This window comes from Saccostrea echinata, unplaced genomic scaffold (assembly GCF_033153115.1).
Source record: "Saccostrea echinata isolate AGI-Se365-2 ecotype Australia unplaced genomic scaffold, CSIRO_AGI_Sech_v1 ptg000030l, whole genome shotgun sequence".
Taxonomy (NCBI): Eukaryota; Metazoa; Mollusca; class Bivalvia; order Ostreida; family Ostreidae; genus Saccostrea; species Saccostrea echinata.
Window position 1 is genome coordinate 9,673,223 of NW_026889779.1, and position 144,179 is coordinate 9,817,401.

Consider the following 144,179-nt stretch of genomic DNA (forward strand, 5'->3'; position numbering starts at 1 on the left):
GTACTTTTAGGGTACATTTTCCAGCTTTTTAAAGAGCTACTTTACCAGCTACTCAAATCATGCAATTCATGGGTGTTTTTAGAGTTATCTCCCACTATTAAAAAGTCACACAAAAATTAATTCTCAAAAAATATTTGTATACTTTTTTCATTTAATCCTAAGATAAGACTCTACTTTATGCAAATAAAAATAAAAAAAGCTGCAATTTTCGTGTACACTGCATAAAAATAGCAGGGAAATCCCTACCCATCATGCTTTTCTCTGAGAAAAACCCCCTGGATTTTATACGAAACTGTGTTTAGCTAGCATTTTTTATGAAATATTAAAGTATGGGCCACAAGAGCGGCATTTATGAGCATCAAATCGCAAAATGGTATCACACACAAATATTGTAGCAAGTGAAAACTCCATCAATCGGCCGTTATGTTTTTGGCCGGTTTGTGATTTTTTCATGAAGAGGTATAAATAACAGCTGCTTGATAGGAAATCAGAGATATGTCGTTGTAATGTACTATGCTCTTGAAATTTTCCAGAAAACAAAACAACGGGCACCTTGTGAACTTTTTGTCACATTATTTGACCACCCCTATTTTATATATAATACACTAATACAATGTACTATAATAGTATAGGGGTTATCACTTGAAAAAGACAAAATGTATATATATATATTTTTTTTTTTGACGAAAAATACTCGTTTAATGTGTAATGATTGTATAGTTAATGTAATGATTATTCAATTACCTTAGATTTGAAAAGTTTTTGTTAATCCTTTGATTATTCAATTACCTTAGATTTGAAAAGTTTTTGTTAATCCTAATCCCTAATGTAGATTTTCCGTAAGATCCGTGGAATTCCATAACAAATTCCGTGGAATTCCATGGAAAAAGTGTTCCATGGAATTCCGAGGAATTCTCAAGAGTATTGGGACGGAACTTTTTTGGAATGGTATGGAATTTCAAATCTAGCCTGGAAAAGAGCGGAACAATGCCAGAATAGAAATTTGCGGAAATAGCTGGAAATCCATGGAATTCCAGGATATTTGGAAATCTATGGAATTCCAAGGAAATCCAAGGAATTCCAGGAAAATACAAAAAACTGGAATAATCAAAATAATTTAAGGGCCAAATAATTACAAAAAAATGACTACATCACAATTTTTCATAAATCAAATCTATATTTTCAAAATAAAAAATCATTTTTGCTTTACAATGTGTTTGGGGACAAATATTGCATACACACTTCTATGTATAATGAAAGCACAAATTTTAAAAAGTATTATCACTGAAAGTATTTTACATCAAAGGTTATTTAAACAATGTTAAAAATCCACAGAAAAATATCATTACTGGATGATCACCTTGGTTTAATTAATGAGAATTATTATAATATACATGCATGTACATGTAGTAAATTACAGTCTGCATGAGAAATAAATGACTTTTGATTAAAGAAAATCCTTGTACCTAGAGTAATCTCAAACATATGACATTTTTTGATAATAAAACAAAATAGATTAAAAAAAAAACCCGTTAATTATGACCTTTTGCTTCATTGAATGACCTTGGGAAAGGCCACTAAAGCCTTAACAGGGTATATTTGCAACATTTGTATACAGTTACAATGATCTTCCAGTGGTCCATATACATTTACCATACAAAGTTAATGACTAGAGTGACAAACATAGGTATTAAGTACACAACTATCTACTACACAACTATATTTGGAAGATCCCATAAAATCAACACATGCTATTTTTTTCCCCAACATGCCCCAAGATCCTAATTATTGAAGGTCCTAAACTTCTGAAGTATTGGCTAGAATCACTTCCTCACTGGTTCTGCTAGAGGGTGGTCAGATAATTGGTGTCACGAATGGATTCACTTTTGGTACGACGGCTTCAAAAGCTCAGCAAGTTTGATGTTGATCATTCCCAAAGACACTTCAAACTTTCTTGCTCAATTTCTGAAAGAAAAGATTACCATAAAGATGTATGATATTTATCTCATATATGAATATATGACAAATAATAAACTAAAGCTATATAAGACAACCAGGCAGATCAGTTTAATACTCTAGAATAGGAATTTATTATCTTGTATTTTTTTATTCAGATTAGGATTGATTTCTTTTTAAACTAATGGAAGTTGTGAAATTTAAAAAAAAATAAAGAGACATGATTGTGTCTAAGTTAATTAACCTTGAATATGAGAGAGAACATTGTAAATTACATAAACTATGTACCTTTAAAAACATTCAGCAAATAAAGTTAAGGTATGAAAAAATGTACATTAGTAAATATAATTTATATACCATATAAAACATGCATTCAGTTTTGCCTTGTCAATGGCTCATCTTTTGTCTCTTAAGCTTCTGATTAAAAGCACCTTGAACAGGAGTTTGGACGCCTATGCTGCCTTTGATATATTATCCTCCATATCTGCTTACTCTGTTAACTGACCCTTGAAAAGAGGAAAAGACGAATTTATAGGCATATGTAATTGCTTTAAATGCACATTGGTTAATTTACAATGTAACAAAAATATAGACAAAGCAAATAACATAAAGTGATTATATAGAATACATTTGTTCTAGGCTTCAAACATGCAAATACATGTACATATATTTTATTTTTGAAAAATTAAGAAAATATTAGATAAACTGTTATAAATACATGTAACTTCCATGCATCATCAATTCAGTATTAAGATAATATATTAGCACATGTATACATGTACTTCTTTATTTCTGGAAATTTATATCTGCGACTAAGGTTATACTAATAGGTTTGTGTAAGAATATGATGAATGACATTGGCAAGGCATAGGTAAAAACTTGTGAACAGGACAGAGAACTGACATAGGAAACAAGTTAAAAGCAACAACTTCTTAAAATAACTAAAATATATTTGAAAGTCAATGAAAGAGTGGAGTCTAACATTCATAATAATTTTTCTCAATGCCCGGCTAACACTGATAAACACATAATTTCAATTCTTTTGATTTTATTGATTAGGAAAATGATTAAAAAATCTTTAAGTTACCTTTGTGTAAATTTCCATACAGCTCTGAGCTCTTGACCTTTTTGTGAGCATTCCTGTAAATAATGCATGCATGATTTTATGTCATAGAGTATAGTCATTTTTAATATTTATACTTAAATAAAATGTAAAATGATTATGCATGTACTCCGTGTAGGCATTTAGCATGTTTAGATTACCTGTCAAAAGTTATAATTGTTATGCATTATTGAGGAATTAAGAATATAAACCTCTTGTTACTTGCTCGATAAAAAAAAAATCTTATGCTATAAAACATTAATTAATAAAAACAATGTTAGTTTATTTGTGCTGAATGATAATTTGAGCAGGCTCTCACCATTCTCACAAGCTAGGTGACTGAATGACTTAGCATCTACATCTACATATTAGGACATTTCATCAAACTTGATGATTATAAAATTGCCGGCGCTGTGCGAATCGAGTACTTCAGCTATAAAATAATAAAAGTAAGTGCTGTGAATGATCATGAACATGCATTAAAAAATAGATATAATTATTTACATTGTACTCTGTAAATTTTAGTAGTACCTGTACTAAGGAATGTTATTAGCTAATAATTTGGACCAGAGTTCTGAACTGGCCCCAAAGATCAGGCTGCCGACACCACTGAGCATGGAAGAGAATTCCATAATGGGGGGGGGGGGGGGGGAGCTTAATATTTAAATTGTCTGTTTGTCTGTGCAAGTACTGAAGGTCTGAAAGTAAGGAAGACTTGAAATGCCTTTGTTGGTGGTAGTCTGTGAAACTAAATAGAGGCTTGGGTCTACCGCAACTAAGTTGTGCACAACTTTGTATCATATAGACAGCTGATAGAGCATTAATAGTCTACCACTGTCTACACGTTTTTTCTGCGTTGTAAACATGGTAAAGATAGCCAATTTAGATGTTGCAACATGTTGGAGACACTAATAGTGTTATGATGTCTGTGTACGATGTAACATGGACTGTCGTGGCGCAGTTGGCAACGTGCCACTAGCATATATAGCGAGGTCTAAGGACATGTACGAACTGAGGAAATTCGGGTTGAAATCCACACATTGTTCAATCATATTTTGATAAGAGATGTTTAGAGTTGTACAATAATAATTACAGAAATGAAACTGCGCTCGCCCTAATGCGCAGGTTTTATCGTCGGGCATTCTATGTGTGTGGTGCCCACAGGGGCTTGCTCCCGGCGTGTAATAATTATTTATTTTAAAAAAAATCATATACGTTAATACTTAGTATTAACGTATATGATTTTTTTCAAATAAATAATTATTACATGCCGGGAGCAAGCCCCTGTGGTGGTGCCCAGACTGGGGAACAGTCAATTATCCATTCAACTTCAAGGACACATAAAATACTGTACATTGTACCTACCGGGTCTTAAAATGTCTGCATCTTTTGTCAAAATACAAATTCCATTTCAAGCTAATAATGACAGCAGTTCCCTTCTTCGTGACACTTTCCTTCTGTCCAACAATAAAACATGGCAGCCGAATTGTTGAATTTTGGCGGGCTGTGGTTTAAATTAATTGTTCATCGAGCCCGACATCGATCCCGACGTAATTGTACTATGAGCCGACAGTTTAAGAAAAAATTCTAAGTTATTTTCCACAGCTTTCCAGAGCAGAAAATGTCTAAGTTTCTCATTTTATCAGCTTTTCCATAGAATTCCACAACTTTCCAAACCTCAAAATATCTAAGTCCAAATTTGTTATTCAAATTCCAAAAGATTCCAAAAACTTCCATAAACACTTTTAGACTCTTGTATGGAAATGTTTGGAATTCCATGGAATTCCAAAACTTTTCCAAACCCCTTGGAAAATCTACATTAGGGTTTTTTACACAATCATCCTACTTTTAATTATAATTTACAATCCTTTTACACAACAATTTCATGTAAAGCATACATTTATCTTGTGTCAAACTTCAAAGTTTTGTAGCTTTTAAAAATAATATTTTGCTGGATGATTTACCAATTTTTACAACTGTATACATGTCCATTGATGCATTAAGGGCAGTAAACTTATTAATTTTAATCTCACCTGAGCTGAAAGTGAGCTTTTCTGAACACTTTTTGTCCTGTGTATGTCCCTCAAAAATTGACAAAATTTCTACTTTTTCTCCAGAACCACTTTGGACCATTTTAACCTCAGCTGGCACAAAGTATTATTGGGTGAAGGTGATTCAGATTTGTTAAGATTAAGGGTCAACTTATAACTTATATCAAGTTATAACTTGTGTGGAAGCACCCTCAGATAGTTTAGTTGTTCAAATCATGATCCTGAGGAATAGGGTGGGATCACAATGGGAGTGACAAGCTTTAATAGTTTAGATGCTAAATAATAACTCTTTCATTGAACAAACTCAGATCTAAGCATTTGATGTCTTAAAGTTTTTGATGATTAAGCTTAGATTATACATGTTTTGTGAAACTTTTCCTTTATTTCCTCTAGTTTAATATCTGCAGAAAGCACACCTGTCAGAGAGAACATTGGACATGGCAAATCCAGTAAGTACATGTACCTTTAAAGCTGTTGACCTGTGAAAAATTTTGTTATCTTTCGATCCTCACAAATCAAAATAAAAATTTCCTAGCATTTTTTTTTCCAAATGTTCGAATTTTCTTCCCCCAAGTAAGTACTGTAGATTCCTTATTTTACGCGAGTACTTATTATCGCGAAATGACCCAAGGGCGTCAAATTGCGAGAATAATAATTCGCGAATGGGTGATTTATCTAGAGATTTTACATACATTAAAGCACCATAAAAATAAAAGCGAGTAATTTTATTTCGCGAGCGGTGCTTCTCGCGTAATTACGCGATAATTTATACCTTGTGTATATTTAGGAATCTACAGTATATTTTAGCTCACATAAGCCGTAGGCTCCAGTAAGCTTTTCTGATGAAAACTAAAACTTGTCTGTTGTTGATGTAGTCTTTGTATACTTTTCACATTTTCATCTTCTTCTTAAGATCCACTTGGCCAATTTCAACCAAACTTGGCACAAAACTTGTCTGTTGTCGATGTAGTCTTTGTATACTTCTCACATTTTCATCTTCTTCTCAAGAACCAATTGGCCAATTTCAACCAAACTCGGCACAAAGCATCCTAAGACCTTGGGCTAAGGGTACTCAAGTTTTTTTTTTTTCAAAGGAAGGGTCCTGCTTTATGTCAAAGGGAGATAATTAAGAACTAATGAAAAATTATTGACAATTTAAAAAATCCTGTTTTAAAAAAAAAATTGGCCAAGAAAGAAATGAAACCTATGTACATGTAGAAGCATCCTTATGTAATGTAGTTTTCTAGTTTTTTCAAACTTGGAAAAATATGTGGGGCCAAAAGGGGGGGGGGGGAGTTGTCAATTTAAAGTTGAAATTTGGTTGTGTCAAAATCATACTTACCAGTTATGATTTATGTCTGGTGTTATCAATATTTGATATAGTGACTGAATTCGAAGCATGATATTTAACTCACCTGAACTTAAGGTTAATCTGTAAATTTTCACATTTTTTTACTTATTCTAAAGAACCACTAGGCCTTATTTAGCCTAATTTAAACAAACTTGGTACAAAGCATCCTTATAACTCTCTTTAAAAGGGAAATAATCAATAAACAGTCAAAATAGGGTGTGTGTTCTAAAAAAAATCTTCTTCTTAAGAACCACTGCACCAGAAATGCCAATATCTATTTCAAAGCTTGTGTGTGTTCTTCTTCTCAAGAACTATAGTGCTACAATTTGTGATATTACTATGTAAGCATCCTCTGATGGTGTAGATTCTAAATTATCCAAACCATGACCCCCTGACCAATACGGGGGCCCCATGAGGGCCCCAAAATATATAGTGAAATCATGAAAATGTATAAAAAAATTTCTCAAGAACTATATGTGATGTTACATTGACTTCAGATAGCATGTACCGTAATCCGCCGAATATAATACACACTTTTTTTCCAGGATTTTTTACCGCGAGAAAGGGGTGCGTATTATACACCCCAATAGGATTTTGACACATTTTTCCATAGGTGAAGTAGGGGATATTATACTGCCGTATTACCTAAACTTTTTATCAAAATGGCCTTTAATTTCTTTATCTCCATGTACGCTGCCATTACATGTACAGCTGTTATTAATAGAGTGTTTAGGTTTGCAATCGATCTTGGAAAACAGCTTACACATCATTTGGGTCATTTTAAAGCAATTTCATGTAATGATAATTGATTTATTGCAAATAATTATGAATGTAAATGATCCTAAAGCCCATTCCGTTCATTGAAGCCACTGTTGTGCACCCCAGTGCTAACCCTTGTCACCTTCGTTATCTCAGATACCTAAGGCTATAAGTGTACTATAAACAACACAAAACAATTAACGCTTATTAAAGTAATTAATCTTATTTACGGTAGAATATTTAATACTAGTTTATATAAAACATTGATTATGAAATAAAGATATTACCGTAATGTATTAGTTAAAATAACTCCCTGTCTAAGAAATTATCGCGATTTGCCTGTTTGCGATAGTGTATTTCCGCGATGAAATTGAGCGTGTATAACTGCTTTGTTAATACTCAGGATTATCGTTCGGTCAATTTTTTGCATGCGTATTATACACCCGAACTAGTTTTTTTAAACAACTTTCAGGCCCAAAGTGGGGGGGAGTGCGTATTATACACTACTGCGTATTATATTAGGCAGATTACGGTATTCTAAATTGTTAATTGTTGTCACAGGTGAACATCAAGGCCTATTGGCCTTTTGTATGTAAATTTATGCAACTTCTCTTTAATTGCTGCACAGAGTATGTGTAGCATTGTCAAGTAATGGGGCAACATAGGGTATGTGAGCTTGCTTACTTTTTTATGCCCCATGAAATGTTATTAAATTATTAATTATTTGATAAATGGAGGAAACCCTTACATATCAAACAACCAATCTTTGAGTTACTCAATTGAATTTTATTTTCTATGCTGGCGTTTAAAAATTTACCGGACACAATGTCCGACGGATTTATAACTTTTACGGGACAAACATAAAAACTACCAGAGATCACCGGCAATCCAGCACATTTCCCCAACTCTGCACTTTCATTAAATGTTTTCTGTTGATGCATTTTAGTTTTCACAACAATTTCAATTTGGTACATTACCATCAAAGCTATATCACATTAGACTATCTTACTCTAAAAATTTCCCATGTTGAATCTACGTAACAAAAGATTAAATGTGATACAAAATCATTGTTTTCCCAAAAAAAATTTTGATGCATGGAGGGAAGTTTGTCTGAGTTGGAGCACAGTGCCGTGTAACAGTCGTCAGGGTGTAATCACTGCACATTAAGGGGGAACAGGGCGTTTCAGTGTAAAATTATTTGTTAATGAATATTTTTGTTTTTTTAAACACATTAACATTAAGATGTCCTCTACAACATATATTATTTTCATGACTACTTTCTTACCTTGCAAGGGAGATATTTTGATGGGAATTGTTCCCCTTTTCTGGCTTTATGAATTCTTTTGACAATTTCTATTTTCTGAAATAGCTATTTTATTTGATGGAATTTCTTTTCAAATTATATTCAGTAATTTTAAGAACGGAAACAAATTTCAAAATTATTTACAACATTGGCTTTTTACATAGCAATATCATAGTTTTATCAAAATTTTGCTAAATTCAGCATTTCAAATTTTGGAGTTTTTTATTCTAAATTTTGACAAAATGTGATGGCACATAAAAAATTCTCAATGAATTTTTTTTAAAAAAATTCATATATCAACCTTAGCTTGAGCTTTATAACTTGTAAAAATTTCATGGCAACTTTCTTGTCATTCAAGGGAGATACTACAATAGGAATCACCCCTGCCCCTTATTCTGGAATTATGACTTTTTGTGACAATTTGTGATTTGAATCATCAAAAAACTAACACACTCTTTAATATTTTTAATTCACATGATCAGAATTTAATATATTCAGAATATATATTTGATTATATTAACCGCTTATGATTTTGTACATTTACATTTCTAAAATTCAAAATGTTAAATTTTCCCAAATTCATGTTATGACAGTGACTTTTTTAGAGCTGTAAAGTATGGGAAAAATATCTTTCAAATCATGTTTGACATCATAATGGTTAAATGACATCATAGCATCACACAATCAAATCAATTATGACGTCATAATAGAGTTAGCACATCAAAGCATCATTGCAATGATAGTCACGTGATCAGTACCCTGTTCCCCCTTAAATTACTATAACTGATTAATAAAATGTACAACATATGATTTACATATACTATGTACATAAACAAGTAATATTTCATTCTAGGCCTATTTGCATTTTCATATTCATTCATAACATTTCTTTGCTTTTTTCCTAGCAAAACAGCTTTTTTCTCAAAATCACATTTTTCAAGTAGCTAACCTTAACTGAAAATATACATTTACAAGGCAGTTCAACACCTTCTGTCCCATTCTATTTCCAATAATATATGTTGGAGGTTTTATTTTTTTGACTTTTTGAATAAAAAAAAACAAGGCAGAAAAAAAAAAAATAAGTCCAATTACAGCAAACTTGACTCAACTTGGTATTTTTTGTTTGAAATATGGGGTTTATATAACTTTTGGAGTTTGATGTTAAAGTTAACGACACTCTCTGCAGGTGCAAGGGTGTTTTTATGAAGTTTGAATGAAGAAACAACAACTTTATTATATCTACCATATACTGATTACTGTTAAGAAATAAATTGAGATAGAATTTTTGCTTTCAAATAAGTATGCAAAGGGGGAAGCATGGCGGCACTGCGTAATGCATGGAGGGGGGTCTTCAATGCATGGCGGTACTGCTATGCAAAAACGGCCCAGGGAAAACACTGAAAATGTTTTGATATCAAAGATAAGGTATCAATTATTAGTATATATATCTGTTACATATGTTATCTCATTTTTTTTTTCAGATTAAAGAATTTGAACCCAATGTCCTAAGACATGTACATGATGATGAAGAGGGCAATAACTTTGCCAGTGAAATTGTGTGCCACTTTATGGAAGGAAGATACTTTATAAAGACCAAGTTTCATGAAGAGTTTCTTGAAAAATTAAAGGATAAAAGAGCAACAAAAAGTACCTGGATCTATTTAAATGGACTTGAGGGTTTGGGGAAATCATCATCTGCTATTTACTATGTTTTGAAATGTCGGGAAAATGGTGATGTGTCAGTTCATTATGTTGACCTGGATAGAATTGAAACAAGAGATGAAGATTTGGAATCCTTCATAGCTTATTCTAAGAAATTTGGAAATAGGGACTGCATTATAGTGGATCATCTAACCCTGTGTAATGCTCATTATTTAGAAAAGGTTCAAAAAATTGTGAAGCGGCAAGTTTCATATCCAAAGTTCATTCTCATTGAAACAGGTTTCACTGCAAGTGCACATAAGTGTATGGAATTAGGGAGAGAATTTCAGCTTGATGAAGACTCTTTTCTCAACATTTGGAAAGGATCTTTAGAATACCTATTATCGCAAAAAGACAAGGAGGATAGGAATTATGAGCATAGATTAGGCCTTTTAGATAAAGGAAAGGAGGTTTATGATGAATTTTCAAAGGAGTACATAATGACACCTAGACTATTGAACAGTGTGTTGGAGGATATGTATACCAGAACAGATGGAACAGTTGAAGAGGCATTTGCACAGTATACGAAAGAGAAACAACATAAAATCCTTAATTGTAAAAGTTCAGAAAACGTTGAATATGCCAAGTTTCAGCTCCACACTGCTGTTCTTCTCCATTGTATTCCAAACAGACAAGAAATCATCATTAAAAGAGAATGGGCACAGAAAATAAACATAGGAATCAATATTTTTGAAGTTGAGCCTTACAGAATTCAATCACAAGATCTACAAAATAATCTTGAGTATGCAAGGATGGGTTTGGATGTTGGGGATGTCTGTGTGAAAATTCGGCATTTGATTCCTAACTTAGCAAACTGTTGGCGAGAAAGGTTTCCTTATGATTTAGAAGGGATGCTACAAATTGCCAAAAATGTTGGTTCTGATGAAATTTTGCCAATTATGTATCAAAATGGTGGAGCAAGAAAAGAGTTTGAAAAATTGTTAGTTGAGACTCAGAAAGAGATCCAATCTGTTCTTTTGCCATTCTCCATTGGTGGTGATACATTGTATCAGGCATCACAATCAAAGCAAGAAGTGTTACAAACACCATGTACAGTAGTGCCATCTGTCGAAAATTTCTTTGAACGAGATGGAAAAGAGTTATCTTTGTATAATCAAGATATACCAGAAAATTTCAAAGGTCATGAACAAAATGTGGCTTTATTTTCCCTGTTTATAAAACAACTTTCAAAGTCAGTTGATAGGTTTTTGGTGTATCCACTGATAACAAATTTCATGGGAGTAGACTACTTTGTTTTTTACAATGTTTGTGTTGATAATAATGAAGGTTGTACATCACGTAAAAGGGTCAAAGTTCAAGAAAAAACATTGTACCTTGTTCAAGTGGCAACAGGTGCTATGCATCGAGGTGATACAATTGGTCAAGCTTTGAATGTGGTGAAACAAATTTTTGCAAATGAAGATGTTATAGTTCATGCTGTTGTTATTGTTGCAAGTCAGAATAAAAGGTCCTTCACATTGACCAGGTGTGCATTTGAAAACATTTCTGTGATTAACTTAAATGGAACAGAAAAGCCATTACTACAAAATAACTGCCTCCTGTATCAATTTTACTTAGAACTTTTGAAGTCATCCTAAGCTTTGATACATGTACTGGTTCATACTGAAAATGGCTTGCCATGATTTATTATTTCAAAGATAGAAAATGATGTTCTAAGACCATTATGCTCAGTTGATGTACAATACCTGTGAGTCTCTTTTTCTTTACATGAAAACTATACGGAAAGATATATCACTTCCATAATTGATATATCAGTATTTATTTTATAAGGGATTGATATGTATTTATACATTAGAAAGTTAATTACTGTTAGTTATAAGTCTAATCTATTGGTTATTATATGTCTGCCTGTACATATTAATCATCTATCACAGTTTTGTTAGCAACTACTAATTACACATGCTTAAAATTTTAACCAACTCTTTGTTAAGGCATGTCTTATAGTGGTATTTATATTTGAAAAAAAAAGCTGATGTTAACTTCCTGTTGAATGAATTTATTTTTGTCCATAACAAATTTTCATCAGTGGCAACTTTTACAGTGTCCAAAACACAATACTATACTCTAATGTATTTATATTTTTATTTTTGGATCTGTTTTTAGCTCACTTTTCTAAGCAAAATTTGGCTGTTGTCTGTTGTTGTTCTCGTTATCATGAATTTTTACAACTTTGGAACCAATTTCAGCCAAACTTGGTACAATTTAAAGCATCCCTTGGCCAATGGGATTCAATTTTTTTTTTCAAATGAAGAACCACATTTTTAAAAAAAAAAATCCTCTTCTCAAATGCTATTTGGCCAGTAGAATTGAAACTTATGTCGATGCTTCCTCAGGTAGTGTAGATACAAGTTTGTTCAAATCTTGATCCTGAGGTAGGTTTGGACCACAATAAGGGGTCTTTTTTTTTTTTGACCCTCTGGGGTAGGATGGGTCAATTTTTCTTTAGAAATTTTCCCTCAGATTTCTAAAATTTTCTCAAAAACCGTTTTGCTAGATAAGGTTTAACTTATATAGAAGCATCCTCAGGTAATGAAGTATCAAGTTTGTCCAAATTGTTATCCCTGGAGGTTGGTGGGGCCACAATGTCACAATTTTAAGTAGAAATCTTTCAAACTCTTCATCTTTATTGGGGACTTTATGTTAAGAAATGTGCCAAATTTTTAAAAAAAAAAAAAGAACCTACTTAATTGTACAGATTTTTTGTATTAAAGCTGTTTGGATCAAAGTTGTGTCAGATTGCTCAGGTGAGTGACATGGCCCCTCGTTGTCATTGTTGGCGTTGTCGTTGTAAACTTCTCACATTTTCATCTTCTTCTGAAGTACCATTGTGCCAATTTCAACCAAACATGCCACAAAGTATCCTTGGGTAAAGGGAATTCAAGTTTATTCAAATAAAGGGTCAAGCCTTCTTCCAAGGGGAGATAATTATGAATTCGTGAAAAATTAATGGCATCATTTAAGAATCTTCTTCTCAAGAACCACTGTACTTAAAAAACATGAAACTTATGTGGAATCATTGTGAGGTAGTGTAGGTTAAAATTTGTTCAAATCGGCACCCAGAGCCATTGAGCAGCGAGGGATCTTTTTCATGCCAGCATTTACTGCGACACGGGACCTCGGTTTATACGGCCTCATCCGAAGAACCGGTCTCCACGTCCCGCAGTGAATACGAACCCGCGACGTAAGAATCAACTCCCTACACTGCCACTCTAGAGGAGCAAACGCTCTAACCACTGCGCCACGCCACAAAAATTAAATCATAAATAAAACATTACAGCATCACGTCATCCTCCCAAAAGAACTAATTTCCCAAAACTATATTATATACAGTTGATGGCACATTCAAAGAAGGAATTAAGCAATATTAAGAGAGAAACAGTCTGAGATAGAGAGATGCCAGACGTTTGTATGCACTATCTATCTATCTATAGAGAGAGAGAGATAGAGTTTTATTTTGGACTGTACTTTTCAATTTCTTTTTTATTTTCTTTGTCATATTTTAATTCTCACAATACGTTTAACAAAGCTAATTGCATAATTAATGACTGACACTTTTCGGAGTCTTGATGTGTTCTTACAAAGCTTGTTTCTAGCACCCAAGAATGTATAAATTTGAATTGCACTCTTTCAAATTTAGATAACATAGTACATGTATGGTTTTAAAAATTCTGTCAAAGACATTTTTTATCTTCTCCAGCGAGATAGTAGTTTGTTATTGATGATTTAACATTGATAACTACATACAAATAATTACTAGTAAACAAGATGTGTTTGTGTGAAACACTGACACACCCGCAAGGCAGATTATGGCGAAGGTAAAAGTTTCTCAAATGCAAGTCAAACCTTAAGGTCAAGGTCAAGAGATTAAAAATGTTGGTACGCAAAGAAAGGTCTAGTCTCAAGGAATATACCTGTGAAATATGAAAGCCCTAGCACCAACCGTTAAAAAGTTTTGGCAAAGGTACTTTTAAGTTTTTCAAAAGAAGGTCAACGTCAAGGCGAAGGTCAAATGGTCAAAATTAATGGTACCCATGGGAAAGTTTAATAACATGAAATACATATGTGAAATATGAAATAGAAGTCCTAGCACCAACCTTTCAAAAGTTATGGTCAAGATTAAAGTTTTTCAAATGTAGATCAAACTGCAAGGTTAAGGAAGAAAAGGTCAAAACTGTTGGTACCCAAGGGAAAGTCTTATCAGAAGAAATATACATGTGAAATATGTAAGTCCTAGCAGTAACTATTTAAAAGTTACGGCCAATGTTTTTATCAAAAGTAGGTCAAAGTGCAAGGTCAAACGTTAAAGTTTTTGGTGCCCAAAGAAAGGTCTTTTCACAAGGAATTTACCTGTGAAATACGAAAACCCTTCTACTAACCGTTCAAAAGTTATGGCCAAGGTTAACGTTTTTTTAAAAGTGGGTCAAACTCGAAGGTCAAGGTCAAAAATAATTATACACAAGGAAAGGTCTTCTCACAAGGAATACACATATAAGTATGAAAGCCCAAACATCAACTATTCAAAAGTTATGACCAAGGTTAAAGTTGTTTAAACTCCAAGGTTACACATGTGAAATATGAAAAACGTTAACCTTGCCCATAACTTTTGATTGGATGAAGCCATGACTTTCATATTTCACATGTGTATTCCTTGTGATAAGACCTTTTTTGGGGATACTAACATGTTTTACCTTTTGACCTTCAATAATTACGTAAATTAGTTCACCCATTGATTTCTTTTAAGAATTCTGGGAAACTTTTTATGCCCCCAGTAATCGAAGATTCGGGGGCATATAGTTTATGCCTTGTCCGTCCGTCAGTCTGTCTGTTTGTCCTCATGCAATAACGCCTTTTTAAAAAGATGTTATGTCTTTCTAAAAGGCGTTATTACGCCTTCCTAAAAGGCGTTATTACGCCTTTCTAAGAGGCGTTATCGCCTTTCCAAAAGGCATTATACCGCCTTTTCAAAAAGGCGGTATTATGCCATTTCAAAAAAGCGTTATTACGCGCCTTTTCAAAAGGCGTTATTTCACCTTTTGAATAGCCGTTATGCCTTTTGACATGCCGTGTTTCAGAAGGTGCAATCCCCCCTCCCCCTTTCCAAAAATGACAAGCCAACCAAAAAAAAAAAAAAACTGCCTAAACTCGAAAATCCTATTTCGTGGGAAAGGGGTGAGTGTAGGGTGAGGGGGTCTTTTTATAACTTTTCGGTAAAACTTTTTTAAAATGCAATAATTTGTCAGAGTTCGACTATACACAAAATGTGCAGGGACCAGGCAACCAATAAATAATTATATTTCATATTTAAACTACAGCAAGACTATTTTCCCAAAAAGTGGGTGGGGTGGTATCCCCCTCCCCCATCCCACCTCCCCTACTCGTACTACCGGCCTGCTTGAAAGTGCGTGATAGCAAAAATGGTAAGGTGTTATTTTAATATGTCAATGTCAATAATTGTATGACTCATTAAATCAAAGCCATCTTTATTCATGAAATATTTAAGAATATTTTCTATACTCCTGCACATCTCGCAGACAACTGTTTGCATGAATATTTTAAAAAGAAGTCAACACTCTACTTGTGAAAATCCAGGATTTAGGCAGATGCCGCTTGAGACTTTGCTGGTCATGTATTAAAAATTCATTTTGAATTTGAAAATCTTTTTCTTTCCTCTTGTAAAAAAGCAGGCAAACTATTTGCAATAGAGTAATGAGCAACCAAACTTGTGAAATCCATGACTCTTGGTAGAGGTGTCTGGCATCAGAGAGGATATAGCATCGTTCTTGAAAGTCCATGGAGGTAGCAGCCAGAGAAAAAAATTTCAACTTACCTTAAAAAAGGACAATTGTCCAAACTCGAGAATCCTATTTAGTGGAAAGGGGATGATGTGTACGTTTTAACTTCTTACAGTAATAAATTTTATTCATACACTATTACATAACCCTTTACTGCAACAAAAGGGGGGGGGGGGGCAACCGGCCTTTCAATGAACCTTTTCAATAGTAAAAGTTATGTTTGGAAAAAAAGTGGGGGGGGGCACCCCTGGATGCTACGTGCCTGAAGTTGGTACAAGATAGGAAATAAATGGCGCACTCAAAAATCTTTCCTCCTGGATATCTAACTACAATCTGTTTAAATTATTTTTCAAGAAATATGTCCTATACCAAATTGTGAAATTCATGTTCCGAGGGTCAGCATTTCAGCCTTCGGGTGGGCTAAGCTAGTCATGTATTGAAAGTAAAAGGCGTAATAACGCCTTTTAAAATGTTTTTTATCCATAAATTGAACCTAATAGGCTTTCATACCCTATAAGCATTGAGTGGACAATATGAATACTATTCATATTGTCCACTCAATGCCTTGAGAACATTTTGTTAGACAAACATCACACTTAGCATACTGTTACCCATTAAGGACCCTCTATACACTAGAGGAAAATATTTTTTGGACATTGAGAAAATTATAGTGTGTAAAGGTGTATGTATTGAGCTTATCTATCACATTTTCATCATAGGGTGCCTTGCATTTACTCCCAGGAAAAATGTTCAAAGACAATGAAGTACTGATGAAAATAAATCACTGTTGTTTACTTAAGTTGGCAAAATACCTGGAAATGAAGTGTTCTATCTATTTATCTTGCCCTATTAAAGTGTTATGAATGCTTGATTTGATCACAAATTAAATAATAAACTGTACATTTCAATTTATTTTATCCTTGATCCAAGGGCAGATCACTCTATCTGCATAAAAATACCACAAAATCAGAACTCTCTAGTGTGCAGGGTATAGAGGGCTCTTAAGTAGTGGATTACTCAATTTTGAGGTCACAAGGTCAAAGGCTAGGGAGTCAAAATACACAGGACATTGGAAGATATTGTTTGCTTAAATATCTTGAGAGCTATCTGCTTGACAGGCATCAAACTTCGTACATTGGTACACTGTACTCTCTAGGAAGAAAATTTCCCCCTAATGATAAGAAGTAATAATAGAGATCAAACTTATATATGTGTTTGCCCTAATATACTTGGACTGATGCCTTCACAAGACTGCTTTTATCAGTCCAAATATCCAGTAGCTATCCCATTTTTTTTCCCTTTCACTACATTCTAATTTAAAGTTGATCCTTTGTAATATTACCACATTGGCTGGGGAAGGGGGATATGTTTCAAAAACATTTGTTGTTTATAATAAAACTGTATAGTCTAGATAAAGATGTCCTTACTCCATGTTTAATGAATTGGAAATTCCGAAAAAAAAAATCATTACATTGTCAAGTTTCAAAGATACACAACAAAGAAATGTAACAGGAAGTGATGGTTTACTGAACAACTAATAGAATTTACTTTACATACAAAAAAAAAATCTCTTATTAATATTTAAATGTCAAACTGTGATTTATTTTAATTATCATTTTCCTCTGCAATTTACAGAGGAAGACTGTCATTAATCTGCAATAAGCAAATCAAACTACAGATATAGCAGAAAAACATTACATCATATACAAAATTCTTATAGTGGAAGAGTCTGGAAAAAGCTTGTAATGTTATAAGGCAATCCAATACATGTAAAACCAATGAACCTTTGCAAATGTAAAATCTGACAGCCACACTGCAAAGGAGATTTTCCTGTCAGGAATACTCAATCTCTTGTGATCTGAAATAAAATTAAAAGTTTGTGTCATTAAAAAAAATTTCAAAGTGGATGTTTTCAATTCAATCATATAAATACTGCTGTAAATAACTTTTTATTTGTGAGAACTTTATTTTTGCATAATTATGCGAGAGAGTGTGCTTGCGAAAATATCATTCTCACATATATTAGTATTCCGAAAGATTTTATTGAGCAATAAAACAATTCGTTAAAATATTTTCTCCCTAGTAAAGAGTAAATGTCTATCTCGCGAAAATAAGGTGTCGCTAAAATTTGGTGATCTACAGTATTTCATTTGTTACTATTAAAACTAAAGAGATGAAAGTGAGAAATGTGATCCCAGAATATTAGATGATGGATAATGATCTATGAATTCATTATCATCAATGCCAAATATTTAACATACATGCATATACAGTATATTTATAAATAAAATTTTTTTTTAGATAAAAACTGCATTTGTGAAACATTAAATGCTTACTAGATACCATTTGTAAGACCTTTGCCAAATATGAATCTTAAATCTTGCTATCTAGATACAATTTATTATATTATACTTTCATGTAAATTAGTTGAATCTGATTCATCGAGAAACATTTGTTAAAAAACATTATTATACTTCTGTTAAAACGTTTCCTATATTACGTTAAGAAGGTAAAATAACTATTTTTCTATAGTCTGAAAATTTCACGTCTAGCAAAGCTACACCCCGGGGTATAGTTTTTGCTACCCACCCCTCGGAAAATTTTCATGCAATTTTTGCCGCCAATTTTGATTTCCTGCGATCAATCTGTAGACTGACTTCAGTAGCATTGTGACATCATCAGGAGTTCAGCTCATTCTTGCGGTATTATCTAACTTCAAATATTTGCTCAAAACTTTTATAATTATTCTTTTCATGTTTTTCCTATGAAACTGTAGTATCGGGTAATCCAACCCTCAGAAATTATTATGTAACATTGAAAATTTTCACCCTTCAAAAACCATTGTCAACCTCGGCTGCAGGTTGACAATGGTTTTTTTGGGGTGAAAATTTTCAATGTTACACTCAACTACATGCAATATTTATATAATGTTACTAGCTATTGCCATAATTACCATCAAAGACAGAACAAATAGACCAAAAACTATATGCTCCTGATCACCAGTATTTGATCATAAAACTGACTTCTTTTTGTTCATCTGCTCTCACACTTATTTGACTTTTTAACTTGACACTTATTTGACTTTTTAACTTGACACTTATTTGACTTTTTAACTTGACACTTATTTGACTTTTTAACTTGACTTTTACATCTCAGAGTAACACTGAACAGTAAACTTACTTGCAGTTAGGACATGTAAAGAATACTGTCTGTCCTTCATCAGCTGATCGAGTCTGTCTGGTTGTGTAGATCATCTTCTCATTTCCACATTTGCTGCACTTTCTGTCAGCCTATGAAATGTATTGAGAAATTCCTTACATACAAAAATTCATAAAAGAGTAATGGAATTTTGAGAGTATGCTCAAATAAGCCTGAACTTAATAAGATGACAAATATATGAATTGATCCGATCTCCTCTAACTTACCAACATCAATGAAAAAGATGAATGAATACAAAAAGTACTGACTGTGTCTATTGTACAAGAAGAAATCATCATTTGGCTTAGGCCTGAGTATCACAAGCTACCTAACGATACGATACGGTCATGCGACACAACATGTATCATGATACGGCTGTCAACAATTGAATTAACCATTATTATGTTCCCCAAACGAAGTTTGGGAACATATTGTTTTTACTCTGTTTCTTATTATTATTATTATTATGTTCCCCAAACGAAGTTTGGGAACATATTGTTTTTACTCTGTTTCTTATTATTATTATTAAGGTCTTCCGTCTCCACGGAAGACCTTATAGTGATTCTATTGTTTCTTATTATTATTATTATTATTATTCTTTTTTTTTTAGACAAAATTTTGTGCACGCGATTTCTCGAAAACTATTCAATGAATTTCCTTGAAATTTTCAGGGATAAAAGGTCTTTATATGAATTTTATATAAAATTCCGTTTTTTGGTAAACTCGGTTCCAGTGCCAATTTATGGACAATTTTCTGATTTTAAAATGCAATTTTGTCCGCGAGTGTTCTCGAGAATGGCTTAAGATATTAACTGGAGACTTGTTAGAGATGATAGAACTTGACTTTCAGATTGGAGAGGGCACCTTTTCGTCTGTCGTCGGCACTTCCGGTCGCTTACGGAAGTGATCAAAGAAATCGTTAAATTTCAACTTTCCTTTTTTAAATCAATTCTTACATCATTTTATTGCATCTCTTTTGTAGTTTTGAAATATGTTGGTCCCACCGGAAACAAAAACGTCAACTTCCGGTTATAAGAGAAAAACGACATAATTTGAGTATTTTTCTTTCCCATTAATATCTATTGTAGATAAAGTATTTGGAATGAATTTTAAACATGTTATTCAGACAGATAATGTCTAGAGTAACCTCAAATATCTTTCAAAAATTCACTTCCGGTCGCGTGTTTTTCTGTCCTCAAAATGAGAAGTTGTCTGAGCAAGATCTCGGAAACGGTAAGAGATTAAGACACCAGACTTATATGAGTAACAGACCTTAAGATGTAGCAAAAACCATTTGGGTTCAGAGCGTCAACCGTCACTTCCGGTTGTCACAGGAAGTGATCAAAGAAATCGAAAATTTCAACTTTTCTTTTTAATTTATTTAAAGATTGCATCACTTTATTGCAACTTTTTCGCAGATTCGAAAGATGTTGGTCCCACCGGAAAGAAAAACAACAACTTCCGGTTATAAGAGAAAAACTACAAAATTTGAGTATTTTACTTTCCTATAAATATTCTTTATAGATAACGTATTGGAAATGAATTTTAAATATGTTATTCAGACTGCAAAGGTCTAGAGTAAACTTAAATATCTTTCAGAAATTCACTTCCGGTCGCGTGTTTTTCTGTCCTCAAAATGAAAAATTGTCTGAGCGAGATCTCAAAAACAGGTAAAAGATTAAAACACATTCTTATGAGTAGCAGACCTTGAAGAGTAGGCAAAACCATTTTGGTAAACGCGTCCGTCGTAACTTCCGGTCATCACAGGAAGTGATCAAAGAAATCAAAAATTTTAACTTTTCTTTTTTAAATTAAAGTTTGCATCACTTTATTGCATCTCTTTCGCTGTTTTGAAACATGTTAGATTCCACCGGAAACAAAAACGTCAACTTCCGGTTTTAGGTGATAAGCTACGTTACTTCGATATTTAACCTTCTCATAAATATTGCTTATCGATAAAGTACTTGAAATGTTTTTATGCATTTTGTAGATACTGCAAATGTATAGAAAAACGTCAGAGATTTTTTATAAAATTCACTTCCGGTCGCGTGTTTAGAAATTGCTCGGCAACAGTAAACGACTGAAGTCTAAAACTTTCAGAACTGATAGTCATTCATCAGTTTATTTGAATCGCGAGGAAATCTTGTATCGCCGTTACTTCTGGTCGTGACAGGAAGTGATGCAAAAAAGTGAATGGTTAATGGTTAGCACGTTGGATTTTCACCCTGACAACCAGGGTTAAATCTCCAAAGTGTCTGAATTTCTTTTATCACCTTTTCAGCTTGAATTTACATTTTTACTTTCAAAATCGGACGGAAGACCTCTCATTGCTCGCAATGAGTTTCTAGTTATTATTATTATTATTCTTTTTTTCTACTTTCTTCTCCGGTACTTTTTTGTCCGCGAGTGTTCTCATAGAACCACTCATCCGATTGACATGAAACCTTTTTAGGGTTAATAGGCATGTTGTGTAGGTGTTCGGAACGAAGGTCATTTTGCGCGCACATGCATGCACGTGCGCGCGCGTGCAATGAGTGAAATGACTGATATACTTGATGAAGCCGTAACTTTTATATTTCTTGATGAATTGCTTTGAAACTCAAAATATAAAGATATATTAGTAGTCTAGACAAGATGACATGGTCAAATTAGCGTGAACTCACGCGCATGCACGTGCGCTCTTCTCTGATTGGCTGATACAAAAATCTCAATATTTTCCTTGTTTTTTGACAAAATACTTTGAAATTTAGAATATAAGTATATATTATAAGGTGCTACAACATGTTATATAGGAAATTCTTGAAAACACGCGCATGCAGGTGTGCTGCAATCTGATTGGTTGAAAGTTTAAATGTCTATAACTCCCTTGGTTTTCAACAAAACAGGATGAAATTTACGACATGGATAGGCACATAGAGCTCCTACATTATGATACTATCAAAATTGAATGCAAGGCCATGCATGCGCGTATGCTGAATTCTGATTGGCTAATACTTAAATGGTCACATCTCTCTTATTTATCAATGAAATTCTTTAATATTTAACACAAATGTATGTATTGTGAGACACTATAAGAAAATTAATGTGAAAAATGTAGAAAACATGTGCAAGCACATGCACTGAAATTTGATTGGCTAATACCAATATGGCTATATCGGAGTAGTTTTCCAATGAAATACCCTTAAAAATGAAGTGTCCATCTATATTACAAAATTATTGTCCAATTTATTGAAGCTTGTAGGGAATGGGGCATCATAAGGGATTGGGGAGCCGTTTGGGGAACATCTGTAACGGTTCCCGTTACAATTAGCACTAGTTAAGGTCTTCCGTTTTCACGGAAGACCTTATAGTGATTCTACTGTTTCTTATTATTATTATTGTTATTCTTATTTTTCCTCCCATATTTTGTGCACGCGTTTTCTCAAAGACTATTCAGTGGTTTTCAGTGATTTTTACAGGGATAATGGACATTATTATGAACTTTGTGCATTTGAGGAGAAAATTCAATAAATCTCTTTCGGTTCCATGTAATGGCCAATTTTCTGATTTTGAATTGGATTTTTGTCTTTCTATCTCCTCTAGAACGGCTAAAGGTATGAACTGGAGACATGTCAAAGATGATAGAGCATGACTTGTAGATGTTCTGACCAATTTTTTGTGTGTCGTCGATGCTTCCGGTCACCACCGGAAGCGAATTTCAAAAATGGATTTTTTCAACTTTTCTGTTTTTCATTATTTTTCTTTGATATTATTAGAGTTTATAGAAGCACTTCTAAAAATGCTTAATATATAATTTGTTTTAAAATTGATAAATTCAAACTCTAGATATTTGCATTTTAAAATTTGAAGCGGGGTCAAAATGGCGCCCGTCTCCGTAAACTCCGACGAGCTGGTCGGAGTTTACGGAGACAGCCGAGCGTCTTGTTGAACGAAACTACCATAAGGATCAATAAAATGTACAGGAATTATTGGATCTGGCAGATTTTGGAAATGGATAATCTGTCTTTGAAAACATAAATATTCTGACCTCCAAATGCAATAAAATTAGTAATTTGTACGGTACATACAATAATATATATGCTGATGGAAACCATTCAATAGAACAAACATTTTAAAGAAAAGCGCGAAGATTTGCTCGTGACGTTTGGCGCGAAATAATGTATTGTAACACCCCTCCCTTTTCATAGTAGACAAATGGTCTGATACAGAAGAGCAGAAAAAGATAACATGGACATGAAATACATGTATATGGAATTCCATGGAATAGAAAGTTGTATATATATGTATAAGGAATAAAAGAAGTAAACAGAATCATCAGTTCATCAGTAATAGATTATTTCTTCTGCTGACAGTTATTGTTTAATTAAACTCAATTAACGAATTTCGATGTTAATCTGCTTGCACAAAATTGGGCTAACTAGCATTTTATAATTCCGCCGTATATATATATATAAAAAGCTTTTATCCTCCTTAACGCTTGTTACTTCAAGCATTGATACAAAAATCGATGATGGATGGTAAAATTGCGCTGGTGTCGTGGTGTCCATATTAAATTTTAAAGCAGCGATCTGGGTTTATTCCCAATTATGTCTGAATTTTCTTTCTCATTTCTTAGTTTTAATTTACGTTTTCATCTTTATAAACGACATTGAGCGTTTTTTTTCTTTCTGAATTCTGCGCTATTCTCATTTTTTAATGAGATACGAAAGATGTTGATCCCATCGGAAACAAAAACGACAACTTCCGGTTATAAGAGAAAAACTAAATAATTTGAATATTTTACTTTCCCATAAATATTCTTTATAGATTAAGTATTTGAAATGAATTTTAAATATGTTATTCATAGTGCAATTGTCTAGGGTAACCTTAAATATCTTCAAAAATTCACTTCTGGTCGCGTGTTTTTCTGTCCTCAAAATGAGAAATTTTCTGAGCGAGATCTCAAAAGCAGGTAAAAGATTAAAAGACCAAACTTTTATGAGTAATAAACCTCGAGGAGGAGGCGAAATCATTTGGGTGAAACGCGTCAGTCGTCACTTCCGCTTGTCACAGGAAGTGATCAAAGAAATCACGTTGAATTTTCACACTGACGATCAGGGTTAAATCTCCAGTGCCTGAATTTCTTTTATCACTTTTTCAGCTTGGATTTTCGTTTTTATTTTAAGAATCGGACGGAAGACCTCTCATTGCTCGCAATGAGTTTCTAGTTATTATTATTATTCTTTTTTTCTACTTTCTTCTCCGGTACTTTTTTGTCCGCGAGTGTTCTCATAGAACCACTCATCCGATTGACATGAAACCTTTTTAGGGTTAATAGGCATGTTGTGTAGGTGTTCGGAACGAAGGTCATTTTGCGCGCACATGCATGCAAGTGCGCGCGCGTGCAATGAGTGAAATGACTGATATACTTGATGAAGCCGTAACTTTGATATTTCTTGATGAATTGCTTTGAAACTCAAAATATAAAGATACATTAGTAGTCTAGACAAGATAACATGGTCAAATTAGCGTGAACTCACGCGCATGCACGTGCGCTCTTCTCTGATTGGCTGATACAAAAATCTCAATAATTTCCTTGTTTTTTGACAAAATACTTTGAAATTTAGAATATAAGTATATATTATAAGGTGCTACAACCTGTTATATAGGAAATTTCTTGAAAACACGCGCATGCAGGTGTGCTGCAATCTGATTGGTTGAAACTTTAAATGTCTATAACTCCCTTGGTTTTCAACAAAACAGGATGAAATTTATGACATGGATAGGCACATAGAGCTCCTACATTATAATACTATCAAAATTGAATGCAAGGACCTGCATGTGCGTATGCTGAATTCTGATTGGCTAATATTAAAGGGTTACATCTCTCTTATTTTTCAATGAAATTCTTTAATATTTAACACAACTGTATGTATTGTGAGACACTATAAGAAAATTAAAGTGAAAAATGTAGAAAACATGTGCAAGCACATGCGCTGAAATTTGATTGGCTAATACCCATATGGCTATATCGGAGTAGTTTTCCAATGAAATACCCTTAAAAATAAAGTGTCCATCTATATTACAAAAGTATTCTCTAATTTATTTAAGCTTGTAGAAAATGGGGCATCATAAGGGATTTGGGGAGCCGTTTGGGGAACATCTGTAACGGTTCACATTACAATTAGCACTAGTTATATATTATTCTTTGCTAACCTCCACAGTTATAGAAAATATAAAAAGAATATCTTGATACCCCTGACCAAAGTTAATAAAAGGTGGATTTATAGTCTTGATATTGTATTTTTTCTTTGCTCCCTTTTTTCAGTCATTTTAAAATGTAAAAAATTGTGAGGTTGTATGTAGAAGTTTCAAACAAAACAATGAAAATTATCTTGCACTGTATCACAATATATACGTGGCGATACGATACGTAAATCGTGAGCCCTTGCGATCAATACGATCGATATAATGCTGATCGTTACACCTCTAATTTGGCTACAACTGCCTACACATATTGCTATAAAGTTTTGTGATAAAACCAGGGATTTTCCACTCCACTTTGGGAATGGGGCCCAGGCCCTTGGAATTGGGAATTCAAGGACATTTTATCACTTATTGGGAAATTTTATTGCATGATGTTTAAGAAATTAACACTTATGATGAATAAAATTGATCTTTCACTTAATTATTTAGAACTGTATATGAGAATAGATCAATTATAATAAAGTTTTGGCAAAGTTTCTTAAAATTTTGTTCATTTCATTCAGATTTTCAAACCTGGCCATGTTTTTTTTTTACCAGAACTTTGATCAAGTTAACTTTGTGGGTTTATTTTTGGGAAAAAGGGAGGGATTTTGCAATTAGAAATGGGGCCTATATTTGGCTCTACACAAGGCAGTGGAAAATCCCTGTAAAACAAACTAATTTACTTAAATAGCTCAGAGACATGTAGGGTAGAAGTACTACCTGTATGTTAGTCCAGTTTTACAGATACTCAGTGAGTTTTCTGTTTCCTTCTTAGATGTAGTTCAATTCTTCAACTTTCTATCCCTGCATCCCCTACTCCTCTCTTAATAAGATTTTTGGGGGTTCCATCTATGAAAGATACTCACCAGGGGTCCAGAGGACACTTCTCCTTCCTCAGTTTCAGGCAGCAGAATCTCTGGTCGGTTAAACACTATGCTGGATGTAATTTTCACACCATCAAATTCTGGAAGAATATGATACTGGCTTCATAGTATGCAATCTATGATTTACAATTGGGAGTTGGGAAAGCTATCAGTAGATGGACAGACAGAAACTATTTTTCCATTTAATAGTCCGGGCAAATTGAAATAAAATCAAAACAAGGGCACTCATTCACACAAACAAGAGTGCATTGCTATATTCCCTCCAACTTCATTGTGAGGGGATAATAATTACAAGGGTTGTTAGGAAAGTTCGTGGACTATGCCAATCTTCGTTATACTATCTTCAAGAAATTTAAAATTAGCACATTATCACATGTAAAAATATTTATTTTGTTTAAGTGGGAAGTTTCATTTCCATGTGATTTTATAAAATTCATGTTATTTAATTTTAAAATCAAACGTTTTGTAACCACAGAGCAAACTCAACAACACTGTAACGTCAAAAACAAACAACATTAGATCTCAAAAATACTATCCCCATACATTTCACACAGTATTGCCCGATACCAGTGCACTCATTAAAAATGTTTCTCTATCACTTGAAATCTATTTTGCTAACAATTGTTCCAGTAGCATCATTTTGTTTGTCAATGTTATATTTTTTCACTGCATAAGTGTGCTTTCACAAGATCAGCATCTGTGAAGTGCAAAACTCTTAGCATGACGTTACTAACTTTTCAATGTTTTTGATAAGATTTTTACAGATAATCTGTTTTCTCACAGATCACCATCGTCTAAGCAGAGTAGTCTATCATTCAAATACCGCTTGTACCATGTACACACACTTGCATGGCTCGCTTTTGACATATTTCCTACTTCCTCCGGCAGAGATTTTTCTGGAGTTTTCCCGAGTAATACACAAAATTGTATGGTTAACTGCTGCTCCGTGACATTCTACAACATCATCTTTTTTGCCTTTTTCAATGAGGACTACCTATCTTCTGAAACTGATTTGAATTTTTCAGTTTTTGTGTCATTTTACAGAAGATATGACTTCAGACATTATTTAGTGTCTTGATTGTAAATTACAAAATTTTGACCTGCTCTGTGATCCGATTTTTGCATTTTTTAATTCTAAATAAGTTTGAGATAACCCATGATATTTAAAAAAATTTTAATACACATCATTAGAATTTACTGTTGAAATATTTCTTCCAAATTTGGATATAATATGATGTTAAGTAAAAAAGTTATGACTGTAGTCCACAAACTTTCCGAACAAAACTTGTATTTTATATACCATGCAATTAATTTGATAGGTAAGATCTTCTTGCCTTTCTTCATTTTACCATTTGCTTCTAATAATACATATATGATGCATAGATTTCTTTTCGTTATGAATCAGAAGTTATAATGGGTCTCTTAATCTGAGGATGAGGTTTAAATTTACATGCTACTCCGTTAAATTGCATTAATCCAAATCCCTTTACCGCATAAGCAGAAATTTTGGCGAGGATTAATTTTTGGCATTTTTTAGCGAGAGTGTTGAAATCATTAAAATTAAATATTGCTAACCTCTAATGCAGGATAAATTGATAGCGATATTTAATTTTAATGATTTCAACACTCTCGCTAAAAAATGCCAAATATTAATCCTCGCCAAAATTTCTGCTTATGCGGTAAAGGGATTTGAATTAATGCAATTTAACGGAGTAGCTTGTAAATTAAAACCTCATCCTCAGACTAAGAGAAGCATTATAACCCATTATGACAGTTTATCTATCTATGCACCATAAAATTGCTAAAATTACTTCTCACTAAAATTAAATACTTAATATTTTTAAGGACAAATCGCTAAATTTGTATCTTGCTAAAAATTCCACTTAAACGGTAAGCACAATTACACTGAAACATGTACATGCTAAGCCTGACTGTCCATCTTCAGTTTTCTTCCAAAGGAAGCAATGACATACCTCGGACATTGATCTTGAAGCCACAAAGCTTGCATGTGACATAGTCTTCCATACCAGGAAGTGGCAGAATGGTTCCACACGTTGGACAAAACTCCAAGTCTGTCACAAAGTTACTGCTTTTCTTTGACATTCTCTTGAGTATTTAAAAAAAAAGAATTATTATTCAGGTCAGTCAATTCCAAAAATTAATCTAAATATTAAACATTAACCTTTGAATAACATTTTCTCCAAAATCTAAACAGAAAATATTATCCAAAGAATTTACTCTCTAGTTAGAATAATCTAACTGTGTCTCGGGACAAGCCCTCGCCACAGTTAAACTGGGTCCATAGGACAATATCATTTTAATGATTTAATCTAATTACTCTCATTAATTAACATTGAGATGCTTCTTCAGTAGTGCATTCCCTCTCATCAATTATTATGATCTTCATGCTAGAAACATTGCATGAGATCAACCCATTAACATTTTCCAAAGGACATACATTCATTACAAAGTCAAACATAAAGCTGCAAGTAAATAAAATTAAAATCATGCACTGAAAATAAAAGGAGTATCATTGGACAAATGAATTTTCAGATCTTGCACATACAGACAGGTGTCAGTTATGTTAAAATTACATAGATCCTCTGACGTGAAATGTGGAGGCTAATAGGGCCAGACCGTTTGCCCAGTGTCTATTATGCTGAGAGGATGAGAGTCATCGAATCCATCTAGGTGGAATGTACACCACTCTGATAAGTTCAGCAGTCTATCACTAACATCCAGCATAAGCTTGTACTTATTTCAAATTTGGACTGAGATTCTGCAGATAAATTTTTCAATCTCCCTTGCAGAGTTGTCATTCATTTCTCTCTCAAACACCTCTGCAATGGGCTCACGTCTCGGTTTTAGACAAAAATTAAAAAACATGTTATTCCAAAGATTATTTCAAATTAAACTAATAGTTCTAGATCTACTTCTTAAATATTTACCTTAAGCATCTAAATTAGCACATGCACTTAATTTTACACAGGCACACTATTTCTCCTGCTGACCACTGTGATATATAAAGCAAGCTATAGACAGAGGTGAATCTATGAACTGATGATGAGAGTTATAAATTTTTGCTCTGTTGATAGAAACAATACACAATTAAAGTGCCTACAGTGGGATTTGAACCAATGAACTTTCGGTCACTGAGCCATGTGCCCCATTTATAGGACCTGATAGCAAACAGGTGCCCACAGAGTGGAAACCTCCTCACTAAGCTTATAGAGATTCAACTATTTTGCAAGCATACCTAAACAAATTTAAATACTTTACTACTGTACCTTCTTCAATTTTGGCTGGTTCTAAGTATATTGTTCAGCAAATTTCTGATGTATGGTTGAAACGAAGAAATGAGTAAAGAACACCAGAACAAGAGTTTTAAACATCAAGATGAAAAAAAGCATGTAACATATCCAAAACGTCATGTGGAAGTTGCATGGGAGCTGCCATGTTGGATTATCTCATAACCCAGAATAAGGTGGTAGCTTTTAACAAAACGAAAATTTTGTTGTACAATTATTTGTTCAACAGTCAATTTTTTTTTATAAATTCTTTTGCATTTAAGCTTCTGTTGATTAAAAATAAATATTTAATTAATTTTTTGGCAGAATTTTAAATATTCAAAGGTAGAGAAACAAATGTCTTTTTTCCAAATTTTGGCTCCCATAATTGTTCAATAATAACAAGATGAAGCTTCTCACACATAACTTTCTGACATCAAGCATCATAAAAGGGGTAAAGAACGGGTACCCTTTGGGTATTTTGGTATGTATCTTGATATACCACATACGTTTTGAAGACATATATAGTATTTGTAGTGTTGTAAATGGTACGTTTGCCTCAATATTTTTTAAGGTGTACTGTATCACTATCCGAGGCATTATGTCACATAAATAACTGTTGTTTTTTTCTGACTCTATAGATTAAATGTAGTATTGGAGACTTACATGTAATTTATTTATGTATCTGAATATTTGTTGAAAAAATTATAGGAGAGGGAGTGTCTCGATCTGTAATATGAAATATCAAAATATTGAGTGTCAGAATATGTGAAAGTAACAGATGTGCATAAGGTTTGGGATGCTATACAGTGTAAGTAACCTACTATAAGCACTTGTCACTGAGCAGATTGGGAAAAACCTGCTAAAAGCTTTTACTCCTCTGTACTGTAGATTATTATTTCTTTGTTTAGGTATAAAAACTGTAATCTCTGAACAGAACCTATTTGGTGTGTTGACCACAGTTGTTGTTACTGTTGTTAATTTGCTTGTCTTCTTTCTTTGATTTTCAGTTTATCTAATTTTTGTTACCCCTAGCGATTGCAATATTTACATGTACATATGTACCAGGAACTGTTATTTTTAAACTTTTTCTTATTTTTTAGCCAGCAAAAGTTGAAGTGAAAGAAGTGGAGTTTAATCCAGAGTTCATTACCAGAATGTTACCAAAAGTAGACTGGATGGCACTCCAAAAAGCTGCCAAAGAGGTCAGAGGTCAAAATAGACTGAGAGTTTATAAATCAAAGAAGCAGAATATTCAATGTCTCTAAATATATATCCATTTCTGTGTTTTGTTAACAATATGAATCCCTATGCTACCCTCTATATTTTTGACGATATATAGTCATAGAACAGATTGAGTCAAGTTTTAAGAGTGATTGTATTTTGTTGAATCTGAACTAGAACTGAAAATTAACATCTGTCAGAAAAACATTTTTGATCCATTTATTAGAATGCTGTAAGTCCATTGATGGTTTTTGTATAGCTAATATCTAATTTCAAAAAGATTATAAACAAAATAATCTCAAATTTACAAAATAGTACTGGTACTGAACTTTTTAAAAATTGGAAATGTTTGTACTTGTATTACGGATATATGGTCTGACATGTTTGTTGTAATTTGAACTTTAATTCTATAGTGTGGGTATGGAGAAGGATTACCAGATGCTTTAAAAGATGAACTAATGGAAGATACTGACTTTCTGAAAAAAGTCCACAATGCTTTGATGGAGGTTAGTGAGAAATTAGAGGGCCTTACTAATACAATACATCATACATGTACTTTGAAAAAAAAAAAAAATTGTTCTTTTTCAATTCTGCTTTGTCTTGGTGGTAAACTTTTATTTGGATTGCATTTTTATTTTCTTCATTGATAATTTTTGCCAGTAATCTACACTATCAATTTGATTTCCTCACCATTAAAAGGAGATATTACAATGTAAATGTTCCAGTGTACAGCTATGAAATGATGGCTGATTTTGTTTCAGATTGAGGTGATCGAGGGTAAGCTGGTCTGTCCCGAGTCTGGCCGGGAATTCCCCATCAGCAATGGTATCCCTAACATGTTATTAAATGAGGATGAAGTGTGACAAAAAAATCTAGGCAGAAACAGGACAATAGTGCATGGATGTGTGGATTAATGAGTGAAAGTGTAATTAAGACTTTTTTTTTAACAAATTCAAGATGACTTTACCGTTACTTTTGCTATTATGAATGTATAAGGAATGAATAAGACATGTATGTTTTGTTAATCTTGTTGAGTATAATGTGAAATTGTTTGGTCAGGCAGATTTCTTAATTTTTAAATTCTGTCTGCAATAACAATAGCAATGAGAATGTACATGAAACATAAAATTTCATATCATATACAAAAAATATTTGTATTATTTTGCGTTTCATTTTAATCATTAAATTCATGTAATAAAGAATCGTCTAGCAGAATGCTTTAATTTGTCAATCCTACAAAGTGCATCGACTGTATCATGGCTGTCAATCTACAAATTGACTGATACGAGGTACATGTACAACACATCATCAGCAATGGCAAGGAATTTACAATCCTCTTGTAAATGTCATGGCTACAGCTCGGCAATGACTACCTGGAAAGTCTGCTATTTGATTTATATACATAGAGTTTGGCCCTCTGTAGAGCATTTGCATGTTATGTGAACAAATGGCACAAAAATTAAAAAAAAAATGTCTATGACAATGATATATCAAAACAAGAGACCCATGAAGCTAGAGTTGCTCTTCTGATAAATTGTGCAAATCTGTCACTGTGACCAACGAGGCCCCAAGACAAATCGGCTGACAAGGTTTGATGATGATCTTAGGCCTATTACTATCCAGGGTAATAAGACTTGACAATGAATAACGAAATTCAAATTGTTGGTCACTGTGACCTACTTTTGATATATTCTTGGGCACAAAATACATCAACTTTTTAGGTTTGGTGACCCTAAAGGTCATGTGTTCAAATTATTTAGATTACAATATTTAATAATAATAAGCCTTCAAATTAAAAAAAAAAAAATTGGTACATGTAACGGTGACCCTTTTTTTTAAGCTGACACACCTCCAGAACCCAAGATGCATCAACTGACAGGTTTGATGATTTGAAGCCTCATAATTAGTATCTGAAATATTGAAACAAAACTATGAAATTCCCAAAATAGGTCACTGTGACTTTAAGCTGACAAAGCTTGATGATTCTAAGCCTCTTACAATCCTAAATATTGAGATAAAAGTATAAAATTACAAAATATAGGTCAGTGGTGAACAACTTTTTAGATTCACTCCAAGAAACCAAGATGCATCAACTGACAGAGTATGAGGATTCTAAGCTCTAAGTATCTGAAATATTCAGATATAGCTGTGAAATTCAAAAGTAGGTCATAGTGACCTACTTTTTGGTTGACACAATGCTCACCTGAGTCACTATGGCCTTTTTTCTTCATCACATTTTTTTTCCCCTATATATTCCTATGTAAAACTTATATCATCATCACTTATTGTGGGCCCCATCCTACCCAACAGGGTCATGATTTGAACAAACTCGAATCTACACTACCTGAGGATAGATTTTTAGAAATTTTTCTTAAATATTCCTATGTAAAACTTTGATCCTTCATTGTGGCCCCATCCTATCCCCCAGGGGTCATAATTTGAATAAACATGAATCTTCACTACTTGATACTTCCAAATCAATATGACAAATATGGCTTTGCTTTGGGATTTTTTTCCTAATATATAATCCTAGGAAAAACTCTGACCACCCATTGTGGCCCCACCTTTACCCCTTGGATCATGATTTGAAAACATTAATCTAAATTACCTGAGGATACTTCCATATATAAATGACTTATCATGGCTTTTCTTTTCTTGAAATTTTTTTTCTATATACCCGGTACATGTATTCATGTGAAAATTTTACAGGGTAGTGTGTAGGGTGGAGCCACTGTGACCCCACCCTAACCCTGAGGGTCATGATTTGAACAAGCATGAATCTATCCTATCTCAGGATGCTTTCATTTCAATACCATGGCTTTGTTGCTTTTTAGAGTTTTCTTATATGTTTATTTTCTTATGTAAAACTTTGATCATTCATTGAGGCCTCTACCTATTCCAAAGAGTCATGACTTGAACAAACTTGAATCTACACTACCTGAGGATGCATGATCATTGCATTGCTGTTCTTAAAAAGAAGATTTTTTTAAAAACAATTTTTCCTATATATTCCCATGTAAGCTAAGTCTTTGATCACCCAAAGTGGTCCCACTCTTCCCCCAGGGGTCATGATTTGAACAAACTTGAATTTACACGGTATCATTTTATGTATTTATTAGTTTTTTTCATAAAAAGTCTAAAGAATACATTGCAATTATAGTGATACAACATTCAAGAGTTTCAATGAATTGCACAGAAAAAAAATGAACGTCATCAGCTGGACATGAAAACTGGAAACTAGCTACATTGTACATTTACAAATGTACATGAAAGAGGGAGATAAGGCATGCCGAATTCAAACAATCTAAGTATAATATGTACATGTATAGTGTACATGTAAGTGTTTTTTTTTAAATTGGTGTACAGGTAGACAAACTCTCATTTAAGAAGAGAAACATTCCATCTCACTTGGATACAAGGATTATCTTTAAATCCAACTGTTTCTACAATTAATGTATACAAGTACATGAAGTCTTCACAGACTATTTAATTAGATACTTCTATTTCCTATATACGAACTACAAGTTAGACTCATTAAAAAGTTCTCATTATTAAAAATATTGAAAAAAAAGTTTTAAAACAACAATATATTAGCATTTTCCCCTCAGTTTTCATAAAAAGAGAGCATACAAGATTGAACTTCAAAACAAGAGCTTCTCAGGAATTCCATTCCATCACATTCTCAGTTGTTTTACTTCCTGGTTATTCCTAGGCCTGCCACCTTATACAGCTATCAGCCTCCGACCACATTATACAGCTATCAGCCTACGAGGATCCTGGAGGTACATAGGGCCGTGAACCAGGTCTGGATTGGGTCCCATGGCCACCACTCTGTTTCCTAACCGCGTGGGATCAGGGCCATGTCTTAGTTCTGGGTTAGGACCCACAGCCGCTATGTAGTTTTGTCTGCCAATAAAAAAGATATATATTCAGGTGTGAAATAATCAAAATATAGTCAGCTTTGTTCAACTATCAGTAAAGTACGTTCCATTATTATCATCTCTTAATATTGCGGTTTTGATCATCAAGTGTAATTGTGAAGACAGAACTGACCCATTCATTGACTGTTTGTGAATCTGCATCAACATTGTTTGATCTTACCATTTCTTTTGTTGATGACCTACTATAAACTTCAAACTTTAAAATATAAAAAAATATTATACAAGTATCTATCAATAGCTATAGGAAAACAGGACATAATCTTATTAAAAAATCATTAGGGAAAAAATAGAAAAATTTTTGAATGGGTAAAATGAGACAGACAGAATGACAGAAAGGGCACCTGCAAATCCTTGTGGGGCCCTAATAATTCTAGCATTATTCCAATGAAATTATCATTGTGTATCTTACATGAGAAGGGACTCATCTGGGCCTTTCCTTAGTTCTGGATTAGGACCAATGGCAGCTGTTTTATACTCTGAAACTGTGTGTGGATGTCTGGCCACCAAAGATTCCTTGTGTTTACTCCTAAAACAACATCACAAGTCGTATGAAAAATATGGTATCAAGCAGTCTCATGGTAATGAATTTTTTTTAGTTTATAGCCACAATTACTTGACACTGCATTTATTTTGAAATAATGACAGTAAATGGTAAATCTCATGATAAAAAATGTCTTTGTTGCATTTTAAACAGCTAAATAATTTGTTTTTCTTCTTTCAGCTATATGTTCTGTCACTCTAATCCAGTGAATCTTTAATAGTTTGTTTCTCTAATATGTCAGAGAACCCCTAGTTAGCATTTTAAAATTGGTTGCCATGATCAGTGAAGTAACAATGCACATAAACCTTGAAGATACTCCGTTTTGTGAAGAGAGAAAAAGGTTCCACAATATGTGCTCCTTAGTTTCCTTTTTTTTCTGTCTGACATTTGTTCCTTAATTTATTTAAATATCCAAAGATACTAAGCAAGCCTTGCCTACAGTACTGTACTTGGTGGAAAAAAGACATCTTTATATGCAAGAATTCATGATATGAATGCTACATGTAGTAATACTTAATTTTACTGTCATAGTATGTGATTACTTAAAACAACATTTAAACAAAGGAAAAATCTTGTAATTTTTTGTAAATTTGTAAACTTAAGTAAATCTAATATTAAGGAATAGTCATGTTTTTTTAAATAAGTTAATGGAAACAGCATATTCTTTATCATTTTTATATATTAAAACTAAGATCTTACTTTTTTGCATGTTTAGCTCTTTGGTGTGGTGCCCTTAATGATGAAGGTCGCTGATCTGGTGTCCTTGACCTTCCCTGATCTGTTGTCCTTGACCTTCCCTGATCTGTTGTCCTTGACCTTTCCTGATGGGATTTTGCAGTTTTCTTTGGAGAACCTTTTTTCTTTGGTGATGATATGGAGCTTCAAATACAAATCGTTTTTATTTTTAAGGATAATGAATTCACATTAAAGATCCCCATTTATATTAATATTACTAGTATTCAAATCTGTATATAGAAATCAAGATTTTTGAAAATTGTTTTGCTAAACAAGCATCTACCTTTCTGGATCAGCCTCAAGGGTGACTGGTAATCCAGCATCCATATCAAAAGCAACTGGATCTGTAGTGGCTGGTCTACTGAAACTGGATTCACTGAATCCTAAAAAAAGGACATTTACATGAACATTTAACTTTCGTACACATACATGCAAATTTCAAAGTGCTTCTACTCAGTAATTGTATGAGCTTACCAGAGTCTGATGTTTTAGATCTGTCCCCTCTGGAACAAAAAAAAAATAGAGATAAAAAAAAATCATTTGAGGTCAAGCTAAGTCTTCTGCGATTTGCTTTGTTTAGATGCTTTGTGCACTGGTATGAATTCTGCTGAATAATTAATTGATTTATTACTTATTATTCAAATTTCTCATTAATGAATGTTAAACACAGGTGTCAATACTCTGTAGCAAATGAAATCAAGTACAAACCCAATTATATGGGACTCTCTCTCAAAAAAAAAAAACAACATATACATGTATATTATACTGTATAAAGTCTTAATTTTTCTACAGCTATATTTTCACTATTTGTGTCACAAATTAAAGCAGCAAAAATGACAGGGCTGTAAAATTAACTTGCATTTCAAATCAATTAAAGGAAATTTCTCAGTTTAAAATCTAGCAAATAGGGATTCTCCTTTATACAAAACATGGAAACTATCATAAGCAAAATCACACATTTACAGTATCTAATGACATCTGGTGATCGATTCCCTTCTAGGTATGCCTACTTGCATGTATTAGAAGTAAATATATATTGTACAAGATACTCACATTTCTGGCTTCTTCCTATCATCCCAGCCTTTCAGTAAAGTGCGACATTTTCCTTCATTGTAATGACAGATATCTAATGCCATCTCAATTACATTGGCTTCAAGATGAGAAAATGCCCCAGCTATTCGCAATTTTACTGAAAACACAAAGAATACAGGTACCTAAAATTTGCAAAAATCTGGAAGAAAAAATACATGTGTATAGTAGCCATACATTTGTGCTATTGTTAATTTGTACATACTTTTCTTCTTCTGATCTTCGGATATTGTCTCTTTTGGAGGTGAAGATTCTTTCGCTGGAGACCTATGCTCCGTCCGTTTTGCTGAGGATTGTCTGGAATGATTTCCAGATGAGGTGCCCCCTGTTGTTTTCAGCTTGTATCCCATAGACTCCAAGGTTTCTTTTGCCTTAGAGTGATTGTTGTTAACACTGCAGAAAATAAATCATTTTTTATTTAACTCTTCTGATTGTAGACTAAAAGAGATTAATTATGCATTGGTAAGGTGTCTGGTGTCCATCTCCCTGCCTGTAAATGTGTACCAAAATGCTAATCCTAGCTCCTTCATTTTTAATCTGATTTCAGTATAACTGGAAATCTTTCAAATACTACTCTCTAATAGTTTTGGTCTTATTTCAATAAAACTTGACACCCAAGTGGATTACCAGACTATCAAGACCAATAATTCTGTTTACTGGCTCAAAATTTTGATGAATCAGTTGCCATAAAGTAAAACTTTCTTATAAAGAACTTCGATTGTTATATTGAAATCTCAGTGATAAGAAAATATTTATGAATCCCATGGAAGATTTTGCACTATATTCTTAGTGTTAAATCTAGACCCTAAAAAGGCCATGGTAATCCAAGAATTAAATGGGCACATTATGCAATGACAATTTTTTATGAGGGCACTCTTTCACTTCCAAATTCAACCATTTAAACCATTTACTTTACGTACTTTAAATAACATTTTACTGAAATCTTTATTTTTACTATAATTAAAAGCACTAATCATATTCAAAAATCTGTGTTCAATTCATTTTTAAAAAGGATAACAACACAATTCACAAAGTCACATGACAATTATTGAAACAAAATAATATGTATGTATAAATTTTTGGTTAAATTTTTCAAATCAAGAATTAATATACATGTAGGTTTAATAGGCTTAAATAAAGTAATAGATGTGTGTTTAGCTGTTGCATGCCCAAAAGCTTATTATACTTTAAAGGTTTGGATTATTATTATTATTTGGGGGGGGGGGGGCATTTGTGCATCACAAGCAAACAACAAAAATATTATTTTTCAGGGATTGGAAGGGGGGGGCATACTTAGAAATTATCATGGAGCCTAGGGCATTGCTTGACATAGAAAATAATCTATATCAAGTGAAAACTTTGACCAAACCAAAAATTAAATTTTAATGCCATAAATTTCATTTAAAACTTTTTTTCTGGCTTGGAAACTCTAAAGAAAGAACACAGCTGCATTAAATGAAACCAATTTCCTACTTTGTTGTTATATGGATATAAAGAATCTCAGCCATAAGGAAGAAAAATATGATGTTTCAGTGACTTCCTTACGACCGAGTTTAAAGTTTTACTGTAGATACAATAAGCTACTTGATAATGAAATCTTACAAAATGTAACCCCTTCTTAATTTTTTGTTAAATTTCAATAAAACTTGACACACATTAACAAAACATTAATGGAAGTTTCAAAGTTCAATAAATCTAAAACTTTAAAAGCGTGTTTTAAGTTCATGTGCAACTTTTCTATACCTCTAGGATAATTACTAACTAGTCAAGCTACAGTTTCATCATAGATGTTCAGTTTTGAATGGAACAATAAAACATTTTACTGAAAATCCCCAGCAAAATATATATGCATATATATACATACATGTAAGATGAATAAGTAAAATGCCCTTTTTATCACTACATATCACAACATCATACCTGACTAGGACATCTTTAACCATGTCATACGTGGCCCCAGGATGACTCTTCATGAGGGCATTGATTGAAGCATCCAACTTTGCATTATTTGTGTCTGGTGGTGGGTGCTTAGTCTGGGATAGAGATAATAAATTTCATACAATGATCAAGAAAAATCTGCACATGTTCATTTTCAAATTTTATCCTTCTCCTTTCAAGGATTTTACAAACATTTGCTCTCTGAAAACAAAATCTTAATACAGTGTCACATGAACCATTGGTGACGATTTTAGTTTAAACATTGAAAAAGCAAATTACAGGAAAGGATGTTGTGAGTTCTCTCCCTTTGCTGAAGTCTCTATGTTCATCCCTGTTATATGTGTTAAGCGGGATTTCTCTTGTGGCAGGACTTTGCACAGATGCTTGGTTCAAAAGCTTCATGTATTTTATAAGTATAATAGAAAGAACAGAATATTTAATGTGAGTTTATTCTGACTCTTAGTTACTTCAAGGCTAGGTTCAATGCTGAGATATCATATGCAAAATAGGCAATAAATAAAAACAGATATACATACAATGATTTGATGCACATAAAAGATAAAAATTTATTTATTATGACCTTAGGGATGTTAGCATGTAAAAAAATATGAGAGACATTGACAAACACTAGATGTTCCACAGAACCACAATGTAAGTAAAAACACACGTACATGTACAAAAACTGCTAATAAATAATTGATTTTACACAAAGAGCAAGGTTCACTTTATGCATAAAATGGTCCAGTAATGATGTGTTATACATTGATTAGTCAACTAATTACATCATTTCTAATAAATATCAACTTTTGTCCATTTGATATTTCAAGTGTTGTCATCACTATTCATTGGGGACCAATTAATACTTGTTGATTCCGTGGGTCATTCTTACCAACAAATTTACACCCCAATAAACAATTATTTTAAAAATGTATTGTTTCATTGTATTAATGGTATAAAAAAGGAACCCACAAAATTACATTCTCACAAACCAGTAAGATTTTTGTTGCCCATGAACATTGACTCCCATGAATTAAAATGATTCCAAAGTAACTGAAGCTTTAATTGATTTTTATTTGGAAGAATTTTATATAATCAGATAAGGCCATAAGTGATCTTTGCTCTTTACATCAAATGTGCTCAGTCAAACCTCTTTATCTCAAACAATATGGGGCCAAGAGAATTTAAGAGATATCCAAAGATTTTGAAATATTGAGATTAAGATTCTTAAAGAAAAGATGGTAGGCGCTTCCAACTCATTTCAACATATATCCATGGTATTTTTTATATAAATGCTCAAGATATCAAAGTTCAACTGTGCATCTTATGATGCTGGGGGAAAAAACATGATTAAGCTCTAAGTTAAAAGTGACCAATCATTAAATCAACTAAAACAGAAGAACAAATGATAGATAGTGTAATAAACAAACTGAAATTTAGCTACATATCTCTAATTGATGGAATAAAAGTCTAAGAATTGAATAAAAAGAAAATTAAGAGATTATTATTGTAATATCAGTGAATAAAAGAATAAAAATCAATCAAGAGAAACAACAATGGAGAAAGCACTCTACAGACAACACAAAAAGAAAACTGAACTTTCTCCAGTTCAATAATACCTGGGCTGCGGCAGCATGCTGTCCTCCATATTGTGGTTGCTTGGGCTGATTAGCTTGCTATCAAGTATATAATTTTTTTTTTGTTATTAACCAATTGTAAAAATTCTAGAAGTAACCAAATAATCAAAATACAAATTAGTCTCAGTACTGCTTCAATTCAACAGTTGCAGATATGTAACAGTAATATTAACTTTGCAATTTAAACAAATGCTGCAGGATAATAATAAAAAAAATATGCATGCAAGTACATACTAATGCAACTCTTGGATCAATCCATGTAGTCTTTTTAGTATTGTGGTCAATGAAAAAACTGCAAGGAAAAGTCCAGAATTGAGAATAATATTAGATACTATCAGAACAATTTACCAATATGTTTACATCTGCCTTCTATAGAACAACTAAGACTTAGTAAAAGTGTTTTTCTTAATATATATATATACTAATTAGAATAGGCCTAACAGATTTATATGTAGTAACTACTCCAAATTTTAGAAGAATACGCAATCATTTCGAATTTTCTCTGCATATTTATGTGTGGTCTTTAACATGAACATGCATATTTAAATACTTATCTACATACTAAGCGCCCTGGTTAGGATCCCATCGTGCCTCCCATCCTGGAGGCAAGGGTGGCCCGCCCTGCATTTTGTAATGTTCTGTAACTTCTTATAAAACCCCAAAACAGTGTTTATTTACAAATATCCGGAAGTACACGAAATAAGGTCAATGACGCTTGTTCATTTCGTCTGACGTGTTCTGTCCCCTTGTTTGTTAAGGGAGTACAAGAGTTTACAGTGCTTGAAATAAAGAATGATTTACATCTATGTAAAAAATCTTTGCCTAAGCATACTAAAGGGATTATTTATTTATTTATTTATTTATTTATTTATTTATTTATTTATTTATTTATTTATCTGTATTCATTTACTTACTTATTTATTTGCTCTACTGGTCAGAGACCAAAGTAAGGTGTCTTTCGTCCATGTGTCCGTCTGTTTTCCAGTCTGTCCTGTAAACAGTTTTTTTTTTTAAATGCCACTCCCCCAACAGTTTTGGTTCAGCAGGCCCGTAGGAAATAATTTCATTGGGGGGGGGGGGGGGGGGCACAGCCATACATTTTCAGTTGAGGGGACACTACCGAAAATTCCCTGACAAGGGAAAAAAAAATAAAAATAAATAAATAATAAAAAGAAAAAAAAAAGGTCATCAACTACCAAAAATTCCTTGACAAGCAAAATAAAATAAAAAAGTCACCAGACGTTTTTGTTGAGGGAGTACAAGCATTCAGTATCTATGTTTACTACAGTAATCTATATATCGGGAAAATTATTGGGGGCACGCCCCCCCTTCCCCCGTTTCCCACGGCCATGTTCAGTATGCCAGGTACACAAGTAGACAACACTATAAGTTACATAATTTTGTCCATCAGTTTTTTATTTCGATGAAGGGATTGCCATTGTTACTAAAAACAAAAAATTCTATGAAATTCTTTTCCAATGGCAGTATATTATTAGTCCGATTTCAATATAACTGGGTACATACAATTTATAGCTAGAGCAAAACAAGATATACTGATAAACGCGTGATAAATGTCCCACAAGTAATAAATTAATCTAAGACTAAGTACTGTAAGAAAGAGACAATTTCATTTCTTAATAACGTATTTTTATGAAATAAAAAAAAACAAACAAGTACAGATGTATTCTTTATCAAAGTTCATTTTAATTATCATTTTAATATTATTTATCCTTTTAACATTCAGATGTATATGTAGTTTTCATTGTGACATCGTCATATAATCATAACAGTAACTAATAATGTATATTGGTCAAAGTATGTTTTTTTTCTAAATAACCAATTCTCAGGAAGCCCTATTCTCTACAGGCACGTACTGGCCTAGGCCTAGACTTTCGTCGACGTTTTTTTTTTTTTTGTTTTTCGTTTTTTTTTTTGAAAAAAAATACAAATTGTTAGTTCATAAATGAATCCTGTAGGTTAAAATAGCTATATTAATTAATGTAACTATTTTATTTAATTAAAGTTTTTGATATTTTTTGCATGACAATTATTATGTGTTATATTAAGGAGAGGAACTAGTAATGTAATAGGGTGATATTTTCAATATATTTATGATTAATAAATGATACTAAAGGTATATTGTGTGTCTTGTTGTTTTATGATTATTTCACTTGATCATCATCTACATCATCATCATTTTGTATATATTTAGTTGAAACACAATTGGATACACATTCCTGTATTGCCCTATTCTCCCTTGGTTCTTTTATTGTGCTATTCATTGATCATTAGTTGACTTCTTCAATTAATGACTTTTTGGTATTTAATGCCTATGGCTATTTTACCTATGTGGTCATTTTCAGACATGTGATACATGTCATGTGGTTTGAAGAACCAATAGATTTACTATATATATTTTCCCGCTTTTGGTGAACTGCCTTTGTTCATTAGAAAGTTAGATTCCTTAGAGGAAAGTTCTTATATAATTATGTAGTGACTGTATCTATGTGAAGTCTGCCATATTTGAATTATCCTGACTGACCTGAAAGATGTACTGACAGATAGTAAGTGCACTCTATATTTTATTATCTTGATTAATATCTGATTTAATATTTTCTGTAAATTATCTAATTTATGCATTTTCTATCTTTCATGAGTAAATTCAATTGATTTGATTATCAAGTTTATTTCTTTTACTTTTATCATTCGACCTTAGTAATTTATAAATATCAGTTATCAATTTCATTGATGGGATCTAAATATTGATTCTGAAGTTATATAGTTAAATTATTATTTACAGTTGATATGTAGTATACCCGAGACTTGATTCAGGCAGCTTATTGAGTTTAAGCCTTGTTCCATAAACAGGTGATTAATTGATAAGCATATGAAATATAATACTTTTATCATAGATAAATGTAATGTGAAATAGTTGCATTGAAATGTATATATTTATGGAGTAATATTGTATATGCATAATATTCATTATCAGAATTAATGTTTTTAATATATTTTTAATGCAGTCAAGGGAAATAACTTGTAAAGTACTTTAAACTTTAAGAAGATAGCAAGAGTTATCCTTCTTGTATTATATATATTCCCTTGCAAGTTTATTGTTGATTTTTTATCCTCAATATTGTTTATTCCTATTACAGGGCTTTAAACTATAACTACAACTATTATATTATCATTGAGTCCATCCATATCAACACTGAAGTATTTAATAATAAATGATGAACCCATAAGTGGTGTTATTCTTCACTAAAGGCCACTACTACATTTGGCGCCCAACGTTGGTTGTTGATGATGGACGATGCCTACACAAGATGAAGCTGATGAATGATGGTCTACATCTACCTTTCTCCTTGCGAGAGCTATAGTGAACAGTGTCAGTTTTGTGCTTGCTGACTTAATTTACCCTACATGCATTAGTGATCAACACTGTGAACTGTGACTTTATATTGTGACTTCTGTGTGCATTGACTCTGTGGTGATTCATTATTCCACCAGTGGTTGGTAAGACAATCTACCATACAACACTTGTTTACCTAACCAGTATATAGATAAGATTATTTATATCATCTGTTGTATATAAACATGTATTAGGAACAAGTATATTGAAAACAAAACATTTGTGCTCTGTCCTTATTGTACTGGTAACTGATATAGTTTCATATTGAAATTCTTTCAAAATTGCTCTTTTACTAACAACTTTGCACTGCACTGCATGCTTTATTATATTTGACAATTGTTGACTGGACTGAACAGATGTTGATAGAGCTGTGGTAGCTGTGGCAGATGTACATACTAGGTACAGGTAAGGTCCCACCCCATGCCCTTCTTAGTTACATGTACATGTACATATTATAAAGACACACATGTATATGATAGGTCATACATACACGCATGTACGTATGTTGATCAAGTGAAATATTGTAGGTGTTTGACAACAGTAAGGGTAGCTATAGATAACATGTCCGTCTGTCTGTCGTAGTTAATATTTGAAGTGAATATCAAAGTATACTGAATTTTTTGCATTGGGTACAGTAAAGATTGAGTATCTCCCTCACCTGCTCACTATATAGATAGTATATTTGAATAAGACTGCCATTATTTTATTATTTCATCTGCTCATTTTTCATTTTCATTTGATTCATTGTATTTAATTTTATTGTGTATATATATTCATTTTGTTGTCATTGCCTTTTGAACATTTTTCTATTGTTGTTTGTTTCTATTTTGTATACATAATGTAGACCAAATTACAGTGAACTAGAGTTATTGCCCTTTATTCAGAGTAATTTTGATATATTCATCAGTTACTTATTAAAGTTTCTTTAATTTTTTTTGACATCTCTTTTATTATTTTTTTTTTCTTTTTGAGTTACATAAATTGATTTTTCTTTCTATAAAATTACTTGAATTGAAATTATTTTATTTTGATTTTTTAAATTTAAATTTCATTGCTCTCAATTAGAATATTGTATTGATTGGTATTTAAACTAAGAGTGAATTCATTGGAAATTGATTAATTGGGATATGTGATTTATTTTGAAATTTTTGTTATGTAATTAAATTTTTTGGAAATTCCATTTATTTTTTATCTGTGACATTTATATTTATATTTTTTGTATAATTTGATAAAAATTTAAATTTTCAAAAGTTTCTCTGAAATTGCATTGTTTACATTGGTGATATTTATTTTTCTGTTCATTTGGCATATTATTCTACATTTCTATTTTTTTATTTTTTTTTCAAGCATATTTCATTTTGATTTTTTAAAAAATGTTAGTTTGACTTACTGGCAGGTATATTCAAAACAAACTTTCTATTATATTGTAGCATGTATATTGTATACGTAATGTGAATCAAAGTGACACAATCCATTTTGTGATGTGAAAAGTGAAATTTTGAAATAGTGAAATCAGTGAAATATATTGAATTCAATTCAAGTGATACATGTGAGTGAAATTTTGAAGTGAATCACTACATTGGAAATTCAAATTCATTCTAGGATTGTGTATTCTTGGAAAAATTCATCATGGCAGATATTACAGAAGAAGAAGCAAAGAACATTATCAGTTCTTTTAAAGCCTTGAAGTTGAAACCCAAGGCAGATACACCTCAGGATCTTCAAGCATGGCTACAAGGATTTGCTAGTGCTGAATCACCTACAGTACCTACAGTGAAAACTGAAATTCAGACTGACGTTATAAAGCACTACACAGGATTTCCCAAAATTTCAACATTCTCTGGTTCATCGAAATGTGAAACATCCTATGAACTATGGCGTTACGAAATCCAGTGCCTTGCTAAAGAGAAAGTATACAGAGAAGACCAAATCCTACAAGCAATTAGAAGATCAGTGAAGGGAGAAGCTGCTAATGTGATCATGAGACTGGGTCCTAGTGCAACCATTGACACTATTATACTCAAGATGAACTCTATTTATGATACCATTGAAAGCAGCCAAAAAATACTAGGAAAATTCTACAGTGCAGAACAAGAACCTAATGAGACTGTATCAGAGTGGGGTTGTCGGCTTGAAAACATCATCAATAAAGCAGTCCTCCGAGAAGAAGTAGAAGCAGAAAAAGTGGACGACATGTTGTGTCATGCTTTCTGGGAAGGACTTCGACCTGATTTGAAGGATGCATCAGGATACATACATGACAAATTTTTATCCTTTGATGAACTGAGATCAGAACTGAGAGCTATTGAAGAGGATCATGATCATCGGAAAAAGGCACAAGTTAAAGCAAGTAAGGATTCAAATGTGATGAGTGCAATACATACAGACAAGCCCATATCTGAAATGGATGAAGTCAAAGGAATGTTACAGAAGCTGACAGCTGAGGTACAGCAACTGAAGGATGAGAGATACAGCAGACCACAACAATTCATTAGGAAAGATAACTTCAGTGGAGATAAAGAAAATCCATATTATGGACAGTCTGCGCCACATCAACTTCAGTTTAGACCACAAGGACGAGGAACATACAGGGGTCAAGGTTCAAATAGAGGTCAAGGATCATACAGAGGTCAAAGAGGAGTTTATAACACACAGCGACTCCAAGGAAATAAACCTAACCCAGTTGGACCAAATGGTTTGCCCATATGTTTTCGATGTGGTCAAGAAGGACATATCCAATTTGGATGCAGGATAAAGACAGACCATATGAAACAACCTTTAAACTCACCATGGCCGGCGTTGAGAGGCAAACACTAGGCCAGGAACATGGAACACAGAGCCTCAGAAATCATCCAGAAACAATACCGGGACTGATGGGAGAACAAAGTTTAATACACATTAATATCAATGGTGTGGAAACAACTGCCTTATTGGATACTGGTGCCACAGTGTGTACCATCAACACAGATTTTTATGAGACTTACTTGCGTGATCTACAAATATTACCTCTAGATGATATACTTAAGATCAGATGTGCTGATGGTGGAGTTATGCCATATCTAGGATATGTGAAAGTTAACATCAAAACAACAGATATAGATGCGACAACTGACCATGAATGTTTGATGTTGGTGGTTCCAACAACAGAATATAGTCAGAAAGTTCCTGCGATAATAGGCACAAATTTTATTCAAAGTATGATGGCATCTGTACAGGAACAAAGAGGAAACAGATTTTTACAGCAAACCAGAATGACAACACCCTGGTATTTAGCATTCCGATGTATAGCCATTAGGGAAAAAGAACTAAATCGCAACAGACATAGACTGGGTGTAGTAAAATCAGCTGAAGAACACAGTATCATCATTCCACCAAATAAGGAAGTTATAATATCTGGATACATAGATCATCAAATACCATACCATCCTGTTTGTGCCATATTACAAGCAACTAATGGATCTGTGATACCAGATGACCTTGACATCACACCATCTTTAGTTCAATACAAATACCAAGATAGTAATCTAGTGGAAGTCAACATTAGTAATGTGACAACAAGAACTGTTAGGATTCCACCTAGAGGACTTTTATGTGAACTACAACCAGTGATGATCGAGGAAGTACAAGCCAGTGATGATGCACTCACCGAAGTATCCCCACCAGACAAAATAATGGACTCACTAAAAATCTCTAATAAATTCCTGTCCCATGATCAACTTCAAGAATCCTACAAAGTATTAAAGAACAACAAAGACATATTTTCAACAAGTGAAAGTGACATAGGCCATAGTATCAGAGTTCAGCATAAGATACATCTGAATGACGAGACACCGTTCAAACAGAAGCACAGACGTATTCCTCCATCAATGTTTCAAGAAGTTCGTAACCATTTACAACAGTTACTGACAGCTGGAATCATAAGACGGTCAGAATCACCATGGACCAGCAACGTAGTATTATGTAGAAAGAAGAACGGAGAGTTACGTATGTGTGTAGATTATAGACAACTTAACTCCAGAACTGTAAGAGATGCCTATGCACTACCCAGAATTGAAGAAATATTGGATTCATTAGGAGGCAATACATATTTTTCAGTCCTAGACATGAAGAGTGGATACCATCAAGTTGAGGTTAAAGAAGATCATAAGCAGAGAACAGCGTTTACCGTGGGACCACTTGGATTTTTTGAATACAATAGGATGCCGTTTGGATTGGCCAACGCCCCAGCGACATACCAAAGATTAATGGAGGATTGTCTAGGCAACTTACATCTTAGCATTTGTTACATCTATTTGGATGATTTAATTATATTTTCAAGAACATTTGAAGAACACATAGAGAGATTAGAGAAGGTATTTCAGTGCATCAGGGAAAACAACTTAAAACTTTCACCGAAGAAGTGTGCTTTTTTCATGGACAGAGTGAAATATGTTGGACATGTGGTTTCAAAAGAAGGGATAGAACCAGATCCAGATAAGATAGATAAAGTCCTGAACTGGCCCAGACCAACTAAGCCAGATGAAGTTAGACAGTTCATTGGATTTATAGGCTACTACCGCCGCTTCATCAAGGATTTCACAAAGATAGCAAAGCCACTTAACGAATTGATGCCACCAACATCACAAAAGAGTAGAAAGAATTCTAAAGCACCACCTTCCTGGAAATGGGGTACAGAACAAGAGAAGGCATTCCAGCAACTTAAAACCCATTTATCATCACCACCTATATTAGGATACCCTGACTATGAAAAACCTTTTGAACTTCATACAGACGCCTCTCTTTCAGGATTAGGAGCAGTCCTATATCAGGAACAAGAAGGCCAAAAGCGAGTTATTGCCTATGCAAGCAGAGGTCTCAGTAAGTCAGAAAAGAATTATCCTGTCCATAAGCTGGAATTTCTTGCCTTGAAGTGGAGTATTTGTGACAAGTTTAAAGAATATCTCTATGGACAAACTTTCAGAGTCTACACTGATAACAACCCTCTTACGTACGTTTTATCTACAGCACATTTAGATGCCACTAGTCAGCGATGGGTTGCCAGCTTAGCATCATACAACTTTGACATCATCTACCGCCCTGGAAAGTCAAATAGAGATGCAGATGCATTAAGCCGTTTACCTGGACTCCCTAGCAATGAAGAAGCATGCATCACCAGTGATTCAATACAGTCTATTTGCAATGCTATTGAAGTGTCTCCATATGCCGAATGTTTTACAATGTCAAGTGATGCTGTGATTGACCAACCATTACCCCAAGTAGATAAACACTTTGATGTCATGACTGCTCAGTACAAGGATCCCATTTTGAGTTATTGGATTCCTTTCATTAGAAGCAACACTAAACCATCAAGGAATGAGATACCATTTAATCCAGACCATATGACCATCTACAGGAACTTTGATAAACTTCGAATCATCAATGAGACTATCTACAGAGAAGTTTTTTTAGACAACATCAGGAAATATCAACTGCTTTTACCATCAAAGTGCATACAAACAGTTATGAGGTCACTTCATGATGAGATGGGTCATCCTGGCAGAGACAAGACTGTATCATTAGTCCAGGATAGATTCTTTTGGCCCAGAATGACTGCTGATATTGAGGATTATATTCAAAAATGCAGTAGATGTGTCTTCAGAAAATCACCAGACAATCAAAGAGCACCTCTTATAAATATAACTACATTTCAACCAATGGAACTAGTATGTCTGGATTTCTTGACTTTGGAAACATCAAAAGGTGGATATGAAAATGTACTAGTTATAACTGACCATTTCACCAGATACGCTCAAGCCTACCCAACGAAAAACCAAACAGCCAAAACAACAGCTCAGATTCTTTTCAACAACTTCATTCTACATTATGGTATTCCCAAGAAAATCCACACAGACCAAGGAGCAAATTTCGAGAGTAACTTAATCAAAGAACTTTGTGAACTTATCGGCATTACCAAATCACGCACAACTCCTTACCATCCTATGGGAAATGGGCTATGCGAGAGGTTCAATCGCACTCTCCTTAAGATGTTGGGAACATTAAGACCAGATCAGAAACATGATTGGAAACAACACATAGGTCCCATAGTACATGCTTATAATTGTATGAAACAGTCTTCAACAGGACATTCACCTTTCTTTTTGATGTATGGAAGAGAGCCTAGGTTACCGATAGATTTGGTATTTAGAACCAATCCATACGAAGACCGTGAAAGTATGCCCCAGTACATCAAGAAGTTGCGAGATAAACTAGACACATCCTATAAACTGGCTCAGCAGTATCTGAAAGATTCCCAAGGAAAACAGAAGACGTATTATGATAGGAAAATTCGAGGAGCTATTCTTTCCAAAGGAGACAGAACATTAGTGAAGATAGTAGCATACGATGGCAGACATAAAATAGCTGATAAATGGGAAAGTGAGCCATACATAGTATTATCTCAACCAAACCCAGATATTCCTGTATACAGAGTCCAGAAGGAAGATGGTACAGGGAAGATACGAACACTACATAGAAATCTTCTGCTACCAATATCTTTCATCCCAGAGGACAGAGTCAACATTGCACCAAAACCAAAGCCAAGGAGAAGGAAGTCAGTAGCTAAAGTAGCTCAAGAGCCAGTACTTACCACAACTGAGCCTGATGTCGAGAATTCTGATTCAGACAGTGAACATGATGTAGGAATACCCCACATCATCATAAGCACAAGAAGAGTTAATGGGGAGATGAACCCTGGCACTGATGCTGATGATGTCCATGCATCTACCCAGGAACCACAGAAAACTGACCCAACTCCATCTGTATCACAGACAGATGAAGATGCATCAACAGAGGAAAAACAGCCGGCTGGTCAGGAAGATATCCAGGATCTGGATGAAACACATGAGAGTCCTGATAGTGAAAGTGATGAAGATACCCGGGTCAAGACGCCAGTGCCCCAGACAAGAAGATCAGCAAGATTAAAAGCAAAGCCAAAGTGGATGACATCAGGGGATTTTGTCGTGAACCAACACTCAACAGAGAGTCAACCCGATTGGAGGTTAAAGGCAGAGTATTTAATGAATACTTCTAACAATTCTATTTTTAAAGGTCATGAACATAAAATTGTAGATAGTATTTTAAAGCTTTTAGTTGATACATAAGTCAAATACAAATAGGACTGTATACTTTGACAAGTATTTTTATGACAATTTGCTGAATTCAAATATTTTTATGACAATTTTTTGAATGATGGGACATCATTCTCGAGCAGGGGGAGAGTGTAATAGGGTGATATTTTCAATATATTTATGATTAATAAATGATACTAAAGGTATATTGTGTGTCTTGTTGTTTTATGATTATTTCACTTGATCATCATCTACATCATCATCATTTTGTATATATTTAGTTGAAACACAATTGGATACACATTCCTGTATTGCCCTATTCTCCCTTGGTTCTTTTATTGTGCTATTCATTGATCATTAGTTGACTTCTTCAATTAATGACTTTTTGGTATTTAATGCCTATGGCTATTTTACCTATGTGGTCATTTTCAGACATGTGATACATGTCATGTGGTTTGAAGAACCAATAGATTTACTATATATATTTTCCCGCTTTTGGTGAACTGCCTTTGTTCATTAGAAAGTTAGATTCCTTAGAGGAAAGTTCTTATATAATTATGTAGTGACTGTATCTATGTGAAGTCTGCCATATTTGAATTATCCTGACTGACCTGAAAGATGTACTGACAGATAGTAAGTGCACTCTATATTTTATTATCTTGATTAATATCTGATTTAATATTTTCTGTAAATTATCTAATTTATGCATTTTCTATCTTTCATGAGTAAATTCAATTGATTTGATTATCAAGTTTATTTCTTTTACTTTTATCATTCGACCTTAGTAATTTATAAATATCAGTTATCAATTTCATTGATGGGATCTAAATATTGATTCTGAAGTTATATAGTTAAATTATTATTTACAGTTGATATGTAGTATACCCGAGACTTGATTCAGGCAGCTTATTGAGTTTAAGCCTTGTTCCATAAACAGGTGATTAATTGATAAGCATATGAAATATAATACTTTTATCATAGATAAATGTAATGTGAAATAGTTGCATTGAAATGTATATATTTATGGAGTAATATTGTATATGCATAATATTCATTATCAGAATTAATGTTTTTAATATATTTTTAATGCAGTCAAGGGAAATAACTTGTAAAGTACTTTAAACTTTAAGAAGATAGCAAGAGTTATCCTTCTTGTATTATATATATTCCCTTGCAAGTTTATTGTTGATTTTTTATCCTCAATATTGTTTATTCCTATTACAGGGCTTTAAACTATAACTACAACTATTATATTATCATTGAGTCCATCCATATCAACACTGAAGTATTTAATAATAAATGATGAACCCATAAGTGGTGTTATTCTTCACTAAAGGCCACTACTACAGTAAGTTGATGGAACTTATTTCTGATCCTTTTGATTGTCAATAAAATACAGTGTATGTTCAAAACAAATATCGTGACGATTTGTAGCTAGGCCTATGAGGATCTAGAGACTGCTGCTTGGACTCTAGAAAGCTTTATGAATCACATGATCCACGAAGGGTATATAAATTCGTGCAGCTCGGAAGATACGATCGCTTAACGCAAAACGATGGAATGTCTCGACGAAATTGTCAGTGAAAAGGGTGAACTACCCATTTGTCTTGCGGGTCTTGCCACATATACATGTAGATATGCAGTGCTATAATATGATGACGTGCACAAACAAGCTTGCTACAGGACTAAGCATTTGGAGCAAGATTAGAAGAAAGCATCAAGACCAATAAGAGGTCGGTCATTTAGAGGTTTGGTACTCATGTCGTCGACCTTTTAAAGATTTTAAATTTTTCTTGTTTGCAATCAGTGACACACTGTGAGTCACTTGAAGCAGTGGAGAAACATTAGAGGGTGTAAATTGACCATATAATAACATAGATTTAATGGAGGACACTCGTTCACTCTCCTACCATTATCTCACAGAAGACGACCCTGTGTTCACCGAATGATCAGTTTTTATTACACATGATGTTAAAGCAAAACAATTAATCACAAACCAACATAAATTGTTGTCTATAATAATTATATCGTCCAATTCAAAACAATGACAATCAGCTTCATCATGCATATATATCTTTATATTAAACATAATTTTGTATGGCAAGTTTTTAGCTCACCTCGACGAAGTCGAGATGAGCTTATGCTATACCCCCGGCGTCGGCGTCGGCGTCGGTGTCGGCGTCGGCGTTAGCGTCGGCGTCCCAGGTTAAAGTTTTAGGAGCAAGTCCCATTCCCAAGTAACTATAAGCCCTACCTGGACCAAACTTGCATGGATGATGCATCTAGGGATGGACACTACCAAACTTGCTTCGGATGCTGGATCTGACCTAGATTTTCCAGATGAGTGACCAGGTTAAAGTTTTAGGAGCAGGTCCATTCCTAAGTAACTATAAGCCCTACCTGGATTAAAATTGCATGGATGATGCATCTAGGGATGGACACTACCACACTTGCTTCGGATGCTGGATCTGACCTAGATTTTCCGGATGAGTGACCAGGTTAAAGTTTTAGGAGCAGGTCCATTCCCAAGTAACTATAAGCCCTACCTGGACCAAACTTGCATGGATGATGCATCTAGGGATGGACACTACCACACATGCTTCGGATGCTGGATCTGACCTAGATTTTCCAGATGAGTGACCAGGTTAAAGTTTTAGGAGCAGGTCCATTCCCAAGTAACTATAAGCCCTACCTGGACCAAACTTGCATGGATGATGCATGTAGGGATGGACACTACTACACTTGCTTGGATGCTGGATCTGACCTAGATTTTCCAGATGAGTGACCAGGTTAAAGTTTTAGGAGCAGGTCCATTCCCAAGTAACTATAAGCCCTACCTGGACCAAACTTGCATGGATGATGCATCTAGGGATGGACACTACCAAACTTGCTTCGGATGCTGGATCAGACCTAGATTTTCCAGATGAGTGACCAAGTTAAAGTTTTAGGAGCAGGTCCATTCCTAAGTAACTATAAGCCCTACCTGGATTAAAATTGCATGGATGATGCATCTAGGGATGGACACTACCACACTTGCTTCGGATGCTGGATCTGACCTAGATTTTCCGGATGAGTGACCAGGTTAAAGTTTTAGGAGCAGGTCCATTCCCAAGTAACTATAAGCCCTACCTGGACCAAACTTGCATGGATGATGCATCTAGGGATGGACACTACCACACATGCTTCCGATGCTGGATCTGACCTAGATTTTCCAGATGAGTGACCAGGTTAAAGTTTTAGGAGCAGGTCCATTCCCAAGTAACTATAAGCCCTACCTGGATTAAAATTGCATGGATGATGCATCTAGGGATGGACACTACTACACTTGCTTGGATGCTGGATCTGACCTAGATTTTCCAGATGAATGACCAGGTTAAAGTTTTAGGAGCAGGTCCATTCCCAAGTAACTATAAGCCCTACCTGGACCAAACTTGCATGGATGATGCATCTAGGGATGGACACGACCAAACTTGCTTCGGATGCTGGATCAGACCTAGATTTTCCAGATGAGTGACCAAATTAAAGTTTTAGGAGCAGGTCCATTCCTAAGTAACTATAAGCCGTAACTTGATCAAACTTGCATGGATGATGCATCTAGGGATGGACACTACCACACTTGCTTCGAATGCTGGATCTGACCTACATTTTCCACATGTGAGACCAGGTATAGATTTAGGAGTAGTCCCATTCCCAAGTAACTATAAGCCCTACCTCGACCAAACTTTCATGGATGATGCATCTAGGGATGTACACTAACCAACCTGCTTCGAATGCTGGATCTGACCTAGATTTTCCACATGAGTGAATTTTAGCCATATTTTAACCAAATTAGCATGGATGTTGTATCTAGGGATGGACACTTCCAGACTTGCTTTGGATTCTGAATCTGACGTACATTTTCCAGATGAGTGACCAGGGTAATTTTTTTTGAGTAGCTATATAATATTATGGCCTTTTATGATTAAACTTGCATAGATGGTGCATCTAAGGATGAAAACTTCCAGACTTGCTTTGGATGTTGGAACTGACCAAAATTTTCTTGATTACTAAACAGGTCAAAAGTTTTTTGAGCAGGTCTATAATTAAATCAAACTTGCATGGATATTGATCTTGGGATGTACCCTAACTAGATAAAAAATATGATGTGAAATTTGCTTTACATGTAGATAACATTCGTCGAGGTGAGCTTCGTAATCTTTGATTACCTATGTTTAAAGTATAAATTCTAAAACAACAATTCTAGAACATAACAAAAATTTCCACTTTGCATCCAACATGGCTGATAATATTTTTTAAAAAAATGATGCAATATGTCTTACAGATTCAATACATCATTAAGTGATTAAAAAGCTGAATAGTGAGGTTGGTACCCTACATGTACATATACGTATACAAACATGTAAATTTATTAAGGTTTTTAAATTATCAGATACAAAAACACTGTTGCTACGACACATTAATTGACATTCAACAAACAAAACTACTATAATAAGTGAGAAAAATGCAACATTATGTGAACAGTTTCTTTTTTTTTTTTTTTTTTTTTTTTGAAGTAGTTAAAAGAACTGTAAATGTTAAAAATCACAAGTAAGGAAATAAATTTTTACCATTTTTACAAGAAAGGATATCTTTAAGAAATTCCCTTAGATTTCAACTGCAATATAGAATTGCATATTGTGAAACGTGTTGGAAAATCTGTAAGAAATACACACCTAAGATATGCATCATGCATTCAAAAATGTTGATTTCTTATAGTACCTCTATTATAGGGCACTGTTTCATGTATAAGTTCATCTAGATTCTCAGATATCTGTTTATAATTCATATTTCTATGTCAATTAATTGAACGTCCAGTCAGATATGCTTTCACAGAACGCCAACAGCTCAGCAATTCCTCTCCAATTACCAGCCTTTACAAAGCAGTAACAAGCATTGAATGTCCATTCAGTACACTGATAGGACCCTGCACTAGATCAGGATTTGGGCCAACTGCAACAACCCTCATCCCAACATTGTGGGGATCTGGGCCTTGTCTGTGCTTCAGGTTGGGACCAGTAGCTTGAACAGAGTCCTTGCTAAAATACAATAATCCAATAAACTTTGACGCAGTTATTCAAGAACGATTTAAAAATTCAATATTTCAAGAGGATGAAGATCCCCAGAATCGAATAAGACTAATTTGAAGCGATACCTTCTAGCACTGCAAATTAAAAACAGAAAAATTACTATCTCATTGCATGTGCTTTGTAACAGAATATCACCATGGCTGTCACTGGATATTAAACATGAAAGAAGAAATGCAACAAATACCACGAAGGAACCTGGAACATTACTGTATTTTGCTACTCTATTAGTATTGGTTAGATTACTGGATAATATCACTATTTTACCTTAGGAGTGATTTATTGGGACCTTTGGGCAGGGCTGGGTTAGGCCCATGTGGCGCTGTGCGGTATGATGACTGTGGAATTATGTCAGAAGTAACAACTTTTGAAGTGAATTGACTGAAATAAAATTCAATGTATTTTTTTGGCTGAATAATCATCTAAAGAGTAGCAAATTTATGTATGTACATTAAACGTAAAGAATTAACAAAGAATGCAATCTGTTTATGCAATATCTATTAATGAAGTTACAAAAAATTTGAAATGATCAAATATGCTTAATAATTAAGACAATGGAATTTATAACATTCCACAGTACAAGTTTTTATAAATTATGACCTACCTGGAAGGACTGTCAGGTATTTATATATAGGCTAGTCCTATCTTTACCTGTTTGTCGATGATTTGTAAGGGAGAAAACAACATGTCATTCCTGGAAGTCTACTCATCAAGCTGGTAAAAGGAGACCCAACTCTGTAACGCAAAAGTCAGATACAGAATTTACTCCATTATACAGAGCCTAATACGGACAGAACCTAGTAATTCAGCATTTAAATGTCCATACTTAAAAAGGAAGAGGACTACGTTCTGACATTTACCGATAATGATTCAAGTTTATTGCACTAGTTATAAAGTGGGCACTTTGTAAATCTTTCTTTTACTCTACGTTTGATGGACACTGTTTTAATTTATTCAGGGATAGGACAAGTTTTACTCACTGAGATGTCACAAGTAAGGTTTTCAGAGATATCTTTTTTCCTGAAGAGCTGTTGTCATTTCTAACTGAATGTTGATTTTCCCCAGATTCATTGCTGAAGTTAAATTTGAAAACAGACATGAAATTACGGACAAACAATAGAAACACTTTAAAGAGATCCTAAGAGATGAACCAGAAAGACCCATAGAAGGTGAAGAAATTACAGAGTCGCATATAGCAGAGATGTAAAACCAGTGAAGCATCATAATATGGAGACATAAAAAAGGCTATAAAAATACTTAAAAAAAAAAAGAAAAAAACAAGACACCAGGAATACACTCTATCACACCAGAACTAATGAAAGCAGATATATAGGGGTTACAACAGGAAAGGTGAAAAGTCTTCTTGATAAGATGCGGAATAAGGAGAAAATACCTGAAACATGGAAGAAGGGATTCGTCATAAAGTTACCAAAGAAAGGGATTCTGAAAAAATGTAAGAACTGGAGAGGGATCACGTTACTCCCTACAGAAAGCAAATTCCTGGGAAGAATCATAATTGATTGGATCAGAAAAAGAACTGATTCACAGCAAGGAAAGAGCAAGCTGGCTTTCGAAGGGAAGTACAACTAAACAGATCAAATTATGAAGACATGGAATTCCAGGAAAAGTTGATCAGCGTCATTTAAGTGTTTTATAGAGATTTCAAATGTTCTGTGATAGATGGTGGAGAGATATAGGAATGGTTATATGTGAAAACAGGAGTGAAGCAAGGCTGTAACGTGTCTGTTTTTATTTTTTGATAGCATATTGGACTGGTTAATGAGGAGGTCAGTGAAGAACTGAGAGACCGAGATAAGATTGGATTTTAATAACAATTGAATGATTTAGATTTAGATGTCTTATTATCTTATTATCATTAACTACTCACACAAAGGAATACAATAAATATGGTAGAAGAAACAGAAAGAAGAGGACTTAAAGTTATCGTCGGGAAAACAAAATGAAAAAACGCACAGTAGAAAAAAATAAGGGCAGATGCCTGAAGGCAGTCAGGGAATGCAGCAAGAACAATAGCAACCAGTAGAAGTGAGTATAGACGCTCTGTGGAGGTCTTATGTGCCACCAGGGACGAGGAGGATAGGTAACAGGCAGGCAATAGTAACAATCTAAAAATAGTATTCGATTTGAATATACCCAGACACCTTGTAAATTGTTACTTTTCATTGAGTACCTTTGCTGATCAGAAAGATAGTTATCAGGCTGGTCTGTAATGGTTGTTGTTTTGGAAACATCAGGGGTGGGCGATGTTATGTCAGATTTGGTTCTTTTCTTATAATCATCTGTGAAGAGAAAATTTCTTTCATTTGTTTTGGAAGAATGATTCAATGAAGTTGTCTGTGCTTATATAGTTGGAAAATGTATAGCAACGTAATGCTAGTATCTCACCATTACTACTTCTCTGCTCTTCCCTACAATGAAATAAATGTGGTAATAAGGTAATAATTCTTTAACCTTCTGAAGGAGATATTCTTTGAAATATCTTACTTCTGTATATTATTTACATACTCTCTTTTCACCCTCCCCTCCCATTTCTCCAGTGTAACACGTGTAGCAGACACATTAAAATTGGTAGAACTCAGAGCCAGCTCCACAACTTCAGGCTCACATTCTGGAAACTGACCCAGTAGCCTCTGTTTCACTGTAATTCAAAGTCAGAATCTTTTTAGTTCAACTTAATTACAATCACTTTGTCGATATACTGTATTACTGTTTAAAATAATAGCAGTGTTTTCTTCATAATCTTACATGTACTACTCTCAATACATGATAAAGAAAAATCTTACGTCTCTCCTGCTCAGCAGTTGATACTTCTTGGTCTCTGAATTGGGAACTATGATTTCTAGGACCTGAAGGTGACACTGCAGATTGATTGCCTTCAGTTACTGTAGATGTTTGGTCTATTGAAGAGTGTTTGCTTGGGGACTTTGGGGAAAGTGAATGAGAAAAAGTGGTTATGGTAGGGTCTTTGTTGGACCTGTGTTCTTCTGCTTGAATATGCTTTTGAATTGTTTGATAAGAATCATGGCTAATTTTCCTTGAAGATGCCATTTCTGTAGCAGATACATACTTCTGCTGATTTGTTGTTGTAGCAGCAACTTGGTAAGAATGCCGCCTTGGCTGTAGATCTGGGTGCTCATCCTGTTGTAATGCCTCCGGTTGCTTGTTTGGCGTTAATTTTCTGTTAGAGTGGTTTGGAGAAATTATGTGTTTTTCTTGATTAAAAGACATTGAAGTCCTCTGATAATTTTGAGATGGATTCTGCAATGGATCATCGAACTGTTGGTTGGGAGAAAGTGATCGTCTTTGAATAGGAGAAAGTGAACGTCTTTGAATAGGAGAAAGTGAACGTCTTTGGTTGGGAGAGGCTGAAAAGCTTTGTTGATAATGTCCATCCTGATGGTTTTGAGGTGACGTATGCTGCTGTATGCGGGGATTCAACATTTGTTCTCCCTGTGGAGTCCCTCCTCCAGAAGTTTGTTTAGCAGTTTCAGAAGTATTTGTTTCTTTGAATCCCATGGACATCAGAGTCAATTTGGCTCTTGTGTGGTTGTTCTGACAGCTGTATATTACACATAACACAAAGGTAGATTAGATCAAAGATTTCTTAAGCTGCCAACAGTTCTAGCAGCAGTTAACATTTTATCAATAGGGCTTAAAAAATAATTTAGAAACAGAATATGACATTTTCACTTTGTCCTTTTTATTACGTCATTTGTTATGACTGATATTATGTATGTATATACCTTTTTATGACTGCCCTGACCACTTCCTGATTGGCCTGTGGGAATGCTTTAAGCAGAGCGTTGACTGAGGCCTCGAACTTGGCATTTGATTGGTCAGTGACAGTTTGGTGGACGACCTGTAACATAGGACACCAGGCATGAACTAGTATATCATATGTGCTTTTCTGAATATTTCATGAAAAATATCATTTTTAATTTTGCTATTAAGAAAGCAGAGTTTTCGTAAATTTCATGAATGTATTTTACCTTTTATAGATGGTGTCCTACAAGGGAAAAAACTGCAAAAACGAATAAGCAACAAAAATAGTACATGCAGTACTGTATAGGGGGAAAATAACTCGCGGTGTAAATATTCGCTATATTCACGGTGTTGATAAATCCGTGAATTCAAGAAACAGTGAATAAGCTTTCATTAAACTTTTTTTTTTTTTTGGAAAATATGAGTAAAGACTATGATAGGTATATTTACGTACAGTTAGTCATTCAGTAATTACGAGTGGTACTTGCCATTTAATTCTTTTAATTATTACGCTTTACTTAACTTTAATCAGCAGATAATGACCTGTATTCATTGTTGAAAAACTGTTTTAATAGCTTCATGTTGATCAAAGCACGTGGGTCGTGGGTGTTGATTACTGATTATCCGTGCGTAACTAACATTACCACGCGTTTTGTTTTTTCCCAACATTTTGGTTTAAAAACATATTTATTCAGATAACTCTTGGACTTACTGTAGATATGGAAGGATATCACTTTGTCGACGTACATTAACACAATTATTATCATCGAGTGGTTTTCGTTGCGATATGTCATTAATTCGGAACGCAAATCTTCGAGTGTACATGCACTCATCGTAATAGCATAGAGGAAAGTCCTTCGACGTTTATAGTCAAAGATGTTTAAAGGCACATGTTTTGTTTTATTGTACATTAATTACCAAATCTAACCACTATTTAAACCTCCCCGAGTATTGTTTATGAATTAAATACATAACGATGACGAATGTCGTTCTACAGCCAAGGGAGGTAACATATTTTACACCAATTCCGCGAAATCATCAAACCGCGATCATGTCAGAGGAGAGAAAAACGTGAAAATTACAACCCGTGAAATTAATTCCCTATACAGTATATAAAATGTAATAAAAAGTAACGCAATTTCGACTTGATAAAAACTATCAAATGATATGTTCATACCTATAGAACGTGAATGCTCTGCCATGAGCGACATTACTACGGCAAAATCAAGAAAATTGTGGAAAAGCAGTAAGAAAGGCCAAAGCTAAAAATGTGTGCATGACTGAGATACTCGTTCCAATATATTTGTATAAACATTTAGTAATTCAATAAATTTATCCAAAATCAAGAAAATATCTAATACAATATTAGTAAATGAAATATATGGAGATAACGAACAGTATTCAAGCTCAAAAGTCCATTAACAATACAAATTTTGGAGCAGAGCAAACACGGACCTATAAAACATCAGAGGTGGGATCAGGTGCCATGGAGGAGTGAGCATCCCCTGCTGACTGGTCACACCCGCCGTGTGCTCCATGTCATGATCAGGAAATAACGGAAAAATCCGTCGACAATTCAGTGTGTAAATAATGGCCTAGCAATTAGTTTGATTGATTGTATGTTGTTTAACGTCCCATTCGAGAATTTTTCACTCATATAGAGACGTCACCATATACCGGTGAAGGGCTTCAAATTTTGACCTTTACTCGGCACTCAGGGCCATTGAGCAGTGAGGGATCTTTATCGTGCCAACGCCTACCGTGACACGGGGCCTCGGTTTTTAAGGTCTCATCCGAAGGACCCGCAACTTTCACTTCAAAGTGCCGAGCGCATGGCGAAGGAACAGTTGCTACCCATTTTTTATCGACTTAGGTCAGTCGCGGCCGAGATTCGAACTCACGACCTCCCGATCACGGAGGCAATTAGTTTGAAAAACGTCAGTCAGCATTTGACTTAATGATAAATTGTATTTGCTAACAGAGTCATTGTATCGACTGTAGAACTTACGAAATGACGACTTTTGACGAGACTGCTGATATTCTTATTTCATCAACTTGTTTTGTCAATAACTTACCTCGTATTAGAAATTGTTCATACGTAGAGCGTGCTCTTGCGTATCGGAACAACTGAGAGATATAAACCCCGTATGCAAGTGATAAGGGTATATCACGATGACATAATTTTTACACAGTAAAAAAACAAATCTGACAAAAATTAAAATATAATATTCTCAATAAGATATTTACGTACACGAAAGAATCTTTGAAAGTTATTAAGAATATCAGCTAAATGCAAAGTCAAGAACATCTTCATTTTTCCTTAAATAGTTTTTAAAAATACTATCAACATGGCGAAAACGTGTAAATGAGTTATATTTGTACTTTTTTGTCCCTGAAGTTTGTGGGTGGCAGTGGGAAGGGGACAAATGCAGAAGCATATGAGACTAACAGCCCTAACAAAAAATTTAACTATATTATACTTTAGTACATACAATAATGCTTTGATACTTTAATTTGATACTTTACAATTATAGTAAAAAAAAGTAGTTTTTTGTTTTGATATTTATTTTATTGACAATATATGTCAACTGGATTGGATACAAGTTAGTTCTAAAAACTTAATAGTCCTATCCTGATACTTTAAAAAAACACTTTAATAGTAAAAACTTTAACTTTGATTTACTAAAGTAACAACTTCAATACTAGTACTTTGATTTAGTATGGTAAGCTAGAGTCAAATAAACTAAAGTCATTATGTAGTATGTTTTTGTTAGGGAGAAAAATGGATGATTGACATGGCCAACAATTTAAGTCTCTTCTCCGTACATGGCAAGGCATAGAAATGAAAGAAATGCATGAAATAAAATCCTTGTATTCAAATAAATATCAGAGACTGCACATCATGGCAAGATAAAAAATAAAATCATGCAAATCTTACAATAATTATTTTTGAACCGCTCTATAAGATGGAATTACATGCTATAGAACGACATAACTGATTCACCACAACTCCTTACCTCTGCTGGTTGTTGGGTGCCATGGTACCGATTGTTATATTGTTTTCTCTGCAAATACGACGTACTTATATGTTAAATTCCATTTGAGACTTGTTTTAGCTTTTTAATCATTTGTACAAAGTCATTTAAAGAAATGCTGCTCTGACAATGCTTATAGGAAAGTTACTTAATAATTATTTACATGAAATGGTAAAAACATTGACAGAAACCTCTGTCATCTATAATCTGCTATTATGATATGAATTAACTAATTAAACTGTTGTCTGTTCTTTTATGGTCTTAACTCTCAATATTACCTGAGGATTCAATCTTGGATCAACCCATGTTGTTTGTCGTGTATTATGATCAATGAAAAAGCTGTAAAGCAACAAGAAATTTTATCATGACTAGAGGAAATTCGAGTGATAAAGATAGACGGTCAGAATTTTTAGTGTTAAACTTGTAAGTCTACTACAAAGAACTTACTATGCATTTCGATTTGGGTCCCATCTGGCTTCCCAGCCCTGCGGAAGAGGTTCACGATCAACCATTATCTGAGCTATATTAGATAAACTTTTTTTCCATTTCTGGTCTCTCTGAGTCACTCGATCGATTTCCATTCCACTTTGCACAAGTATAGCAAATGAGACAGAGATTCATGGACCTTAGAATTAGCATATACTTTATGTTGAATATTGCAATATGTTCTTGAATGCTTTCATTTGCATAGGGTTGCATGTGTACTTTCATGCCTAAATTTGCACATTTTTCATTCTCTGTACAAATGAAAGCATTCAAGAACATATTGCAATATTCCGTGAGCGTTCTTTATTTTGCTTCTTTTAAAATCAGAATAATGTAATTGTTTTATAAGTTACCAATCAATAAAACTATCTGGAGTTGATAACTGAGTTATGAAAATGTACAGTAATTTAAGACTGAACTTTTTTGCTGACAGGATAAACACCTTTTCATATGAATCATTTTCTCACGAAAAGTATGAGCATGCTAATGAGGAAAGGATTAAATGGAATGTGTCAATTCATGAAACCAGACTGTACGTCATTACCTGAACTGACATATTGAAGATAAGTACATTTCACTGTCGTCACAAAAATTACCTCAACAGTCCCCTGAAGACCATGTTTTATTTATGCAACCAACTGTTTTGCTTAAGAAATTAATGTAAATCTGACGTTTCATAAGGTCACTCTTGTCAGAGGATCATGGTATAGTTTTCTATTCCCCAATTTTTAATGTTAAGTAACACACATTTAAACGTTCCATTTAGATTCTATTTGGCATTTTCTTGAAACAATTTAACGGTATTTTGCACAAGCCAATCATTTTCTTTATTCTAGGAACAAATTTTACTGTATATTGCTGAGGGTTTTTTCTAACTATTATACTGCATCACATAGGGTTTTTCTAATTTATGACAAGTTTCTCATTATAGCTAGTATAAACATTAGTCATTAAATCCATGAAGGTTCCCGAGTTGGTTTTTTCCCTCTTGCAATCTTTTTGGTCCTTTAGAATTTTTTTCAAATTATAAAAGTTTGCTTTTTTTAAATAGATATATTAAGCATAAAAATATTACATGTTATTTATTTATTTATAAAAATGTTACTCAACGTATTCTTTGACTTTCAATCAAGATTTCATAAAAATAAATATATTATTACATTTTTTATCATTATATCAATATTGAAAATGTTGCTCCCCGTCCTTAGTCATTCCAAGGGATCAATAACCAATGAGGTCCCAGACAATACAGGAACCATTGTGGAATCCCCCGTGGTTGTTGTTTTTCTATACTGCCTTAGCTGATGATTGTAAACATTAATCTATTTCCTCGTTAACTGACACAACGTTTGTATCTTGAATTTATACCTTTGTTTAATTTACATAGAATATGAAAAGCGAAGAATTCTATTATCTATGAAAGTCCCCTGGCTGGTAAATGTTAGTAATCCTTGCATAAAGAAGGCTTAATTCGTTCTCTATGTAAATAATCACATATGGATATTGTAGCAATAAAATATCTTTCGTTATGATTTCAGATCGTGTGATAAAAACCGATATTTTGATTGACGATTACCGACTGTCCAAAAAAATCATTTAATTATTTCATTTATCTTATATGTTGCAGAAAAGTATAGTTAACACTAGATCATTTAAAGGCAACAGAGATGACGATTTGTCAATTTCTCCTTCTTCACTTGAAACTAAGTAATGAGCGTATATACTCTGCTGTAGATGAATTATTTTATTATTGTAATTAATTTCCATATGTAAGTAAATCGTGATTAGAAGCATTCAATAACACCTTAAAAATGATTAAGTTAAAACGTGACATAACCAAGCATAAATATGTGACATTGCATAAGTTGTTGAAGCAGGACTCGATTTTATAATAATATTCATATCCAAACATGTGTATATTTTTCGAAAACAATGCAGCGAAAATATCCTTTACCTTGATTTGTAATATGAGAAAATAAAACGTTGGAAATTATATTCTATTAATAAAACTGGAAATTTGAGTTATGACATTTAAATGCTTTGACAATCCACTGTAAACATTGCATTTTGTTGTGAACACATCTGATTTTATTGGATTGCTCTTCCAGAAATGATAAGAATAATCTTTTCTCTTGGTGTACTGTATTTGAATATGGCATTATATAAACTTTTTCAATTACATGTACTTTTAATGATGCATTCGATAAATTCTATACCAGCAAACGCAGGTGATGGACTTTCACATGAGTTTAACTCTTCAACAGTCACAACTCTGATTTCTCATATAGCTAATTCAACAGGTTACGATAGTGGTAAATTAAATAGAAATATTTCCTCTGCATTGGATTCCAGATTACCACCCTACTGGGAGGAATTTTGTGAAAAACAAGAAATAAAGAGCAATGAAACATCGCATCACTACAAATGTTACATAGATGCATCTTCCTCTGGCAAATGGAATTTTTCAGAACTACGACAGTATATTTTGCAAAGAGATGATAAATACAGTTTCTATGTGCATTGTCAAAATGGTGCTAGAATTTCACTTCCTGCGCAAGCAAAAGCAATTAATATTATTAAGCTCCACGTGCACGACTGCATTGCAGATGACTATTATGCAGACTTTAAAAAACTTGAATTAGATCTTCTTCCAGACGAACTCGAAGAATATGTTCTAATAAATGTGAAGCATTCAATAGGACTTAAAGCAATGTTTGAGAGTCTTCAAACAAAGACAGCGAATCTTTCGAGAAGTTTTTTGTGTGGAAACGAGGAAACTTTAAGAATTAAAATATATCGGAATAAAACCTTTTCATTCATAAATGATCTGAGCAATCCAGAACTGGCTTTTGAAATGTTCCCCAAAATAGCCACTGGAAACATAATGGAAAGGAGATTATCACCACATAAGTGTATTAATAAAAAACTAGAGGAGCTTGAAGATTCCATCACATCAACAGTAGGTAGATACTATGCAACCACTTTAACCGAACAAAATATTTTCCCAGAACTATCTGTTCTCAACATATCCCATTCTAATATTTATTACATACCTGAAAATTTTAAAACTTGGTGGATCTACTTCCCAAAGTTGAAGTACCTGGACATGTCTAACAACTTAATTCAGGATATTATCTTTCCACGAAATGACGAGGAAGTGGTTGGTAATAGCATTTCAAATTTAACGCTTGATCTAACTTTTAACAATATAAGTGTAGTGTCTGTTCTTGATTTTGAAAGAATCATACAAAACAAGAATTTATTTGTGAAATTGGCGAACAATCCTTTCAACTGTACATGTACAGATAAAATGAAGGAGGTGTTGAGATACATCCAAGAGAGAGATTGGAATTCATCAAAGTACCAGAGATACTCGTACATTAGAGATCTGGAGTGCCATTATCCCGTAGCTGTCAGAGGCCGACGACTACGAGATATACATCTTGGTGATATAAACTGTGGATTCGATATGATGCCCGTAATTGTTGCTTTAAGTGTCCTCTCGTTTGTCCTTCTTATTTTCATTTTTATTATTTTTATCAATTGGCGAAGAATTCGAACTTTGTTGTTATCAAGACTCAATGTTGACTTCCCTTGTGCTATCTTCAACAATCATTAAATTTCATCATTGAATCGAAAAGAATACCTGAATGTATATATCTGATGGAAAGGGAGTTGCTGATTGATTGAACAATGATGTTGTCACAACTTTCATTTTTATGTGTTTGTGTGTGTGTTTCACTTTTCAAACTACTGGAATTAAAACACTTGTAAGTCCTAGGACTACAGAACTCAACCGAGTTACCTTGGCCTTGTTCCTGTATTTTGAAACGAAATATGGAGATAACGAACAGTAATCGAGCTCAAAAGTCCATTGAAACAATACAAATCGGGGGTAGAGTAAACACGGACCTCTAAAAATCATCAGAGGTGGGATCAGATGCCATGGAGGAGTAAGCATCTCCTGTCGAGTGGTCACACCCGCCGTATGCTCATTGTCATGATCGGGCAAATGGAAAAATCCGTAGACAAGTCAGTATCTAAATAATTGCCTAACAATTACTAGGAAGCGTCAGTCAGCCATCGATTTAATGACAGATTGTATTTGCTGAAAATAGTGATTGTATCGTCCATAGAACTTGCAAAATGATGACTTGAAACGATGACTTTAAACGAGACTGTTGATATCCTTGTTTCATCAACTTGTTTGTCAATAGCTTCCATCTTTTTAGAAATTGCTCATAAGTGGAACATGCTCTTGCTTATCAAATCAACTGGGAGATATAAACCCAAGATGCAGGTTATAAGGGTATATTGCTACATAAGTAAGGGAAGTTGCCGATAGAAATGTTAAGGTCTTCTCGTTTCTCACAAAGTTTTGTTGTTAGGTTATCATTAACGTCTTTTTCTAGTAAAATATCCAAATATGAAACAGATGTGTCAGACTCTGTGGTATCTTTTATATGAAGTTCACTGGGATACATTGAGTCGACATATGAATGGAAGTAACTATTGTTAATTAATAATATCTTTGTTGGCAATTCAAGTTGGCAATTCCAACTTTAAAGTTGGAACTACAAACTTTAGAGTTTAAAAAGCTGGAATTACCAATTTTAAAATTGAAAAAGCCAAGATTAAAGTTGGAATTATCAACTTTAAAGTTGGAAAGGCTTAGAATAAAGTTTGATAATCCAACTTTAAAGTTGGAATTACCAAAATATTACTTGGCACTAATACGCTTCCGTAGTAAAAGTTTACAAGTAAATTGATTGATTGATTGTATGTTGTTTTACGTCCCATTAGAGAATTTTTCACTCATATAGAGCCGTCACCAATTAAACCGGTGAAGGGCATCAAATTTAGACCTGTACTCGACACCCAGGGCCATTGAGCAGTGAGGGTTCTTTGATATCGTACCAACGCTTACATTGATACGGGACTTTGGTTTTGAGGTCTCATCCGAAAGAACCGTGACTTTAACTTCTAGTGCCGGGCGCTTGGCGAAGGAACAGTACTAAGTAAAAGTATAGAAATAGTAGATTAACTTTCTTTTGTCGTTGCCAATTGTAATTCATGAATTGAAAATGAAATTATTAGCTAAATTGTCTAATGTGCAAAAAGATATCGAGGAACAACTGCAAATCAAATGTAATTTTAAATTTTCATCTTTCAGTCTACAAGTTTTATGAATTACAACAATACAAATGCAACACCTTTTTTGTAGAAGATTGAATTAACATATTTGATTGGGATAACACATTTGTATTTTTCATGTTCGGTTATTCCTTATTTTTGACAACTTTTGATTAGAGGTTTAAGCTGCACTATTGCCTAACAATATTGGGGAAAAACCCAAGGCAATCTGAGGAACGTGCGGTTAAGTATAAAGGATGACTGCACTTAAGGACATACGAAATTTGCGACAAAATAAACTTTCAAAACGAGCATTTTTCTTTTAACGAGGCCGAGTCTAATTCGAGTGCACATGACTTTGCGCAGCTTTTTTAGTTTCATGCAGTCTTAGGTGCAACATAACACCCATCCTAAGTATTATAATTTTGATACAAAATTAACATTATTTTACATTGTCTGTAACGTTTATGGGTCTTAAAATGTGCTTTAAAGACAATAATTAGGAATAAACGCTGGGATGGCTTTCACGACGTCACTGTTTTCGGTTCTGTAAGCAATGCATGACGCTGAAGAATGACGCCTGACTCGTTTGAGTATTCAAGACGTCCATGGACATTTTATTAAAAATTGTTAACAGAACATCAAAAGAAACATACCAGCAATCTAAACATTGTTATTTTTACCAAAATAATTCATCTCCGCCGATATGTACAAAATGTATGCCGCAATATGGCAAATTTAGAGGTATTGGGCATTGGGAAAAAAATAAACTTTGTAATAATTCCTAGACCAAACCAGGTGGTCAATTTTTTTGAAATTTCACAATTTGGTGACTTTTTACAATAACTTTCATGTATTTGACTGAAAAGAAAATCCCTAGGGCAGAAATACAAAGAATACGGGGAAAATGTGATAATTTAGCGCTTTTCCAACAAATTCCCATAGGGTCCAATAGTAAAATTTGACAACTTTTGTGATGGCCCCCTAAGAAATCGGGTTGTAAACAATTTATTTTTTTATCTTAAAATAATTAATATAATAGTAAAAATTTATTCAAGAAAATTTATTAAAATATCCAGGGTAGAAATAATCAGACTCGGCCTCGTTAAATGTAGAAATGGTCAACTTCCAATTTGCAACTTTACGCAATTTCATTAGATTAAAGTATGTATTTACAAAGTACGAATCTGTTTTTACAGGCGGGGGTCCTCACGATTTCTTGAGTCTCCATACGATAATGAGAACGCCCACTTTTTTACTGACTCTATACATAGTCAGCGCATGTTTTTTCCTAATGTTCTCCGTTTAACAGTAATTGTATAATTGCATTAATAATATGTTGTGTCAAAAGGAGATTAATAGACAAACATGCGCACATAGTTTAAAGAAAAAAACCCAGCTTCTCCTTACATTTGCTCTCTCTGTTGTAACCAAAGACTGTGACATGTTGAATATCATAATTCACCACGTGATTTCTTTCGTAAGGTAACTTTGTGAATACTGAAGTCCGTCACGTGAGTTGTAATTGTTTGTTTGTTTATTGTTTAACATCCCTCTCGAGAATTTTTCACTCATATGGAGACGCCACCACTTGCCGGTGGAGAGCTGCAAATTTTGTTCTTTACTCGGCACTGAGGGCCATTGAGCAGTGAGGGATCTTTTTCATGCCAGCACCTACTGCGACACGGGACCTCAGTTTATACGGTCACGTGAGTTGTGAGGTGGCATGCAAGGTGGCATGTTATGTACTATGACATTGTGTTCGAACACGTTAAATTGTCAGTCATTAATTTAAAAATCTTCTGTTCTTACATGGACGTGATCATATTGTTAATTTCGTTTTGAAACCTTTGTTAACAGTGTATTTGTGACATACAAAATAGAGAGGGAGATGGGGAAAGAGTGACCACATCTTTCTTATACTTGTCAATAACACATTTTAGACCTATTCTTACAATGCTTAATTTTTTTTTCTTTATACCTTAGACTCTCATTCCGGTTCATTCATATAAATCATGTACTTTGAAAATAAATTATAACCAAGCACTTGATCTCGACAACTGAAATTTAAAATGCAAATTGCAAGCTCCTTAGCGATGACGATCAAACATTGATGGTGACTTGATGACGATGATTTACTCATGACAAAACAACAACAAGCATAAAATTAAAATAAATTATCCAAGATGTTTAAGGTAGTACACAATAGATAGGCCTGATAGTTATATATCAAACTATGTGGGTATAAAAACGCGTGGTTGAATTTCTTTCATATAACACATAAAGAGAGAATTTATATCTTAGAACAAAAAATCAAAGTTTCAATCAGTTTGAATTTGAGGGCCTATCTATTTGATACTACCTTAAACATCTTGGATAATTTATTTTAATTTTTTTTATGCTTATTGTTGTTAACTTCAGACCCTTGTAAGAAGAGAGTGAAATCAGACATTCAACATTAGATTGTGCTTTGTTTATAAAATGTACAATTTGATATATATATTACAAATATGTGTGATGCTATTTATAAAGGCGACCTTTTTGTTACATTTTTTACTGAATTGTATGATAAAGTAAAAATTAATCAAGTACACTGTGATGTAAAAATAAAACATACATATTGACCTTTACTATGCATAAAACATAGAGACTCCTTTGGACATATCAGGTCTCAACTATAAAGGGATCTTACATTTCATTTAATAACAGTCAGTTAAATCGCATGTAGATAACAAACATATTCTTAATGTAGGCTCAAGAATGTCCAATGTGTGGAATGTCTACTTTTTTTTTTGGTTATTTTACAGAATAGGGTAAATATATATCATAGTTGATATCTTTCCTTCCAAAGATAATTCATTATTGACATTAGAGTGGTTTTATTTTATTTTTTTTATCTGGTGTGTTTTATAAGAAATGAGTTAAAACTTATTTCAGAGGTGTTTTCTACTACCTTAAAAAGTGATCTGCAGTCATGGAAAGTGGTCAGTGGCTCTTAGAAACGTTTAGTTGTCTGCAATCGATGTATGGAAAACTAGTGCTTAGTGCATACATGTATATCTTGTTGATATAATTCAATCTTATTTTATGTTTCACAGATTCGAAGATGAAAGATCGGGGACATATTGTTTCCGGTCAGTTTGTGACCATGCAAGTAACATTTGAAGAAAACAAGATGGAAACCTTATATTTGGTCCATTAGTAGCTGATGAAAAGACGTTATGTTTTGACCATTATTGTCATGTTACTGAAGTTTTCTCAATTGAATAAGAGAACCTGAAGTGTGAAAATGTTGTCGCGCAATAATTCTGTTATCTAACCTTTTAAAAAGTTCATCATTGACATGATAACTAGTTAAACATAAAAATTTGTATTTGACCCATCGCATTGCACAAAGAGAAAATCGCAGTTATCAGAACTGCAAAATTTATGTAAGGTTCATTATTTTGTAAATAAAAAAAGAAGCAAAAGAAGTTTTTCTTTGTCCCCCGCTTTCACTGAAAGTGGGGGATATTAATTTTTGTCCCCCGCTTTCACTGAAAGTGGGGGATATTAATTTGGGTCTGTCTGTCCGTCCGTCCGTCAGTCTGTATTTCTTTCTGTCTGTAACACTTTCGTTTTCGCGAGATATCTCGAGAACCCTTTGAGCTTTCGCAATGAAAGTTTGCATAGCAGCTCCCTATGGCCTAAAGAAGAACCCTATTTATTTTGAGGTCAAAAGGTCAAAGGTTAAGGTCATAAATTCACAAATTCTGTCTGTGTTATGTAAAATTTCATTGCAAAAGCTCAAAGAATTCGCGAGATATCACGCGGAAACGAAAGTGTCAAAACAGACAGAATTTGTAAATTTACACTTGAAAAGAAAACCCAAGGCGATGGAAAAGGCACAAAGGACACTTTTTCCCATGCATTTGCATGCTTTTCCGTGCTGTCCATTTTTATTCTATTATTTCCATGCTTTACAATTACAGACAATTCATTTGTAACACGTTTAATAAACGAGGAATACTGTAACTAAGGCGATTTTCGTCTGCATTCCTTTGTTGCACTCTCGGTAAATACAATTGTCAGGTGGGTTCCCTGACCAAAACAGATGATCACGGGTATTGTAATATGAAAAAAAAAAAACAAATTTGTTGTCCATTTAACTGTTTAAATGCCTAAGGGATGTTGCTCGTTTTCCTTAACCTTGAAGCGCTAGTGTTCTGAACGTGGCACAGAGTACATTTTTTATATGCATTTTCTAGTTAACAACGGAGCAACAAATTACAACCGCCCGTGGCATCTGTCATAGTTTCTACTCTTTGTATTTTTTCATATAAACATTTTTTTTAATTGTTTTTTTTCAAACCATTTGATATCGATCAAAGAATGAAGCGCATTGAAGTGGGGTAAAATTCTCCGTTTGAATGGAACGTTTTGAGCTTTCTTTAGAACGTTGATTGTCATATAATGACACGCCTATTTCTTTAGAAAGTAAAAAGAACGCTCAAATGGTTCATTCGAATACCTGTAGGTATTCGATAAATATAAAAGCCAATCAAATTGACAGTCTATACATAAACACCAAGTAAACACTTGTTCGATAAACAGGATAAATTTATAATTATGTACATGTTCGTTGCAATACGCGTTATATACAAAATCGGGGTCTCTAACTCTCTCTTCTAATTTTATGAAATCTCCTTTTCAGTGTAATTCATGTTACTAGTCGCAGAGAGTGGGGTTACCTAAAGCATTAAGACGAATATTTCTTTCTCATTTTTAAAGAAATATGCGTGTCATTCTGTAGCAGGGTTCTCCATGGGCCGTCTGACGTGGCGACTCCGCTACCGTTAAATTCCCTAGCGCCACAGTTAAAAAATCAGCGCCATAGTTCCACCACAGTTAAAATTTTAGCGCCACAGCAAGATCACTGTATTCAGTAAGATAAATATAAAAAATATATGTATCAAATGAACATCCAATTTTCAGTTTTTAATGCTTATCCGTTAATTTACTCTAATTAGGGTCCATTGTTTGGCTTGCGCAATCAATTATCTTCTGGAGCTCGATGGACACATGAATGAAAAGAGACAAGCCAATTTTCACACTTCACGATAATTACAAATGAAATTTTTAATATCAATTAATTAATGTTTTAATAGTTCTACACATAACCACGTTCTTAAATTGCATTGGCACTACGTACAGTGTAGCAACTGACGTGCAATAAGAAAAACCCAAACTTTCCACTCAAACGAACAATTTTACAACTTCAATGCGCTTCATTGTAGATTGAGTTGAACCAGTGTTCGAAGTGAAATGTAAACATATACATGTAGGTGTCAAGTTAACGTTGCTATTCATGCAACGATTGGTCAATTGTGGGTAGTAAGATCCTCTGTGCACATTAATAACAAAAGCCATATAAGGTAAACAAAAGTTCGTCATATACATTTTTTCTACCAGTTCATCGGGCGATTTTGAAAAAAGTAACACTACCAAGACTATCGTTATTTACTCTGACTTTAACACATGGTCATTTGTGAATGTCTCTCTAACGTCTTATATATAGTATACGAGCCTGTTACTCGTTAGCATTGCTTAAACATTTACATAATATAAAGCAGAAATCCATGATCTTTTTGTCTACGTTGTTCAAAGGGACATAATTTGAGTTATCGAACTTTGAAACAAAACTTACATTATACAAATTTCCAAATAAACATTCAATCACAAGGAGATATTGTATATAAAAGCTGTCTTTGGAGGGTGGATGGTGGGGAATATTTTTAATACATTGACAAGTAAAATAATTGTGCTTGTTTAAACACAAGTAGAATTGCACCATGCTGCACTCTGCTGCAATACAATGCGATACATTGTGAAGCCTGCCAAATTGTTCAATCAAAATTAACATAGTCATTTTTTTTTCTTAATTGAATTTAAAAACTGATTGAATATACACACTCTTTTTCATTTTATGCTTCGGAAAAAAAGTTCAAAAACAGACTAGAGAGCATTTCTTTATTCTCATATTCTTAAATATTTGTTTTCTTTGATATGAATCAAAATTAACAATCAGTAATTAAGTCGAAGGACTTCCGCAAAGTTACATGTCACTGGGTTTTTTTTTTTATCGAATGACTAGTTTGAGTATGCGCAAAAGATCCAAAAGAAATGAACACTCCTTTTTGACTGATGAGTGGATTTTTATGTTTGCAAGAGAATTTATACTGTTTACCATAATAAGAATTTTACTGCATTTTAATGCACTGCACTACAATGTAATGTCAATCAATAAAATGAAGTCTATTTTTATTTTACATTTTGGTATTGAAAATAAGGTGTAAATTAACATATTTTCTAATATGTTTTTATTTTTAAAAAAGTTTTGAAAAACAGACTGGATGGAACCTGTATTTTCATTCACATTTTCTTAAATGATTGTTCTCTTTCATACGAATCTAAATTAACAATGCAGTAATTATGTCGAAGGATTTTTCGACAAATTTTTTTTCATTGCTGTTTATTATTTTATGCAACGCCTAGTTTGGGTATATGAAAGATTGAAAAAGAGAGAAATCTTGTGTTTGACTGATGAGTGTAAATTTTGAGAGTGATGCAGATAAGCACCAGGAAGGATAAACAGAATATATTCTGATAACAGTACTTAGAGCTAAGTTCTCATCAAAGAACAGTTATTTTTGCTGATTTTTTTTATTGAAAGACTGATATGGATATATGCGAAACATCCCGAGGAAAATTGGAGTGTCGAGTGAAGTTGTTTAATTGCAAGCTAATTAATTTTGCTTTTAAATGAAAATATAACTGTCCTACAATACATTGCATTGTAATCCTTGATGTACTGTCTAATTAAAATATACTTGGTCAATTTTTTATTATTAGGCAAAACAGTGAGGAAAAAAATAAACTTTCCTGTTTGACTGATGAGTGAATATTTTGAGACTCAAACAAAGCGCCGATAACTTTGTAGAACAATCAAAGACGCTTTTCAATACTGCTTAGCAGTACTTGTTTAGTGAGATAAACTCACACTAAGTTCTTTGCACGCGACATTACCCGTAAGCGTTATTTACTCTGACTTTAATTCAATTATTCAATTTATTCACTCAAAAACCATGTAAATGGTTACATGAGGTACATAAACATATAAAACATATATACATATAATACAGTGGGTCAAGCAAAAGGTGAGATAAATTAAGCTAGCTAGGGAGAACAGACCATACTATTAATCTTAGTAATAAAAGAACATAATTTTTTCAAAGAATCAACATCATTTTGGCACATAACTTCACAAAACTTCATAGTGTTTGGCTTAGAACAAAATTTTGGGTTCAAAAAAATTTTCCTCGCTTGATTTAAAGCACTACATTCTAAAATATAATGATATTCATCTCCTATCTGATTACTATCACATAAGCTACAGAATCTTTCACTTCTTTGAGTACCATTCCATCTACCTGTTTCAATTGGAAGGTGGTGGTTTGTGGTTCTAAATTTAACTAAAGTTTTTCTAAATTTACATGATAACAGTGTTAAATATTTTTCGCACTCAAAATTGGTTTTAAAAATTCTATAATTTAAACTTTTTGAAGATTCTTGAACTTCACTATTCCACTTTTGAATATATTGATCTTTTAATCTTTGTTTGACTGTAGCAGTTATCCATTCTACATTATAGAAATATTGCTCATACCATATATTTGATAAACCACATCTGTCAAAAATATTTTGTACAAATGAAATCCAGGAGTTTATCATTTCTCCTTTATCATATTGTTTACGTAAATACATATATACAATTCTGCACAATTTGTTTTCTTTCCCATACACAAGTTTTGCCCAATATTTTACCATTCTTGAGTAAATATTTATATATAATGGAAACCGTCCAGTTTCTCCATAAATCATATTACTTGGAGTGGTACTTTTTAAATTCAATATATGTTTCAGAAAACGTAAATGTACTCGTTCAATAATATCAATATTTTCATAACCCCATATTTCACAGCCATATAACAATACTGGTAAAACTACTTTATCAAACAGATCCAATTGACATTCGAAGGGTAGATTAAATTGTCTAATTTTACGTATCACACCATACATTGCCTTTTGTGCTTGTTCACATAGGTGTTTTCTTGCTTTACATAATGAGCCTGTACGAGAAAATACAATCCCCAAATAATTAAAATCTTTGACTACTTCTATGAGACTGCCGTTATATGTAAAAACATTTTTTGGTTGTCTACCCTTTGAGAAAATAAGTATCTTTGTTTTCTTAATATTCACACACAATTTCCATTTTTCACAATATACGTAAAATTCATTTAATGCTCTTTGAAGATCACATGGTCATTTGTGAATGTCTCTCTAACGTCTTATATATAGTATACGAGCCTGTTACTCGTTAGCATTGCTTCAATATTTACATAATATAAAGCAGAAATCAATGATCGTTTAGTCAACGTTGTTCAAAGGGACATAATTTGAGTTATCGAACTTTGAAACAAAACTTACATTATGCAAATTTCCAAATAAACATTCAATCACAAGGACAAATTGTATATTAAAGCTGTCTTTGGAGGGTGGATGGTAGGGAATATTTTTAATACATTGACAAGTAAAATAATTGTGCTTGTTTAAACACAAGTAGAATTGCACCATGCTGCACTCTGCTGCAATACAATGCGATACATTGTGATGCCTGCCAAATTGTTCAATCAAAATTAACATAGTCATTTTTTTTTCTTAATTGAATTTAAAAACTGATTGAATATACACACTCTTTTTCATTTTATGCTTCGAAAAAAAAAAGGTTTCAGAAACAGACTGCAGAGCATATCTTTTATTCTCATATTCTTAAATATTTTTCTTTGATATATGAATTTAAATTGACAATCAGTAATTAAGTCGAAGGACTTTCACAAAGTTACGTATTACTGTTTTTTTCTTTTCTTTTTTTTTTTTTAATCGAATGACTAGTTTGAGTATGCGCAGAAGATCCAAAAGAAATGAACACTCCTTTTTGACTGATGAGTGGATTTTTATGTTTACCATAAGAAGAATTTAACTGCATTTTATTGCACTGCACTACAATGCAATGTCAATCAATAAAATAAAGTTTTTTTTTAGTTTACATTATGGTTTTAAAAATAAGGTGTAAATTGTAAATTAACATATTTTCTAATATATTTTTATTTTTAAAAAAGTTTTGAAAAACAGACTGGATGGAATATTTTCATTCACTTTTTCTTATATGATTGTTCTCTTTCATACGAATCTAAATTAACAATGCAGTAATAATGTCGAAGGATTTTTCGACAAATTTTTTCATTGCAGTTTATTATTTTATGCAACGCCTAGTTTGGGTATATGAAAGATTGAAAAAGAGAGAAATCTCGTGTTTGACTGATGAGTGTAAATTTTGAGAGTGATGCAGATAAGCACCAGGAAGGATAAACAGAATATATTCTGATAACAGTACTTAGAGAAACAGAATATATTCTGATAACAGTACTTAGAGCTAAGTTCTCATCAAAGAACAGTTACTTTTGCTGATTTTTTTTTTTTATTGAAAGACTGATATGGATATATGCGAAACATCCCGAGGAAAATTGGAGTTTAGAGTGAAGTTGTTTAATTGCAAGCTAATTAATTTTGCTTTTAAATAAAAATATAACTGTCCTACAATACATTGCATTGTAATGCTTGATGTACTGTCTAGTTAATATATACTTGGTCAATTTTTATTATTAGGCAAAACAGTGGGAAAAAAATAAACTTTCCTGTTTGACTGATGAGTGAATATTTTGAGACTCAAACAAAGCGCCGATAACTTTGTAGAACAATCAAAGACGCTTTTCAATACTGCTTAGCAGTACTTGTTTAGTGAGATAAACTCACACTAAGTTCTTTGCACGCGACATTACCCGTAAGCGTTATTTACTCTGACTTTAACACATGGTCATTTGTGAATGTCTCTCTAACGTCTTATATATAGTATACGAGCCTGTTACTCGTTAGCATTGCTTAAACATTTACATAATATAAAGCAGAAATCAATGATTGTTTTGTCTACGTTGTTCAAAGGGACATAATTTGAGTTATCGAACTTTGAAACAAAACTTACATTATGCAAATTTCCAAATAAACATTCAATCACAAGGACAAATTGTATATAAAAGCTGTCTTTGGAGGGTGGATGGTGGGGAATATTTTTAATACATTGACAAGTAAAATAATTGTGCTTGTTTAAATACAAGTAGAATTGCACCATACTGCACTCTGCTGCAATACAATGCGATACATTGTGATGCCTGCCAAATTGTCCAATCAAATTAACTTAGTCAATTTTTTTCTTATTTGAATTTAAAAACTGATTGAATACACACACTTTTTTTCATTTTATGCTTCGAAAAAAAAAAAGGTTTCAGAAACAGACTACAGAGCATATCTTTTATTCTCATATTCTTAAATATTTGTTTTCTTTGATATGAATCAAAATTAACAATCAGTAATTAAGTCGAAGGACTTCCGCAAAGTTACGTGTTACTGGTTGGTTTTTTTTTTTATCGAATGACTAGTTTGAGTATGCGCAAAAGATTCAAAAGAAATGAACACTCCTTTTTGACTGATGAGTGGATTTTTTGTTTGCAAGAGAATTTATTCTGTTTACCATAATAAGAATTTAACTGCATTTTATTGCACTGCACTACAATGCAATATCAATCAATAAAATGAAGTCTATTTTTATTTTACATTATGGTATTAAAAATAAGGTGTAAATTAACATATTTTCTAATATATTTTTATTTTTAAAAAAGTTTTGAAAAACAGACTGGATGGAATATTTTCATTCACATTTTCTTATATGATTGTTCTCTTTCATACGAATCTAAATTAACAATGCAGTAATTATGTCGAAGGATTTTTCGACAAATTTTTTCATTGCAGTTTATTATTTTATGCAACGCCTAGTTTGGATATATGAAAGATGGAAAAAGAGAGAATTAAATCTCGTGTTTGACTGATGAGTGTAAATTTTGAGAGTGATGCAGATAAGCACCAGGAAGGATAAACAGAATATATTTTGATAACAGTACTTAGAGCTAAGTTCTCATCAAAGAACAGTTACTTTTGCTGATTTTTTTTATTGAAAGACTGATATGGATATATGCGAAACATCCTGAGGAAAATTGGAGTGTCGAGTGAAGTTGTTTAATTGCAAGCTAATTAATTTTGCTTTTAAATAAAAATATACTGAAAGGTAAAAGAAACGCAGGGTAACATAATATGCGAACATTTTTTGACTGTATAACCGAAAATTATGAAAATTGGTCAGAGAGATATCTTGGTTACTGTGCATTAAAATCAGTGTTCAGAACTACTTAACCGTGAAATGTATGACGTCACATTAGGAAAGTGGTAAAAAGCCGAAAACACGTGCATATCGATGACGATATGTTTTTTAACACATCTCGTAGTACCATTTGCTGCACTTAAGTTATACACATCGTTTTTCGATATTTACAGTCGATTTACATTTTTTGAAATCAAGGTACGGTTGACGGAAGTGCCATGGGGTCTTGCTATTGCATTGCCTAAGGAAGGATAATTGCAACGACAGGTTTTTCTGCAGTTTGTTGTGATTTTTCCACAATAGAACGTCTTACCCGTCCTCAGAGAGGGCGTAGAAAGGTTTCCAACTAACCGTGACGTGACGTTGACGCGTAACAGCGCCACTTCAAGATCGGGCTATTCATCCTGCCACCTGTATAATCACCATCACATAACCCTAAAATTGCTATTAATAAAGCAGGCTATCATAATCGTTACGTTTCCCCCAAAACTGAAGGAAATCGTTAACGCGATTAAGGTTTGTGAGCCCGTCAACTTTACGTATTACAAGTGTTCCTCTAACTCGCGCATGCGTGTGTCGTTTGCCAATTTTTTTGGGCATGTCAACCCACCTCCCAATGCTTCCAGGGTTTGTCAAGATTTTCTCGCAAATAATCACATTTATCTACTTGACTGGTCTCCGTCAAGCACATCTTTTTCGCATCAAACGTCTGTGGGTCTTCGTGGACGATAGGGTTTAAAATGCCCAAGATGGTCTCAATCAACTTCTCGGAAGGGTTGAATAATATCCCTATTAGAAGGATAAACACACTGATGCACTCCATGCATAGGAGAATCAAGGCTGTGACAGATGCGCGAGGGAGACATGTAAGGTAATAAAAATTTTCTTTTTTCACTTTTGGGGGTACCGTCATATGAGTTTCAATAACTCATGAATTATTGGGGAAAATCAAATGAGATTTTGGTTACATTTTTATCAAAGATGATTTTAAATGTTAGATAGGATAACTGGAAAATACGTCTGAAATATATAACCTTATTTCACCTAAGAAGTTCACCCTGCGTTTCTTTTTCCTTTCAGTATAATTCTACAAATCAAGGGGGGGGGGGTTCCGACCCCCCTCCCCCCCCCGAACTGCACATGCTCTTCTTTTCCCCTAAGCGGGGGACAAAAATTCTCTGAATTAGCTTGTTATATATAGATATTGCCTATAAGTGGAGGATGTACATTGTATCTTGACCCCTAAATTGAAATCATTTAAGGATTAGATAAGTAATAAGAATCTTTTAAATGTAAAAACTTTAAGATTTTTGTGTTGTGTGCAATTTTTTAGATAAGGTATAAATTCTCATATGACAGCTTTAGTTTGGTCAAATTTGCAAACCCCGCTACTGGACCATGATCGGAAGTTTTCGTGTTTCTCATTATCAAAGGATCTCTTGTCTTGCCATCTGTATCTGCTTTCATTACGCTGTAGGGAATTCCCTCTTTTTCACACGAAAAGGAAAACCATCCCACTGTACATAATTATTAATGTAATGTTAGATAATTTGGTATATAAAAGATATTCAAATACTATGCGATATTTAAAATACAATCTTGATACCAAACAGCATTAATTGTCTTTTTTTTCATGGAAAAATGTTAATCTCTGCATACGTGACAGCATTGCCGATGATTACTATGCAGCAGTTTACCTGTTAAACTAGAGGAACCTGTAGTGATAATTAAATGTCAACACTTTTATTCATAAAAGTTTGATGAATGTCAGATCAATGTTTTGGTGTTCCCTAAAATGGTATTAAATCTTTCAAATAAGGTTATACGTATAGAGAAGAAGACCCAAAACAAAAAAAATTTGATAAATAACCCTAACAAACACAAAAAAGAACAAACAAACCAATAAATATGATTTTTAAATTCAATTGCTTCCGAACGTTACGTAGTGTAACATAAACAACACTACCCTGACAACTATTCATGTGATTGTGGGTACTAATTGCGTCACTTAATTAGCAGACCTACTTTTGCATTCCGTCTCAGAAAGTCTCTTGCTGTAGCCTTCAATATACCGACAACGTTTTATCAATTAACAATATTCATTTTCATTCCTGCGTTGATTCGATATATCCCTTTGAACTCGAATTAAAGGACACCACAGAGTCTGACAGATCTGTTTCATATTTGGATATTTCATAAAGACATAAATGGCAACCTAACAACAAAACTCTGTAACAAACGTGGTGACTTCAACTTTTCCCTTATTTATGTAGCAGTATAAAATTATCACCTGCATATGGAGTTTATGCCTCCAAGTTGATTCGATACGTAAATTCTAAAACGGGGCAAGCTATTAGCAAATAAATTGATGATACAAGAATATCAAAAGTTCCGTTTAAAATCAGCATTTCAAAAATTCTATGGTCAATACAATGATCTTGTAAGCACATAAAATCAATCGTTAATTCGAATGTTGACTGACGTTTTTCATACATTTATTTGGCCCATTAATGTTAAACTGAATTGCTAACGGGCTTTTCCGTTTGTCTGATTTTGACAAGGAGCACACGGTGAGTGTGACCGGGGATGCTTACTCCTCCATGGCACCTAATCCTACCGATGTTTTTAGAGGTCCGTGTTTGGTCTGCTCCAAATATTTATTATTCCAATGGACTTCTGAGCTTGATACTGTTCATTACCTTCACATTCCATTATACATGTACAAGATTTCAGTAACAGATTCTTTTTCAATTAAAATTTAAATTTTCCATGAAGTGTCATTAGTCATGCCAATTAATTTGTGTTATTCTTACAAATTTTAATTAGTTTTCCAATTGTTATTGGCAAGATAATCATTGATGGTGATTTTTGACAGGTGTAGTGTACGTTTGTACCATGGCTGTATTTTCCTTGATTTTACCGATTATCCGGTGCTTTGACACTGCCAATTCCTACGAAGGGTTAATAATGTATGCAATTAAAAAAATCCGTATTTAAACTTATGTATGATAATTATGGATTCGAGTTTTGTTCTTTTACACAGGTAAAGCGGCAGCACACTGTCATTTGCTTTGAATGTTCTAAACGTCCTTCACTGAAATTCTCAAATCAGAACAACGTGCTAAGTTTTGACGAGAACAGTGTAGCACAGTTATCGAATTTTTACCGGTATTTAGAATCCCCAACTTCAACTTTAGACTCCAGTTTCGTGAAAAAAGCTATTTCATTTTAATAAATAATGATGATAATTTTCGATGTTTGCAATTTTGTATAGGCTACCTTATTTACCTATAGGCTGTATGATGTAACACATTCTCTCACTGACAAAACCGCAGGGTGGTGAGAATGTCTCAACTGCCTTTTGTGAATAACAATTATGTTGTGATGATTCTTTTTCATTATGGTCTAATATTGTTTGTCTTTATAATCTTATGCTTCTTCAATATGTATGATGGTATTTTGATTTAACGAGCTGATACTTATATTTTACATAATGATACTTTGTCTTTATATGCTGATCCTTTTTTTTTCCTTTGCATAATGATACTTTGATATTACGTGCTGATACTTTTTTTCATTACATGATGATATTTTGATAATACTTAATGATACTATTGCTGTATATGCTAATACTTTGACATTTAACCATTAAAATGTAATTTTAAGCGATTTAGCGTTTTCTCAATAAAAATAAATAAACATTTTAAGCGCGAAGTAATTCTAGCAATTTTAAAATGTCAATAGGTCTTACCGCCAGTGTGGGGCAAATTATTCAATTTTAGCGACTTTAATACTGTGGTTACAAGTAATAAAGCCAAAATTGAATCAACGCTAACATTTTACTGAAACAGTATGCTGATACCTGCACATTATATACCGATACTTTCTCGTAGTGTGATGGAACTTTGACATTTTATCCTTATACTCTCATTCTCTATCATATGTGCTGATACTTTTTCAAAATATGCGCATAATTTGTCTTTACTTGCTGACACTTAATTTATGATGATATTTGACATAATATGCTGATATTTTGACATTATATGATGAAACTTTATATCATTTTCTGATAAAATCATATTTAATAGAGACGTTTAAAACCTAAACTTCCGAAGAGCAAGTCGGAAGCTAATTTCGTAAGAAAAACAAACATGTTGCATATTTCGGAGAAACTTCAGTAGTAACACTCCTATGAATATTTTGAAAGGAAGAAAATGACACCAGCTATTCTTTGTAAGCTACATATATTTAGAATTAGAAGCTTTGGTATTTCAAACATATACATACGAAGTAATTTTCTGTCAGGCAAAGTAGAGACCCATATGATTTTAAGTTACATCATCTCGACTCTTTTTGAAATACTAGCAACTTCAAATTCTAAAACAACCACTTACAATATATATATGTTGCATTGTTTTTCCTGTCAAAATATTCAAGAATATGTTGCAACCGTAGTTTCTTCAATCCACGCAACATATTTTTTCAGACGTGTTGAAATGTGTCCCTTTGTTGTTTTCCGAAATTTTAAGTTGGAAACAATTTACCAAAGATTACGAATTTTATCAGAAAATGACAAATAATCATCACAATTAATTAAAAAGTAGCATATATCATATAAATAAGAATTATTTGCATATAATTTCAAAGTATCAGTATATAATGTCAGGGTACTATCATATAACGCAGAATTATCAACATATAATGACATACTATGAGTATATAATGACGAAGCATCAGTATCAATATGAAGTATCAACATACAATGTCGTAGGCATTTGAAACTCGGATCATTAATACATAACCAAAAAAGGATAGTAAATAGATCCAAGTTTCTGTAACAAAAATTTGGAAATTTTTTTATTTAGTATCTAGAAATTAAAATAATTTTAATGAAGGACAGATGATACAAACAAAAAATGGATGCCTGGAGTGGTATATATTGTTGGACCTATTTTGATTGTAAATGATGCAAATATCAAATTTCTAAAATATTAAGAAATTGTAAACTTTTTATGATGTTCAAAATCCTACCTTTCTACAATCGCCCTTATGAATCTATATATTTTTAGCTCACCTGAGCTGAAAGCTCAAGTGAGCTTTTCTGCAGATCACATTTTGTCTGTAGTCCATCTGTCCGTCTGTTTGTCCGTCCTCTGTAACTTTTCACATTTTCGACTTCTTCTCCAGAACCACTGAGCTAATTTCAATCAAACTTGTCATAAAGCATTTTTGTGTGAAGGGAATTCAAGTTTGTTCAAGTCAAGAACCACGCCTTCATTTAAGGGGAGATAATTCAGAAATATTGAAAATGTCGGTAGTCTATGCGGACTGATTTATTTTGGGGAAACAATGGGTTCGCTCAATAAGAGAATGGCCCTCACGGTCGCTCAATTGGTAGAGCGCTCGCTTCGTGATCGGAAGGTCGTGTGTTCGTATCACGGCCGCGACTGACCAAAGTCGATAAAAAAAAAAAATAGGTAGCAACTGTTTCTTCGCCAAGCGCTCGGCACTGTGAAGTGAAAGTTGTGGGTCCTTCGGATGAGAACTTAAAAACCGAGGCCCCGTGTCACGGTAGGTGTTGGCATGATAAAGAACCCTCACTGCTCAAAGGCCCTGAGTGCCGAGTAAAGGTCTAAATTTGAAGCCCTTCACCGGTATATGGCGACGTCTCTATATGAGTGAAAAATTCTTGAACAGGACGTTAAACAATATACAATCTATCAATCAATAAGAGAATGTTGGGACATAAGTTTGAAATAAAAAAGGTGTGCCATCAACATTTGTATAAACATTTCAATTTGCCTGTCCAATCTGTTCTTTCAATGAGGATTAGAATTTAGAATAATATATCGTCAAAGTAGTAGTCTCACTTTAAGTACTCCATTCTTTAGACAAAGAGAGGAATACTAGATCAGGAAACTAGGTACGGCCTTTCCGAGTGGTTGCAAAGACCACCTAAATAATGTAAGGAATTTTCAAGCTCACAATGTGCCAATATGAATGTGATGGGAACTTTTAACAATACACCTAGACGTAGGCGTAATCATAGACATCGATCATACAAATATACTTGATGTTTTTTTTTATTCATTTTTTACCTTACGTCAGTAATTAAAATAATTAAATAAGTAATAAGATCTTCATTTCATTTGCACTAAACTTTACTCAGTTCCCTTGAAATTTTGGAATGGACTTTTTGAAGAAGCTAAATCAAGTTCATACTTGGATTCTTCAACTGCAGAATACAAGCTAGTGTTTATTATTATGGATGTTGCCCAGCACAGGCTCTTTAAGCCAACACACGTGACGGAAGATAATAATTCTTATTCAACATGTCGGTTTCTTGAACCTAAATTTGCAAGCAAAGGAATAGCCTAAACATTAGTTACATACTTAATCATAAAAAAGTTCAGTTTTACATTCTACAATATTTCAAGTTGAAGTTACACCCTGCATTTCCTACATATATTCCCAAGCTGTTGATATACCTTATCACTTTAATTTCTAAGGATAAAATTCTTCAAAATCACAATTCAGTCGATCTTTAATACTTTAACATTCCAGTCAACCAAAGTAAGTTTTTATTTATTTATTTATTTATTTATATTTTCGTTTTTTATTTAGTTTCAGTTTTTTATTTTGTAATTTCGTTTTTTTATTTAGTATTTCCGTGTTTTTTTTTTTTTGTTTTTTTTTTTTTTTTGTTTTGTTTTTGTTTTGTTTTGTTTTGTTTTTTTTTGTTTTTGTTTTTGTTTTTTTTTTTGATATGCACTATTGGGCTTCCGTAGCACTCAATCAACCTCTTCGTCAGTGAACCCGACAAATCATATATGCATCGTGTTAGCAAAGAATTCATAATAAGAGGTGTTGTCTTTCTTTGCTTAAGTTGTAGCGTTTACAAAATCAATGAAACACGAAGCTTAGGGCCAAAGTGTTCAAGCGAGTCTCATTTATTTCCCTTTCGAAATGAATGTACAATTAAAACCAAAATTCGTTGCAATAAATGTATCACACTTTTTCGACAATTTAAGCTACAATTAACTTATCTCTATCATGTTTTTAAATCATAATCTTGTTGTTGAACATGAAACAAATTAAAACTATAACCCCTTACTGTGATACGACGTACCTTGCCCTCTGACTAATAATTTGAATATTTGCGAATCTTCACAAGATATTGTGCTTACAAATTAATTTAATTAGATGTGGCCTGTTGTTCTTCAGATAGAGGATGTTATGTCACTCATGGAGGATTTCTTAAGCAGGTCATGCCTCGCTTTCCCTCATTCGTTAGAGAGCTTGAGAACTATACGGATGTGATCAGTCGACAGGAGATGCATTAATTATCCATGGCACTTGATCCCATCTTTGATGTTTTCAGGGGTCCAAAGTTTGTTCTGCTCTTAATTTGTATCGTTTTATTGATATTGGAGCCTGGTTACTATTCATGATAAATCATTGAAGAAGATAACTGCCTTTACGATTTTCAACCTTATCGTTGCCTATAATTATCATTTCCGCTCACCCACCCACCGTTAAAAAAAGAGAAAGAAAAATCAAGGACATATGAAGCTATTTCATACTGGATCATTAACAGCGAGCACAGTGTTGTCATTTGCAAAGTGCAGTCTGAAATTCGGAGATACCATATACTTCCATTTCCAGGAAAACCAAAGCATATCATCAGACTGCATTGGGGGAAAAGTACCATGTAAACTAGATTTAGACATCACATCAAATTATATTAAAAATAATAGGGGTTTTTTTCTTGTAGTAATTTCATAATAGTGTATTGGGAGATGGTGGCAATTATTATTGTCTCAAATAAGTGTCCAGGAGAGCTTTAACAACAATTTTGGGGAATGTTTTGTTGCTGAAGTAGCAAAAGAATACTGTGGAATCAATTAAAGGGGCCTGGCCACAGTTGCATTGTTTACATTTTATTTTTTATGCTTATGTTATATGAATTGAACTTACATGAATATTCTTAGAATTCAATTGACGACATTCTTCTTTACATCAGGTCAACCATCTGTTTTTGTAAACAGGGCACGATCTCTGTCATTGTTAATGTTTACATTTCACAGGGTGTGTTCAATGTGTTTTTCAACTTAAACTCTCACACATCACTGAGCAGGACTAAAATACTGGTGAGTTAGTTTTGTTTTATCACGTTTCTACTGTGAATTTTCTGGATTATAGTTTTAATATTTTTCACTATTACACAACAAAATTTCTACTTTTCTGAAGTATTAAGGATAAAGTTTAGTTTGTGAAAGTGCAAGCTCGGTCTCTATCACTTTCTGTGTCTTCGGTCATTATCACTTGACATGGGACCATATAACCACATATCGACCTACACTGAAGTCCATATTTGTATAATGTCATCCAGAATCGAAAATTTGCCTGAGCCATGCAAAAATTCTTTTTTATTTTATTTTCCCATTCTTGTTTCAATGTGTCTCTTGAGCAATATTTGTATGATGTTAGCATTGTAATCATAATGAAACGAGTTGTGTTTCTATGTTCGTTGTTTTAGTATAGGTAATTTACATGGCGCCTAGGGCTAAAATGCTCATCCAAATTACATTTATTTCCCTCACAAATGAATGTGCAATTTAATCCCAAATTCAATACACTTAACAGATGGAACATCTTCGACAATTTTACTCTACAGTTATTTTATTTGTTTCATCATAGTTTACATGTAGAATGTTGAGAAATACGATATATTTCTTCAATGACGCACATTGAAGTGGTAAAATTGTCCGTTTGAATGGAACGTTTTTGGGCTTTCCTTTGAACTTTGATTGTCACATTATGACAAGCCCATTTCTCCAGAAAGGAAAAAACCCATTCAAATTCCTGTAGAACAGGTATAGAACCTGTAGAGTTCAGATACATGTGTTGTGATAACTTCAATAAAAATGATAAAGTCAGAATTATGTATATATTCGTTGCAATATGCGAGTTTTACTGGCAGAAGCGGGGGGTCTCTCACTCTCTCCGAATCTCGGGTGCCTCCTTTTTTAGCAAAAAACTCGCGTTGGTGGTCCCAGACAGTGGCGTGCATCATGTTACAATTGACGTTCGATAAGAAAGACCCAAACGTTATATTCAAACGAAAAAAATTACCACTTCAATGGCATCACTGTATGTAAAACTGTAACACCAAACAAGCTGTATTATACCAGTACTTTATCCATGGAGTCATCACTTGAACAAACATGGATCTTCACTGTACTTGCAAATTAATTTGACTGTCTGGCCTGCTGTTTTTGAGATATTTTTAAAATTAATTCTTCATACATTTCTGTGCAAAACTTGTTCAAAAAGTTACTTCAAAATACAACTAGTATTAACTCAGCTAGACCAAGGGTATATGATTTGAATTATAAAATAAAATTATACTGCGGATAGAAATCGGTATGCCGTATTCAACATATGGAAATTATTCAAAGTTCATTACATTCAAAGATACAGAGATGTGATTGTGGACTTTCCGCCTGTTATCTTAACTATCATGATTTTTTAAACAAATTAAACAATATCGTTTGAGTAAAATGATATGCAATCTATCGCGAGTGCATATGGAACTCAATTATCAGATTCCCGTTTTTGTTTGGATTGTCTGTGGTAAATGTGGACCATTTTTGTTTGGATTGTCAGTGGTAGATGTGGACCATTTTTGTTTGGATTGTCAGTGGTAGATGTTGACCATTTTTGTTTGGATTGTCATTGGCAGATATGGACCATTTTGTTTGGATTGTCATTGGTAGATGTGGACCATTTTTGTTTGGATTGTTTTTGGTAGATGTGGACCATTTTTGTTTGGATTGTCAGAGGTAGATGTGGAACATTTTTGTTTGGATTGTCAGTGGTAGATATGGACCATTTTGTTTGGATTGTCAGTGGTAGATGTGGACCATTTTTGTCTTCATAAATAATTTCTACCTTTGCCTTTTACATTAGTATATCCTCAAATGGTCAATTTATTAATACATTTGTAAATATAATTTTGAGTTTTGTCTTTTGAGGATTTGAAACGGTTATCAATTCGGTTCTTTGATTCTCAATTTTATCAGCTATAATAATATTATAATGATATCAATGCAGCATCCACATTCACGGTTGAAGGAAAACATAATCTTATTTTACTTAGTGGATCTTCACCAATTTGATGAAAGAAAGAAACACAACAAATATTTTAATGCATAATTTAAAATAACTGTTTCTAATTTTCCATTCATTCAACAAATCTTATTTTTGATAATTATAATATTTTAAAATATTTATTCTTAGATCTTTAAGACTTTTAATGCAAATCTGTGTCTATTTTGTCACCACTCTACATGTCCACTGTTGAACAGAGCATTAATTATAAAAACAACTCATACTTCATTTATCTTGGTAATTTTCAAGTAGGTGATGATCGTGTCTTAAATAATGATTAAAAAATATTAAAATGTTTTTATATAAAATCATTCAAGCGTTACTACAGCCTAATTACTCTCTAGAAGGACATTTCCTGCACAAGTCCAAATATATACGTTCCCTTGAAGAGCCGAAGGAGAATGCCACGTTTTCCTTCGAATGCAGACGATTGGTACCTCAAATTATGTCTCGAAGTGTGTTGAAGACATTGCCATTCCAAATTCTTTCCAACGGATTTTGATCTACTTCCATATTCGATGTGTAATATCCGAACATGGGAATACTGAGATCAATTGTCTTCTCAACTCTATCAATGTATTTAATAATAATTTCAAAATTAACCACAACTGGGCGGTCCCAGTCACGGTTAAATGACAATTCGACGGTACCACTTGTCAGCAATGGAAAGAATTCTTCCTTCATTCTGAATCAGATTGATGGAACAGCTTTTAATGGTTCAGATACAGAAAGCCCTTTACTTCCACCTTCTTGGGAGGAATTCTGCACTTTGGAGGAAACGGAGACAAATCAGAGCGTTTATCCTTACAATTGTTACATAGATGCCTTCTCCTCGGGTAAATGGAATTTCTCTGAACTACGACAATATATTAAAACAAAAGATGTTAAATACAGTTTTAACGTACGATGCCAAAACGGTGCTAAAATATCTCTTCCATTGCCTGGAAAAGCAAAGAATATCATCAAATTGCACGTGCAAGACTGCATAGCGGAAGACTATTATGCTGACTATAAGAACCCAGATTTAGATCTGTTACCAGATGAACTGGAAGAATATGTTTTGATCAATGTCGTGCGTGTAATAGGAGTTAAATCAATGTTCGAGAGTCTTCAAATCAAGTCAGCAAATCTTCCCAAAAATGTTGTTTGTGGCGATGATGAAACGTTAAAAATAAAGACTGAGCAAAATGAAACCTTTCAATTTATTCATGATTTAATTAACCCAGACCAGGCTTCTGAAATGTTCAGCAAAATTGCTGCAGAAAATATAATGGATAAAAGGGTGTCACCACACAAGTGTTTCTATAAAAAGCTTCGGGTTCTTAACGTTTCAGTCACTTCAACGAAAAATAGGTACTATGCATCAGAATTGACTGAACAGAATATATTTCCGGAACTGAGAGTGTTGAATATGTCCCACTCTGACCTTTATTACATACCAGAACAGTTAAAAAACTGGTGGATTTACTTTAAAAAGTTAGAGTACCTCGATATGTCTCACAATCTCATTCAGGATATAACCTTCCCATTGGATAATGACAGAATATGGGACAAAACGGTACCAGTCTTAACATTTGATTTTACACACAACAACATAAGTCGAATTTCTGTTCGTAATTTTGAAAGAATCATTTCCAACGAGAAAATATTAGTGAAAATGGGCCATAATCCTATCAATTGTACCTGCACAGATGAAATGAAAGAAATTTTGAAATATATCAAAGGAATAGATTGGAGCTCATCAAAGTACCACCAATACTCATACCTTAGGAATCTTAAGTGTGCATATCCCGAAAGTGTTCGGGGTTGGCGTTTGGCGGATCTAACACTTAGGGACATTAACTGTAAATTCGAGTTGATGCCAGTCACTGTGGCTTTGAGTGTCCTATCGTTTTTCCTTATAATTTTCATTATTGTTATATTGAAGTATCGAAGGGAAATCCGAATTTTGGTTTACACCAGGTTCAATGTAGTGCTTCCGTGTCAGCCAGGAGAAATTTACGAGGATAAAGCATTTGATGCTTTTGTTTCCTATAGTAACGATGACCAAGAGTGGGTGTGCAATATTTTTGATGAAAACAAACACAACCGTCTCGTACATTTGAAGTTTTGCATGCATCATAAGGATTTCGTTCCAGGAAAAACTATTTTTGAGAACATCGTCAAATGCATTGAGGAAAGTAGACATACTGTCATTGTCCTCTCACAGAACTTTCTTAACAGCCATTTTTGCTTGTGGGAATTTCAGGAGGCTTTTCAGCAAAGTATTGTTGAAAGAAAACGACACCTCATTATCATCTTACTGGAAGACATTCCAGATAAGGATCTCCCAAACGATCTAAAGAGATGCATGAAAACATTCACTTACATTAAAAAAGACGATAAAATCTTCGTAGACCGACTACTCTACTCACTCTCATACAAAGGGAAAATAGGGAAACACCAAGATCATGCGCATTTGAATCATGGATATGATAACCTCGGCGAGTAAGGTAAAAATGCAAATGAAAAGGATAGGGTCAATATGACGAATGACCGGATCAACATAATTGTATAAAAAACAGAAACCCTTGACAAAATAATAATTCGTTAAGTTATAGAATAATACATGTAATTTTCGTTTAAATATTAAGACCTCCCTTCTGAAAATTATGTATAAAAGACTTTACAGAGTAGTTTCTTTTATATTATAATCCGCTAAATTTTCTTGTATCAGATTTTGAAAATCATAAACGATAGTCGCAGCATCCAGAATAGGATTGAGTTACTTTGAATTTTGGATAAAAGCGTTGTTTAACGTCTTTCAAAATTTGTTTTAATCGAAACCAACCGTATTATTTCATGTGAAATATTTCCAATTCAAAAGAAAACTGTAAGTATTCATTGACGTCGTTTTAACAAGATAATGAGGGTTAGACACAAGAGAGAATAAGTGTATGATATTCAGTAGTACCTGTATTTTTACTGTTTAAACATAAAGTAACAGACTTTTTTTAAAATCTGATATTGTACTATTACCAATTCCAATGGGAAAAACCTGCATTGATTAGCATTAACGCATTGCTATATCAGAGCTGTGTTTTTAAGTGTCTGGTTGATAAAAAAAAAATCCCTTATTTTTCAAAACCTTTACATGAAAATATTACTAAAGGATGACTGCACTTAACGCCTGTTTTTGGGTCCTTTTCGGTTGCTTCTGTTGCTTTTATATCTAAACCTTATCTCACTTTTGTATGTTTATGAAAGAATACTGTCAATTTGGAACCACATTTAAATCTTAAAATGATTTTAGACTGTGATACAATAAAATGATTCAATGTTCTTTGTCCTTACTGCTTTCCAAATATAGTGAATTTACACTTACCTGCCCTTGATTGAACATTAGATATGCATGAGAGGTGGAGCTAATATTGTAAGAATGGCTCTAAAATTAGACTACATAAATAACAATGACATGTTTTGAAAAGCGAACGTGATCACTCTTTCCAATCTCCCTCTCCATTCTGTATAGCACAAATACACTTCTGACAAAGGTTTCAAAACGAAATTAACAATATGAGCACATCAATGTAATTAAAGCAAATTTATATCAATGCCAGATGACTTAACGTGTTCGAACACAATGTCCTAGTTAGCACATCACATGCTTCCTTACAAGTCACGTGACGGAATTTAGTATTCACAAAGTTACCTGAGGTAAGAAATCACGTGGTGAATTATAATATTCAACATGTCACAATCCTTGGTTACAACACAGAGAGCGAATGTAAGAAGAAGCAGTTTTTTCTCTTTTTAACCATGAGCGCATGTTTGTCTATTAATCTCCTTTTGACACATTATTATTTATGCAAATATACAACTACTGTTAAACGTAGAAAAATAGACAAACATACGCTGACTATGTATAAAGTCAGTAAATAAGTGGGCGTCCTCATTATCGAACGGAGATTCAAGAAATTGTGATGACCCCTGCCTTTGAAAACAGCTTCGAACTTCGTAAATACACACTTTTATTAAACGTAATTACATAAAGTTGTAGATTGGATGTTGACCATTCTTGCAATGAAAAGAAAAATGCTTGTTTTGAAAGTTTATTTTGTCGCAAATTCCGCATTTCCTTAAGTGCAGTCATCCTTTACAGCAATGTGGAGATATAATGATAACAAACAGTGATCGATCTTCAAAAAATCTACAAACAATACAAATCTGTGAAAAGGACATAAAACATGGACCCCCGGAAATTCTGGAGGTGGGATCAGGTGCTTAGGAGGAGTAAGCACCCCTGTCATCGGTCGCACCTGCCGAGAGCGGTTGACGAAACTCCGTAATCAAATTTAGTATAGAAACAAAGGCCTAACAATTAGTACGAAAAACGTCAGCCAAATACGACCAATGATAAGTTATATTTGCTAATAAGGGGATAATAATGACCTCATATTTACGAAATGCTGATTTTTAACAAGGTTGCTGAGTAAATTTGAATCCAGATGATAGATTTCCCAATACTTTGAGTGAAACTGTACATATTTCAAGATCAAAGCATAGCATATGTCACCACATTAAATAAAAACATTTTTTATTGGTTTGCATATTATTTTAGAAATACTTTCAAGGAGACAAAGCACATAGTCTTAATAGCTTGACAACTGCGTGGTAAAATGTTAGAGGGTCAGTTCCAGTTATTTTTTTAAATACATTTTTGTAGTGTAATTTTTTCTAGATTTATAGATAATTTTTAATATCCAAGTTTACGATACTTATCTTATATTTGACATCATTAATGTTCTCACCACATTTATTGTTGTCTTCAGTGATTTTTGGTCCATATAAGCATTAGTTTCTTCACTAATTATGTTCAATGGAAGAGAAAGAGAGAGGGAGAGAGAGATAGCATTTTCATTACTTAGTTGCCCCCATGTAAGTTTTGGCCATGAAAATGAAATAATCATTTTGTTTTACGTCACTTTTTAACATGTTACCTGTAATCTGAATAACAACAGATAATGCAATATCTAATTAAATAACCATGCTGTGTCAGTGATGGGGTTTAGCGAAGCGAGGACTGAATTCATTACAATAAATAAAGACGTTTCCTGTTCACATTTTGAACAAATATTAAGAGGACATGTTGGAAACAAGTGCTCGAAAACCAGCTGTCTTAAAAAATCAAATCTGAAATATGACGTAAATTATTTTAAACTAATGAGGCGGACGAACTTTCAATGTGAGACACGATGAATATGGACATCTTAAAAACAGTTCGATATGTTTATCTTTTTATTTGTTTAATGAACTTTGAACAAACAATCACATCTGAGGGCTATCTGCGAGAATTACACGAGACTTCAACAGTTCCTTCTGCCAGCACCACATCAATTACTTCAACTGGAGCAGAATCTAATGAATTCAATTGGACAAACGATACTCCCGTCGCACCAGCTTCTTATCTTCCACCCCACTGGGAGGAATTTTGCATTTTGCAGGAAAGGGGTACCAATCAAACAGTGCATCACTACACCTGTTTTATCAACACGTCTTTCTCTGGGAAATGGAATTTTTCAGTACTAAGGCAGCATATTTTGACAAAGGATATTAAGTATGGCTTTGATGTACGTTGTCAAAATGGTGCTACAATATCTCTTCCCTTGTCTGCGAAAGCAAGAAATATTATCAAACTTTATGTTCACGACTGTGTCGCGGTCGACTACTTTGCAGACTTTCAGAATCCTGATTTAGACAGTTATCCAGACGAACTGGAGGAATATGCAATAATCAATGTACAACGATTACTTTCAATAAAGCAAATAGAGAGGAACCTTCAGATAAAGTCTGAGACGCTGCCGAAAAACGTAATTTGTGGTGACGAAGAAACATTGAAAATTAAGATAGAAAGGAATGAAACCTTCTCATTTATTCAAGATGTACCAGAACTGGATTTAACTCTCTTTAGCAGAATCGCTACAGGAAACATTATAGACACAAGACTGTCTCCACACAAGTGTGTATTCAAGAAACTGCAAGTACTCGAAAATTCTGTAACATCTTCAAAAGCTAGGTATTATGCTGCAATGTTGACGGAACAGAATCAGTTTCCAGAATTGAAAGTTTTTAATATATCTCATTCTTTCATTAATTACATACCAGAGCAATTCAAAAACTGGTGGATTTACTTCGAAAAATTGGAGTACCTTGATATGTCCTACAACCTTATTCAGGATATTCTGTTTCCAATAAATAATGATGGAATATGGGGACAACACATACCTAACTTAATATTTGATTTTACTTTTAACAATATCAGTCGGCTCACTGTCCGTAATTTTGAAAGAATCATCCGCAACAAGAAGATATTTGTGAAGATAACTAGCAACCCGTTCAACTGCACCTGCACAGATGAAATGAAAGAAGTTCTGAAATACATTCAAGACACAGACTGGAGTTCGGCAAAGTACAAAAGGTATGCATACTTTAGGGATCTTAGGTGTGAAACTCCTGAAAATGTTCGGGGTTGGCGTCTGGCGGATCTAACACTTAGGGACATTAACTGTAAATTCGAGTTAATGCCAGTCACTGTGGCTTTGAGTGTCCTGTCGTTTATTCTCATCATTTGCATTGTTGTTATACTTAAGTATCGAAGGGAAATCCGAATTTTGGTTTACACCAGGTTCAATGTAGTGCTTCCGTGTCAGCCAGCTGAGATATACGAGCATAAAGAATTTGATGCCTTTGTTTCCTATAGTAACGATGACCAAGAGTGGGTGTGCAGTATTTTTGACGAAAACAAACACGACCGTCTTGTACATTTGAAGTTTTGCATGCACCACAAGGATTTCATTCCAGGAAAAACTATTTTTGAAAACATCGTTAAATGTATTGAGAATAGTCGTCATACTGTCATTGTCCTCTCAGAAAATTTTCTTAAAAGTCATTTTTGCTTATGGGAGTTTCAAGAAGCTTTTCAGCAAAGCATTGTTGAAAGAAAACGACATCTCATCATCATCTTACTGGAAGACATTCCAGATAAGGATCTCCCAAACGATCTAAAGAGATGCATGAAAACATTCACTTACATAAGAAGGGATGATAAAATCTTCTTTGACAGATTGCTTTACTCATTGTCGTACAAGGGGAAAGCAGTCCGAAATCCAAAACTTGCTCAAATTAATCCAGGATATGATGACAAAGGAAATAAAGAAGATGACAAAGTGAATGAAGAAGATGTGATCAAAATGATGAATGAAAGAAATGTTATTATGAATAACTTTCATGAACGAATATAGAATCATGCAAAATATTCCATAAACAAAATACATGTAGGAAAAAATTGAATGTTTAGCATTTAGTAAATAATGACCTTGTTAGCAATTATAACTTATCATTGGGTCGTATTTTGGCTGATATAGTTCATACCGATTGTTAGGGGCTTTGTTTTTATACTAAATTTGACCGCAGATCAATGCATAGGGCTCAAGCATGGTTTGTGTTACCGGTCGACATGGGATGCTTGCTCCTCATGGGCGCCTGATCCCAATAGTTTTGTGCCTTATTCACAGATTTGTATTTTTTTTTTTTTAGATCGATCGCTTTTCATTATCTTCAACTTTTTTTTTGTATCCGACATTTTTTTTTCCCCTCAGAAATACAATATTTCGGTTGTACATTATGAAATGTTGACATGTTTAGGTTTGACGGGTTTCTCATATTTTTCTTCTTTATTAGGTACAGGACTGTTTCTTTGGCTAATAATAGCTGTGATCCGTCCAGAGTACAAGAAAATATGCAACCCATGTTCTTTTTTGATGTATTCCTACGCATTCTTACATTGTAATAGTGAACTCTTCTTTAAAATTTGATAAGGTTCGTTGTAAGATATGTTATTATGAATGTGCAATTCTTGATATCTAGTCATGCAGGTCCCGGTGTGTAATCATATGCAATATTTTTTTCATGTACAAAAAGTAAGATACCTTTCTTTTAGCTTGGTGTTTTCTTGCACATGGCATTAACGTATGCGTGTATGATAACGACTGATTAAACATGTTCAGCATTATTAACTCTCCAGTTTGTTGCCATAAACTGGGTTTTTTTTTTACTTTAATTACAAGCATAATGAGATTCTTTGTTTAATTAGTATTTTATCTCACTGCATAATTAATTTCAATTATGATACATGCTTTTTTCTTTCTATAAAGTGTAAGATTGCTCTATGCATGTAAAAAGCATCAATTAAAAAAAATAAATCCTCATCTTGATCGTATCCTGGTCATGTTTCAAACCGTTCCAGTGCGTAAACTGAATTCAGACGAATCATGGGGTATTGTGTTTTCATAATAAGGAAATGTTGACATCGTTTGTCACAATATTGTACGTAAACCCTCCTACTTTACTGGACACGATGTGGTGACGTCAAGACTAAAATCAGTTAATTGGATATACATTAAATTGATTTCTACATAAAGTCAAATTATGAACTCTGAAAAATTATTGTAAGTGGAAATTAATAAATATACAAAAAAATCATGAAATGTTTTCTAAGTATATATATTTTTATGTAGTTTTCCCATAACTGTGCAGTCATGCTAAAGAAAAAAATAAGAGATGACAACGTAGTGTTGTATTATAGATCAAATAATATATTTAGGTACCTTTCTTTTTGTTGAAAATTATTTTTTATTGATACTTATATCAAGCTCTAAAATTTGTTCTTTTACAATGTATTTCAATTAATAAGTTATCATCTTCAAATTCCTTCAGTTATGATAAAACAAAACATCTCTGTTAGTAAAGTGCATTTTTATAATGTATTTCTACTTTGTTTTGCGTAGGACCCATACACAACCAAATGCGCAGAAATCGAATTTGTCTACAAGTTAAAATAAAATTATGCAAATTCTGACAATAATAAACTGTTGAAATGTCTTCTTTTTGAAAAAAAAATTGATTATTCTTGATCTTTAAAAAAAAAATTTGATTTCGAAAAAGCAGTTATCTTTGAAAATCAACAAAGTACTAGTATTTCCATGATTGATGTTCCGTGAATTTATGTTGATTGATTGTTCGAGATCTAGTTCATGTATCACGTACCGTCTCTTACATACAAATAGAAGAAATATACACCGCCCCTGACAGGCACCTGAAATGGTTTTTTTTTTGTTTATATATAAAGTTTATTTATTTTTTTTAAGTACTCGTGCTTTGCAGCTGAGAGTGGTGTGTACATGTACATGGATATGATGTGCTTTTAAATAATCTGCATTAATCATTCCATTTAATTTGCCCCTTCCTCATTTTTATTCAAGGTATTGTATTAATCAACCTACATGTATTTAAAGACTTCCAGAAGGACAGATACTGATATGAAGATCAGTCAGGGTGCTGTACAATAATCTTTGATTTTATTGCTCATGGCGTACATGTAGTTTTGACAAATTATAGTCATCAAAGAATTGTTTCTTTTGCATGTTTCTTGTAAATCTACCACAGTGACTATAATTCCCTATTTAGAAATGAGTGCATAGTCTAAATCCAGAAATCACTAGACATTAAAAAAAAACTTGATGGATGACTGAATTAATTCCGGAGTCGTTACCTGTTATCTATTATCTATGCACCAGTTACAAATTGATATAAAGTCAACGCTATATATTGTAGTATATATTGTTATAAGTTCATGACAGAACAACTCGTGTGTGTGTGTGTGCAACCAGCCGAGGGCTATTCAATACACAAATTGTCGCTTCTTTGTATTAAGAAAATGTCACTGAAATTTCAAATTATGATTTTTTTTAATGCAAATAATTTTGTATCTCTTTACACTTTGCGAGACATTTTAATGCAGAAGAATTATATTTAACCGCAAATTTATCCGTAATAACGTATGTACTATGATGTACATATATATATAACACACACACACACCCCTTCCCCCAATACTAGTATTTCCTTGTGTCACAAGTATGCATTTATCGACCTTCGAGGTGAGCTTTGGACTTTTTTATCCAGTTAAAAAAATATTTATATACATGTATGTATGATAATGAATATGAAATTAATTTTAAAAAACAAAAATATCTGTTTTAACGTCAACGTATCAGAAACTGCGGAGAAATAAACTGCTGAGTCAATCCTGTTTGTTCTAATGAACTGTAAAATGTCGTATTGAGATTTGAGAATTATGGAGTCCTGTTCGATGGTTAACACGCTTGACTGTACAAGGTACAGACCTCAGTCCATACGGCTCTGTAGAACTTTGCAATGAAAGATTGTTTGACAAAGTTTATTTCTTGTTTTACATTAAAAGAATCACGAGGGTTTGGTATAGGTATAAGAGGGTTTTTTCCCCTGACTATCTGCATGTTCGAAAGATCTCAGAGGGCTGTTAACTTTTGAAGCATTTGTAGAAAATTTATTAAGACTTGCAACATTATTCTATAGAACGAGATATATGTAATACAAAGATCCAGATGTATAAATTTTGCATTTTGATATAAAACAAGAAGTGTGGTTGCTTAAATAATTAAATAAGATACAAATTTAAAAATTGAATTGATGGGGGTATTCTGTTTCTGTAATAAAACATATCAATAACTTCATTCCTCTAGGCAAATAAAAATTTTGATCTAATATGTGATAAATATATTTACTCTTTAAAACCACAAGCCTGTGAGCATGTAAAATATTTACTTAATTTTGAGGTTCATCGTCCATGATTGATTGATCATCTGGAGTTTTACGTCGATTCAGAGATTTAATCAAAATAAGTGAATATTTTCAGTTATCATTTGTTTATCAATGAGGAATATATTTTGTAAAATATCATACATTAATGCATTAAAAAGGTCGACCAAAAACAATTTTCTACACCTGACAGCACCGGAATGTATACTTCTTTCCGGAATTGTACATCCGTTAATGCTCCATGCACGATGATTTTGAAACCTCCCTTGTAAATCATCAGGAGTACAGGCATACGTATCAGTTTTAACAATATTGGCAGTATATTATAACAATAAAACGTTATTTACTTCATTTACTAGTTGAATAATAATCGTTTAATTTAAAATGTAAACATGTATTTAATCCAGTTCTTTGGCGATTTTACCTAGAGAATAAAAAAAAAACACGTGTTATAAGCTTTATGTCAGCCTGTACGGTTTCAAATCGTTTATCGTTATTTTTCGTGTATATACCTTTAGTTTCATTTTCATAATAAAATCTGAATTGTATTCAGTAAATTATTCTTCAATAAACTTTACTCACGATAAATTTGCAAATCTGTTTGAAAATATCAATGAATACACGCAACAAACATTTCGATAAGCACACGTCCGTCATCGAGAGCGTTGTCCTAACAATGTAAACTGTCGTCAGTGTCTCGGTGTCTACATCATAATAGATTCCAAATATGTCTCTGGTTTTTTTCATTTCTTGATAATTTGGTGATAAAATTTTCATCATACATGTATTACCAAAATACCTCATACATGTATTTCTAAAACTTAAAGCTATTATCTAAGGATATACTCAACATTAAAGGAAATAGGGGAAATCTACGTTGTCAAATGGTACAATGGCCTCGGCAAAGAGAAAAAAAAATCAAGATCATGTACATGTTAAGCCTATACCACTAACTAGGAAACAGAATGTACATAGGCGTCGGAACCGGGAGGGGGGTTGGGGGGGGGGGGGGCATAGCCCCCTTTTTGCAAAGATAGACATAATATAAGCATTGAAAATTGGGGCTTACCTTTTTTTGTTGGTTTAGCCCCCCCCCTTTCAATTTGCTTCCGACGCCTATGATGTATTAAAAGATCTCATAATTTTACTAAAAAGCTAATAAAACAAGTTTCATGTTTAAAATTTTGAATTTTACATTTCTTGGACTATGCACTGACTTTCTCTCTATTGTTTGGGTAGAAAATGCATGATGATTCCTTATGAATTAAATTTTAGGGACAAAAGTAGCTTTTATAAAATCTATTAATGTTAATTAGTTTAATACTACGTGTAGCAGTTTTATTGCACGTATTTTTTTTAGATTAACAAGAATTGTGAGTACACAACTTATGTTGCGAGCGTAAAAATATACAAGTCCATATAGTGCAGTTACCGGTATATTGTACTTCTAACAAACATATTGTACATCTAACAAACATATCAAATGCAGATAATTTTTTACATTAGAACTTTTTACTTAACTCACCTTATTTTAACTACCGTTCAAGTATATTTCATCACATTGTTATTAACAAAGTCAAATAGCTTACCTTTTGATTCCTAAGAGCTCTTAAAGTGTCTTCGTCAACGCCTCGTTTCCGCAGTAATGGCTCCATGCTTCTGTGAAATATCAAATAAAGTATAAAAAGTAAAATCAATTGATAAAAGTGTAAAATTTACAGATTAAAGTGTAAATTTTACAGATTAAAGTGTAAATTTTATAGATTAAAGTGTAAATTTTTAAGATTAAAGTGTAAAACTTACACATTAAAGTGTAAAATTTACACATTGAGTGTAAATTTTACACATTAAAGTGTAAATTTTACAGATTAAAGTGTGGAAATTAAAAAGAAAATAAAGTGTCCAAATGGCACTAATATACCGAAGCGTATTAGTGCCACTTGGACACTTTTATTTTTCATTTTCCAAACTTTTATCTGTAAATTTTACACTTAAATCTGTAAAATTTACACTTTAATGTGTAAATTTTACACTTTAATGTGTAAATTTTACACTTTAATGTGTAAATTTTACAGATTAAAGTGTAAATTTTACAGATTAAAGTGTAAATTTTACACATTAAAGTGTAAATTTTACAGATTTAAGTGTAGAAATTAAAAAAAAAAAGTGTCAAAATGGCACTAATACGCTTCCGTACTAATACGCTTCCGTAGTCTACGATGCAGCACTATTTATTTATTTATTTTCATTTTTACTTGCACGAGTTGTTTCGCTTGATCTATCTAGTCAGGATTGAAAAACATGGTTTGGAATTTACATACGTATCTACGGGTTATATCTCGCTACTTTTACGCTGCCATCTTAAAAATAGACTTTAAACTAAAGTAAGTATAATCGGCCCTAGGAAAAAAATTATATTTCTCTTAGACCTGAATTGTAATTATTAACTTATTGATTGTATGTTGTATATAACGTTCTATTCGATCATATAGAGACGTCACCGTATGCCGGCGAAGGGCTTCAAAGTAGAACTATACTCGGCACTCGGGGCCATTGAGCAGTGAGGGTTCTTTATCGTGCCAACGCCTATCGTGACACGGGACCTCAGTTTTCAAAGTCTCATCCGAAAGACCCACGACTTTCACTTTTAACGAGGTTGGATCCTGATATTTAAGTCTTAAACTTTTTTTGTCAAGTATATTTTTAGTTTCTACACACATAGCTTAATTAAAAATCAAAACAAAAAATGGGGGTCAATATGCTTCTTTTGGCGCTACAGTACATTTAATATGACCTTTTTGCACTGAAATTTGTGTCTTAATCAAAAATCACATCTTCGACGTTTTTTCTCCAATGTTTTTATCCAAATAAATCATGGGGCAAAATGAACTATTAGTCTATTAAAAAAAAGACACATGCATTAAAATTGTGACTAAGAAAACTTTTTAAAATGCTTCGCATAATCAATTATTTGACCTTTCTGCACTCACAAAATGTGATTTTTCTGGCATTAAAAATTTAGCAAGCAAGAAAATTATTTTAAAGTCTTAAACTTTTGCTGAATTTAAGCAGATTGATCAAAGTTATTTTCTATATTAAGAAAAGAAAAACAAAAGTGGGGGTCTATGATGCAAATTTTTAAATATTACTAAAAAAGTATTAATTTTGTGTTAAAATTGGCTCAATTTTTTCCTGGACTTTCAGAATATATATACTATATTTGTCACAATAATGAAAGAATTCAAAAGAAATAATTTGATAGATATTTCAGAACCAGCATAAAAAATTTTACTGCAAATAAAAAAAAAAAAACAGCTCTGTTTGCAACCAGCATGGAAAAATAGGAATCTAAACTTAACAGTACTGTATATATTTCAAAAGGAAAAAATTGATCATTTTCTTCTAAAAAACCTTCCGCCACAAAATATAGTTCCTGACTTAATCCTATTTGAATGGAATTTAATCGCGTTTTTTTTTTTTATTGGATATAGTTTAATTTGCATTTTAGAATCCAGATTTAATGTTAGAACTCAGAAATGATGCAGAATTTTAGAAATAAAGGTCCAGGCCAAGATCTGCTCAAAAGCTCAGGATCGAACCTCCTTAAAGAGGCTGGGGGGTTGTGGCCATTTTTAGACTATATATTGATCTCCTTTAGAAGAAGAGCTCCATATGAAGATATAGAAAATGATCAAATTTTAAAACTAAAATTTTTGAAATTTTTCTTTGCCAAATGATAGTTGACAGCTTAAGATATCATATCTAAAAAAAATAAGTTAAATCTGGTAGTTAATTTGTGGTTAATTTGTTGACCCCCCAGCCTCCTTAATGCCGGGTGCTTCACCACCTATGTTTCTTAGGTTTAACTCGGCGCGGCGAACGAGAATGGAACCAAGGCCTCTCGATCATAAAGCGAACGACCTACCACACATGCATTTGTGTCTGTAACAAATTTTTAACCCATGATATAATAATAGTATATTCATAATTGTTGTATTATACTTTCATGTAAATTACTAAAATTTGGTTCGTCGAGAAACAAAACAAAAAACAAAAAACACTTTTACCCTCTGAATGATGAAACCGTGCTCTCCAGTTTTGTTTTGAACATATTTTATTGGTTAAATCAAAAGGATTGGAAACAAGTTCTAAAATAACTTACTAGTTCTTCTCCTTTTATAATACAATATGTCATGCAAATTAACGAAAAATGATACAAATCACAGGACGATAGACCATCTTTAAGCAATCGCTTAATGGTGGCTTAATGGTAGCTTAATGGTGGCTTATAGAAGTTAATTCCTTTAAGCCACCATTAAGCCACCATTAAGCTGCAGCTTCTATGTGCTTAATGTCCAAACTTCATTAAGCTACCATTTAGCCACCTTTAAGCTGCAGCTTAATGGTGACTTAATGTCCAAACTTAATTAAACCACCTTAACGCATCCAGTATCAAGTCTTTAAACTAACTTGTTAAGTTTGAGGTTGTTTCAGTATCATTTCCGCAAATACTTATTCAATTCATAATTTTTTTCTCGCTATTTCCAACATCTTTGTCAATGCGTATAAACTCTGGAACTGAGAACAACTTCATCAAATGCCTTAAAATTTTCGCTCCCTAAAATCAGTTTGTTTGAATACTTGTTTTAAAATTATTTTTATCCATAAATACATAATATATATTAATTTATAAAAAAACAACAACATATTTTTCTGTCGTGTTTGGAGAGCCACGTTCCACTGCCGAATTCATAGGAAATGTAATTAGAGTCATTTTCCTCTGGAATATCTTTGTCTTTTAATTTTTCTTTGAATAGAGAAAAGTTTAAGATATAAAAAAAATATATAGGTATAGATTATATTGCTAATCTTTGAATTAATTCATGAATAATTTGAATTAATTCATGGTTAAGTGCCATTATTTCTTCCTTTCTTTAAAAAAATGCAGAAGTAAGAATTTATTTAAGATAATGCAGAAGTAAGAATTTATTTAAAATAATCCAGAAGTAAGAATTGATCAAAATATAGTCGGTCTTCAATGATTGTTATTTCAAAGTCAATTTTCAGAAGAGCAGCCGATCAGATTAAACAGGGTATCCGACCAGATTTATACACATTGAGAAAACTGGGTAAAATAATCAGTGTACAGTATATCGACTAGTTAGACAATAGACCTTAATTAGGTGTCCCCACCAGTCCCCGGTCAATTAACAGGAAACTATACACGGGAACGTACAGTGATAGATTTTGATGATTTATTTTTTTAGAAAACTTCAAATTTACGCAAGCATTTAACAAATTAGAAATTATGATTGTACACAAAAAGACAATTATTTTGATACCCATAATGATATAAAAAGAAATAAAACTGAAGATATGTTACAAAAATATCTTACAACTAAATTGTTACGCAAAGATTGTCAAAAATCGTAAATATCTGCAGCATATTTATAAGAACTATATCTGTTTTTTTTTTTCCCCAATCGTTCTCTTTCGATTATATATTCCTTTTTAATAACAAAATTTTGTTATATCTGTGGAATTTCAATCTTTTCATGTTTATAAATCGGCGAATAACAGAACGAGGAATTCAGTTACTTAAAAATCAAAAAGTTGTTTCACAACATCACACCGAACTCCGGTCCACGGTTAAGAAATATTAACGCAATAGAAAACTTTATCAAAATTTCTTTTTAAAAATATATACATATATATAAAAATAATTATTCGTATTATTGATTAATAAATATAAACATCAGAAAAAAAAATACATGTACGGTACCTGTAACCATTCCAAACAAGTTTTGTTAAAAATAAAGGTATTATATTTCACACCAATTTCAACAGCCTCGATAACTCAGTAGTTATAGCGTTCGCCCTCCAATCTGAAGGTCGTGGGATCGAACCCTGTTGAGAATGCTTTTTTTTTTCATTTTTTTTTTTTAATTTTCTTTCTTTTACATTATTTTCGCTGAATTAACAAATGTATAAACTCGACATTTATAATTTTTGTGAAGAAATCATTATAAAAATAATATTTAACCCGTAAAAGCAGTTTTATCGACTGCGTAATGGTGACTTAATGGTGGCTTAAAGGTGGTTTAATGGTAGCTTAATGGAGTTTGGACATTAAGCACCTATAAGTCTGGCTTAATGGTGGCTTAATGGTGACTTAATGATTGTCTAGAAGCTACCATTAAGCACCTATTAGCCACCATTAAGCCACCATTAAGCTACCTTTAAGCATCCATTAAGGACTTTGATATGGCTTAATGGTTACTTAATGGTGGTGTATTTATTACTTAAATGTAGCTTAAAGGTGCTTAATGGTGACTTAAAGACAACCATTAAACCATCATTAAGGACCTATAAGACACCATTAAGCCAAACTTAAAGGAAGTGTTTCATCTTGTGAATGATACAAATAAAATTTAACATATCAACTAAGAAAATCTACATGTTTCGTCAATAAATTTATGAACAGCAGCAAAAATACTTATTATTTATCTGTAAAGGCAAATTTTCATCACCACATAGTAATAGGTTTAAATCAATAGTGACCAATTCAAGCATGGACAAGCGATTAAAAATAGGATTTCTCCAGTGCGATACTTACATGTAGCAACAGTTAAAGTTGCCTTAACGACGGGTTATAAATATTCCATAGAAATATTGACGGCTCGGAATCTATGCGCAAGCTTCATCTTTATTTGTAATTGTATATTGTTATACCTTTAACAATTCTTTTAAAAAAGCCTAACATTTCCAATGTTTTTTTTTTTTTTTTCTGAGCGGTTCAAAATAAAAAATCGCTTTGGACCGCTTAGCGAGATTTTGGACCTGTCGATAAGATATTGGACTGCTATGACGTTTTTAACGTCACACGGCAGGTGGGATCAGTTGTATCTGATCAATTATCGCAAACATGGAATCCAGCGCAGGATGTGTCAAAATAAAAGGTAAAAGGTACAGCAAAACATTCATTGACTGTGTTCTCGGGCAAAATGCATTTAGTTGGACCCAAGAACCAAACTGTTTGCCTGAGGTCGTTAGGCCTCAGGCAAACAGTTTGGTTCTTGGGTCCAACTAAATGCATTTGTCCGAGAACCCAGTCAATAGATGTATAATAAATACTGCATGTAGTTGAGGGTAACTTTGAAAAATTTCACCCCTTGAAAACCATTGTCAACCGAGCAGGAATGTAACCCTCAATTAAAAAAAGCCATACGTTTATATAATACTATTGGTTGAAAAAATTATTATAGAAACGAATTATTTTGGCTTACCACTAGTGTATCATGACCGGTCACGATTGTTTTAACAATTTTTAGTCAGTACATTTGATTTCCTTTTGAAAGGAAAATTGGAAAAAGGATTTGTAAGGGAGGGTTTAATTAGGAGGGAAATGAGGGCTGTGGGAGGGTCGGAGACAGGGGGACATTGATCCTCCCCAATCGTCACCAGCTTGTAAAACCGTTTTATTATTATAGTGATTTGCAGTTCTCATCTATTATAAAAAGTATCCTGATTTTTTATTCGTTGGACACATCAAGTTATGATATATTTATTAAAGATTCAGGTTCAATTTATTCCTAAAACATTACAACCACTTTTTGAATCCTTTCAGTAATGATCTGACTTCAAAGTGATCAGATAATAAGTACAGTGTTGGAGTGATGATTTACTGAAGACTGCGAAACATCTGTTCTGTATTTGCTGTTCCAGTCTATTATAAAGTAAATCAAAGGGGATTAGTAAGGATGTGTAAGTATCTTAATGAATCATCTTTGTCAACACAAAAAAACTTGAACAAACAAAAATGCCCTCAGGTATGTACAGCTAAGAGAGAGGAAAAAAATGTAAATTGATTTTGCTATATATACTAGTATTTAAAAACTGACAAAAAATAAATAAATGCAGTTTTCTACTTTAAAGAAGCACTTGGATTAGAAAAAATTTAAATAAAATTCATATATCACACAAGTATTTTTAAAGTGATTATTTGCATAATACATTATTTATTAAATTGTACAGCAATTTGAGAATTATAAGGTGGAATGAGATATGCATGTTATGAATAGAACTTCAAGTAGCCCTTTGTACTGTGGTCATCGGTCATTAAAATGACGAGACTTGCACTTGAATAACGCAAAACAAGTACTTGAATTTCACATTCCGCAAAATTTCACATCTTTACCACTTTCACAGCCATAACTTGAACAACATGAATTCGTGTGCTTACGAAACACAGCGATAAGAACTTTGGCAACTGCAGCAGGAAATTCCATCACCTCGTCAACTCGAGTCGTCAAGTTCATTCTATTTCAATTACATCCTAAATTCATTTGCACACATACTTATAAAAACACAGACATTCTTCGAAGTTAAAAATTTATTGTTTGTAGACAGTTGGGAGCTGGAGTTCGCCTTTCTCTGCGTGTAACTTAATTAATATTCGAACAATATGCGCTTGAGGTAAGAGGATCAGCCAAAAGATTTGCTCGGTGTGCGCTGTATATATCTTAGATATTTATGTAGATAAGGTAATGTTGTTAATTTTTCTTTCAATTATTCCTATGTAAAACATCTTAGATGTATTCTCTCCTGTAAGAAATAGCTTCCAGACGTCTGATGCTAATTCTCTACCCTGATCTTATTTCGTTCATTTGGATGTCTCAGCCATTACCATTCTTGTATAAACGCAGATTGACTTAGCTTGGCCTAGTCTACGCTCGACAGCAAAACAGTGTAATTTACCCTCGAAACACATATATTTCTGATGAAATTAAATAGTAAACAAAAATAGATCTAAAGGCATAACATTCAGTCTTCAAAATTCTAGATCTGAATGTGCTCTAACGTTGGCAAATGAAAGTAAGGGATCGTAAAAAGATTTCGACGATCACTTACGGTCTATCGTGCGCCCACGTGCGCTTAATTAGTAGGAATTAGTACTGAGTATAGTGGATCTATATTGTACCATTTTGTTCTTGCAGCTGGACGTGATATATAGAATAACCACCCAGCAACTGAAGAATTCCGAACATTTACAGACCATGTAAGTTTTGCTATTTCTAACCCATTTATTGTAGTAGACATTGACAAAAAAAAAAATAAAATAAAATAAAACATCGTACATAATATATGATTCATTCAAGTTGTTACGTATTCCAGCTTAACCCCATGCTATTACACGCAAAGCGACGGTTTTAATCTTCATTCACAAATATTTCTTACAAACTGTGGAACATTAAGTAATTCATTTTAATTCTGTCGATACTACTCGCCTACGTCTAAATCTTACCGACAAAAGCATTCATGTTGAGATTTCAAATTACGTTGCATTTAATCTCACTCATTGTCTTTACTCACTAGTTCTAAATTTTGAATAAACAAAAAATTTTAAGCGAAACAACTTGAGAAAATTCACTTTTTCAATATTGGTTTAAAATGATAAAGTGTATTAACCTAGGCGCCCAGCTTTGAGGTTACGGGGAATAATTTTACCTGTATGTGTACGTTTATTCAAATTAAACCTTCCTTATTTTGACACAGTTGATCGACACAGGGCTGACGACAAAAGCCGGTCTGGTGTGTAGTACGAAGAAACCTCAGATTTGGATCAACATTTACCTGTTAGCGCACAGTGCAGTGTATTAATCGCCCACCAAAATGTGGGGAAAGAATTGCATATAATGCAGCCGAGTGCATAGACACCAGGATAATGCTATGAACTGTCAAGTACTAGTGTAAGGTGGAAAAAGGAATCATTCAGAAAGTTACCGGCATGGGAGCCATGTCTGGCCTCTCTATTGGCATACTTTGTATATGTGTTGTTGTGAATTGTGTGAGGGGGATTTATATCCGTGCCCCTAAGGACAAAGAATCTTTTGCCCAGTACCCAAAGTGGAATGCCTGTATCAACGCTTCTTTGAGTTTTGAGTTCAAGACAACACAGGCAACGGGGCTGTTAATGTACACTGATGATGGGGGTTCGTATGATTTTTTTGAACTTTCCCTTCAGGGAGGTATAGCTCAGTTGAGGATCAATATCGTGGATGGTCATGATGGAAGTGTGGAATTTCAGGTCGGACAAAACCTTAACGACAACAAGTGGCATCGGGTAACAATTCAAAGAAACCGGATGGAAACCACATTTTCTGTGGACCAGGAATCGTCAAAGAATGTCTCATATGGATCGGATTTTTACTTTGGAAATTTAGCTAACAACAGTGACGTTTACTTTGGGGGACTACCAGACTCCTACATGAAACATTTGGAAACTTTGGCCTTGCCGTCGGTAATGTTTGACCCTCATTTAGCTGTGGAGATACGAAATGTTATCTATGGAAATTGTTCATGTGAGCCCGTCCGTGGAAGCTTAATCAGAGGCGTGTCCTTGGACGGGAGGTTCACTGAGGCGTGTGAGCAGAGAAATCCTTGTGGGGACTGTCTGTGTATCAGTGTGGATGCTGGTCCAAAATGTCAGTGCGACGAGACCCAGAAGTGTGGGAAAGGTAAGAACATTCATACAGGTAAAACCCCAGGTGGGTTACAGTCAACAGGTGAGAGAGTTAATCTGGCAAACAATTAACACGCAATAGAAAGGCCAATTTGACCAAGCTCAATGCACCAGTGGGCATGATGTCTTTTGTTATATTGTTACATCTCTTACGCCAATGGCGCTGGACAGACCATAAAAATGTCGAAAGTCTACATAAGTATTATTGACATTAGCAATATAATTCTATTATTACATACGCTAGAATGAAATACTTACACACCTCAATACATATTTATTCACTAAATCAAATCGTACCAAATCAACATGTTAGCCGTCCTTTGGTCAAATATACCGGTACACTGACCTCAAAATAAGTATAAACAGTGACAAAGAAAAAGTCAATGGTTATTACTGAAAAGAAGCATGTCATATACATGTGTATCTTGACAGCATTTGTTATTGTGCTGATTTAGATTAGAAGAGGTACCTTAAGATAATGGGGCCTATCTGTAAATAATTTCTAATCAACAAAGAAGTGTTCAAGCGGGTAAAAAAATGTAACTGAAACCAAATTTGGTTAATTGCAGAATCTGTATATATTTACACACACTCCACTAAAATATTATATATATATATATATATATATATATATATATATATATATATATATATGTATATATATATATATATATATATAGGTATATATAGGTATATGGTTTTGAGGACTATGTTAAAAGGTTTGTAAGCAAACGATCTAGAATGTCATTCTTTCTGCAAAGAGAGATGTGTCTTCCCGTGGTTTTATGCATGAGGCATTTGCTTAAAAAAAATTTCTTCACCATGAAAAGTTGATCGATCCTATTTAATTGACTGTTAGCTCACAATGTCTGTTTACATCTTTAAGTATTCTGTATATGTATGATAAACCTGTTCTAAACTAATTTACATAAAGGAAGGGTTTTCTTCAAGCTGTATAATTGCCAGCATATTTCACACACATATGTTATTAAAAGATACACAGAATTCTGCTGTGGAAATTTTCATTTCTTATTCATTTCAACATTTGTATCTACGATACAGCAAAATTTTCGCCCGATTTTTTTTTTCCAACTTTGCACTTGCTAAATGTTCAAAAACCTCTCATGAAGCAGCAAGGAAATTGCATATTCTGATGTTTCTGAAGCTAGTTTTTATCAAGTGCTCAACTCTTTGATTGTAGAATTGTTGTACGTTGTCGGTTTTCATTTTGTTGATAAAGAGGAGGATTTTTTTTTTATTCATCTTCGCCTAAGAACAGTGAGAAGTGTCGAGTTTAGGTTAGGTATGTCTGAAGTCGTTTCTACATCTATCTACCGTGTCTTCGTGCTGTACGTATTAAACTGACAGAACAATAATAAATAGTCCTCCAATTCATTGTAACGTCATGAATCTGAAACACGTGAATCTTTTTTTTTTAAATAGATTTCGGTAAAAAACTTACTTGGTTTATAAATAGCTTAAAAATGTTGACTACATATTTTTTTTTATTTAAACCAAAGCGTCATACTTTACCACCCAGTCATACTGTATGTTGGAAAATAACATACATAAGAATTTACAAACATATAAGGAAAACCCATTATTGCTGAGGTAATGAACAATTGGTGTGCAAGATTTCTGTCTTCATCTTTGGATTAGCTTACATTCATGATACTGTCTTCTCGCCATGTTCCTTCAGCACGAATGGAATGGTTCATCATAAAATTATAGTTCTAGATCGCTTCGATCACAATAAGATAACACGTTTCTCACAAAATCACAAATTAGCCTATTATACACATTATCTCTTCTTTCTTTCAAGGAATATTTTTTCAAGCTTCATTTACAACATAATTTATCAGCTTTTCATGCTCAAGATTTGCTCCAGGAAGTGTCTTAGTCTGACCTGGAATATTTATCGTTTTATCAGGTGCTTGTTATACTAACTGAAGGGTTTTATTGTATCTGTCTAATGTTATGAACTTGAGAAAATTCAAATAAACAGAAGCCGTATATAGTTCATATGGAAAAGTCATAAGAATCGTCAGGGTCTAATTGGAGTGAATGTGTTACATGGCCCCGTGAAAACTAAAAAAAAAAAAAGTTTTGTTCCTCCTAAACGTCAGGTGTTTCCCTGATTCTGAAAAAGCAAATTTTAAAATTTTACCATTAGCTCCAAGGGGTGAAAAATATGGCAAACACAATAGTAAACAAGATGTGTTTGTGAAACACTGATGCCCCCATATGGCAGCTAATGGCGAAGGTTAAAGTTTCTTCAAATGCAAGTCAAAATCCAGGCCAAAAGATAAAAAATGTTGATACCCAAAGAAAGGTCTTGTCTCAAGGAATACACCTGTGAAATTTGAAAGACCTAGATACAACTGTTCAAAAGTTATGGCGAAGGTTAAAGTTTTTTAAATAAAAGTCAAACTTCAAGGTCAAGGTCAAAGTGGTTGGTATCCAAAGGAAGATCTTGTCACAAGGATTACATATGTGAAGTATGAAAGCCCTAGCTCCAACCATTCAAAAGTTATGGCCAAGGTTAAAGTTTTTCAAAAGTAGGTCAAACTCCTAGGTCAAGGTCAAAGGGTCAAAGTGGTTGGTATCCAAAGGAAGGTCTTGTCACAAGGAATACACATGTGAAGTTTGAAACCCTAAGCACTAACTGTTCAAAAGTTATGGCCAAGGTTAAAGTTTTTCAAAAGTAGGTCAAACTCCTAGGTCAAGGTCAAAGGGTCAAAGTGGTTGATATGCAGAGGAAGGTCTTGTCACAAGGAATACACATGTGAAGTTTGAAACCCTAAGCACTAACTGTTCAAAAGTTATGGCCAAGGTTAAAGTTTTTCAAAAGTAGGTCAAACTCCTAGGTCAAGGTCAAAGGGTCAAAGTGGTTGATATGCAGAGGAAGGTCTTTTCACAAGGAATACACATGTGAAGTTTGAAACCCTAAGCACTAACTGTTCAAAAGTTATGGCCAAGGTTAAAGTTTTTCAAAAGTAGGTCAAACTCCTAGGTCAAGGTCAAAGGGTCAAAGTGGTTGATATGCAGAGGAAGGTCTTGTCACAAGGAATACACATGTGAAGTTTGAAACCCTAAGCACTAACTGTTCAGAAGTTATGGCCAAGGTTAAAGTCTCATAAAATTTTGCAAAAGTGGGTCAAACTCCAAGGTCAAGGTCATAAGGTCAAATATGATGGTACCCAAAGAAAGGTCTTGTCACAAGGAATACACATGTGAAATATGAAAGTCATAGCTCCAACCAATCAAAAGTTATGGGCAAGGTTAAAGTTGACAACAGACAGACAGACAAACGGACAAACAGATAAACAGACAAACAGACAGACAGGACAAAAACAATATACCCCCGGGATCTTTCGATCCAGGGGCATAAAAGAGATTTTTAATCCTAGTTATCTTTAGAACTTTATAATAAAAATGCTAATTCATGAGTTACTGTTTAGTGCTGGTTGATATACATCGTTAGAATGAAAACCCCCCTTTATGTACATATGTATCTATCTATATCTATCTATGTTACATGCGTAATAATATATATATATATATATATATATATAATTTATAGCAAGTAATTTATAGCATTACTTTAGAAAAACATGCATTTATTGTTATTAATTAAGTTGGATTATTTTGATACCGGGGACTATCCATCCTTGTGTTACAAGTCTGCCTTCAACAAGAAAAATCTCTCTCTTTAAAAAATAAATAAACTTCATTTAGTGATGTGGGAAGCAAGCCAGACCTTCGGTACAAGGCCTTCTAGAATAAGTGGCTCAGTCACACAAGACGTTGCCGAAGTGCACGCAGCTGCAAGGCGTGGTCTGAAAGCTGCTCACGACAGATGTTATACGAACACTGTGTCAAGAATAATTGCCTCTCGAAACAACGATTGCATAACTTTAAAGTCGGTTTATTTATGATTTACCTTAAGTTTTTCTCTTTATCTGAGTATGCTTTTATGTGTAATGAAGGCTATTTCACATTGACACCGCCATGATTAGTGTACCTTTGTCAATCTTAGTTTTATCTAGTCCTTTGATTAAGTTGTTGGATCTGTGATGTAGGCAGATGGACCTGATTCTGAAACATTTCATCGTTCCTATACATTTGATTCAGAATCAATTTTTTTTAAGTTTCATGAAACATTTAACATCGCACCTTGGTTTTTATTCAGCATCAAAATAACCTGTTTTTCTTCTTTTTTTATGTACAAAGATAATTAAATTGCTTTATAAACACATGTTACCAAAAATTGCCGCTCAGTATATTAGTAGATGTTTTTTTTTGCTGCGAGTTTTCCGTTAAGGACAGACGCAACGTAGTTTTTACTTTATTTTTTCTATCTCCTAGAAATAAAGAGTTCCAATAATGATTCCGTAATATTTCCCGAATTGGGTTCGATTTTTACTTTCGATTACGTCCCTTGAGAGCTCTTTCGTACGTAGAGATAGTTTTAGGATATCTTTGTTTATGATGGAGAAAATTCGCGACAAAGGAGGGCGATTTATCTCCAAAGGAAAACAAAGTAAAATAACATCGATTAAATGTAATAGGCAGAAGAATGTGGCAGTTGAGGTCCCTTCTACAAATTCTCAAGCTGATCCTGACGATCCACTGCCTATTCCAAGTAAGTTATCTTGATTTGTGTACTTGCAAATATCGTATAATAGACGTATAAGTAAACAACAAAGAAGGGCTAAATACTTCATTGATTGAAGTTTAAGAAAACACTCTTAAGCATTTAGATATCTTTGTGTCGCTCATTCTTTTATGTCCTTGGTTATTTGTGGTAAATTTATGACAGATGATGATTTCCCAAATCCAATCCACATTTTGGAGCATAACTATGCCTACGATCTATCAATACACGGAGACTGTGAAGAGGAAGTAGTTCCAGTGCTTATTGATGACGAAGATACATCACATGTCATACAGTGGAACACAGGAAGAAGAATTGTTGAATTGGAATTTATTGTGAATAAACTTATAGAGGGTTGTTGTAAATGTAAACAATCTTTGAATTTGAGAGACATTTGTGGTGAACAGAGATATGGACTAGGTTCCTTATTACATATCAAGTGTAATTTCTGTACCACAGTAAACTATGTTCCCACAGGAAAACGCCATTCTCGCTCGGACAATAATGGGATACGAGCATTTGATGTGAACACAAAAGTTGCACTAGGTTTGTAATTATTGAATACTGACTTTATCATTCATCTTCATATGATCAAAGTATCATCTTAGAATACAGTTATATTTATTATGGTATCTTGAGAATTTTTATTACATTGCAGGGATGCTCCATGCAGGCATTGGCGAGAAAAAATTATCTATGCTCCTAAGTGTACTGAACATCCCACCACTATCAAAGACCTCTTTGAAAACCTCTGAAAGACAAGTTGGTCGAGCAGTTGAAGATGTTGCCAAAAAAAGTTGTAAAGAGTTTGCTAATGCAGAGCAGGAATCAATTGGGTAATACTAATAAATCTTTGTACAGGACCAGTGTTTGATAGATTCTGTCCTCATATTTCTTTGTTATGACCCACACATTTGAAAGGAAATGGTGTATATAATTTTGTTAATAAACTATTGCTAGGCAAATAATAAAATATCTCTGGCTATATAAATATGAGAACTGTAATTATCAGTAATGCATGCAGTATTCATCAAAATATTGTGCATTTATTTCTTGAATAATTTATTTTTATTTTATTTATTTTTTCAATTTACAATCTGAAACATTATTTCTTTCATTTCATTTTTGATTTTGCAGCAATGATGACTTTTCAGTGTCTTTCGATGGAGGATGGCAGAAAAGAGGTTCAGGGCGATCTTATTCAAGTTTGTCAGGTTTGAAAAATTAGTAATTTGCAGATATATATATATAAAGATTTTTTCATAACATATATGTATATTGGAATGACTTTGAAGAATGGATGTGTAAAAACCCAAGTATTATATATCTATTGTTATGCCATAAGACCATGATCAAAATCAAATAAAATCATCTCAATTGTAGGACATGCTGCAATGATAGGTAAAGAGACGGGAAAATGCATCGCCTATGCAACAAGAAACAAGTTCTGCAGAGTGTGTGAAAGGGCAGAGAGGACAAAAAAAGATATCCCTGAACATGACTGCAGGAAGAATTGGTCAGGTAGTTCTAAGGCAATGGAACCAGACATGTGTATAGGTAAAATAATTGTATAGTGTTTTTTGTATAAAGTCTGATATGCTTGGTATTATACAAAATATCAACATGATCAATGTAAATGTAAAAACACAGCAAAATTTTCTCACATGATTGTATGAGTCAGCGAACATCATTTTGATTTTTTCTATTGTTCATGTTAGAATATTATCATAACAGGTATGATGAAGGAACTTCAGGATAGCAACATTCATGTTGGAAACATAATTATGGATAACGATTCCACAACAGTTGCGAGAGCTAGAGCTGAAGTAAATCCGGCCCTAAAGAAGCAATGTGATAGAAATCATACTCTAAAACAATTTACAAATAAGCTATACGAGTTGAAAAAATCTAAAAACTACAAAGAATTGAATAGTAAGACAATTCAACATCTGTCAAAATGTTTCAAATATTGCATTTCCCAAAATGAGAATGATCCCTCGGGTATGAAGAAAAACTTAGAGGCAATTGGAAGACATGTTTTTGGTGATCACAGTTTCTGTGAATCCTGGTGTAAATATTTAGCTTCACCACTAACATACAAACCTTGGCAATTACCTTATCACAGATATCTGAACAATCAAGATCTAAAGAGTGACTTGACATCTCTACTCAGCTTATACATATCACAGGCAGATAAACTAGTAGACCTGGGCAGTACACAACCTAATGAAAGCCTTAACAATACCATTGCTAGCAAGACTCCAAAACAAAACTTTTATTCAGGATCAGAAAGCAATGATTTCCGTGTTGCAGCTGCAATTGCCCAAAAAAATTTGGGTCATCATTATGTTACAGAGGTATAAAACTTGTATATTCATTTATTATTTCATAAAAGCAATTGTAAAGTTTCAAATCAATTATATTTCATTTCATTGAATTTCATTGTAGGTCAATGAGGTCTTGCTATTATCCCCAGGTGAAATTACTTCTTCAAAAGCCAGAAAAATAGACTTGAAAAGGAAGAGAACTAAAGAAACTGAAGATACAAGTACTTACAAGAAAAAAAGGGCACAGAAAAAGATGGACCAGCATAAATCACAAGAGTCAGCAGAAGTGAGGGAAGGAAGAACATACGAACCAGACACAGATATGAACAACAATACTGATCCAAACAGCATCAAGGAAATACCTCCACCTCTCAGCAAACCTGTACCTACTCCTATTACTGAGGGTCAATACACATTTGTATATTTTGACTTAGAAACTACTGGTTTAGGTAATTATCAGTTTTACAAAAATAACTCAAATTGAAATTTCTGTCATTTATTTTACTATTCTCATGGATTGAATTTTGTTTTGCAGGTGACGATTGTGAAATAACACAGATCGGGGCCTCTGTCAATGATGATGTGTTTTGTCAGTATGTTTTGCCATTGACTCAACCAATTTCTGCTTCTGCCACAGCTGTGTCTGGTATTGCTACACAGAATGGTTGCATGTACAAAAATGGACATGAAGTTCAGTGTATGAGGACACCAGATGCAGTGAACAATTTTATACACTGGCTTGGAAAATTTGGGAAAGTATTGCTTGTGGCTCATAATGCCAAGTTTGACTCTAGAGTTCTAGTGCATGTGTCGAGTTCCATCGGTATTAGTGCGTCAGAACACATAAGTGGGTTTGTGGACACATTATCTCTATTTAGAGAACTTTACCCAGGCCGCAAGAGTTATAAACAAGTGGACTTGCTGAAGGACCTGTGTGTGACTCATTATGATGCTCATGATGCCAAATCTGATGCCTTGGCCTTACAAACTCTTTTATTGTCTTTGTCAGTTTCATGTCAGATTATGATGAAGCATAGTTTTTCTACAGAATTTGTTGTAAATAATTTGAATTTTTTGATGATGAAAATGAGAAACATGCAATCATTGCAAAATCTTATTGATAATAAGATTTTATCCAAGTTTACTGTAAACAAAATTGCTGAAACAGGTCTTCATTTCCAGCACATTTTATTAGCTTACCAGAGAGACAAAGAAAACGGGGTAAGATCTCTGCTATCAGAAAAAACAGGAGGAAAAGCAAGAGTGACAGGAAATTCAAAAATTATTCAGTCTCTTCAGAATCATTTTATGAATATGAAAACATAAATGCATGTACAACAACTTTCAGTGCTTTCTGTTGTATGTATGGGTGTATTGCATTTCTTTCTTCAAAGAGAGGTAACTCAGCTACAAACAACTATGCAAATTAGATTTTTAACAAAAATCCAAGAAAAAAGGCTGGTTTCATATGCTGAAAACTCTAGAGTTTCATCATCTATTGCTGTAGTACTCTTGTAAAAAAAATTTGGAAGAAATACCAGCTAAAATTACGTTTGAGGATTTTGGTATATTTTGCATAGAAAAACGCCAAATTTTCATCATATGTTATCTTTTCAAAACCCCTGGTAATATATTCCGATTTTTGGCCTAAGAACATCTTAGGGGGCCTTCATTTTAAGTTAAGAATTTCTTGAAAAACTACCAACAGGTAATGTACGTTGCGTATGACCTTAATTGAAATGACTAAATAAGATTTAACACACAGTTGATAATCGTTACAAAAACAATGAAAAATTTTAAGAAGATGGTCTATGTTTTATCACGGTTTTGATGACACAGGTCCTTGTCGTCTGTAAATGTAAATTTAATAATAATCTAATACTCTAGATCTGTCATAAGCCGCACACCCCACCCCATCCCACTCCCATTTTGATCCCGGTTCGTCTGGAAGGGTCGGTAGACAAGTTAGACAACAGGTCCGGTTACCCTTTGGCGAGGTTCCCATTCTGTTTTATGGAGGGTCGATCGTATGTAGGATTGGTACAGTATGCAATAAACAGTGGGTTGTTGGGTTAACAAGGCAATTCAGTAAGCTTTATGTCCCAAACTGTAGAAATATTTTTTGTTACCACTGAGGTAACAGAAGAAAACCAAATTCTTTCAAACAGTGCTTCCTATAAGAAACATTTCTGCAGCTTACCTTTCTAGCAGTTTAATTTTCGGAAGCAGAACTTTTTTTGTTAATTCTAACGAAGAAACTTTTTTACATGTATCTGCTTTTCCAAATTTTCGAGCGTTGACTTAATTATTGATTGTTGAAAAAGTTGTATATTTTACAGTACAATAAGTATGACCATAATGCAAATTAAAGCAGCGGACATTATGATAACTAGAAAAATGATAAAGCCTTGTTTCGACACGTATTTCCGCTTACTCAAATGAAAATTTTTTTTGATCTATAAAGTAACGTGGACGGTTTCTTATGCATATACCTGATATGAAATTCCCTATTGTCTAGATTGTTCATCTTTGTGATCACTCATACATGAGTTAGCTTGTAAATATTGTCTTTGGATGAGGAAGATGAGGCAGAATTACAATAATGCTTCAGATCTTAACCTTGTAATGGCTGTTGCTTGTAGCAGTGTTGGCAAAGGCAACAGACAGATGATTCAACAGTTTGGGGAGTTCCACTCCGGGTACATCTATAATGTGTGTCATTGTAAAAACAGTTCTCTAATTTAATCTTATAAGCTTTGTGAGTGCAGGTCCAGTTTTACCATTACATATTCTCCATAATGTTAAAATAATATGTTTATCTAACGTAGAAAATGTCTTTTTTCCGATTTATTTTTGAATTGTTTATTCTTTCTATTTTTGTTGTGTCCAATCTGTTTGGACATTCAATGTTTATCTCTTTATAGTCTTTACCTACATCCAAAAAAATCTGTAATACTTATTAATAAATATTTCAATCCTTCGCACAAAAATGTTACACAATGAACATATGATGCATATCTTCATAGCTTTTATCTATGTTCTAAAATTTGTAAAAGTAATTAATAAATGATATTTGAATCGTATATTTTTCCAATGCAAACAATTTTTCAATGGGCAAAGACTTCTGCAACTATTAAACAACATGCAGTACTTTTATATGATACGTTTACTGTCCTCCATATTGAAATATACTTTTAACTTGGAAACCATCTAATTTGAAGGTGTCGAAAGAAGAGATAAGTCGAATTGAAGAGTTCGTAAATCCTGCTATACACACTAATACTTTTACAGATACCTGTTCTCGTGTAGACCCCCCACTATCTGGCCGTGTAAATTTCAGTCCTCTAATAGTTTTGAATTGGATAGGTGTTGTAATATTGGGACAGGCGTCGAGTGGTTCTTACCTATCTAAACAATAAACATTCCAGCCAATGTGATACGTTCTGATTTATAAATACTCTGTATTCAAATCAAATGTGAATTAAATTTGTCTATGATGACCTAGTTCGTATCATTCGATTTATGTTTTTGGCTTTAATTAATTCCATATCCTCCTCTGTCGCTAATTGGAACAGACACATAAATTGTCAGTTGGTGACACTTTTGAAAAAGTTTCAATTGTAAAGACATTTAGCGGTATAAGTCAATAGGGAATGTTACCTGAATAATCACATCTGTCTCCAATAAGTGCTCTTTGCATATGAAATGTTCGTTAATTAAGTCGTTTGTGCAAGGCATTCAATGTGTACACGTGTGTTGCGTGTTTTGTTATTGACAAATATCAGATATCATAATGTGAACAAAAAACTGGTTTTGATACGCATATAGGTACATTCACTACATTGTGTGAAAGTAGTTATTAAATGAAAAAAAAATGACATAGAAACCATAAGCAACTATGAAACCATGCAAGTTTGATACCTCTGGTCTTGCTCTTTTGCAAAGTTGAGTGGAAATGAATTTTTATGAAATAATCGCCTCATTACAGCTATATTAAATGTAATTTCATTTTACAAAGCATCATTTTGTCTGAATTGCTGTCATTTTAACATTATTATAGTAAGTAAAAATAAAAACAACAGCTTATTATCTTAACAAAATGTCAATGTAAGGCTACATGTGTATCCAAAAATCTTCAAAAATATCCGTTCTAACAAAAAATATCGGTATGTGCAATATTTGATATATAAAAAAATATACGTTGAAATTTCACAACTCAATGTTACATATTTATTGATATATTTATATATATTTATAGAGAGAGAGAGATTGGATCATCATTCATTTAATTGTTTATTTCTTTAATGTTTATGGTGCAAGACGAAGTATTTGACTCGCATATGGAGAATTTTGTTTCGTCCAATTTAAATAATAATCTGATAAACATGCAAATATACATTCCAGATGATTCATTCAAATGTAGGAGTAAGATTGCACTTGAACTGTGTTTGCCTTTTAGCCATATTTAGAAGGAAATATCCTATTGTTATTCATAAGACTGATTAGGAATGCCCCCGCATTTAAGGTCATATTCTTCACTATATTCTAGTAAATCATATAATCTGTGTATTGTAGAAAGCAAGAATTTAAATGTTTGGATTCTCTTTTTTAGTTAATCCCCATAGCACCTGCTACTGAAACTTCAGGCTACCGATCCCATATTAAAGCCATAAGTATACTATGCATTTAACTTGCAAAGTTCTAATCCATCGAATAAATAGATTTTCAATCTGCCTGAAAAATATTTTTTATGTACAATTTAAATACATTAAAACATGGCGGGACTGTGAACATGAAAGGGTTAGTTTGCGCTACTTAATTTCACGGTTTATTATCATTTGCAACAGAGAAAGTCAAGTTCTGTCGTGATCTGGCTTTTGTCCGTCGGCCTATCGGTTCATTTTATGATGTGGAGAATAATTTGCTGATGCTCATCGTTGTGGTTCGGCAATAAAAGATGTTACCCTTAAATGTTCTTGTTTGAAATGATTAAAGAGAACAAATTTATAACATACAGTTTCAATCTGTGCAGGATCAGAGATAATTAGAAAGAGCAAAACAGGCGATTTGTAAATATCAGTTAATCATTTTTAATTAATACCGAAACACCAGTTACATATATATTTGGCAGGAGTATTTCTACAGTTTCCAACATAATTCTTTTTGTTTGTTTATTTGTTTGTTTCTAAAGTGCAGGATTCATGATGATCAAATAACACATTAACAGGAGGCTTAAGAAACATATGGTGAAAATATTCCAACTTCTGACACTCCAATAAGATATTGGCCTTATAACCAGACAACGCGATGCAGCATTGTCAGAATCATACATGTAGATACTGCTAGAGTGAAACTATAGGCTCTGAATCAATGTCCGCGATTTTAGAATAAAAATAATACTGACTTTGTGATTGATGAGCGTGACAAACCCAAGGAAGATAAGCATAATCTATTCAATACAAAATACATGTTAAGGATTCTCTATTATCTGATGAAAAATGTTCTTTCAGATATTCAAAAAGTTGTATAAACAGCGTACATGTATATTGAGTTTATCATTTACAACTTGGGTCCCCGCAATTTACTCCAAGGAAAGGGCGAATAGAAATTAGTGTTGCTTACTTAAATCAAGAAAATACATTTAAATAAAGTGTTCAGTTGCTTATGTTAAATAAATTTTAAGCATGTTTGAATGCATTACAAACTGAGTAAAAAAAACCCTGTAGTTTTCAATTGCATTTTATGGATTTTAGATCTAAGAGCAGAAAACTCTAACTACATATAATTATCACAAAGTTAAACTCTAATGTGGAGGGTGTCCTTAAAAATGTAAAAGGCAAGTGAGACTTTAAACAATGATCAACATTTATTCACAATTCAGGTTTTATTACTATCCTCCTTTTCTGTAACATTTATAATATCGATCCTTTTTAAAAATCCATAAGATTTACATTAGAGTTACCCCCTTACCTCCATAGGATTACCGGTAATTAAACAATAGGAATCGATTATTTTTGAAAAATACAAATGTATATCGTTGTATCCCAGATAATAACAATTTACAGTGTTTGTGGTCTGTTGTTGCTTCCACGAGTACTATGCAAGCTAGCCAATTTATTAGGACGAAGGGCGATTTTAAAAAATAGATGAGATTCATCAGAAAATAATGTAGTTTTTTTTTAACAAAATAAATAAATTCTATGGGATGAAATCCTACACAACAAGTTTTTGAAGGATTTTAAGGGTCTTTATTGGCGCAATCTTTTCGATCTTTCAACTTCAGAAGATTTACGAGTGCATATTTTAAAGCAGCGGTGTATATGCACCATAAGAAACAAGGTCGATATATAAAAGACGCTTTAAAAAATAAAAAAACGATGACTGATGCAGTTGACATCTTGCCAAATACTGTCTTTTGAGTAAATAAATAAAGAGTTTAGACAATGCTTACGGCATAAGACGACCCCCCTTTACCGTGCATTGATCAGAATGACTGGTTAAACACTCTACCAATTGTATAGAGTTTCACTAGGGTCATCTGATTAGTTTTACTGGTAATAAAACTAGAAAAATAAACTTGATTACATCTATAATGAATGCTTTAAATTTCATATATCAAGTGTCAAAAATGCAAGGTTATTTTGGTATAAATTAAAGATATTGACATTTTCTTCATTGCCATGTGCATTTTATGATGTGTCTGGCAAATGCTTAACCACCCAAAACACAGGTGTTATTAGCTGTTTACAATATTTTGTTTAAGATAGAATTTTTAATTTTTATTTATTCAGGATCGAACTTAGTTCTCAAGCTGAGGTCATAATTTTATACTCCAACTGCCCGTAAAACACAAATATCGGAAACATTTACATACATATACATGTATTCAAATGTATCTATAATAATGCTTATCATACTCTCAATTTTGCTATTAATTCAACAAATGTAAGATTTTATTGATATTACTTATACAGATACCTCTGTCGTGTTTTACCATCTCCCAATGAACACATTGATTGGAAGGACCTCTGTTAATCCATCGGGACTTGATGCCAACATCGATGGTTCTAATGGACTTCCGAAGAGCGTCAAGGGGGCCATGGGAAACGCCATCCGGATCCGTGGGAGACGAGAGTGGCTCCAGGTCAGCGGACCCGGACATAGACACGAATGTTTTGGAGATCTCGAGAAATGTCACAAAGGTAGGGAATATCGCAAAAGACTGATAAGTTTCCTCATTATCCAATATACATGTATGTGTCTGATGCTAACTGTATTCAAACCAGGAAACTTTCCAACATACAGGAACAAAATAATATCTCACTACTTTAAATTCAACTAAACTCTTCAAACTGTAATTCAAAATACAACGGTAATTCAAATGATTTTCATTTATTTAGGAGGTTAAGTGAAAGATCAGTATTTCTGCTGTTCTTTAGATTATTTTGGTTCCTTTTCTGTAGGATACACCATAGGGCTTTGGGTCAAATTTAACAACATTGGGGATACTGAAGGCATATATCTGTCCAATGGTGGTCACAGTTCAAATTCTCATGGCATCGCAATGATGTACAAACTTGGAGAACTGGGGTTCGTGTTCCGAACCAAGTCTGGACTTTACTGGAACGTTAAATATGATAACTTACTGGAAGACAAGTGGTACCACGTGACAGTCACATGGACCAATGCAAAGGGAGTTAAGCTTTACATCAACGGGGACCTTGTTAGCGAGACAAAGACGCCAGAACAGAGGTACATATACAATATATAAGAAAATCTCTACATGAATGTTCCCTCATCTCTAATTCATTTCTTTCCCATTACATGTATTTCTTCTCTTTAATTTCAGTTATGCTGATGGTTATTTATTTCAATGTCACTATAAATGATTTTTTTAGGTTAGCAATAGCGAGGAAGCCCCGTTTTAACGAGTTTCTGATCGGCCGGAGTAACGATAGGACTGGACTTGATTCACTGGGGACAATCACTGTGGATGAGTTGAAGTTCTGGTCCGAATACAAGGACGAGTTTCAAGTTCCCGAAATTGGTGAGAGAGAAAAAATGCTTCCGAGAAGAATCTCTTTCGAAAACTCATCTTTTAAATTTCATACATATACTGTAAATGAATACAATAAAACGTTTCACAATGATCTTTGTAGGTCCCATGTACCGATATTATTTAGACATGGATGAAATCGTTGGAAGAGAACTGGTTGCCAAAAATATTTTTTCTGAAGTTTTGGGCAATGTGCAAACTGTGGAAGGCAAAATAGGAAATGCCCTGAAATTTAACAAGGACGGAGGAAATGTTGATCTAGGGGACTTCAGCACTTCTTGTCTAGGTAACCCGGACCTCTGTCTCCATGGATTCCTGATCTCGTTCTGGGTCAAATTAGATGAGTTGCGAAATCATTCCTACTATTTCTCCAGTCATGGAATTGATATCTACTCAGTTGGAAAAAATCTATATGCCACTGTACAGGCCGGTAATCGGAAGTGGGAAGCTCGGACGTACGGCTTAGAAATGGGTATCTGGCAGTATGTAGAAGTGACATGGAGCGAGTCTAAAGGTTTGTCTATCTACATAGACCTACGTCTAGCTGTTAAACAAGCTGGGCATTCAATAGAGTCGCCAAGTAAAAGTACTGATTCTACATTTTACATTGGTCGTGCAAATTATGCTAATCAGCAAGAATACCCTTATGCTCTTATTGATGACGTGGAAATGCTTTATGGAGAGAGGGAAATCTTGTTGTACTTGGATCTAATACAGAGAGGTAAGAGAGATAACTCTAATGCTAGTATGAGTGTAAGTTATTGAATATTTCTAGCATAATTATTTTGAGTTACCTTCCTTGCTTCTCTTAATTTTAGATAAGCCAACGAAAAATTACTTCAGCTTCGACAGTGCGATAGGAGATCAAATTTATCATCCGTCCATGGTGATCGAAACATATGGATCACCGAAACTTGTAGCAGGTAAAATCGGACAGGGTATCAAACTAAATGGAAATCGCCAGGTTGTAGACTTTGGAGAGCACCAAACAAGCTGCTTGGGTAATCTGGACAATTGTCATCACGGGGTCCTTATGGCCATGTGGTTTAATCCCACAACATTCCGGGACAACATGTACTTTGGTTCTACAGGAAAGAACGGCATTACGATCAGCAACACTGGAAATCGTGTGGAAGTGACTGCAGCAACCTCTACCCGCGAATGGAACGTCTCCACTGAGGTTTTGTCATACGACAACTGGTATTTCTTAGAAGTGTCATGGGATCCAGAGAAAGGTCTGGAACTTTATATCAATGACATCCTGGTATCCAGCAACGACAATCCAAAGAAACGAGCCGTTACGCTGGCAACTGGAATTTACGCCAGCTCCCAGGAGAATAAGTTTTATCTCGGAAGGGGAAACACCAGGATGACATCTAACAGTTTTGGCAACGCCATGTATGATGAGTTGGAGTACTGGTATGGTCCAAGGGATTATCTCATAGCCTTTGGTTTTATACAAAGAGGTAAGATATAACACATTCCTAATGGTTTCGTACCATTTAAATTTGTTTTTGTGACCGTAAATATATTTCATTTTAAATGTTTTGATAGGCAAACCCAAGGGATACTTAATTGACATGGAGGCTAAAAGAGGGGATGATCTTGTCCATCAGGATCTTCCCCTTCGTTTGTATGGTGATCCTCAGCTGGTGCAAGGTGTGATCGGGTATGCTTTACATCTCGACGGCAACAACCAATACTTAGACGTAGGATCTCACGAAGATGAATGTCTTGGAAATCTACAAAAGTGCTCTAATGGAATAACCGTATCAGCCTGGATGAATTTCAAAGATTATACAGAAAATATGTACATTCTGTCCACTGGTAATAACGGGATCCGTATGTATCAGAAAGGGGGAGAGACGTTCGCTGTGGTTCATCAGAACGGTAAAGAATGGGAAGTGGCAATCCCAAATCTGGAGAAACAAGCATGGCATTACGTGGAGCTGTCATGGCATCCCGACTTCGGACTGAATATGTACGTGAACAATACGTTAGTGGCCCACTCGGTCTACACTAACGTTGTTCCAAATGTAAGGAGGTCCGGGACACGCGTGTACGTGGGTCGTTCTAACGCCGGCGATACGGGGGAGACAACTCGTACCGCCATGATGACTGTGGATGAGATGGAGGTTTGGTATGGACGGAGGGAAGGGCTGGTGGCCTTTGACTACATCCTTCGGGGTAAGTCACAACTGTCTGAAATAGACTCAATCCGTACAAAAATCTACCGAAAATATTTACGAAAGAAAAGTCACGATCAATTAAAAACTTTTTTGTATATCTAATTTTCCTTTATAATATATCAAATAATACGTGTTTATGTTCCTGATAATCATTAGGCTAGTAGTTAGCTTTCTTGCACTTGTAAAATGTGTTGCTTTGATTGCAACTGCAGATGACTGGTACATGTAAGCGCTGGCTTTATATTTTTAGTATATATATATATATGCTCAAGCTTCTTTTTATTTGGCATTTATATCGTACTTCTGCATGTATCATTTGGGTTTCTATTATAAATAATATTCTGTTAGACACCTTGGATGATGCATGAATTGAAGAGCATTTCGATCAAGCTTTGCTTTTGCTCTAAATTCGAAACTTAGCCTTATGCGATCTTGCATGTTAAAAGGATATAGTACTATACCTTTCCTTTGGAATGTCATAGACAGATATTTCTCGTTTGTTGTGTGGAATCTTTGCAAATAGACGGTGAGTTGTCCTGGATGCAGTTTGTTTAGGCATAATATATTACTGAATGCCCTTGTGGTTCGATTTCTGTACTCGGAATAAGGTTGCATTTACATGTAGTACTTTACAGAACAAGGTCTTGTTTGAGAGCATGCGCAGTGATAAAGGTTTACATTTTATTTCTTTCAAAAGACATAGTTACAGGTCGAGGCGTTACCATGGAGACGTCTTGTTGTTGTCTGAGTTTTGAGAAGTTCCCTTTAATGGCGAGTACCGGTTATGTGGATGTTGTCAGTTATTCTACGTTTGCCTCTGTTTCTGTTGATTAATTTAACGTAGTGTACAAACAAGAGCATGTTCGATTCTCATAGACTGTTCGAAAAGTTTTCAGTTGAGGAATCGGTGACGGGGAGTTTTTATGCATGTGAAGTTTTTGGATATTATTGTTTTATTTTTATTTTTTTAATTTCAATAAAACATTTTATAACATTATGATATGCTACCTAGTTACAGAACTTTTGCTTGGATTTTATTTAAATCCTTGTTTTCATGCTTTTCTTGTTTATAGATAGGCAGTCTTTATCTCTTTTTTCTATTTATTTTTAAATTTGTTTATTTCGTATGTATGACGTACATATTGACTTTTTCCTTTCATATCAACTTGAAATACAATGCATTAATTTCAAATCATTGAAATGAATTAATATGTAACGGAAGAATGACATTATGCACAAATCCACCATTCTTTGTATAAATATTTTTAATATTAACCAATCATTGCACCCTTTCACCTATTCGTTGTCACTGTAACTGCATGGTTTTGATTGGTGTTTTTTCTAACCCTTGACTTCCAACAGACAACATTCAACACGAGACTATCTCCTTGGAAACGGTGTCTGGGGGCTTGGTAATCCATCCCCGCCTTACTATCACTTTAGTCAATGGTGCCAGGCTGACAAACGGAAGGATAGGAAATGGAGTTTCTCTAGAGGGATTTGGTCAATATCTAGACCTCGGAAATAATGGAGACAAATGCATGGGAAACCTGAAGAAATGCAAAAATGGATTGACAGTCTCGCTTTGGATAAAAGCACGTAAATTACAAGATGGCACATACTTCTTGTCGAGTCCTTCCAATACGCTGTCTTATGAGTATGGACAACTGGTTGCAAGATTCTTTATGGATGGCAAGATGTGGGAAGTGTCGACTCCTAATGTGAGGGCTAAGCGTTGGCAGCAGGTGGTAATGTCTTGGTCGCCAACTGATGGCGTAGAGCTATATCTGGACGGCATTAAGCAGAGCTCCACTTCCACATGGAGTTCTTTGCAAGGTGACGATCCAAACATCGGAAAGACGTACGTCGGCCGTTCCAAAGACAATAGCAGAAAGACCGTCGATGCTTTAATTGATGAAATACAGTACATCTACGCACAACGGGATCAAGCTATAGCCTCTGGGCAACTGCAAGGTTTGTTAATAGAATAAAATCCCTGCTTTGTAGTATCCCACATTTCCTATCTCACTGTAACTTGTTCCAAGTATGTTGTCATATTGTAATTTTTGTATTTACTACCACCCGGTAAATTCAAAAATGACAATATGACATTTCTATACATAATGAAATGTCCACTGTCTTCTCACATTTAATCTATCCATTCTATCCGCTTGTAATCACGTAGAGTCATTATAAGACACCCTCATCAGTCACTAAAGAATTTTAATAACTATTAAATATCTGAAAAACATGTGTTTTGTTTTGTTCATAGGATACATAAATCACCAGGCCTTACCACTAGATCGAGTACCGCGAATTGAAAATGGTAAATTCTTCATCAAGTTACCAATTAGAACAATCTATCTCTATGGAAACCCCGCGCAAGTTCAAGGCCAACATAGTCGAGCAATAAGAATAAATGGGAAAAGCCAGTATCTCGATTTTGGAGATGACTTAATTTGTAAGGGAAATTTGGCCAACTGTGAGTCCCGAGGCTTCACGGTACAATTCTCCGTGAAGCCAGAACGTCTGATAGAGAACATGTACCTAGTGGACAGTTTCCCTCTGTCTGTGTACTACCGGGACGGCAAACTGTGGGCCACAGCAAGAACCCCTACCATGTCATGGACAACCTCAACCCCAGACTTTATTGCAGGAGAGTGGCAGCTAGTGGAAATCACCTGGCAACCTCAAAGAGGTTAAGTATCGGTGTTCTTTAGAGTAATATTAACATCACAATCCAGTTTTTTCTTCTCGTATCGTATTCTTTCATGTTTTTAATATCTCTTTGTAGGAATATCTTTGTTAATTGATGGACAAGAAAAGTCCCATCAGACGTTTGGAACTCCTCAGCAAGAAATTCGGGAATGGGATAGAAAAACGTACTTTGGTCGTTCCCTCTCGGATATGGTTCGCGAAAGATATGCTGACGCCACCCTGGAAAGGTTAGACGTTTGGAATGTGCAAAAGGATTATTTACAAGTGCATGGACTGATAGGCTCCAATAGCACCACATCAGGTGGCTACACGGTGCCAGGCAGCCGCAATGTGTCAAGTGGCTCCAGCATTTACGTGAACAAGATCAACATCACATCCATACAAGAGGAAGTGACGATAAAACCAGCAGTGGAGGTGGTTCCGGATGTTTTTACGGAAGTAATCAGCGACGACCGTAGGATCCAGGGTAATCCAGGAAGTAGGGTTACCTTTATAGAGCCAGGTGGGGATACCCACTTTAACATACCAGCGGTGGATGACGATGGGGTAGATGTAATCGTTCTCAATGGAACTGTCCTTAGTCAAACTCGAAGAAGAACAACTCCTTTACCTCGTGAGTATAGTCAGTTTACCTATTTGTTTTTAAACAATAATGAATACATGTACATTAGGAGGACTTTTACAATCTGAAAAACTTATAATATATCAATAAATTGAATTTTTATCAAGAAACTTTGATAGAATAAGTTACACTGGCAAAGTTAACGAGGTCAACTTGTAATCAGCACTGGGATATTAATCATGGAAAATGGTTTCAATTCATGATAAGAAACAAAATCTTTTTTTTAAAAAAATGAAACTGAATCAAGAATTTGAAGAAGGAAGCGTCACAATTGAACAATTATATGTTCTTCCTGATAAACATTAAATTTTGATGCCGAACACTGCCGTTGCTGTTACATGGGTGATTACCAAATTATGTTGCCTTGAAAAGATAGATGAGTACAATAAAGGGTCTATATAGTCGTCAATATAGTCAATAATAGAGCACATCTACCGATAGTTTGGACTTAATGGTTCGCTGACACTCAACGAGATAACAAAAAGCTTTAAAACTTTGATTGTGGGAAGCAATTCCCGATTTCCCCCGCTAACGTTTGCTCTGATGTGAAATATACAATGTAGTCTTTGCCATATGAGGAAGAAATTATTCCGAATTGATGATATATTTTTTTTATTTCTGTTTTCCTAATTTTTCACGTCCCGCAGTGGATTCGAACCCGCGACGTACATGTAAGGATCGACTCCTTACACAGCGACTCTAGAGCAAACGCTCTAACCACTGTGCCACGCGGGCGACCAGGTTTAGATGAAGGCGGCTAGTTTAGACGAAGACGACTATAAAAAAAGTAAAAAAAACAAAACAAAACAAAAACAAACAAACAAAAACAAACCAAACTAAATAACAATGAATTTAAATTGTATTCTTTTATCAGGAGTCAAAAGTTTTGTTGGGTAAGGAACTGGAGACAACCTAAAAATCTATTAATTTCGACACAGTTACATTAAGTCGACAAAAATTTTGAAAGATGTTACACTCCCAGCTCCACCCCACCACCCCACTTTAAAAAAATCCTAATTTTCTACAATCAAGAGCTGTACTGTTTTTATTTTAGAAAGCTGAATTTCTTAAAATAACTTCTCAAACAAATTTTAGAAAGCTTAATGCTTTCTAATAACCTGCGGCAAATGTTGATATCTTTTTTTTCCGAGTGACTGTCTACAAATCAAATCATGCTGAGTTTTTGCAGTGTTTACCTTATCTTTACTTGGATCATAATCTTGGCATTCCTAACTGCTTGTTTGATGGCTGAGTCATTCATTGTGTGGCGTAAATCTATCTTCGTATTTTAAAAGTATTTTTATATTGCTAAAAACGTGTATCTTTGAAGAAATAACACTAAGTGGCAAAATGTCATTAGTGATGACGATCAACGAAGTTTACATTATTTATCTTGCATTAAAACCTTTACCACCTGTATTTTGTGAATATTTTAAGATAATTTCGTTGCACACCGAACCTGGTATCCTGAATATCTCCGCCATTGAGCCGGGGGATATAAGCAAGGAGCTGCCACTTCACGTGTTTATATTTTTGCTCTCAGGGGGTTATTAATTCTGTGAATGGTGTATCGTTGTGATGAATCAAACTGGTCCACTGCTCACACCTCTACTGTAACTGAGCAGGCAGTCTTCCAAACCCATCTTCTGCTGAGGACCCATAACCGTCTGCTCAAATCTAATTCTTGCTCTCGCGTCGATCACCGGAAATGACGACTGCCGTTCCTTCTATTCGAACTGGAATCTGATATACTTACATCTACATATTTCGGAGGTGCTTCATCTCTGCTTGTTTATCTTTTTGGAGCCATCACACACACGCAATCTGTTTCTCACTGCCTACTGAATTATATCTATTCTGAGAGGTGGTTGTGTGACTAAGCCAAACATTCGAAATCTTGGAGTTTAATTTCTTTCCTAAAATTTCTCATCTGCAAATGGAGTGATTAAATCATCGAATCTACTTGTAATGAGGGAAATTACTTTTTTAGCGTTACTGGCATTGGCTATTGGTAAGTTTGTTTATTTACAAAACGTATAAAAACGTTTCAGTCGTTTTAGAAAATAAGATTCCATAAATGTTAATTTAGCATTAGTATTCCATTCATGTAAAAAACCAGTTTGGCAGCTACACAAGCGGCGAATTTTTAAATGGCTGTTACGTGAAATATTTAAATTGCACAGTCAAATAAACACATACATGTAAGCATTTGGTTTACTTATTGAGAATATTTCTGTGTTGGTTGAATTATTAAAAAAATAACTCTTAACTTCAAGACTGTTTTACTTGTAATTTTTAAACCAGTTTTATTAAAATGAAAACTGTGAAAAACCAGTCATTTTCAAGATAACAACACTCAATTGAAGTTTTAAGGGGGAAAGGAAACTAAAAATAAATGGCTACCTTTAAATTATACGATTTATTTCTTTGTGGATCTTGATCGGCTCCGAGAAAAGTAGGCACTTAAAGTACAATGAATACAAGGTTGTGATTTAACTCAAAAGATCTGCGGGACTGATAGCCATTGAATGAAAACTGTCCTTTAATTAGAAAGACCGACATTTGTTATATTCTATCGTGTACTGTGTTATTACGCAAGAACTGAAAAAATCTTTTTATCTGCAATTATAAATACATCGTCAAGTAGCTTCACTCCTTCGATGAAACTTGCAGCTAGCATCATTAAAAATACTTCAACTGCCTGCTAAGAAGAAGGAAACCACTTGACTCATGCATGTGCACTCGCGCGTTCTCTCTGACCTGCCATTCCACGACGGACAGAAGCTGGTTCCGTGTGTACCTGAGAATAGATAAAACATTCCTGAAGTATTGATGATAATAGCTTCCGCATGCTGCTGGCAGTATCTGGTGATGAACATAATACAATGGGCTACCTTGAGTTTATACTAGGAAAATATTCTTTTAATTTGTGACTCATATTACTTTTTATAGAAATTTATTTTTTCAAAATTCAAAGTCAGTGATCATTCCTTTGAAGATGAAATTGGTAGATATAAAAAAATAGTCCAAGAAATCATAGGATTCTTAAAATTCATGATAAATTACATGATGAATACCATTTCTCTTAGAATCTGCTTCTCATAAATCAGTTATTCTCTAAAATGATTATAATTTAAACAATATTTTATTATGCATAATCATAATAGGATTGGACAGCAGGCACTGCCTATATAAGTCCTCTCCATAATACAAGGTCAAAGTCATACAAGTACATATTAGTTACATATCATTGAAAAAATAAATATATACATGTGTATATTCAAAAGAAATTTATTTAAAAAAAATAAGACAAAATAAATAGTAAAAAAAAATCTTTAAAATGAATCATATCTAGACAAGTTTTTAAAAGAGAAGCCACTCAGTAAAACACAACAAATTTTAAATCCAAAAATCTGAACTTTTTTCAGCAATTGGAGACTTTATTTTATTTTTTATTTTTTTTACATATACTATAAAGCCATTTTAAAATGAATATTGTAATTCGTATATTAATTAGAAGTTGCTTGACCCATACGGTGTTTTGTGCAAATAAAGTGTATAATGAAAATGCTTATTTCCATATTATTAAAATTGTAAATTTTAAAAATAAATGAATAGATAAAAAAATAAAGAAATAAATATATAAGGACGTCTCAAAGTTTTTTGTAAGATTTGACCTTTAACTACATACATGTATGTCTTCCAAGTATTGTTGAGACATATGTTTTGCAGCGTTAACCTGAAATTAAGTAATTAATCACGGTTAGCCACTGGACTTGAGGCGTTCGCTGATTCAGATATTGTCATAGCACACCTTTCTGCGAAACAAATGACCCCCCAGGAGCAAGGGCGGTTTGGGTCAATTCAACATGGACACCAGGCGTAAAACAAGTGAAACTTCATCAAACGAATACCAGATGTCATATTAGCTAATTTATTTAGATGGCTTGACTTAACCTTATTATTCATTTTTTTATTATTTAAAAAAAGTTTTAAGAAGTTTATTAACGTGTGAAGACTTTTCAGATCGGGGGTCAACACATACTTCTTATATATAAAACAAGTGAATTTTCCGTACATTTAGCTGAAAATGTGTTTTCGGCAAAGCTGTAATATTATCAGCAGTGTGTCTGAAGGCGATCTTAATAAGATAGTGGTTAAAAAATGTGTTCAGTACATCCCGTTTATCCATTCTGTATAGTAATAATGCGATCCTTAACTGTAAAAATTCAGATAGTGCGAAGTACCGCTCACAATGAAAAAATTATCAGAAAAAAAGAAACTGGTGGACTGACAGCAGTACAGAGATAAAACGACTCTAAATGTCTTTCTTAGGATATCCTAAAGACCGTATTAGAATTTTTTTCCGTATGAACTTCATCTAGTCCAGTGAATGCGTTATGTTAGTCGAATGACACTTGTAATCAAAGGCTTGTCAGCTTGAATGATTGTCCTTATTTATATGTGGTCCCATCTTATCATTGTTCATATATATCAGTGTACGTAAAGGAATCTGATGTGTCTAACTTTATCAGATAAAAGTGCTTAACAGAAAACATAAAAGCTTCTCATTCTGTTTTTCATAATGTTAATTGTTACTAAAAGAGGCTCTTTATATGTTTTATCTAATTTCTTTAGAAACACGTTATATAACTCTACGTTTACAGAATGTTCTCTACGTAACATGATGAAGTTGCTATGTACATATATATCTGGCAAAATGTCAGAGCAATATACAATTATTGCGAGGTTTCTCCAATAAGACATTTCAAAAAGTGCAACACCTGTGATTTCCATTTGCAATCTGCATCGTTCGATGCACTGCAATGAATACAAAAAGAATGCTAAGATTTGTCAGCAGTGTAGGTTGAATCACTCACTTTTTGCCCCCCCCCCCCCCGCTTTCATTGAAAGTGGGGGATATTAATTTGGGTCTGTTCGTCCGTCTGTCATTATTTCTATGTTTAACACTTTTGTTTCCGGACAATAACTCATAAAAATGGTTTCCAAATATTAACTTTATTTTTGCTCTAGCTTTTTCAGTAAAATTTTAATTCAAAAAATTTCATTGTCTTAAGACCTTTTTGATTTTAAGGTCATAAATTCATTAATTCTGTCTGTGTGTAACACTTTCGTTTCCGGGCGATATCTCAGAAAGCCTTTGAGCTTTTGCAATGGTATTTGATATCACATCTCCCTATGGATAACGAAGACCTGTATTGATTTTGAGGTCCAAAGGTCAAGGTCAGAAATTCATACATTACCAAAATTGGTTCACCGATGATAGCTAAATTTTTCTTTAAGATTTTGCAATGAAATTTTATATCATAACTCTCAATCGTGTAAAGTAGACCCATATGAACTACGAGTCAAAAGGTCAAGGTGAAAAATTCATATCTTGCATAAAATAGTTTCCTGGTAATAACTTTCGTTCTCTTTGAGATTTTGCTGCAATGGACTTTTATGCCGTTAGTTAATATAACTGAAAAAAGACATATTGATTTTGAGGTAAAAAAAAAATGAAGACCATAGTCAGATATTTATATACTAGTATTACATAATTTTAGTTTTTTTATTAAATTTTGCAATGAAACTTAAGGTCATGCATTTCTTTAACTTAAAAAAAGAACCCTATTGACTTTAAGGCCAAAAGTTGAAAGGTCAAGGTCGACCTTTCTCTTTCAGGTCTTCCAGCTTTTTCTTTATTCTTTAAACGGGGAACACAAATTTCCTGAATTATCTTGTTTCTACCTGTTATCTATTTGCAAAGAGTGTTTTGAAGACAAATACATATGATATTAAATCTGATTAATTCATTCAGTAATTAAATGCTGTATTTATTACCAGCCGTAACGACTACTCAAGCCCAGAGCAATCTGTACGAAGTGGAACAAGTTTTCCACCAAAGTCGCCGCTACTCCACACATACCATCCGCTTCATTGGCGGTGCCTACATCCACTATGACTTCGCCACCTTTGGTATAAATGCCCCGAAGATGATGGAGAGGGTGTCCAATGAAACGTTTTATTTCCAGTTCATCACTAAGAAAGCCAACGGTCTTCTGTGGTTGGACAACAGGCAGAACCAAGTCATGTACCTTGCCATGAAGGTAAAACATGAATTTTTGTTTTCTTTAAAAAAAAAAAAATGACGTCATTGCTTTTTTCGGTGTTGATTTTTTTTTTGTTTTGGATTTTTTGTTAAATTATTTTATTTTATTCTAATTATTTTGAGTTTGAATTTTTAGCAGATTATGTTGATTATTGTTAAAGCCCGTGATATTCTGCACAAGCACTGGTTTGCAAAATGTTTTCCCGTAGTATGTTTGCAATAGGCATCTGTTCTGAAAACCCTGATCCATTAAGTAAAGTCCACTTAAAGTTTTTTGGCTTCTGAGGGCATCATATATTACCTTTTCAATTAGTTGAGCAGCATGGCTGATTTTTTCTATGTTTTGGCAGAATATTGAGGACGGCAAAAAGTGTGTAAGTAATCCGGAATGAGAAGACAGGAATCGGGTGAAATACATGCATGATTAGATTTCTCCATAAAACTTTCAAATTGTCATCAAATTTTCGACGTTATTTCTGGATATTTCAGTGTCATATTTTCCCCATAATCTCATGATCAGATGCCCACTACAAAGAAGTAGTTACTTATATCATATTTACTTATATTCTACTTTATTCATATGAGAGAGAGAGAAAGAAAGGATTGATTGAGAGAAAATTTTCATAGCATATACTTTTTGATCATTTTGTTATATACATGTACATGTATACGAATGTTGTCCCAAAATTTCGTAATTCGTAGTATAGGTAGACAAGCGTAATTTTGTAGAACCCCGGTGTCATAAATTAATGAAACTTTGTACATAGATAGAACCAACAATAACTAATAAATTTATGGATAAAGATTGAGTAATTACACGGATGAATCCTATACATAAGTAAATAGAATACTTGTGTATTATAGTACTAGTAGTATTTCATTGTCTGGTATGAGGCGGCGGCGCCGTACCCAAAAATTGCAACTAAAAATCGGTATATGATATTTAAAATAATAGGAAAAGTATTTACTACTCAGAATAAGAATTCTTAATATTTGTTTTGTTAACTAGCTTTCTTCAATTTTGTCATATGTGCTTAAATTACTATGAATTTTATAATGTTTTATATGCAGCGGTTTGAAATCTGATGTTGAAAAATGACGGCTGCGTTGATACAAGCAGCGCACTTGCACAGCGATCAAATGTTCTGAATTTGAATTCACTCCTACAGAAAAGCACGTCATAAATGTATCTATAATCTTTATGATGAATTAAAGAATTTGATTCTACTCCAAAAAATCCGAGCCGGTTACGTTAAGTGTATTTTTTTTCTTTTTTAATTACTTTGTTTTAAAGATTTGAGCTCAGTCAACGGAATATTGGGACAACCCCATATATATTTAGACTGACTTTGCTTTGTGTGTTCGGTTTTTGCCATTATTATAATAGATTTTGATGAGATATGCGGTGCATGATTTTTGAATGATTTTGTTTGTTTCAACTGAATTATACTTCATATCGAGTCTATAAAGAAGGGGTAAGAGGTAAAGATATATAGTTAAAATATGTAATAAGTAGCTTTTTTTGCCAAACCTCGATCTTTGTGCTGTAAATAATTTGTTCAGGCGTTCTTTTATGTCCACTGTCAAGTATTATTATCACGTTGATTTTTGTGTTTTGTTTTTTATTTATTATTTTGTTTAATTTGCTCCCTATATTTTTATTTGCTTTATATTTTGCAGAAAACTTTGTGTACAACTGTTATTATATCTACAGCTGTTAATCACATGTATATCCCTTTAACAATTCAATAAAGTTAAGTGTTGCTTGTATGGCTTTTCAGGATGGCTACTTGGTCTTTTATATTGATGATGGAACAGGACAGCCTCAGCAAGTCCAGCTTCGTGCTGAGAACTTCCAAGACCTCAACGACTGGCGGTGGCATAAAATCTCCATTGAGAGAATGGGGCGACACGTAAGACACTTGTATACGGAGTTATAAAAATAAGTCCATGTAAAATCATTATTTAAATTATTGTGTGTGATTGAGGCGAAATTGAGACAAGCAATTTCTTTTCTTTTGAGAAGAATGAGTAACAAAATACGCTGTACCGTATGGTAAATCATTGTTTTTTGCAGATGAGATTCTTCATAGATGAGAAGTATGCCGGAGAACTCTTCACTAGAAACGAAATTCAGCTGGTTGCCCCTGGTGACGTGTATTTAGGTGGAAGCCCTGATACTGTTCAGCTAACAGACAGACATGTACGAGAAGGTTTTGATGGGGCACTCACAGAGGTAACTCACATTCGACAAAGCTTCCGTTACGCCTACATTGATAAACGATGAATCTATGTGCAAGTCACCAGTTGTATGAGAGATAATCAAAAGATCCCTATTCTTATGCTTGTCAACAAAGCCCCGTAAATGCAGAGATTTCTTGTGATTTCAGTAAATTACATTTTTATTTAAATTTGATCATGGTACTCTAAAAGAAAGAATTGTTAATAAAATAGTTAATGAAATTGTTCTTGCAAAATTCCAGGTTATCTATTCCAAATATGCCAGAAACAACCATGTAACAATCATAAGTTTACTAGCCCATATTGAGACACATGCATCAAAACATGGTAACATAATAATCTACAAACCCAACGAATTCGGCACCCGGCCTCCAACCAGAGTAACAACACCGGTGCCAAGACCAAAAGAAATTGTCCTCTTCCGGACTCTTTCACTCCTCAAGTTCAACTTCCATATCCGGGCCACAGGTTATATTGACATGAGGAATGGAGGAGAAATGTCTTTCCGGTTTCGAACACTTCAGATGCATGGTTTGATATTTGTTGCTGGAACTTCCGGTTCCTTTATCAGCTGTGAGATTGTCGATGGTATCCTATACTTGGTTTATAATTTTGGTGCTGGTGCCAAACGCGTCCGACTCTCTACAACAGTTGTTAATGATGGTCAGCCCCATTCTGTAAGAATCGTCGTCAGCTATGGCCGCCGTGTCACGGTCTACGTTGATGGTTCTCCGAACACGATCAGTTTGTCTGCATCGGAGACGGCGTTATACTTCAGTGGCGGAATCTGGATCGGTGGGCCAAGGGAAAACAGTGAGCTGTCTTGGTATCAGATTTCAAGGAATGGATTTGTAGGATGTCTTCTTGATTTCACCCTGAAAGACACTAGTAAGTGGAAGGTGTTCAGTAATTTTGCTTGTATCTGGGGGATGTTTAATATGTGTCATTGTTGTTTGTATCATGAGTGTATATGTATTGCAAAATTTATTTTTCAGCCACAGACTTCCGTCCCATTGTCATCCAAAATGTTCCTGAACTTTCTCAGACCTGTATAGTAGGAGCAAACGAGTGCGCGGTGCCCTCCATCTGCGGGTCAGGAGAGTGTTCGTACCATAATGCCCTATCTTACCACTGCTACTGCGCAGGAACAGGAATGGCGGGCGACAATTGTGATATCTGTATGTTGAAGCATACCTTTAATTTTTTAAGTATTTGTATTCTGGTTTTGTTGGATGAATTCTTAATTCTGATTAATGAATGACTCTGTTTCATTCTAGGGCCCGTCACTGCCGCTTTTGAAAGACAAGAGTATGTCATATATCAGTATGCGAGATTCCTAGAAACTCACCTGAACGACTTCTCATTGAGATTTAGGACCAAACAAAGTAATGCCATTTTGTTCCAAACTTACTCTTCACAAGGCCATAACGATTTCATCCGAGCGGAACTTGAGAATGGGCGAGTCAAAGTCACCATTAGAATAAATGGCAAAGATCAGGTATTGTTTTGTAAATCATTATTAAAATAAGCGTGCTTTTCATACCTGTGTGTTTGACTTTGAAATTCTGAGTTTCCTTGCACACGATCACATTTTTAAGTGTGAAACTCAAATGATAGCTTTCACAGTGGTGAGCTTTGATTATTTATATGTATTACTAATTGCACTCCTATAAAGTATTACGCTACATCAAAAACATTTTCACAAGTGTGAATTAAAATGGCTTTTGTGCACTAACTATATCTATTGCAGCTTGTCAGCTTTACTATTATATTAACTATTTGTGTGGATGCACTGTCATTTTCAGATTTTCGATGTAAATCCAGTGAGTAGTTAGATGTGAAAATTAGCTGTAATTAATTTATCTGTTAATTTACTAATTCAAAAATTCTTTTTCATGATTTGCATGTTAGTGGTCTGGGACTGGAAGTAAATGTTAACTTGAAAGTTAAAGCAACACTTTTTAAATTAAAGTTTGAATTATTTTTAAATCAATTATTTTGTTTTCTATCCTTGCATGAGATTTTTAGTTTAGTAAATCATATTTCAGTAGACTTAATACATGTACTTGCGAAAGGGATTATTTATTCAAGCGGAAACTATTTTATATAAACTCATTCATATGCAGCATGTAAATGATACATGTGTGAAAATTTGTACCAAGAGTTTTACTGAACTTTCATTTGCTTATTTGACAAGTTTATTTTCAAGATTTAAATCAATCATTTACTTCATTTTTAGGTATTCTACACTGGAGTATATCTTAACGATGACAGATGGCACACATTTAACCTCCGTCGCCGTGCGGACCACTTGGAGTTGTGGGTAGATTCCCAACAACATCAGACAGGTTGGTAATCCTGCAAATTTCCTCTTTTATTGAGTTGTGAAGAATTGTTTTGGTATAGAGCTGTACAACTATAAACGATTAATTTTATTTTCCAGAAAAGATATCGGGCAACGATTTCTATATCCATTATGATAAAATCTACTTCGGCTCCCTTCGTGAAATTTACCCTACCCTGAGAATCCCTTCATTTCATGGTTACATGCACAACGTTTATGTTGATAGAGTTGACATTTTTGAAAAACTAAAGCAGCACAGCGGTGGGCACTGGCCTATATTAATATTCACTCGTTCTGAATGGGAGCGTCACGTCCAAGGTCACGTCCATACCCCAAGACCCACCACCCGACGGCCCACCACTCCAAGACCAACGACAACAGCCCCGAAGCCAACCAAAATCAAGCTATTTAGTACGATTTCAATCCTTGTTCACGATAAACATTATCATATCCCAGGCTATGTTGACTTCCGGAATGGAGGAGAAATCCATTTCCGGTTCCGTACGTCACTGCAGACTGGACTTCTTTTGACGATTCCACGATCTACGTCCCTATCACAATTTATGAGTTTTGAGGTCTTTGAAGGAAAATTGTACTTTGTTTATGACTTTGGTGCTTTGACTAGAAGAGTGTTAGTGTCCAATGACTTCGTTAGCACTGGTCGATGGCAAAGGGTCCAACTGTCATTGTCTGCTAATTACATTCTTGTCTCTCTTAACAATAAGCCCACCCGTATAGATCTCACTTCTTTCGAGCGTAATAGTTTGTACTTTGCTGGTGGAATTTGGATAGGCGCACTACCAGAAGAAAACCTGTCCTGGTATACATACGCAAGACGCGGCTATGTGGGGTGTATTGGAGACCTTACCCTACATGAACTGGGTACGTTTCTCACTTTTTTTTAACTTTTATGTATCAGTGGGTGTACGAGCACAAAGGCACAATATTCGTCATTTTAAATGTTGTAATGCTTTTGACAGATTCGAACATGCGCCTTCAGACGTCCATCGCAGGAAGTGGTATTTCTAACCAGTGTTCAGTACTTGTCCGTCACTGTGACAATGCCAATATTTGTGGTACGGGAACCTGTCGTTATACCGACCAAGGGGGATTTGCCTGCTATTGCCAGGGCACAGGATTTGGTGGAGACCGCTGTGATAGATGTAAATTTTAGCAGAATATTCAGTTTTCAGTGAAATAAAAACTAAACAATTTGCCTCAAGTTTCAAATACTTAAATTATTTACTCATACAATACTTTATTCTGTATTCCAGGGCCGGTTACCAGTATCTTTGAGGACGGACACTATATTCTGTATAATTACTTGATCCAGCAAAAAACACACAATAACGATTTT

The 144,179-nt window shown here is 33.8% G+C and overlaps 10 protein-coding genes and 1 long non-coding RNA gene across 15 annotated transcripts in view; 7 read left to right on the forward strand and 4 right to left on the reverse strand.

Moving 5' to 3' along the window:
- Positions 1 to 5,507: 5,507 nt before the first annotated feature.
- LOC133196303 (uncharacterized) lies at positions 5,508 to 12,332 on the forward strand. Its single transcript, XM_061332211.1, has 2 exons — positions 5,508 to 5,558; positions 10,004 to 12,332. Exons 1-2 carry the CDS (start codon positions 5,547 to 5,549, stop codon positions 11,819 to 11,821), a joined length of 1,830 nt encoding a protein of 609 aa, XP_061188195.1. The 5' UTR covers positions 5,508 to 5,546; the 3' UTR covers positions 11,822 to 12,332.
- A 5,210-nt stretch (positions 12,333 to 17,542) lies between these two features.
- On the reverse strand, positions 17,543 to 29,790 carry LOC133196304 (DNA-directed RNA polymerase I subunit RPA12-like). Its single transcript, XM_061332212.1, has 5 exons — positions 29,634 to 29,790; positions 28,320 to 28,452; positions 26,329 to 26,426; positions 19,217 to 19,326; positions 17,543 to 17,894 (listed from the first exon to the last, which is right to left on the reverse strand). Exons 2-5 carry the CDS (start codon positions 28,447 to 28,449, stop codon positions 17,870 to 17,872), a joined length of 363 nt encoding a protein of 120 aa, XP_061188196.1. The 5' UTR covers positions 28,450 to 28,452; positions 29,634 to 29,790; the 3' UTR covers positions 17,543 to 17,869.
- Positions 29,791 to 30,026: 236 nt separating this feature from the next.
- Positions 30,027 to 32,072, forward strand: LOC133196305 (multifunctional methyltransferase subunit TRM112-like protein). The gene is made up of 4 exons (XM_061332213.1): positions 30,027 to 30,117; positions 30,737 to 30,838; positions 31,271 to 31,363; positions 31,619 to 32,072. The coding sequence occupies exons 1-4, from the start codon at positions 30,040 to 30,042 to the stop codon at positions 31,718 to 31,720; spliced, it is 375 nt and encodes a 124-aa protein (XP_061188197.1). The 5' UTR covers positions 30,027 to 30,039; the 3' UTR covers positions 31,721 to 32,072.
- Positions 32,073 to 33,954: 1,882 nt separating this feature from the next.
- Positions 33,955 to 41,390, reverse strand: LOC133196306 (transcriptional coactivator YAP1-like). Of its 2 annotated transcripts, XM_061332214.1 has the most exons (12): positions 41,298 to 41,390; positions 40,970 to 41,027; positions 40,718 to 40,774; positions 39,381 to 39,497; positions 39,084 to 39,196; positions 37,369 to 37,556; positions 37,128 to 37,263; positions 36,549 to 36,577; positions 36,358 to 36,457; positions 36,039 to 36,218; positions 35,208 to 35,324; positions 33,955 to 34,763 (listed from the first exon to the last, which is right to left on the reverse strand). In XM_061332214.1, exons 1-12 carry the CDS (start codon positions 41,360 to 41,362, stop codon positions 34,607 to 34,609), a joined length of 1,317 nt encoding a protein of 438 aa, XP_061188198.1. In that variant the 5' UTR covers positions 41,363 to 41,390; the 3' UTR covers positions 33,955 to 34,606. The 2 variants fall into 2 exon arrangements, with proteins under 2 accessions (XP_061188198.1, XP_061188199.1); XM_061332215.1 differs by lacking the exon at positions 39,381 to 39,497.
- A 14,316-nt stretch (positions 41,391 to 55,706) lies between these two features.
- On the reverse strand, positions 55,707 to 63,827 carry LOC133196307 (uncharacterized). The gene is made up of 12 exons (XM_061332216.1): positions 63,642 to 63,827; positions 63,473 to 63,533; positions 63,177 to 63,224; positions 60,141 to 60,256; positions 59,181 to 59,956; positions 58,903 to 59,035; positions 58,783 to 58,805; positions 58,568 to 58,676; positions 57,357 to 57,449; positions 57,028 to 57,111; positions 56,644 to 56,757; positions 55,707 to 56,328 (listed from the first exon to the last, which is right to left on the reverse strand). Exons 1-12 carry the CDS (start codon positions 63,773 to 63,775, stop codon positions 56,166 to 56,168), a joined length of 1,854 nt encoding a protein of 617 aa, XP_061188200.1. The 5' UTR covers positions 63,776 to 63,827; the 3' UTR covers positions 55,707 to 56,165.
- Positions 63,828 to 90,892: 27,065 nt separating this feature from the next.
- On the forward strand, positions 90,893 to 92,889 carry LOC133196176 (toll-like receptor 6). The gene has a single exon (XM_061332105.1). The coding sequence runs from the start codon at positions 90,893 to 90,895 to the stop codon at positions 92,846 to 92,848; it is 1,956 nt and encodes a 651-aa protein (XP_061188089.1). The 3' UTR covers positions 92,849 to 92,889.
- Positions 92,890 to 95,310: 2,421 nt separating this feature from the next.
- LOC133197242 (toll-like receptor 2) lies at positions 95,311 to 98,411 on the forward strand. Its single transcript, XM_061333177.1, has one exon. The coding sequence runs from the start codon at positions 95,592 to 95,594 to the stop codon at positions 97,635 to 97,637; it is 2,046 nt and encodes a 681-aa protein (XP_061189161.1). The 5' UTR covers positions 95,311 to 95,591; the 3' UTR covers positions 97,638 to 98,411.
- Positions 98,412 to 101,391: 2,980 nt separating this feature from the next.
- On the reverse strand, positions 101,392 to 110,618 carry LOC133197245 (uncharacterized). The gene is made up of 3 exons (XR_009722419.1): positions 110,542 to 110,618; positions 102,624 to 102,693; positions 101,392 to 101,458 (listed from the first exon to the last, which is right to left on the reverse strand). It is a non-coding gene; the product is annotated as an uncharacterized LOC133197245 (long non-coding RNA).
- Positions 110,619 to 110,821: 203 nt separating this feature from the next.
- Positions 110,822 to 144,179, forward strand: part of LOC133197243 (uncharacterized) — a 42,787-nt gene continuing 9,429 nt past the window's right edge. For 3 of the 4 annotated variants that reach the window (XM_061333178.1, XM_061333180.1, XM_061333181.1), the window contains exons 1-21: positions 110,822 to 111,551; positions 125,515 to 125,742; positions 126,004 to 126,292; positions 126,439 to 126,587; positions 126,700 to 127,317; positions 127,415 to 128,062; positions 128,151 to 128,783; positions 130,148 to 130,759; positions 131,058 to 131,483; positions 131,580 to 132,116; positions 137,973 to 138,235; positions 138,588 to 138,611; positions 140,019 to 140,150; positions 140,315 to 140,473; positions 140,721 to 141,366; positions 141,474 to 141,656; positions 141,756 to 141,976; positions 142,718 to 142,826; positions 142,922 to 143,704; positions 143,803 to 143,985; positions 144,097 to 144,179. The exon at positions 144,097 to 144,179 is cut by the window's right edge and continues 138 nt beyond it. In XM_061333178.1, the coding sequence (XP_061189162.1) occupies positions 110,822 to 111,551; positions 125,515 to 125,742; positions 126,004 to 126,292; positions 126,439 to 126,587; positions 126,700 to 127,317; positions 127,415 to 128,062; positions 128,151 to 128,783; positions 130,148 to 130,759; positions 131,058 to 131,483; positions 131,580 to 132,116; positions 137,973 to 138,235; positions 138,588 to 138,611; positions 140,019 to 140,150; positions 140,315 to 140,473; positions 140,721 to 141,366; positions 141,474 to 141,656; positions 141,756 to 141,976; positions 142,718 to 142,826; positions 142,922 to 143,704; positions 143,803 to 143,985; positions 144,097 to 144,179 (7,656 nt within the window). The remainder of the gene's footprint in view (positions 111,552 to 125,514; positions 125,743 to 126,003; positions 126,293 to 126,438; positions 126,588 to 126,699; positions 127,318 to 127,414; positions 128,063 to 128,150; positions 128,784 to 130,147; positions 130,760 to 131,057; positions 131,484 to 131,579; positions 132,117 to 137,972; positions 138,236 to 138,587; positions 138,612 to 140,018; positions 140,151 to 140,314; positions 140,474 to 140,720; positions 141,367 to 141,473; positions 141,657 to 141,755; positions 141,977 to 142,717; positions 142,827 to 142,921; positions 143,705 to 143,802; positions 143,986 to 144,096) is intronic. The other variant, XM_061333179.1, reaches the window with a different exon arrangement.
- Positions 116,048 to 117,441, forward strand: LOC133196044 (uncharacterized). Its single transcript, XM_061331995.1, has 4 exons — positions 116,048 to 116,201; positions 116,379 to 116,759; positions 116,872 to 117,049; positions 117,351 to 117,441. The coding sequence occupies exons 1-4, from the start codon at positions 116,048 to 116,050 to the stop codon at positions 117,439 to 117,441; spliced, it is 804 nt and encodes a 267-aa protein (XP_061187979.1).
- LOC133196309 (uncharacterized) lies at positions 117,311 to 119,866 on the forward strand. The gene is made up of 5 exons (XM_061332218.1): positions 117,311 to 117,427; positions 117,597 to 117,770; positions 117,948 to 118,570; positions 118,662 to 118,989; positions 119,076 to 119,866. Exons 2-5 carry the CDS (start codon positions 117,608 to 117,610, stop codon positions 119,864 to 119,866), a joined length of 1,905 nt encoding a protein of 634 aa, XP_061188202.1. The 5' UTR covers positions 117,311 to 117,427; positions 117,597 to 117,607.

Bases quoted from the DNA above. Each gene is read 5' to 3' on its own strand.
- LOC133196176 (XM_061332105.1), top strand. From the start codon at position 90,893: ATGGGAATACTGAGATCAATTGTCTTCTCAACTCTATCAATGTATTTA.
- LOC133197242 (XM_061333177.1), top strand. From the start codon at position 95,592: ATGAATATGGACATCTTAAAAACAGTTCGATATGTTTATCTTTTTATT.
- LOC133196306 (XM_061332214.1), bottom strand. From the start codon at position 41,362: ATGCAGGGCGGGCCACCCTTGCCTCCAGGATGGGAGGCACGATGGGAT. The intron at 39,498-40,717 runs GTATTATTGAAC...AAATACATGAAG, and splicing joins AGCATGCTGCCGCAGCCCAG to CTTTTGAACCAAGCATCTGT. The intron at 36,458-36,548 runs GTAAGCTCATAC...TCCTTTTTTTAG, and splicing joins ATCTAAAACATCAGACTCTG to GATTCAGTGAATCCAGTTTC.
- LOC133196307 (XM_061332216.1), bottom strand. From the start codon at position 63,775: ATGGAAATCGATCGAGTGACTCAGAGAGACCAGAAATGGAAAAAAAGT. The intron at 59,957-60,140 runs GTATATACATAC...TGTAATATACAG, and splicing joins GTCAGGGCAGTCATAAAAAG to CTGTCAGAACAACCACACAA. The intron at 58,677-58,782 runs GTGAGATACTAG...TTCTCTTCACAG, and splicing joins AGAGCAGAGAAGTAGTAATG to ATGATTATAAGAAAAGAACC.
- LOC133196305 (XM_061332213.1), top strand. From the start codon at position 30,040: ATGAAGCTTCTCACACATAACTTTCTGACATCAAGCATCATAAAAGGG. The intron at 30,839-31,270 runs GTCAGAGGTCAA...TTAATTCTATAG, and splicing joins TCCAAAAAGCTGCCAAAGAG to TGTGGGTATGGAGAAGGATT. The intron at 31,364-31,618 runs GTTAGTGAGAAA...ATTTTGTTTCAG, and splicing joins TCCACAATGCTTTGATGGAG to ATTGAGGTGATCGAGGGTAA.
- LOC133196304 (XM_061332212.1), bottom strand. From the start codon at position 28,449: ATGTCAAAGAAAAGCAGTAACTTTGTGACAGACTTGGAGTTTTGTCCA. The intron at 26,427-28,319 runs GTATGTCATTGC...ATATTCTTCCAG, and splicing joins CTTCAAGATCAATGTCCGAG to AATTTGATGGTGTGAAAATT. The intron at 17,895-19,216 runs GTAAGTTTACTG...ATTTTATTTCAG, and splicing joins TTTACATGTCCTAACTGCAA to ATCACAAGAGATTGAGTATT.
- LOC133196309 (XM_061332218.1), top strand. From the start codon at position 117,608: ATGATAGGTAAAGAGACGGGAAAATGCATCGCCTATGCAACAAGAAAC. The intron at 117,771-117,947 runs GTAAAATAATTG...TTATCATAACAG, and splicing joins GGAACCAGACATGTGTATAG to GTATGATGAAGGAACTTCAG. The intron at 118,990-119,075 runs GTAATTATCAGT...TTTGTTTTGCAG, and splicing joins CTTAGAAACTACTGGTTTAG to GTGACGATTGTGAAATAACA.
- LOC133196044 (XM_061331995.1), top strand. From the start codon at position 116,048: ATGGAGAAAATTCGCGACAAAGGAGGGCGATTTATCTCCAAAGGAAAA. The intron at 116,202-116,378 runs GTAAGTTATCTT...AATTTATGACAG, and splicing joins CGATCCACTGCCTATTCCAA to ATGATGATTTCCCAAATCCA. The intron at 117,050-117,350 runs GTAATACTAATA...TTGATTTTGCAG, and splicing joins GCAGAGCAGGAATCAATTGG to CAATGATGACTTTTCAGTGT.